Here is a 119,055-nt window from a genome sequence, read left to right as displayed (position 1 = left end):
TGTTTTTGCTCACTAAAATATCTTATTTTCAAGAAACGGCTGAATATGCATCTTTTTCGGCAACACATGATCCATTAATAGCCTAGGGCCTACTACTAACACTTTCTTTCTCTTCTCTTCTACCATATATATATATATATATATATATATATATATATATATATATATATATATATATATATATATATATATATATATATATATAACGTAGGCCTATACTGCGTTAAACTAAACTGGGAAGGATCATAGCACGAACATATTGTTGTCTTATTGTTAGTTTAACTGCTTCTATTGCTCTTCTCATTTGTAAATCGTTTGGATTAATAGTCTGCTTCGATTAAATGTAATTTAATCTAATGTGAGGCTTTGGCGTCATCTTGCGGAAGAGTTGAGTATTCCAGAGACTGCAGAAGCAGGTAAGTGGAGACCGTATTTTATATATAACCGTCCCGGTTGTAACACGACCAATTCCAGCAATCAGGTATAAGATAGGAGTCATGTGACAGTTTCAGTTTCGTCAGGCTTCCTTTACGATCGCACACGGAGGTTTTCAAGTCTGTTGCAATCTCTCATGCAGCTACAGTAGAAAATCAAATTCTGAGATTAGAAAGAAAAAAAACATAAGATAATATTTTGTTTAGTACTTCTACCGTTGTAGATAATGTTGTATGAGTTATATTAGGTCAAACTAGTTTCTAAAGTAAAGAATGGTGTAAGTTATCAACCTGCTAATTTCAAAGCACCATGCTAATTCAGCTATTTTTATTTAAACAATGGTGACAGTGGCGGGGTAGGTTGTAACACGTATTTTTAAAGTGTTGCAACCATCCCCATACATACAACTATGAAATTTTTTGTGATTTTAATAATTATACAGAATGCCTAGAACTCGGGTGAGAAAGACATATCGTGGAGTCGATGCCAGTCTTTTAAAAAGAGCAGCAGAGGAAGTTTGTTCTTGTCACCGTTTGTGACTTAAAATGCATTTCATTTGTTTGTTCTTGTCACCATTGTGACTGATAAAGAATGCATTTCATTTGTTCGTTCTGTGGAATGGGGGTAAGTGTTTATGTAATTTGCTTACACACACGCACACACACACACACACACACACACACACACACACACACACACACACACACACACACACACACACACACACACACACACACACGATTGTGCACATACAGACATGCACACACAAATGCACACATGTGCATGCACATACACACATACTATGCACATACACTCTCCATATTCACACATATTTTATTGTTGCAGCCATTCATTTAAAATAAAAATGTTGTTGTGGCATATGACTTGGAGTACCCTTATTTATTGTGCATTTTGTCTACCTGTTACAACTTACCCCAGTATGTGTTACAACCTACCCCAGTAGTGGGGTAGGTTGCAACAAATGACCATCTTGTATTCATGATCATCTCACAAAGTCTATGATATATTTGAAGAAATTTAAATTGTTGCCATTTGTAGTAGACAAATATGTGTACTTTGCCTAAAAGTTTCAGACGTGTAGCTAAAAAAAGAGGTAGTTTTAGGTGCTGAAGAAAAAAGTGTTACAACCGTCCCCGGTCTCCCCCTTGACTAAATTAACGGCTCCACTTGCACTAAAGAGGTGCTGAGCGATGTTAAAGGGGTCCTATTATGCCCTTTTACGAAGTCTAGATTTTGTTTTTGGGGTGTACTAGAATATGCTTTCAGCTTGATTGTTCAAAAAACACATTATTTCCACCATATTTTACATTATTACAGCACCTCTCTCCCTAGTTTGTAGGTCCCGACTCGAACGAACTTTGTTTCCTGGTTCGATGGAGGCCCTCCTTCCGAAATGTGCTGTGATGATTGGTTAGCTGGCTCAGTGTGATAACTTACCGCAATAATAACCAACTGCAAGCTCTACTCAGATGTAAATATTAATGATGATGTCAATTTCAATCCAATTCAAGCCTGATTCAGACTTAAGAATGTTAACAAACAAGAGGATCGTCCAGAACGGATTTTGCAAGCACGGATTTCACAGGACGTTTGTGGTAGCCTATGTTTTTTTTAAATACAATTCAGATACAAAGTTGTACACCATTTATCATGATACTTGTCGGAAGACTATGGTAATACAAACAGTAATACAAAAGTAAGAGCTTACAAAAGACACTTTCAACTCTAATGTTGGCTAGCAGGCAAATTGAGGCAAAGTTTTCGAGACAAAGTTTGTGTGGCAGGAAGAGCTGTCACTCGATCTGTCACCGCTAGGGGTCGCTGCCACTCGACCCGTCACCATTATATGCGCCTGCCACTCGACCAGTCACCGTTATATCCGCCTGCCACTCGACCAGTCACGTTATATGCGCCTGCCACTCGACCAGTCACCGTTATTTGCGCCTGCCACTCGACCTAAGTTGTGGCTGGCACAACGCTTAATAGGTGTCAAGACTCACGCTCCGGATTAAAATGGCGGAAAAAAATATAAAGTAAGGTGACAAATGGGTAAGCTAAATAAGACTATAAGTAAATGCATCCCGCATTTACTTATAGTCTTATTTAGCTTACCCATTTGTCACCTTACTTTATATTTTATGTCTAACTGACTATTTGATCGCATTAGTCGGAGTGTCTGCTAGTAGCTGTAGGGCAGGTGAAAAGCGTTTAGATAATGGTGAATATTGACCTATTGTGCATGCCGTTCTTGCCCACTAGCTACAGGGGATATGCGCTGCATTTTGTTTAAAAAAAACACCTTATATATTGTGTAAGGTCCTGAGGCAGGCACATATTCTGTGATGGATCCCGAGGCAGGCACATAGCCTATAACGGTGACTGGTCGAGTGGCAGGCGCATATAAAGGTGACTGGTCAAGTGGCAGCGGCCCCTAGCGGTGATGGGTCGAATGGGAGATTTCCCCCCTCTCCAAAGCTTTGCCCTTTGTTCAAATCGTAGCAACAACATAAAACTTATAATCGGACTGTTAAAAGAAAACGCAACTAGAAATAATAAGACTATGATCCCACAAACAACAGATTGTCCCGACAAAGTGGAAACCGCTCCATTTCAGCAGAAGCTTCTGTGCGTAGCCTGCATTGTACTGGTTCTGGAAGCTGTTCTCCATAAAATGTGCAGCACTAGGACAAACGTTGGAGTTATAATGTTCAGGAACAGTGTTTAAAATAAAATTTAACCACTCCTAAATTCGTCAAACAAATGAGTTTTGGAAACGGGGTGGACAAAAACAGCGTCTCTTTGGCAGAGCGACAACACTTTCTTCGCAGCTCAACCAGGCCTCGTCCCCTTTTTGGCATATTCCGTGGGCAGGAATTATTTAAATGAGTAACATCTTGTGACTTCACAAGATCCGGAAAAAAATGCGTTGTAGTCCAAACAAGTCGTTCGTTGTAGTATTTGTAAAGTGGATTCTGTTAAAAACAATTATCTACCGGTGGACTTTGAGCTTTATAACCTTGCAGATCTTTTTATACTCAAACCGCAATATTAAATACTAACTAAAGTTGAAAAAGTGAAAATCATATTAGGAGCCCTTCAACCGCTCTAGAACTCCCGCTAGCCACAGTATTACACAAGCCTCATCTTTCTATAACTCGAGGTGTTTTGGCGTAGCATGGTACTTTAACTTCTCAGGCAGAAGCAAAGCAAGCTCGCATCTGTTTTCAAACGCTTTGAGTTTTAAGCTCTAGCTCCATCCAGTGATGAAAGACGTTTGCGGTTTTCACTGTCGCCGTGCTTCTTTTTGCTCCTCTCGCTTTTTAGTCTCCTACTTATAGCCTACTTCTACATTGTTGACAGATGAGAAATGATGAACATTCCACGCCCTCTAAAATCACCTAGCTCATTTGGAGCTTCCGGTTTCCCGTATATGGACTGCCTACTGTGGAGTGTAAAATGATTGACAGCTACAATCATGACGGTTAAACAGCATAAAACGCTGTATCTCTTTTCAGAATGATTATTTTTTATGGTTTACAGATTCTAGTGCCATGATATATCGGCATGATATATCATGATGACAGCTATTTCAGGAAAATCTTTCAAAGAGCAGGATTTTCTACAATTCCATAAAAATTAGCTTAAAGCTAGGTTACTGAAAAATTAAGATCATCCCATAATTTACTCACCCTCAAGCCATCATAGGTGTATATAACTTTCTTCTTTAAACCAAACACAATCGGAATTATATATTTAAAAATATCCTGCCTCTTCCAAGCTTTATAATGAGTGATTTTGATCAGGCCATTAGATTTTGAAAGCCAAAAAATTGCATCCATCCATCATGAACGTAATCCATGCAGCTCCAGGGGCTTAATAATGCCTTCTGAAGTGAAGAGATGTGTTTTTTGTAAGACAAATATATATTTTCTTGCTTTTGTAATTGACCAAGCCATTTATCATTAAAAAGCACAAATACATTTTTTTTTTACGTATGCCTATGATTTGTATTCTTTATAGATGATTATGTTTAAGAGGAACATGAACATTTGCCTGTGTTCAGTGAGATGTGAAGTGTGAGAAGTATGAATGAATTCAGACAATTTGTTGCTTTGGCTCTGCCAAACAAATTGCTCCCCTGAGACAGGCTTTAAATTGATTTGGTTCTGAGAAAGGTTTGCTGACACAAATTACTAAACATCAACACAGTGAGAAATCAATGGGACATATGTTGCCTATTTAAGACTGGGAGTAAATTTTTAATGAACTCTTTAATATTTAATTATAACAGTCGGTTAAGGTGCTATACATTTAATCACATCATAAATTGTTCATTCCATACAAAAAAAAAAAACGGTATCTTATGCACATGGGACTATAATTCATTCCGATATATGACCCATGCTGCAGAAAGCAGTTATATTATATATGTCTTTATGTTTACAGAATATCATAAGAGGTAGTCATCCAGAAAGCAACAGCAGCTACAGTTTATGGCAGCATATATAAGGCAAAACATGCTCAAGCATCAGGCCACAAACTACTGAGAAATCAATGCAACATATATGGTCTGTATTATAAGATCAACGATCAGCAATGACTGTTTAATAAAAACATTACAGTTCCATTAAAACAGTCAATTAAAGGATAATATATAAAGCTACATATAAAAGCTACTCTATAAAGCTACATTTAAAGGGTATAAGCTTAAAGTATTCTATAAGAAAAACAGTCTCTTCTTGTGCATTCGATTGTACATTACTTCAAGGCTGTGCATGCTGCATCATGTAAACATTTTATATATGTATATATATATGTACACAGTGTAAGATGTGCCACAGTATCAAGTCAACCAGAAAGTATATGACAGTATAATGACATTGTGCATGTATTGAGCACTTGTGTTGGCATATGCAGATTTTGTCAAAATTTATTTTATTAAAAATGTGCTCGATTTAATAAAAACGATGGCTAATGAACATCTTGAGAAAAACACAATGATTATAAAATTTTGGCAATGTTCTTTTGTGACAGTTTTCCATGAGCACTGTTGTCACGGAATATTTTGGTTTAAAATAATAAAAGTCTGAATATTGGAGTAAATAATTTCCATAGTTCTGTTTATCTAAATAGGCATGCATTATATAAAGATTTAGTGAAAGTGTAATCTGGTTTTCCACTAAAAGTGCTGTACTGTATAATGTTAAAAAGAAAGCACACACAAAAATCATTTTCCTTCACAGAAGTCCTTCAGAGATTATAATTCAGTTCCATTGACAGCATTTGAAAACTTCAATTGTAAGTCATGGCACAGATGTTCTGAGGCACAAAGTCCTTGGCTTATTGGTCCCGCTTCAGAGAGGAATTCCCGCCGCTCAATCATGCTCTCTGCTCTCGTCTTTTGTCTTCAGAGAATGTAGTTTCTGCCTCCCGTGTTGGCTCTCCTGAAGGGTTGTGCTGCCAGATAGCAGGCTTATTGTGTAAGGTGAAAACCAGTCTCTTTCAAAAGCAGCAGTCATCTGCTCTACAATCGAGTCCTGCCCTTTATGCTGGTTCTCCGATTCCTGAATCACCAGACCGGCTCCTGCGTTTAAGGCAAACTCACTCCCAACCCAGTCCAGATTCCCTTTTTGAGAGAAAATTTGAATATATACACTGCCGTTCAAAAGTTTGGGGTCGGTAAGATTTTTAATGTTTTTAAAAGAAGTCTCTTCTGCTCACCAAGGCTGCATTTATTTGATTAAAAATACAAAACAAACCCAGTAATATTGTGAAATATTATTTCAATGTAAAACACTTGTTTTCTATGTGAATATATAGTAAAGTGTAATTTATTCATTTGATCAAAGCTGAATTTTCAGCATCATTACTCCAGTCTTCAGTGTCACATGATCCTTCAGAAATCATTCTAATATGATGGTTTGATGCTCAAGAAACATTTCTCATTATTATCAATGTTGAAAACAGTTCTGTTACGAGAGGTTCTCTCGTATTGCGTAAGTTAGATTACGCTACGGGAAAGATTCATCTTCTCGAGATATTGAAGCCAAAAAATTATCCTTAACTTTTGTATCCATTGTCAACGCAGTACAGCAGCTAGCAGACCTAGAGCAGGCTGTCTAGCGTGCTCATAGGCTGCCCTGCGGGAACTGCAGCAGCCTACCACTGAGCCCCACGTGACGTCACGTCCAATGAAGGGCGCTCGCGCCTTCACAGTGTCAAAGCCCGCCAGAATGGGCATGGCTTAGCGTATATAAGCAGGGCTCGTAGGCTGTATTCTCTAGAGGTGGGCGATACTGCAAAATTCTGTATCGATCCGATACCAAGTAAATAAACGGCCACTATCGCCGATATCAATACCGATACCAATACCGATACCAATACTTTTTAATTTTAAAAGTATGCACTTTAACTTACATGCACTTTCCTGTGCTAGAGCAGTGTGTCATGATTTATGAGGTGAATGCATCATTAATATGCTAAATCTGAATACGTTTTCATGACCACTAAATATTTTGTGATTTGTGCTCTCAACTCGCCTGTAATAAGTCAGTGACTTTTACCAAACTACCCTAATTATAGTAAATGCACTATTGTACACTTGCCATTTATTTGATCAAAAATACAGTAAAAACTGTAATATTATTACAATTTAACATGGGCTATTCTGTCATTTATTCCTGTGATTGTTGTGGCAGATTTAAGGGCTCTGGTTCAGGTCTGCAGATTTCAGAGTTCTCTAATTCAGGTTTCAGAGAAAATCTTTTAGAGTCGAAGTTCCAGGTCTCAGAAGAAGTAACTTTATTGAGCAATTCAACAAAGTGAGATGCCAGCTGGCCATCTGATTTTACAGTGGTTGACATTCAGGTCTTATACCTTTTTTTTATCGTTGGTACCCAATGAGCATCTGTATTATTATCCTTTTACACAATGGGCATCTGTATTAGTCTCCTATTACACAATGGGCATCTGTATTATTATTTGTTTTCTTCCTCGTAATCTCGCAACCATTAAAAACATCTCCCCCTAGACCTTCTCCTATTGGTGGAACATCTTACATTGTATATGTTTCTCTTTCAGTGCTTCCTAACACCTGCATCTCTACTACCGTACAAGTTTTTTGGATACTTTTCCATTCTCTTATACCTGTCCTCATATGCCCTGTCCTTACATGCCCTGTGACCTAGTTTTTCTGCTTGGCATTACAGCACTTAGACTTGTACATGAGACAGAAGAGATTCCCCAACATGATCAAAGCTGAATTTTCAGCATCATTACTCCATTCTTCATGATCCTTCATGATGAGAATTAATTTTAATATGCTGATTTGCTGCTCAAGAAACATTTCTTATTATTATCAATGTTGAAAACAGTTTAATGTTTTTGTGGAAACCAAATCATTTTGCATAAAATGTATCATGATGAACAAAGTTGAAAGAACAGCATTTATATGAAAAATATATTTTTTTTAACAGTGTAAAACCCTTGACTGTCACTTTGGATCAATTTAATGCATCGATCCTTGTTGAATAAAAATATTAATTTCATTAAACAAATCATACTGACGTCAACATTTTGAACCGTTATGTAAACTTTTAATTTGTTTATTGCGAAATAACTCCCGATTGTTTCTCTGTCATCTAAGCAAGGCTTCGTTTCCCAAACGCACTGAGACAGAAGCACCAGCAGCAAACGCTCTCTGTGATTGATTGGTTTCGCCTTGTATCCAGATGACTAGGAGAAATAGTTCTACCCTACACAATTATTCGCTTATTTTTAAACTTAGAAGCTTTTTTTACGCACTGAATTGCGTTCTAAATTAATAAAAATTACTGGTAAAAAAAAACACATTTGGATCGATATTTTTATGTGAGGATCGATCCTTTTCGATACCACGTCAGTATCGAAAGTATCGATACTTCAGGATCGATCCGCCCACCTCTATATTCTCTGATTTTTCATCTCTTCAGCAAAGCTCTCCACATCGCTGGATCTAGAGAGAAGATCTAGAGAAGATCATCGCTGGATCTAGATAGCCGCCGTCGAGGAAGCGACAAGCCAGCTTAGGACAGCGCCTGAAGAAGCCGGCCGTCTTCGCCACCTTCAGCCATCCGTGCGAGCTACGCTATCCGGCGACGTATCCTTTCTTGCTAAACTTACTGTCTAAAAGAGCAGCGAGTGTCTATTTCAAGATGCCTCGCACTTCCTGCGGCCCGTGCAGAACCCCGCTCAGTGACGGAGACCGCCATGTGATCTGCGCTCTCTGCCTGGGCCAGGAACACGCAGCTCTGCCCTCTCGGGGTTTGTGAGCTCAGCGACGCACTTCCGATGTCGACCCTGCGGGCTCGGCTCGAAGTGTTCAACCCTCAAGCGGTCACTCCGCCCTTTGCAGGACCGCGCAAAGATGCGCCGTTCTCAAAGGCCGCCGGTGGCCACAGCGACGCGCTCGCAGGACTCCCTCCCTCGAGCCTCGCTCTCGTCTTTCCCGCCTCCCCTCACAGACGCGCAGCTGCCGCTCACGAGCCGCACTGCTGTCGTTTCTGATGCAAACGCTCGCCGGAATGACTCCTTCGAGCATCTATCTCTCCTCCCACCTCCCGGACTCGCAGCCGCCGGTTCCCGCCCGCGCTGCCGCGCCTCAGGGGACGAGGCGCTTGATATGGATGAGGACGCGCCGCTGACAGCTGTTCTAACCGCGGCTAGCTTTCTTTACGTTACAAGAAAGCTATCCCATCCCGCATGCGTCAACGGCAAAATAAGGAAAGAGTGTGTTAGTCCCGCCGAGGCCGGACTATCCCCCATTTCTCAAACATTTCTCAGCTCCTCTTAATTCGAGCGGCTGGTGATGTCAATATTGCAGCATGAGCCTGTTATATAACACGCACGCCTGCAAACAACAACCGACACACAGGAACTGTGATGACTCTCTCTTTATCTGCTCGAACTAACAGAAACTGATGTGGTTTCCCCCTGTGGCTCAGTGGCTAAACCCACAGCTTTCAGGCCAGAGACCCGTGTTCGTTCCCGGCTCTCGCAGCAGATAAAAATTTTAGACAGTTCTGAGATCGCGGCCAGCTTTCTAACGTACAGAAAGCGAACGCGCCCTCCCGTGCGCCCCGTGCGCGTGCGCCACCGGCGAAATGAGGAAAGAGTGTGTTTTTAGTCCCGCCGAGGCCGGACTATCGCCCATTTCCCAAACATTTCTCAGCTCCTCTTAATTTGAGCGGCTGGTAATGTCAATATTGCAGCATGAGCCTGTTATATAACACGCACGCCTGCAAACAAACGCCGACACACAGAAACTGTGATGACGCTCTCTTTATCTGCTCGCGCTAACTGAAGCTGATGTCATTCCCCCCTGTGGCTCAGTGGCGAAATCCACAGCTTTCGCGCCAGAGACCCGTGTTTGCTTCCGCAGCAGATAAAAAATGATGCGGCTCTCCTCAGCGAGCTGCCGTATTCAGATCCGGCTCTCGCCGATGGTGTTTTTAGTGTAGAAAAGGTGCCCACACCTCAGTGTTCACCCCTACACACAAGCACAACACTTCCCGTGTCACTCAAAGAGCCCACTCCCATAAAGCGGTAAATAGGCGCTCGAGTGTTAAACGTAGGAAATGTGTCCACGAGTCCGTGCCCACGCCTACTTTCTGCACGCTCTTTCACACGGCCATTAAAACTCATATCAGTCAGAATATAAACCTAAGTCCTGTGCCCGCCCACGAGCGTTCACGCTTACTAACACACATCTCTCCCCAAGCGCTGCCCGCGCATTCCAGAGTTGTCACAAAACGCCGCCCATCACGGCGTCACATATAACTGTAAGTCTTTTGCCTGCTCACACTTACTTATGAACACTCTGCTCAAAGCGCAGCGTGCGTCACAGAGTTATCATAAAACGATCCCCATCCAAGCGATCAGGACGTCAAATATGTATGTAAGTTTCGTGCCCGCTCACAAGCGTTCACGCTTACTAATAAACACTTTGCCCAAAGCGCCTTGCGCGCGTCTCAGGGCTATCATAAAACGCTCCCCATCCAAAGCGATCGGGATGTCAAAGTTATGTGTAAGTCTTGTGCCCGCACAAAAGCGCTCACGCTAACTAATAAACACTCTGCCCAAGGCTCCGCTCGCTGACCACAAAGTGATAAAGGGCGCTTCCCATTCACGGAAATCGGGACGCCTCTTATGTATCAGCCTGTCATGGCTGTCAGCGAGCTGCCGCTTGCAAGCACCGAGGGCGCGCGTGCCGCGCCCACACATCCGGTTCAGTTCTCGACCCCGCAGAGCGTGGCGATCAGAACCTGGAGACCATTCGCCCCCTAGCTACATATATAAAAGCATGGGAAGCCATTCCAGGGGTGTCAGAATAGGTGCTGAGCACAATAAGGCACAGCTATTCGCTACAGTTCGCTCGCCGTCCTCCGCACTTTCAAGCACGGACCGCGAGAGCTGTGAATGCAGAAGTAACACATCTACTTCGCGCAGACATAGCGAAGCTGCTGTGCAAAGGGGCCATAGAATTGGTACCGCCTTCTCTGAGCGAGTTAGGCTTCTATAGCCTTTATTTTCTCGTACGCAAGAAGGACGGAGCCCTCAGACCCATCTTAGATCTGAGATGTTTGAACGAGGTGCTTATGAAAAGACTGTTCAAAGTGTTTACAACCAGAAAAATCCTCGCACACGTTCGCCCGAGGGACTGGTATATTTCTCTCAATCTGAAAGATGCCTATTTCCAGATTCAGATAATACCCCGTAACAGGCCATTCTTGAGATTCACCTTCGACGGTCAGGTTTATCAATACTCCGTCCTGCCGTTCGGCCTGTCCCTGGCACCCCGTACATTTGCGAAGTGCATGGACGCAGCTCTCGCCCCCTTGAGAAATCAGGGTTTGCGAATTATGAACTATCTGGACGACTGGCTGATTTGGCACAGTCAGAGACAAAACTGCTATCTCACAGAACTGTGATCCTCAGTCACATGGAGAGCTTGGGTCTCACGGTCAACTGGACCAAGAGCTCATTACTGCCCAGTCAGTCAATTTCCTTTCTAGGAATAGAACGGGACTCTGTGGCCATGACGGCTCGTTTATCGACACAGCGCGCGGGCCGTGTTCGACACCTAGCCGCGTCTTTCCAGAAGGGCAGCATCATTCCTCTGAAGTCATTCCAGAGGATGCTGGGCTGTATGGTCTCAGCTGCAGCAGTGCTTCAGCTGGGCTTACTGCGCATGCACCCGCTTCAACGCTGGCTCAATGCTCGTGCGTTTCGCCGAGCTTGGGCTGCAGGCTGCGAACGAATCAGAGTGACTCAGACCTGTATTACGGCTCTGCAGCCCTGGTTAACAGCCGGCTGGTATCAGTGATGATGGGAGCGGTCTCGTACTGAAAGCTCATCTCGACAGATGCGTCCAACTCAGGTTGGGGTGCGCTCTTCGAGGGCAGACCGGTCTTTGGCCTGTGGTCAGACCAGGAGAAGCTCCTTCACATAAACTGTCTGGAAATGTTAGCGGTCGAGAACGCGCTGAAGCGCTTCCTCCCGCTCATACAGGACCACCATGTTCTAGTCTGATCAGACAACATGTCAGTGGTTTCCTACATGAACCGTCAGGGCGGCGTCGGATCCAGGAACCTCTGCGATCTGACAGAGCACTTCCTCACGTGGTCTCAGCATCACCTGTGCTCGCTGAGAGCTGCACATGTCCCAGGCCACCTGAATGACGGCCCAGATAAACTATCCAGGGACAACGTTCCCCCAGGGGAATGGTGCCTGCACCCCCAAACGGTCCAGAAATGATGGCGCCAAAGCGGGAGTCGACCTATTTGCGTCAAAAGACAACGCTCACTGCCCAATGCTCTTTTCGAAGAATGAGGACGCGCTGGCCCAAGTCTGGCCCAGCCGCCCTCTGTATGCCTTCCCTCCAATCTCTGCTACCGCAGGTAAGCAAGAGGATAAGGGAAACGCGCCACTCGGTGCTCCTCATAGCCCCGCGTTGAGAGAATCAGATTTGGTTGCCGGAGCTGACGTGTCACTGACAGCCCCGTGGCCGATTCCGGTGAGAACGGATCTCCTCTCAGAAGCTCGCGGCTCGATCTGGCATCCCCATCCAGAGCGCTGGTCTCTGCACGCATGGGTAATCAATGGGTACCCGTTGCCCTGCCAGAAGGAGTGATGAACACGATCACGCAGTTTAGAGCTCCCTCTACTAGAAAGCTTCACACGTCTAAATGGTCAGTGTTCTCCAAATGGTGCACTGACAAAAACCTGGACCCACGGGCGTGTGGGATCTCGCGGCTGCTCAGTTTCCTACAAGAGCTGTTGGATAAGGGGAGGTCCCCATCCACACTCAAAGTCTATGTGGCGGCCGTTGCAGCGTTCGCTGAGTCGACGCGCGGCCGGTCGCTAAGGAAAAATGAGCTTGCAAAAGCTCATCAAAGCCTATCCAGATGGATTGTGGCTACTCTCACCTATACTAGCTCTTCTGGTTGAGCGGCACTATTGGGTATGTGCTATATGCTTATACAGACCGGCGACGCCGCTCTGTATTCCCTATGAGTGCTTATGTACAAGTGCTGGCCCGCGTTGCTGACCACCTTATTTCCCATTTATTTGGGTTCCCTGGAAAGCCCTGGGACTCATTGTGGATGCTTGGCGCGCACGGCGTTGACAAAGGGTTCCCGTAGCGTAAGCTAACTTACGCAATACGAGTGAACCTCTCGTAAGAGAACGTATCGGTTACCTAACGTAACCTCGGTTCTCTCTAGAAGAGGGAACGAGTATTGCGTAACCTGCCGTGCTTGCGCCACAAGCGTTTTTGTTCTGGCGGGCTTTGACACTGTGAAGGTGCGAGCGCCCTTCATTGGACGTGACGTCACGTCGGGCTCAGTGGTAGGCTGCTGCAGTTCCCGCAGGGCAGCCTATGAGCACGCTAGACAGCCTGCTCTAGGTCTGCTAGCTGCTGCACTGCGTTGACAATGGATACAAAAATTAAGAATAATTTTTTGGCTTCAATATCTCGAGAAGATGAATCTTTCCCGTAGCGTAAGCTAACTTACGCAATACTCGTTCCTTCTTCTAGAGAGAGCCGAGGTTACGTTAGGTAACCGATACGTTATTTACATTTTTATTTCAGGATTCTTTGATGAATGGAGAGTTCAAAAGAACAGCATTTATCTGAAATAGAATCTTTTGTAAAAATCTTATAAACACTACCGTGAAATAGAATCTTTTAAACACTACCGTTCAAAACTTTGGGGTCAGTAAGAATTTTTATTTTATTTTTTTGGGGAAATAAATAAAATAAATCAATACTTTTATTCATCAAGGAGGAATTAAACTGATCAAAAATGACAGTAGAGACATTTATAACATTACAAAAGATTCTATTTCAAATAAATGCTGTAGTTTTTAACTTTCTGTTCATCAAAGAATCCTAAAAAAAATGGTACACAACTGTTTTCAACATTGATAATAATGAAAAATGTTTCTTGAGCATCAAATCTGCAGTAATGATGCTGAAAATTCAGCTTTGATCACAGGAATAAATTACACTTTACTATATATTCACATAGAAAACAGCTGTTTTACAATGAAATAATATTTCACAATATTACTGGGTTGGTTTTGTATTTTTAATCAAATAAATGCAGCCTTGGTGAGCAGAATAGACTTCTTTTAAAAACAACGACCCCAAACTTTTGAACGCTAAACTAAACATACTAAAACAAACTTTTAAAATGCATAATAGATCCTCACACTACATCTGTTAACATGACTTAATGCACAGCATTAACAGAACTATGAACAATTGTGTTTTTATGCACTAACATTAACAAAGATTATAAAATGCAGTAAAATACATATTGTTCATTGTTACTTCATCTTAGCTAGTTGATTCATTAAGTCATGTTAACAAATGAGACTTAACTGTTTTTTGTGTGTGTTTTTTTGCCCATTTGCACTATTGTTATTTTACTCTACTTATTTTATTTTACTTATTTTGTACTGCTTTGGCAATGTAATTTTTTTGTCCGTTTATGTCATGCCAGTAAACCACAATCAATTTAGTGTGTGTGTGTGTGTGGTGTGTGTGTGTGTGTGTGTGTGTGTGTGTGTGTGTGTGTGTGTGTGTGTGTGTGTGTGTGTGTGTGTGTGTGTGTGTGTGTGAGAGAGAGAGCGAGAGCGAGAGCGAGAGCGAGAGAGAGCGAGAGAGAGAGAGAGAGAGCTTTACCAATGTATATTGCGTTGTCTGTCACCATAAATTTATTCTCATTTATCCTGTGTTGAAATCCTCCCATCTGCTCCTTGCCTCTGTAAAATCTCTGATTCCAAACAAACACAAACATATATATATAAAATACAACCTATTGTAAAAATAGGATTAAATATATGTTTGGGTGTGTGTGCGCGTATATCAACAAATCAATAAAGGATATTGTTTCCTCACCACCTCTATAGAGCAGACTGGCAGTCCTGTGCAAAGAGCCTGCATTGATGTCATAAAGTTAAAGGTCAGCGGATGTGTACGTGTCCACAGACCGATTAAGAGACGAACTTTGACCTCTCTCAGTACTGCAGCCTCCCGCAGCATCTCATCTATTGGCGACCAGTATCTGAACCAAAAAAAATAATAAAAGTGATAAATCTCCAAATTAAAAATTGTCCATTTATAAATAGATCTAAAGAGTTACACTTCAAAACATCTATTCTTAGTATCCTAGAAAGACAAGCTTTCAAGACAAATTCACTTGAGAAGGAAAAACAAGACCGATTTTCAAAGAACCTATCTTGAATATTTAGATACACAAATTTATTTTTTTAGACATTATTTAAATAATTAATATTTTTTTTTAAATAGAGCAAGACTTGATTCAGGAAACTTGTAAAAATGGGTAGATGTGAAAAAAAAAGCATAAATTGCATGCTTAAGGAATATCTTATCTTCACACAACACAAAAAGTTTTAGTGATTTTACAAATAATTTCAATGTCTTTTATTTTGAAATGTGTATTGCCTTAAAGTGGTCATTTGATGCGTTTTTATGTCTTCCTTTTTCTTTAGTGGTTTTTTATGCTTTATTTCCAAAGAATAGCATGTACACTTTCATATTACATCAAAATAACATATCATATGCTTAACAATACAATAGAAATGACAAAAAAAGAAAGAAAGGGAACAGAGAGGGTACATATATTGTTGAATAAGCATAAATAGATACTTTTTATAAGAAAATGTTAAATGAAGAGCATGTAGCAGTTATTTTCATTGCTTTGGTATTTTGGGTTTTTTCCTCTTTGTCGCAATCTCTGTTCGAAATCTGCAATTGCAGTTATTCGCGGAATTATCAACTTTACGTGGGTTGTGCCTCAGAACAGGACTGCGCGGATGAATCCAATGTTTTGAGGAGAATGTGTGTCTGTCAGTCGCCGTGCCGGTGTGGATACTGTCATTCGGAATCACAGATTCTACTTTTTGGAAGTATGACCAACATAATAATTTTCACTGGAAAATGTCATCTGAACAAGTAACATCTACTTTTGTTCTGACCAACTAGGGGAAAACAGCATTGCAGTAAATCGCACTGATTAAATATAATGTTCGCTTCACTTATCATATCACGTCAAACCGTGCAAAGTATACTGTCCTTGTTTTCGCATGGGCCTGGTTGGAGTCTCTTTTTTTGTGAGATACTCCGAAGTCTTTTGCATTTTTCAACGGGTGAATCTCCAGTTGTCACTGGTGATTGTCGTTTAAACCTTTCTGGATCCGCAATCAAATTGATACGTTTAATTATATCAAGTGCCATGAGAAAATACTATAAATCTCCACCTCCAACATCCTCACACGCAATATAGCCAACTAGCCGAGACTCCTTTATGTGTACAGATGTGACGTAATGACGCAAAGACATGCTCGAATTTCCAGCGGAAATCCACCGGTACCACTGGAATTAAAAACATTATTACAAGCTTACCGTTTTGAATCTAGCTAAGGCAAGAAGATAGTTAATAACACTGGATCCCTTTCGAGAGGTCTCTCCTATTGCGTAAGTAGCTTACGCTATGGGAAAACTCCTTTTCTCGAGAATATTGAAGTCTTTATGTAAAACGCATTGCAGCTGCACAGCAGACAGCAATGAGCGAAGGAGCTCAGTCATTGGCTGTGCTGCGGCAACTTGCTCGAACCAATGACGGGGCGACTCTGAATGCGCGACCAATGAGCGCGCCTCGCGCCCGCGCGCGTCAGAACCCGCCAAGATGGGCGTGGCCAAGAGCTATATATTGGGCGCCCCGTCATGAGAGTTCTTTAGATTTAATCTCCTTCAGCGAACACCTTCTTCGCTGGATCCTCCGGATTATTGAAAGCCTTCGCCGCCGTGGAAAAGCATACCAGCGGGATTGCTACGAGGACGTCGGCATCTTCAGCCGCCTTCGAACGCCATCCTACTGAGCCATCCGGCGCGCTACACGCAAGTATTTACATCTGTTCGCCCCGCGACATTTGTAAAAGAGCAAATTTTTCTGAGGCGTTGTTTCAAATGTCTTCCTGCGCGTCGTGCAGAGACCTTCTTCCGGACGGGGATCGTCACATCATCTGCGCTCGCTGCCTGGGCCGGGACCACGCAGAAGCTGCTTTGACCAAGGGCGGATGCCCGGAATGTGTCGACCTGGGTCTCTCCGCACTGCGGGCTCGCTTCGCCGCTTTCACAGCGAGCGAGCCCATTGCCGACACCCCTCTGTTTGAGCCGCGTGTTAAGAAAAAGCGCTGCTCACAGAGGCTTCCTGAACCTGAGCTCAGTGACGTCACGCCGAGCCAGTCTCCGCGTGCTTCACCGCCGCTCTTGTCTTCCCCACCGCCGGTTCAGTTCACTCAGCCGGACCCACACCCCTCTAGCAGAGCGGTGGGCCTTGTGACTTTCGGCGCATCCGAGGACGACGGGGGAGTAGATGACTCTTTGTCCATCGACGCTGCATCTGACGACTGGCCGGGCTCCACTTTCGACCCCGCCCCGTCGACGCTAACTAACACGAGTGGGGGCTCCTCTATGGATACAGAGATTGTCCGCATCCTCTCGAAGCCATGAAGGCCACCGCCCAGTCTATTAGCCGCGCCATGGCTAATTTGACTGTTCTCGAGCGCCATTTGTGGCTGACTCTGACGGAGATGAAGGACGCGGATAAGGCCCCGTTTCTCGACGCGCCTATCTCCACCAGCGGGCTGTTTGGACCGGCAGTTAAAGGTTTCGCCGAACGCTTCACTGAGGCCCAGAACGCTTCACAAGCTATGCGCCATTTCCTGCCTAAACGCTCCAGCTCATCACAGAGCAGACAGAGGCCGCCACAGCTGCAGCGGGCTAGAGCAGCCCCCACCGCCTCTCAGCCGGCGCCTCATACTGACGCTCGACGCCGCTCGCGCTCCCACAACCGCAAGCCGCCTCCTGAGCGACGGGGTCCTCGGCCCAAGATTGTGCTGAACCCTGAGTCTCGAAAGCCTTCCTAGCCACAGGAATGAGAAGAGAGAGTGCGTGTCTCGCAAAAGCCGGACCACTCTCTCTGCAAAATCTCTAAACATTACCCAGTCCCCGTACAGGCGGCTGGAAATGTCTATACAGCAGTCAATGGGCCAGTCACAGAGCTCGCTTGCCTGCAAACAAACGCCGTTTTTACGGCGACACACAGAAAACACAAAAAGAGTCTTTTTCTGCCGGTGTCACTAAGGGTTCACATGTCCACAAAGTGTGCATTCCCAGATACTGTCAAAACAGTGCCAAAATCATTCCCAGCTCAGGCTGCACGCCCCATGAATGTAGATCACGTGCCTACGGTCATGTACGCACCACTACACACAAGCACTGTTCACACAGTTATGAATTCATCCCCAGTAAAAGCGGGAAACATTATAAAAGTGACGCGTGTGCCTTCCACTGTCTATGCACCCCCACTTATAAACACTGTCCCTACAGTGTCAAACACAACCCCAGCTCAGGCTGCGAGTCTTACAGACATAGCGCGCGCTGTTGTAATCACACACGCGCCTATTCACTCAGCTGCTCAGCGCGCGCCCGCGCCTCTGAGAGCTACGAGCTCAGGCGATTCGCTGGCCGGGTCCCTACGTCACAGCGGCCTGCCCCTAGCCTGTATTCAGCCCATATCTGTACACGCAGCGGCGGGAAAAAATTCCAGATATGCCGAAACGGGTGTTGAATATAATAAAGCACGGATACTCGCTCCAGTTCGCTCGCAGACCACCACGTTTTACGACTGTGGTCGAGACGAAAGTGAGAAAGGAGTGTTCGCATGTTCTACGCACCGAGTTGCGCAAATTAATAGAAAAGGGCGCTGTGGAAACTGTTTCCCCCTCTATGAGCGGGGCAGGTTTTTACAGCCGCTATTTTCTCGTCCCGAAAAAGGATGGCGGTCTCCGCCCCATCCTAGATCTCAGAAACCTGAACAAACACTAATGATTCGCTCGTACAGAATGTTAACAACCAAACATATCCTCGCGCAAGTACGCCCAGGAGATTGGTTTCTCTCAGTGGATCTGAAAGATGCTTACTTTCACATTCCAATAGCGCCTCATCACAGGCCTTTTCTGAGATTCGCTTTCGAGGGACAGTCTTATCAGTACACAGTACTTCCGTTTGGCCTGTCCCTGGCTCCCCGTACATTCACGAAATGTATGGATGCAGCACTTTCCCCCTTGAGACGAAGGGGAGTGCGAATACTGAATTATCTCGACGATTGGCTGGTCCTAGCACAATCAGAGAGTCAGTTAATAACACACAGATCTTGGATTATCAGCCATCTAGAATGCCTGGGTCTAAGAATCAATTTTGCAAAAAGTATACTATCTCCCAGCCAGAAGATTTCTTTCCTGGGAATAGTTCTAGACTCGATGCAAATGACAGCTCGTCTCTCATCAGAGCGCGCGCTCACCATCCTCACCAACTGTCTGGAGATGAAAGCGGTCGCTTTGGCTCTCAGAGCCCTGCTTCCACATCTAAAAAACTAACACGTCCTGGTCCGAACGGACAACAAGACGGTAGTGTCGTACATAAATCGCCAGGGTGGACTCAGGTCGAGCTCCATGCATTCAATGGCCAGGAGACTCATCTTATGGTCCCAGCACAACTTGCGCTCGCTGAGAGCAGCGCATGTGCCAGGCGCGCTGGACCAAGGGGCAGACATACTATCCAGAGACAAGATTCTCCCAGGAGAATGGGCTCTCAACCCGCTGACAATTCAGTGGTTATGGAAAATCTTTGGCGAGGCGGAGGTCGACCTCTTCGCCTCCAAGGAGAATGCACACTGCTCTCTTTTCTACACGAAAAGCACGGACGCGCTCGCCCAGAGCTGGCCGAGCCGCCCCTTATATGCTTTTCCCCTGATCGCGATGCTGCCACAGGTCATCAGTCGGGTCAGAGAGGAGAAAAATGCAGTGCTCCTGATAGCCCCACTCTGGAAGTATCAAACATGGTTTCCAGAATTGATGCAAATGCAATCTGCACCACGGCCGATTCCACTGAGGCCAGACCTCCTCAGTCAGGCCAGCAGGATGATATTTCATCCCCGCCCCGATCTGTTGGCCCTTCATGTATGGCCCCTCAACGGGTTCCCAGGAACCTCACGAGTGGAGCGCTAAAAACTATCGCTGAGGCGCGGGCGCCCTCTACGAGACGCTTATATGCCCAGAAATGGAAAGTGTTCAGTGACTGGTGTAACGCCGAGGGCCTGAACCCTGAAAAATGCGAGATTACGAACGTACTCGCTTTTCTACAAGGGCTTCTGGAGGCTGGCAGCTCCCCCTCCACGCTCAAAGTATATGTGGCGGCCATCACAGCGTCACACGACCCTGTGATGGAACGTCCATTGGGAAGAAACAACCTAATTATTCGTTTCCTAAGGGGCGCTAGGAGGATGAACCCTTCACGCCCCCCCCTCAGTGCCGATCTGGGACCTAGCTACGGTCCTAGACGCTCTTAAAGGGCCCCCGTTCGAACCACTCCGAACCGTGCACCTTAAGCAGCTCTCGCTCAAAACTGCGCTCTTGCTGGCACTCGCCTCGGTCAAGAGAGTGGGCGATCTGCACGCGCTTTCGGCAAGCGCTGCCTGCTTGGAATTCGGACCTAACGACTGCAGGGTCGTCCTTAGGCCAAAACATGGGTATATTCCTAAAGTGCTCACCACTCCCTTCAGAGCACAGGTTATCTCCCTAACTGCGCTATCGTCTCTAGCAGACGAACAAGACGCTAACCTACTCTGCCCCGTTAGGGCTCTCCGAGTGTATTTGGAGCGTTCTGCCCTATTCAGACAGACAGAACACCTGTTTGTATGCTTTGGCGGCCGTACGAAGGGTTCCGCCGTTTCAAAGCAGAGAATCTCTCACTGGATAGTTGAGGCTATAGCTCTGGCTTATGAAGCCAAGGGACTTCAATGCCCCTGGGGAGTCAAAGCACACTCCACCAGGAGTGTGGCTTCTTCCTGGGTGTGGTCGAGCGGGATACCGATCGAGCATATTTGTGCGGCGGCAGGCTGGGCCTCACCGTCCACATTTATCAGGTTTTACAACCTACAGGTCCCGACATTGCATTCCAATGTACTATCAGCATGATAGCAACGTAGCAAAAGCATTTCAAAAAAATGAAAGCATGTTACAATAATGATGGTATTTGAGAATAGAATCACATGACCCATTTAAGAAATTTTATCAAGGGTTTTTCTGATGGCAGTACTTGCTTGTCAATAAACCTCACTAAACCCTCACTTATTGACATCAATTGTTAGTGCTGTAATTACCTTATGATTGCTGATCCTCTGAAGGTGCGGTTGACTAAGGGCAGGTAATCAGTTACAGAGATGTAGATAAATTTCTTTGCTTCTCGAATCACATGTCGTATAGCATCTATATCTCTGCTTCGACCCTTAGGGCAAAACAGATCTGGAGACGCCTATGAAGAAAAGTAGGGGGAAAAACATAAAACAGCAGTTTTCATTTAAACGTTTTTTTTCCCGCTTGAATCAGTTTGGCTGGCACACCAGAGCAAGGTAATGAGATGGCCGTCTGTGTACATACATCATTGTCAGGAGAAGGATTTTATCACTGAGCTAGAAATGTCTCCCTGCAGCCAATAACATTACAGCACTATTCATTTGAATGGGATGATGGATGTCTCAGATGTGTTGAGTAAACATCCTGTTGCTGGAAGAGAGTCAAGATTCATTATACTCAAATTAGAATCCGATGGCCAGTGTCCTCACATGTGACGCAGCTGGGTGTGGAAAAAAGTCACTGGGATAAATTACCTGCAGAGTGAGTGATCTTTCCTTAATCAGATAATATCCATTGAAACCAATGAAAGAGCAGTATACATAAAAATCTTTGTAATTAGATTGGGCATAGACGTAAACATATTACAAACAGCATGGAACTGGGGAATTCAAAATGACATGTTTGTGCAGTAAAATGTCAAATGTATTAGTAAGTACTGTCTTGAATCTCATATTTTTCTTACACACAACTACCACCCCCACACACACATATTTGAATATGTGGTTTACGGGGACTCTTCATAGGCGTAATGGGTTTTATATTGTACAAACTGCATATTCAAATCTACCCCCTTATAATCTACCCCTATACCCATCACAGAAAACTTTTGACATTTTTTGAATAATAATAATAAAAAAAAACAGTTTAGTTTGTTTGTTTAAGCCATTTGGTTTACAAGGACACAGGAAGTGAACCATGTTTATGTTGTAATTAAATTATTATTTTGTAATGTCATTATACACATTTGTGTCATAAATCATACATACAAGAACACACACAGTTTTTTTTTACGCGGCCAGCTATAAATACTATCAACTACCCCTACCAGAAAATGTTCAGCATTTTTACAATAATAATAATACAAGTCTGCATTTAGTTTATTTGAACGAAAACACACACACACACACACACACAAGTTGTGGACTATGGTTTTATTTGCAAATTTTTTTTTAATATATGCATTTCCACATATAGCTGAGTGGTTACTACAAAAAAAATCTAAATGTAACTGAAATTAGGCCAACATTAAAGCATGAAAAAATAAATATGCCTCAAACGTTGCAGAAGACCATTGAAAGGTATTAAACAATTCACAATTCAAGTATAACTCCTATGCGGCCAAAGGCATTCTTCAAACTGGCATCCCCTTAATACAAGTTATATATTTTTTATTATGAAGTTAAAACCGCCAATAGGTGGCGCCAAATTACCGTATTAATTTACGAGTCATAGAAGCATTCATTTAACTTATGTTCAAAACGGCAGATTCGTTCTGGAACTAAGCAACTAGGTCACTGAATCACAGATACGCATTACTCTTTCTGTGGCTTGTTTGGAACTATTGTCATTGGAGAAATCGAGCAAAAACAGAAAATATTTGGAATATTAGGCTATGTCTAAATGTCACATCACAATATTCACTCTTTGTTTACTGAACTGTTTTATAAAATCATTATCACATTTGCAATCGCGTCAATATTCTGGAAATATTTTTTTAATATCATATGTTATAATTATGAAAATAACTCATACTAGGGCATTTTTTCCCAACACATTTTGTATTTTGGGTGCAATATTAATTCTGCTGGCATTTTGATAACATCTAATAGATGTAAAACCTGATAACATCTAACCCTGCTTTAAGAGAAACATAAAACACGACAAAACATTAACAGTTTTCTATGTTGTTTTTTGTCATTGGAAAGAACGACATATTTGGCTTTAAAGCATGATTTAAAAAGAAATTTGGCAAATGTTATACAAAACATATGACATCATTAATTATCATTTGAATATTGACAACATTAAGCTACATTTGAAAACATAATTGTGTATAAAGAGGCATGCTGTTTTGACCAATATTCTCGATTTAAAGATAGTCAAATTAACTATAACAAACAGGTTAAACAAGCCATAGCTTACTTTTAGACGTGGTGAATGAAGTTCGACTGTTCGAGGTTGTCATGGTCGTCCGATATCCCTTGCCAGTTATTATGCGTACAGCAAATCTTCTTGTATGAATATAGTCAATTTCTAGTGTTTATATCCAAAAAGAAACGATGCTGGGAGATGTTTTTGTATTTAGCGCGCTCACAGCGATGTATGTTTTTCTGGGCTTGTGCAGTGTCACGCAATAGCGCAGAATCTGATGACTGGCGTCAATGGTTCCGTTGCTTTCATTTTGTTCATCAATTGATGTTGCGATGATAAATGTACATCAAGTCATTCTCGAGTCATACAGTTCAAGTCAAGTCAAGTCTCAAGTCATTGGATATCAAGTCAAAGTCAAGTCGAGTCATTTTCTTAATTTAGTCAAGCAAGTCTCAAGTCCTTAAATTTGCACTCGAGTCTGACTCGAGTCAAGTCATGTGACTCGAGTCCCCCATCTCTGGAATTTGGCCCTTTCTCTTGAATTTCTTTCCCTTTTTTCATATATTTATTTGTACTACATATCCCACAATTCCAAGCAAACTACACTACATTACCCATACACGCCTTGGTCGAGGTCTATAAGTAGACCTCATTTCCTTCCTTTGCTTCTTTTTGCATTGGTGAGCTGTGGGTGTTTGAATGGACACCCAACCATGTCCTTTGAGTCCCTTCCTTAGGATGCGTTAATGACTTAAGACCATCCTGTTCATCCTGTCCATCCATTAACACCTGTCCATTTACATTGTGTGAATCGGCTCTATGTGAATCTATGGAACTTTCTGTCATGTGAATTACCTAAGACTTAATCATCCTGAACAAAAATAAAAGAGTGCAAAGGACTGGTATTTGTCCCATGTTTTAATCAGACACGCCATCAAGTTTATGCAACTCCTAACGAACTTTGGATATATTTAACATCTGATATCCTGCATATGGTCCTTCGAGCCGGTGGTAGAAATTTGGTGGAATGGATTACCATGCAAGACCTGCAATCTGGCGCAGCCTAAGACGGAGAAGACCTCCTGCCCGTTTTGCTGATTGTATGGTGAGAGAACGTGTTCCTTCTCCCCCTCCCTCAACAACACTAGTTGTAAGTGATCATCACCAAACCCAGTATGAAAATCCATCTTTTTTAAGATCTGCCGGATGCTCATCTGCTCATTGTGAACAGTATCAACATGTTTCACTCGATATGGATGTTAAACAAGAAATACTTGGACTTAAGAGTATGCTTAGAGAGATGATGTCTAGAATGTCACAGTTAGTAGTTTCTTCTAAACATTCTGAATTTTCTGAGTCTTTTGATGATGCTTCTGATGATGGTGATGATAATGCCTTGGTTAATCCGTCTATTGTTCAAGAATTATGTGCATGTATTAAGATAGCTGAAAAGAAACCTACATGTGAGAAATGTAATTCTTCAACTGTTCCTTCACTGCTTCCATTTAGTAGGCCTAGTTCTCTGCCTCTTCCTCCTTCCTCATTGTTACGTAGTCCACCCCAACATATGCACACAGATGATATAACATCACAACTACAATCTAGTATGTCACAACCTTCTATTGTTCCATTGGTTCCTGGGCCTTCTAATTGTCAGTCCCCTCAAGTGCAAACATCACCGGTGTTGGTACAACCAACTGGTTCACCACAGCCAGGTTTACCATGTAGCCCTTTTTCCCCTTCCATGGTTCGTACTCAGTTATCCTCACAAGTAACATCAGCACAGTTACCTCCTCAGCCTCGGTATGCTGTTTCTCAGTATTCACAGCCATTAGGACCATTTTCTAGCTTGTCGATTCCACACGTATCCTCAACTAATGTAGGTCCTCATAGTCAACCACAGTCTGTAGGTCAGGTAGGGAATCTTGTTGTACAACATCCTGCTCCGTATATTCAACCAATTGTTCCCACTACCCAGACAACCCGAAGACCATTCCCTCATCCTTACCCATATTCCCAGCCATGTTATGCTCCATATCCTGTTCCTTTCATATCCTACTTCTCGTGTCCAGGGACCTTCCTTTCCTTTCTTGGTGAATGATGACCCCCAAGAATTTGCAATGTTGCAGTTAGCCTTGACAAATTTGTTGTCACCCCATGAGCCAGAACATTACAAATTCCATATCTTGTTGGATCATTTAAAATTTTCTCCAGCTCGTGATCTAGCTTTAGCTTATGCTAACGATCCTAGGCCTTACAGTATGGCTCTTTTTGCACTACAGCAGAAATATGGGCATCCTCACCAACTAGTTTGAGAAATCAAAGCCATTCTAGCTCTCCCTAGGGTGAGACCAGGTGACAACAGAGCATTTAGTAGCTTCACACTAAAGGTTCGAGCTTTGGTTGGCATGCTCCGATCTTTGGGCCAAGACCAAGTTAAATCTGAATTATCCTGCGCTTCTCATGTACAGCAACTACTCAGTAAACTGCCCACAGAGCATGTGACCAACTTTGCCCGTTATGCCCTTACGATGAAAGGGTCGAAGCTACAACCTGATTAACTTTTCCGCTTGGCTCCAAGAAGAGGCTGAGTGTCAAGCAATAGCTGACCAGGTTAGTGACCTTCCAAAACCACTCCTGAGTAAACTTCAACAAAAGACCTATGTTAACACTAGAACAGTCTTGTACGGAGTCAACGATAATTCTGTTGTGCCAGGATCCACAAATAAGCAACCCCAGAATTTGAGAGATGGAGAACGGAGTTCTAAGTATTCATGTGCATATTGTTCCAGCAGAGATCATTTAATTGGCCTGTGCCCCTCTTTTAGATCTCTAGAAGACAGCAGGAAGGATGCGTGGATTAGAGAGAACAATAGATGTTGGAGATGCGGGCTTAACCATCTAGCTGCCAACTGTGATTTGAAAAAACCCTGTCCACAGTGCAAAGGCAGACATCTTGGTATCCTTCATGGAGTCAATTGTCATGATCAAGGTGAACCGAGGTGAACCAAAAACAACTGATACCAGCTCTCAGTGATATGTGTCGGGTCCCCGCTATGATAACAATAACTTTCTCAAATGTTTACAGAACAAGCGGGAACCCAGTGTGCTTGTATCCTTTTCTATTGCTGTTCGATTACATGATAGAAAGTCTAAGGCCTTCAAAAGCCGTACAGCAAACCCATCTAATCTGGTGCCTATTACACGACATACCAAGATTGCTGTGGGGACAAAAAGTAAGACTGTTAAGTTAGCACTTTTAAACATCCGCTCACTTAAAAATAAATCACTTTTAGTCAACGACTTAATAACCACATACAACCTGGATTTTATGTTGCTAAATGAAACTTGGCTAGAAGAAAGTTGCAGTGCAACAGTCCTCAATGAAACAGCCCATCCTAACTTTACTTTTATGAGTGTCTGCAGAGCTGTCAGAAGAGGCGGAGGTTTAGCTGCTCTTTATAAAGATGTCTATCAATGTAAGCAAATATCATTTGGGAATTACCCGTCTTTCGAATATCTGGGTATTGTGTTAAAAGGTGCTCCACGCATTTTACTTATCATTGTTTACAGGCCTCCAAAATACTCTCCAGCTTTTGCTGAGAACTTAACAGAACTGTTATCAACAATTTCCTCAGAGTTTGACTGCTTTGCCATTGCTGGAGATTTTAACATTCACATAGATAATGCAGAAAACAATATGGCAAAAGAAAACAAAACTGTTTTAAAAACTTTTGATCTGACTCAGCATGTACATGGACCCACACATAATCGTGGGCACACTCTAGATTTACTTATCAGTAAGGGTCTAAACATTTCATCAATTGTTATTAAGGATGTAGCACTGTCTGATCATTTTTGTATTTTCTTTGATATATTGATCTCTCCTGCCATTGAAGCTAGATCTGTGTCTGTCAAGAAGAGATGCTTAAATGAGAACACTAGTGTATTATTTATGAAGGCTATATCTTTAACACCAAGGATATCTGCTGACTCTGTTGATTTTCTCCTTGATTCTTTTAACTCAAAAGTTAAGAGTGTAATTGATGATATTGCTCCTGTGAAAGTCAGGAAGAAGAGTGGCAGACAAAAAGCACCTTGGAGAAACTCAACAGCAGTGCAAAATATGAAAAGACAATGCAGAAAAGCAGAGCGCATGTGGCGGAAGACAAAACTTGTAGTCCATTATAACATCTACAAAGATAGCATCCATGCTTTCAATAAGGAACTAGTCAAAGCTAGACAGACTTTCTTCTCGAATATTATAAACAGCAATATAAACAACACGAGCACTCTTTTTGCTACTGTAGAGAGACTGACAAACCCCCCAAGCCAGATTCCCAGTGAAATGCTCTCAGTGAGAAAGTGCAGTGAGTTTGCTTCTTTCTTCTCTGAGAAAATCAATAATATCAGAAAGGTGATCAGCTCATCCCTGAGTTGCGCTGGGGTCAGGCAGATCAGACAACAGCACGAGAAAGTAGCCACTATATCTGATTTCGAAGAAATTGACGGCAAAATTTTGGAAGAAACCGTACAGCACCTAAAAACATCAACCTGAGCCCTTGACGCACTTCCCACATCTTTTTTCAAAAATGTGTTACACAGCTTAGAAGCAGATCTCCTAGAAGTGGTAAATGCCTCACTTCTCTCTGGGAGTTTTCCGACCTCCCTGAAAACTGCTGTTGTCAAGCCCCTCCTGAAAAAGAGCAATCTGGATAAGACCGTATTAAACAACTATAGACCGATCTCAAATCTTCCTTTCATAGGCAAGATCATTGAAAAAGTTGTCTTCAATCAGCTGAACAAATTCTTAAGCTCGAATGGATACTTTGACCATTTTCAATCTGGTTTCCGACCGCGCCACAGTACAGAGACCGCGCTCATAAAGATTATAAATGATATTCGCTTAAATACTGATACAGGCAAATTATCAGTGCTGGTACTACTCGACCTCAGTGCTGCATTTGACACTGTCGATCACAACATACTTCTTGACAGGCTGGAAAACTGGGTCGGGCTTTCTGGGATAGTCCTAAAATGGTTCAGGTCATACTTAGGAGAGAGAGGTTATTATGTGAGTATAGGAGACCATAAGTCTGAGTGGACATCCATGACATGCGGAGTCCCTCAAGGCTCAATTCTTGCGCCACTCCTATTCAACCTGTACATGCTCCCAATGAGCCAAATAATGAGAAAGAACCAAATCGCTTACCATAGCTATGCAGACGACACACAGCTCTACTTATCACTATCGCCTAACGATTACAGCCCCATTGACTCCCTTTGCCAATGCATTGATGAAGTTAACAATTGGATGTGCCAAAACTTTCTTCAGTTAAACAAAGACAAAACTGAAGTCATTGCGTTTGGAAACAAAGATGAAGTTCTCAAGGTGAACGCATACCTTCAGTCTAGGGGTCAAACAACTAAAAATCAAGTCAGGAATCTTGGTGTGTCTCTAGAGTCAGACCTTAGTTTCAGTAGTCATGTCAAAGCAATAACTAAATCAGCATACTATCACCTGAACAATATTGCAAGAATTAGATGCTTTGTTTCCAGTCAAGACTTAGAAAAACTTGTGCATGCTTTCATCACCAGTAGGGTGGATTATTGTAATGGACTTCTCACTGGCCTTCCCAAAAAGACCATAAGTCAGTTGCAGCTCATACAGAACGCTGCTGCTAGGATTCTGAGCAGAACCAGAAAATATGAACACATCACACCAGTCCTCAGGTCTTTACACTGGCTGCCAGTTACATTTAGGATTGATTTTAAAGTATTATTACTGGTATATAAATCATTCAATGGCCTAGGACCTCGATACATTGCAGATATGCTCACTGAATATAAACCCAACAGATCACTCAGATCATTAGGATCACATCGGCTAGAAATACCAAGGGTTCACTCTAAGCATGGCGAGTCCGCTTTTAGCTACTATGCCAGCCGCAGCTGGAACCAGCTTCCAGAAGAGATCAGATGTGCTCCTACAGTAGTCACATTCAAATCCAGACTCAAAACACATCTGTTTAGCTGTGCATTTACTGAATGAGCACTGTGCCACTGTTCGTCCGACTGTTTGCACTGTATTTTATTTTGTTTTAATTACTCTGATTTCATTTGATTATTTCTGTATTTTATCTTTTATTCTAAACTGTTTTAATTATTCTGATTTCATTTGATTGTTTCTGTATTTTATCTTTTATTCTAAACTGTTTTAATTATACTGATTTCTTTTGATTATTTTAATTTCTTCTATGTAAAGCACTTTGAATTACCATTGTGTATGAAATGTGCTATATAAATAAACTTGCCTTGCCTTGCCTTGATCAGGATAATGGTACATTCTACCTTAGTCGCCTTGGAGGTTCTGGCAAGGTACTGCTTAAAGTTGTTGAAGTACTTCTCCATCATAAAGGTAGATCCTTGCAAACCCATGCCATCCTGGATGATGGATCAGAACGTACCATGCTGCTACCTCAAGCATCTGATTCTTTGGGCCTCAATGGGGTAACTGAGTCCCTAATTGTTAGAACTGTACGTCAAGATACTCTTGCACTTGAAGGATTTTCTGTAACCTTTGAAATATCCTCCATGGCCAATCCAGGAAAGAAGTATTCCATTTCCAATGCCTTTCCTGCTGCCAGATTGGGACTGGCAGAACAGACGTATCCCGTTGAGATCTTGCAGAGACGTTTTAGACATCTTCGAGACTTGCCCCTTCCAGCCTTCGCTAAAGTCCAACCACTTATTCTTATTGGTGAAGACTACCCACACCTGATAAATCCAATTGATCAGGTGCATTTTGGGCCTCCTAAATCCCCAGTCGCAATCCAGACCAGACTAGGCTGGGTACTTCAAGGCCCAATACCGATTCCTAACACTGATGAGATACAGTGTCTTTTTACCATCGCTGATCCACTAGAACAACTTCGCCATGATGTGGAGAAATTATGGAAGGTAGACATCCTTCCTTTTAGAAATGAGAAAGTCATTACTAGGTCCAAGCAGGACCAAGAAGCTATGGACTTGTTGGCCTCCAAGTCTAAAAGAGTTGATGTGGATGGTGTGCAACGATATGCCACTCCGTTATTGCGTGCTGCTTCCGCCATAAGGTTACGAGCTTCACCAAATGCAGTTTTATCTTCTCTCAGATGTATCGAGCGACGCCTACAAAGAGATCCTAAAACTGCTGCTGTGTATGACCAAGAAATAGCCAAGTTGGAGGAGTCCGGTTATGTTTCCAAAGTGGAACTTCCTCATGACTCATCTAATGAATCATGGTATATTCCTCATCATATTGTGGAGCATAATTGGGGGAAAAAGAATAGTCTTCAATTGCTCCTATCAATATAACGGTGTCACTTAACAGTCAACTTCTTCCTGGTCCACAATTGGGCCCTTCCTTACTTGGTGTCTTACTCCGGTTTCGTCAGTGCCCAGTGGCAATTAGTGGGGATATTAAATCTATGTTCCATCAAGTTAGGCTACTACCAGAAGACCGTTCTGTTCTACGTTTCCTGTGGCGCAATATGAAAAGGTCAAATCCACCTGACATCTACGAATGGCAAGTTTTGCCCTTTGGCACAGTATGTAGTCCAAGTTGCGCAACATATACTCTACAAAGGCATGTCCATGATCACAAAGAAGGATATGAAGATATAGTGAGTTCTGTACTTCAGTCATTCTATGTGGACAACTGTTTAGAGAGTTTCCCAAATGTGGAGAATGCTAAGAACTTCTTAGACCGAATGCGTTCTTTACTGATGAGTGGAGGATTTGAAATCAGACAGTGGGCAAGTAACCAGCCTGATGTTGTCAGACATCTTCCCCCTGAAGCCAGGTCTGAAAGTGCTGAACTGTGGATCAATCAAGACCGTTTGGATTCTAAAGAAGGAGCTCTGGGTCTGAGTTGGCACTGTCCCTCTGATTCATTAGGGTATGGATCCCGAACAGTGGAGTATAAAACAACCACACTGCGCAATATATATAAAGTCCTCGCTAGTCAGTATGACCCCTTGGGTTACATAACCCCCTTTACAACGCGAGCTAAAGTCATCATACAACAATGCTGGATGAAGTCCCGTGGCTGGGATGATCCCCTTCTGCCAAATCCTATTCAACAGGCCTGGAAGGCTTGGGAAACCAAGCTTCCTGACCTGTCATTGAAACAGCTTCCTTGTTGTTATTTAGGTTTACCTTCCAACCAAATCATATCCAGAGAGTTGCATATTTTTTGCGACGCCTCAGAGAGCGCATATGGGTCAGTAGCCTATTTGCGAATGGAAACTGACAAGGGTGTGGTACATACTTCCCTTATTATGGCAAGATCTCGAGTGGCCCCCAAAAGGCAAATATCCATCCCTCGTCTTGAACTTTGCGCTGCCCTAACAGGTGCACAGCTTTGTAAACTCCTGCAGAATGAATTGACTCATCCTTTGACAAATATTGTCCTATGGTCCGTTTCGACTGTCTTGTCTTGGCTGCATTCCCTCTCCAGCCGTTACAAAGTTTTTGTAGCTAATAGAGTCACTGAAATCCTGGAACTCACTGATCCCTCTTCTTGGAGGTATATTCCTTTTGCACAGAATCCAGCAGATGACATTACGAGAGGCAAAACTCTTGTTGAGCTAGCCAAATCTGATCATAGATGGCGACAAGGTCCAACGTTTCTGAAATTTCTTCCACATGAATGGCCCAAAAATCTAGTATCTAGACCTGCTAGTCCTGATCCTGAGCTCCGCAAACCACTCTTTTGTGGGTTAACACAATTGGATGATATTGTACTCCCAGATCCTTCTTGTTTCAAGTCATGGTTAGAGTTACAGTTCGCAACAAATGAGTTACTGTGACAACATGGGGAGGATGCCTGTGACTCCTCTTTAGTCCAAAACCTCCTTTAGAGACAAGCCCAGCAACAAAGTTTTCCCTCTGAGTACCAGTGTTTAAAGGAAGGAAAGCCCATTGAACCTCAAAGTTGTCTCCTTACACTTTCTCCCGAGTTCAATGAAGAGACGGGACTTATTGTAGTGGGCGGTAAGCTCAGACGTGTAGAGGATATGGAACCTGGAATGGTTCATCCAATCGTCCTCGACCCAAAAATCCATTATCCCATTTAATTATCAAGGACTGTGACGAGAAACTTTTCCATCCTGGTCCAGAGAGAGTTTTCTCAGAACTACGGCGCAATTACTGGATAATTAGAGGGAGACAAGCCGTAAAAAAACATCAGTGGTCTTGTTTGCAATGTAGGAAGTGGAGAGCTAAGCCATCTATCCCTCAAATGTCAGATCTTCCACTCTCCAAGCTCCGACTGTTCAAACCTCCCTTTTGGTCCACTGGAATGGACTGTTTTGGTCCCTCCATGTCAATATTGGCCGTAGAACGGAGAAGAGATGGGGCATTCTGTTTAAGTGTCAGACCACTCGATGTCTGCATCTTGATTTGTTAAGCAGTTTAGATGTGGACAGCTTTCTAATGGCCCTACGCCGATTCATATCCAGGAGAGGAGGGCCGTACATGATTCTTTGTGATCAAGGAAGTAATTTCCGTGGAGCTGCAAGAGAGTTAAAGGAAGCTGTCCAGAATCTTACCACTGAGTTACAAGTCAAGTTGGAAAATCAGCAGATTAAATTCAAGTTTAATCCACCACAAGCTCCTCATTTTGGGGGGTCATGGGAAAGAAAGGTCCATTCAGTTAAAACAGCTTTGCGGGTGGTACTTGGCAGTCAAACAGTATCAGAGGAAGTCCTACGGACAGTTTTGACAGAAGTTGAAGGAGTGTTAAATTCAAAGCCACTTGGTTACGCCTCTTCAAACATTTCCGACCTCGACCCTATCACTCCAAATCTCCTCCTCATGGGGCGACGAGATTCTTCTTTATCTCAGGTGATTTATGCCAATAATAAGCTCCTTGACCACAGATCTTGGCGCCACAGCCAGGTCCTCGTTGACCAGTTTTGGGCATCCTTTATCCGGTATTATTTAACAGGTCAGCAGCTCCGTCAAAAATGGAATCGAGAACAACCTAATCTAATTGACTTCCAAGAGCATCATGGCCCATTGGCAGGGTAGTACGCCTCTTACCTAGTCAGGATGGGCGGGTCAGAGTAGCTGAGATTGTTATTAATGGAAAGATGTATGTAGGTCCTGTAAGGATAATGACAGGTTATCCGGCCAGATGTTCTGAATTAGCGAATCATGACTTTCAAACACAGCCCTTTTGTCAGAGGAGAAGACAAGAGCTTCTGTTTGACCGCCTTAGGGTTAACTCCCTAGTGCCACGTTGGCTGAAGTCTCCCGAAGCAACGCGTGACTTTAAAACAAGGCAACATTGTGTAACCTGTCCACCACTCGTAAAGCACTGATGAACTTTTCACCGCTGACACTCACACACACATACACATTGAACACACAAAGACCAGCCATGGCACTTTTCAGAGAAAAAGTGCCTGTAAATATTTTTAAATGTATTCCTTTTGTGCGTCGATGTCTTCACATGCCACACGGGAACTACTGACAATTTTATTGTGTGTTAATCAAACTTTAAAATGCTTGTAATCCTGCATATGAATGTCACTTTGGTTTTCTTCTACTTTCACATTTCATGTTTGGTAGCCTCATGATCGTCGTGCTTTGACTGAACTAGTCATACATGGAAAATTACAGTAAAATTTCTTTGGTAACTTCACGCCGTTGAACCTTTAAAGTTTTAACTTCCCGCGAGTCTGCTTGCCCGGAAAAGACACGAAAGAACACGTCCGCTCCGACAAAGGACCCACACACACGACTGTGTTCCTCAGCAACACAACGAGAACCATATGAAAGTATTGGTTATGACCTGACGTGATTTCTTGTTGTCTCTCTTAAGGTTACATTGTCTGTGATTTTTGCCATGCTGAGAGATCACCTCGGTGATCTCTCTCTCTCTCTTCCTGACCTTTAGTTCATTTCTCTCTCTCTCCATTTCTCTCTCTCTCGTTTTCTCTCCCTCTCGTTTTCTCTCCCTCTCGTTTTCTCTCCCTCTCTCATCCTATTGTAAATTCGTGTTTGTAATGTTTTCCGTTCTTTCTTCCGGTTGTATATACATATATATTATGTGTGAATTGTAGTTCGATGTATTATTAGTCCAATTATTAAAACCATTATATTCTTGATTGCTTCTGTCTAAAATGCTCATTTTTACAAAGTCAATGAGATGTTGATCCTAGCTACAAAAACTTTTATTGACTACGTTGAGTAGTCTAATTTTATAAACACAGGAAAATTAATGTTCATGGCCAGAAAATTGATATTTCTTGGAGTTTATAAGAAGGGATAACTTTGTTGAGAAGTTGATGAGTTAATTTTACGGCCGTTTGCTGGACAAACAGATTGTTTGATAACTAAATTAATTCCATTTAAGGTTATCTCATATAATCGATCTGTAATAAGACTATTGATATATTAATGACGAACCATAACCCATTATGGTGATCATTCATATATACAATCGATCTATTTTCAGCTTCGATAATTTAACTGTAATATGCAATATATTAGTCATTCATGATTAATTATTAAAATTCCCTATAGATAATTTGAGCTAATTTAATGTAAGACTCATTGTCGCTACAGTCCAGTTGCTAAGTTGATTCCATTACCTGAAATAGATGAGTAATAGCAAATACATGACTGTATTTGGGGCGACTGTATTACACGGCAGTCTAGCAGATCTATTCCGCCAAGACCAACCATATCAACATTGTCATATCCATTACCATGCCAAACACTCAAGAGTTGTCATGACAGAAATGAGTTTCAGGATACTGAAGATAAGAGAGTAAAATGTGTGGCAACTATCTCCTTCTTCACTTTGTATTTTAAAAATAGATGTACACTGGCAGATCACCAGAGTCAGACAAAGAAGAGAGATATTCATTGATCTCACCGACACATAGGCAGAAGCGTCTGTATTGTTGAGTCTGAGCTGGAGGGGCTTGTCTCTGCTGAACACGGCTGTGACTCTCTTGGACCAGATTGAAGGGATGTAGTCTCTGTACTGCAGCTGCCAGTAGAAAGAAAAGATCCTGTGCAGGTCCAAAGCCAGACAACTACAGTCGTACACTATCACCCCCAGCTCCTTCAGCTGAAACAAACAAAACAGGAACAAGAATCACAATATCTCGATATGAAATGTGAAATACTCAAAGTGTGCTTGTGCTGTTTCTTCAAACTAAATGCTCTTCGAGGCCATCGAAATACTTTACCTTGGACAGTGCCTTCCAGTTCATGCCAGCACTGCCAATGTAAATGTGCTTCCTGTCCACTACCCAAAAGGAGGAAAGCAGTCTACCTCTGGTGAGGGCCGTCATGTTGACGTAGCGCTCTTCTGCATCTGGGAGAGACAGACAGCCATGTGGGGAATGGTTGGGGAACAAGCGTTCAACCTTGACGAGAGATCTGTCTGTCTGTCATTCAACTCTGGCAGAAACAATATTGCACATTTGTGATGTTTTGACCTTGTGTGTAGCCTTGGGGTACTGGAGCTGAGAAAAGCCTAAGGAGTTATGCCAGGTTATGACAGATGGATGCCTGTGTGTGTGATCTTACAGCGTTTGCCTCGAGAGTACTGCTTGAGTACTTTATTCAGCACTTCGGCAGACAGAAATCAATGCATCACTAAACATAAGAGATTTGAATTCACTTACAGTGGTCAGACAAGCTCTTCAGCTCGATGGAATCGAGAATCGGCTGGTCTCTGACAATCTTTAATTTGACACCTCGAGACTTCAGGCTTAGTAATCTCTGAAACAAATACTGACCCTTGAAAATAGGAAAAGATTTTATAATGTTAGCCCCATATGAAATAGATTTATCGGTATGATCATATGTAGGAAGTATATGCACAATATATACGCACTACATTGGTTATTGGCTAATATTCATTGTGCATACTCATTTCCCCACTCATGTTGGTAAAAATTATGAGATGGTAGGATAAAAAATATTTAAATGCTTTTGCATTCGCTCTCAAGACTATTTCGTTCCCCTGAGAAACTTTGCATTCTCTTGCAAAATGACAAACGCAAAAGCACTGAAATATTTCTTCCTCCCATCCATGTCCTTTCATGGGCTCCATAAATGTGGACTTGAAAGTCTTTAAAACCACTAATAACTTTATAACATTGTAAAATGAAATCTTTAACAAAATCCCAAAATAAATATCCTCTGTACAGTAGCATTCAAAATGATTGATTTCAGTTGTAATTGCTTAATTCTAAAAAAAATTATATAAACAAAAGGATCAGAATTTTAATATCAGTTCATCCCTAATTATAAAGGTAAACCAAATCACATATTTTGGACATACAAGCTATATTAAATAAGGATAACTATACTGCTACAATGCAGCATATCAATAAAAAAAGAAAAGAATCACTTCAAGTGTTTATATGTATATTTTCCCATAAACTCTAATAGGGTAAATGCAGGCTAACTAACCTGATACACAGAATAAAGCCGTGACTCCTGATCGATGGAGGTCAGACCCCAGAATGGGGACACTATCTCAATTGACAATTTTGCTAGGTCCAAAAGGTGGTTGAGACCCACAGTGAGAGAAACATGGTTTGAACTATTGAATGACAGCTCCCCTGGGATGTTCTCCACAAGGACAATGCTAAAAGCACATTGATGTCAGAGATGTTAGTTTGCTGGATATATTCCATAGTTTTATGCACAACATCAGGGCTTGACATTAACTTTTTGGTTAGTGGTTTTCCAATGTTAATAGCCTGAGCATTTTCACTAGCCACAATTTTGACATAGATACCACGGGGAAAAACTTTTTAATATTATCTCAATTTGGTAGCAGGTATATTAGTCTGCTGTCACTTTAACACATGACGCACGGATCCATTACAATGTTACACATGCATTTTCTTCTTTATCTCTTTACGTTCAATTAAAACATAACTGATTGTGTTTATATGAGTACTTGCCAAGACTGGAATTGGGACATTATTTTGTGTGTATTTGACTGTTTAAGCACAATAAGCAGAGAAAAACTAAATTCAGTACTGAGAAGTGGCTTTATGTGAGCGCACTTTGGGTGTGAGCACAAAATCAGCGGGAATGAGTAAAATGACGCACAATACATGTAATCTCACGCCGGAATTCAAGCCCTGTAACACCAACAATATTCATCCAGAGAAAATTAATCTGAGTGAGGCCAAGCGGTTTGTGTGTCAACTCACTGTCAGAGAGATGGGAGAGCGATAAAGCGCAGCTGGTATCATGTATCTATTCTGTGGGAAATGAATATTGGAAACGTTTCAGTTATTTCAGTATTGATATCGAAAAATCTATTTTGATCACTACATTGCACTTATAATTTATTATTTCAGATGGCTTTTTAAAAGATTACAATTGAAAAATGTATAGGCCTATATTATACAGTACATAAAATTCAAAGCCAAAGTTGTGTCCGCTCAATTGTGCTCTTTCTTGCAAGAAAATGATATCTATGAAAAATTCCAGTCGGGATTCAGACCGCATCATAGCACAGAAACTGCGCTAGTTAAAATTACAAATGATTTACTTTTAGCTTCTGACCAAGGCTGTATCTCAATACTAGTTCTACTCGATCTTAGCGCTGCGTTCGACACTATAGATCATAAAATACTCTTGGATCGACTACAAAACTACACTGGTGTTCAGGGACAGGCATTAAGCTGGTTTAGATCGTACTTATCAGACCGTTACCATTTTGTCTGTTTAAATGGGGAAAAATCAAAGATAACGTCAGCAGACTATGGAGTGCCGCAAGGATCGGTGTTAGGCCCTCTGCTATTCTCAATATATATGCTCCCACATGGTAATATTATAAGAAAATATGGAATTAATTTCCACTGTTATGCTGATGACACTCAATTATATATCTCATCACGACCAGATGAAAACACTAACTTATCTAAATTGACAGAGTGTCTAAATGAGATAAAATGCTGGATGACGTGTAATTTCCTGCTATTAAATTCAGATAAAACGGAGGTACTACTTATTGGTCCAAAAAACTACCCACAAAATCCCTTACAATACAACTTTAATTTAGAAGGATGTCCTGTTACTTTATCCACTACAGTAAAAGACCTGGGTGTTATACTAGACCGCAACTTGACTTTCGAAAATCATATTTCATATATTACAAGAACAGTCTTTTTCCACCTTAGAAACATTGCTAAGCTACGTAACATGCTATCTGTTTCTGATGCAGAAAAGTTAGTTCATGCATTCATGACCTCGAGACTAGATTACTGTAATGCTTTATTAGCTGGTTGTCCTGCATCCTCAATAAACAAGCTACAGTTAGTCCAAAATGCAGCCGCTAGAGTTCTTACTAGATCAAGAAAATATGATCATATAACACCTATTTTATCATCTCTACACTGGTTACCTATTAATTACGTATCAATTACAAAGTATTCCTACTGACCTATAAAGCCCTAAATGGTTTAGCTCCTGTGTATTTAACAGACCTTCTATCGCCATACAATCCATCGCGCTCTTTAAGATCACTAAATTCGAGGCTTCTGGTCATTCCTAGGATATCTAAGTCCACTAAAGGAGGGAGGGCGTTCTCACATTTAGCTCCTAAACTCTGGAATAGCCTTCCTGATATTGTTCGAGACTCAGACTCGCTGTCCCAGTTTAAAACTAGATTAAAGACGCATCTCTTTAACCAAGCATTCACTTAATGCTTAACCTTTAATACTACTGCTGAATCAGTTCGAATGCATTAACATTATGAACATCAGCTATGCTAATTATTTCCCATCTGCCTTTCTGCTGTTATCTCGGGACGCTAGTCCCGAGGTAAATAGCGTTCGTCAGCTCCAGTTTGTATCCAGCCTCTCACGGAGACTTCAGATGCCCCAACGCCTGTGAAGAGACGACTCGACGCCTGAGAAGAGACGACTCAAAGCCGGCGATATGTTATGCCATAAATTACTACTTGATTAACTAACTGTATTTTTCTATGTACATTTCCGAAATGCACTTTCTGTAAAGCTGCTTTGAGACAATGTGTATTGTGAAAAGCGCTATACAAATAAATTTGAATTGAATTGAATTAAAAGTGGCTAGGAGTGACTGTGTTCCACACCACTACTGAAATTTGGCGGGTTGGCACGCGTTAATGTCAAGCCCTGCACAACATATATATTGATGCCAACATGAAATTGAAAATGACCCTATTTACTTTCTTAATGCATATATCTGATCTTATTGTGTTGAACATTATTTCTAAAAAAAAACAACAACAAAAAAACTGTTGGGCAAACAATTAAGTCTTAAAGGAATGAAAAATGATAATGATTTACTAATTTACATTGCATTCCAATTATTCATTTAGCAGTTCTAAACCCATTTGAATTCCTTTCTACCATGGAACACTAAAGGTAAATTCTGGCTCTTTTTAATATTCATTATAGAAAATGAATGGGAAATTTCATAAAAAAGCTTCATGAGAGAAGCAGTGATTGTCGATTCATTAATCAATTATAATTTTTAATCAAATATTGTCTTTCAAGCGGTCAGTTCATTTCACAATGGTCTAAAATGATTTGATCATGGTTAACAGCTCACTGGAGGGCAGGTTTATTATCGTTAACCAAAACTAAACTGAAATAAGTTTAGGTTAAAACACTAAAATCATTAACTGAAAATAAATAAAAATAAAAATTAAACTTAAAAGCTTAAAAAAATAAAAAAATAAAAAAGTAAACTAACATTTTAAAAAATATTCAGATTTTTTTTGTTCTACGGGTTTGGAATAACATGAGTAAATGATGACAGAATTCTTACTTTTGTGTGAACTATACTTTTAAGTCTATTTTTTAAAACTATTCCAAATGAAGATGATACACTGCAATTAACTAGCTCATGTTGGCTGAAGGTACAAAACAGAGCTGAATATGTGGTGCTCCATTGTGTACTTTTTGGGTCTTTTTCTATGCTGCATGTACTGTAGAAAATAACAATCAGGGTTTGATCTATAAGGACTGCTTCTTACCGACAATCATTGCTGCAGTTCTCCTCAGTGACACCATCCTCATCCTCTCCCCAGACGTCCACAGCAGAGAAAATTAAAGCTACCAGGACAGCAAAGCAGCAAACCAGTGCAAACACAGCAATACACCTCTGCTGGGACTGTAGAAGACATAAAGAGAGAAGGCCTGCCAGTCACATCTTTCAGATATAAATGCAAAAAGCTGTATTTTCTTTACGCTACAGGTAAAAAGTTGTTAGATGCTAGTTATACTCCGTGAAAATAGTGACAGACTATTTGCACCTCACTGTATTGTAATACATTTTAAAACAGTATGCAATAATGATGACGCATTTAGTGTATATGATTAAATTAAATCATAAACAAATGCTGCCTTATTGGGACATTACTTGTCCCTGTCCCTAAAACCCACACCTAACCCTACCCGTTAGGAACTTTATTTCCAGTTTTCATATATTTTCTTCCTTTTTATTTAAAATAAACACCTGATATGCGATGAGAGAAGTATAAGTTTGGAAAAAGGCGGATTTGAACTTGGGTTGGTCATGCCAAAAGCTAATGCCACCCACTTTATTCTTTACACCACTGCTACTGTTATCAGATGGGTTTCTTTTGTAATTTTGTCTGGCATTTCTTTCAACCAGTCAGTGGTGGGCAGAGTTTAGTGTAAATATCCTCTGCCAACAATGCAGACTATCTGCACTTGGTGTGAAAAGACACTCCGTTAGGATAACATTGTCTTGACTTATTTAAGTTATTATAATGGGTTTCTGACTCCAGAGAGTGAAAGTTCAAATTTGCAGGGTGAAGATTTATTTTAGGCCTATTCAAAATTCTACTTGTCTGGAATCTGTTTCCAGTTATAATTTAATTTTATGACTGAGAAAGAATGATAGAGAACATATGTCAAATTTCCTCCTGAATTGTATTATACAGAAGGATGGCTTTTTTTCTTCTTTTTTTTAAAGAGAGCTTTTCTTGTATGCTTGGTAGATTTTTCTAAGGTCTTAAGGTATTAATGTCTGTGAGTGTTCTCGCTACGCAGCATTCTCTCCAAACCATTTCTGTAAACAAGCATCAGCATGAAACCGAGGAAAGTGTCTATTAATATTGATGTGGTCAATGCATAAAACGTTGTGTGCTGTAAGGCGGTAGTTCTCATCTGGTGGGTTGCTGATGGTCGTGTACAGCAGGGAAAGAACAATACTATATGTATATCAGCAATATACATTATCATTCAAAAGTTTAGAAATTTTTCAAAAGATATTTTTATTTATTTAATTTTTTAAGAAAATAATACTTGACAAGGACGCATTAAATTGATCAAACGTGACACTAAAAACATTTATAATGTTACAAAAGATTTCAGTTTTAAATAAATATATTCATCAAAGAATCCTGGAAAAGAGTATCAGTGTTTTCACCAAAATATTGAAGGGGGCATGATGTGGATTTTTTAATTATTTTAAAATGTTCCTTGAGGTTCAATTATAATGTTAATAATTTTTTTTGCACAAAAACTAATATGAATGTTGAAAAACTATTAGTTTAAACCCTCATTCTGACCCTTGGTCTGAAATGATCTGTTTTTAAGGCGCGGCTCCTTTAAAGCTTGTCAGGAAATGGTCACTGACTGTTATGATTGGCTAACGTCATTGCATAGGAAACAGTTTGTTGCACGCAGGTAAGTGTTTTGATATTGAAAACATTATTCATATTCACACGTTGTCAGTTTATTTTGATTTCTGTTCTTGTCCGTGTTTGGTTTATCTTTACTAATTAACTAACTAATTAAAAGACAGTTCTGTCTTTCTCCGCCCCACTGTCTCCATGGTTTCTGATTGATCCACGGTTGATCTGTACATCAGCATCGGTGAATAACGTTATAATCTCGTTCAAGCTAGAGAAAGCTGCTTACATGTAGCATACACAGGTAAAGTAACCGTGAAGACATTGAATTAAACAAACACAGCTTTTGTGTCTTTATCAGCTTTTCTTTATATATACTGGCTCTGATAATCATCACAAATACTTCCCACTTGCACCATTTCTGTGAATGCGTTTTTTTATAAATGAAATGAATGACTCTCTAACGGTTGCTATAGTCTTCGTCAACAGCCGCTTGCACCATCTACTGGTGAGCCGCCTAACAGCAGATGGAGATTATGAATCGGTAATCTACCTCTATTCCTGCAGTTCCCGGATATGAAATGTTGAATTTTCTGTTGAATTTGAACCACTGAATTTGTGGAAGCGAATTTGTAAAGCCAAATAAAATGTATCGAAATTTGCCTCTCGAATATTATAGGTTGTATTTTTTAACAGAATGAATATTTTGGAAGTGAAATCTGAAAGGTGAATATGGATTATTAAATTTCAGCCGATAAAAATACAAGCCCTAAAAATACAATTCATTAAAATGCAAGCACGGTTAATGCAATGCATTTTTTTTTTTTCACATAGTGCAATTCAACACGTTTTTTTGTTTCAAACACATTTGGCATTATTTTACTTCCATAGAACCTATAAAAAGAGACTGTTTTGGGGCATATTCACTTATATAAATAATTCATATATAGAATTATTTCAGGACTTATTTAGTAAAATATGGATACTGAAGCAATCCAATTTGAGAACCACTGCTGTAATGAACAAAGAACTTTTAATGTTCCCTCCAAAAAAAGTGCATAGATGTTTGCTTAGCGCATCCCTTCACTGAACATTTCTCCCCTGAGAGATCGTCTCCCTTCCCATCTGCTGGCCTCCATCAGAGTATACCGGCTTTACAGCTGTCTGCTGAGTGACACATCATGTGATTTTCCTCCGAAGGAGACATGCAAAGTGAAGTTTAATTAAAAAGCAGGGGGTACGCCACCTCAAAGCGTGCAGATTACTGCACAGTATTAACCTTCTTGCCATCAAAGCGGATTTGGTCAATTAGTGTCGCTTTCTTTACCCTTACACACTCATGTACCATCATGATTGACTTTACTTTATGTTTGGATTCCCACAGATCCAAATGTTGGAACTTTGAGGTTACAAAACATTTTTGACACTTGAGATGTTATTGAAGCTGTATCCTTTTTATTTGATCTCAAAGGAGGTTTGGTGTAGGTTTGGTTTAAAATCAAATCAGAAACACTGGGAAAAACATGTAATGTGATTTTGCCAAGTAAGACATGTTCCTGTCCAAAAATGTTGTCCTAACCATATCCCTTCTATAGGTTATCCCTAAAATCAGAGGGAAATACTGTGTGAATAACACTGATGTCGAAGCACCTTACCCTGGCTGTAAATTTAAACTTGACATAAACTGTAAACTTGTCCCTCAAATATGATTGGTTGATTGAAATGTTGTTCCAGGATCAACAAAGATGATGATCCAGGACAACCCGATCTCACCGCATTTCGTACGAATTTTACGAGGTGGCTAATTCGTACGAATTCATACGACCTCACTCGTTTGAATTTGTGCGTTTTTTGCTAAATCGTACATATTTTACAAGTTGCCTAATTCGTACGAATGACCTACCCCTGACCCAGCCCCTGAACCTACCGGTTTAGACAAAAATAATTAGCCACATCGTACTCACTCGTACAAATTGGTCGTGAGATACCGCTGTCCAGGAATATGTTGTAATTGTTGATATCACGTTCACCTAACACTAAAGTGCCATTCAAAAGGTCTTGGTATCTCTCAAGGTGATGATACACAGGGCAACTTTTTGAGCAATGTTGCTGGGCAATGTTGCCATCAACGGGCAACCAGATGAGACACAGGGCCCACGACCAATCTAAATTATCCAGATAGAAATGTATTGCCCATTTTCAATGGGAAAGTGCCCAGCAACATTGCTCAAAAAGTTGCCCTGTGTATCATCAACTTCAGACCCTATAAGAGAATGTGAAATTTTGAAGTGAAATCAATCAGGAGTCAATTAGTGTTTCAGTTTTTTTTCTTTTTTTCTAGAAGCTAAGAGCAAATCCAGCAGTAATAAAAAGATATGTCAGATTTCTGCCACTGTAATCTTTGTCTTGCCGGTAGCGATGGAAGGATTAAAGTTGTCTGTAAACAGACTTTCTCTGCCTGAAGGGAAATCCTGTCAAATGAATGCTGTACTTGCACTGAGCTTTCTGTGCTGACGCTTTTGAGTGACACGACGATGTGCTGCTCCTTCCGACCTTATCTGTTACTTTTCAGAGTTCAGCCTTGCCGAGTGAAGCGTTCTGACATACAATCAAAAATGCCTGACATGCAGCTTAGTCAGACTACTGTAAACCATGCTGTATTTGCGAATCAACTTGTGAGGAAAAATATTTTTTCTATGGGTAATTCTTACTAATAAGTCAAGTCACCTTTATTTATAAAGCGCTTTTTATTATACAGATTGTTTCTATGCTGCTTTACAGTGATAACAGGAAAATAATGCAACAAAGTTTGTTTCTGCTGTACAGCTAGAAGAAACTAGCATCATAGTCCAGCTTAATAAATGTCCAGGTCATCATATCTCACATTATATTATATTATATTACATTATATTAACTATTATTGTGTAACTATTTTTAAGACATTTTTTGCATTCTGCTATTATTTTCATAAAAAAAAGCATATTATCCCCCCCAAAAAATGTAACACAAATATCTCAATGTGTGTGTATGTGAAAAATATTAAAAAAAAAAATATATATATATATATATATATATATATATATATATATATATATATATATATATATATATATATATATATATATATATATATATATATATATATATATATATATAGTAAGATTAGCAGATTATAATTAGAATATTTTTTTGGCATTATTCACATTGGCAATTGATTGTGTATGTGATTGTGTGTGTGTATATATATATATATATATATATATATATATATATATATATATATATATATATATATTTATATATATATTTATATATATATATATTCCCCTCTTCTTTTGGGGCGAGCTGAGGAAAATATTATCAAATTTCAATTTAAACGCAGACACTTTCTACAGGAAAATTCTGATGGGGTTTTAAGAGCCTGAAGAAAAAGTTAACCCTCACCTTCATGATGTTCTCCTGATTGGCAGAGCCTGGCATAACAGCATTTAAGTTCCTTCAGACTTCAGGAAACATGTAAAACGAGACGCTAGTGCATTTCATCATTGTAGTCTCCTTGGTAACATGTCCTGCTCAGCCTCTCTCTTACGCTCATCACTGTAATGGAAGTGCAGGTTCCCGGAATGATCTAGCGGGTGATAGATAGTGTGCCTTTTGTTTTAGCACCCTGAGCTCATGCATGCTTCCACTGGCTGTGTGGTTTCCTCGCCTCAACTCCATAGTGATGGAGACAGAGAAAGAAAGAGGAGGAGAGAGAAAGGCACGGTCCACTCCCTCTCTCGAAACATCCAATGCTGGGCTAACACAGAACAATCCCCCTCCCTTCTGCATCGTTCTCACCTGCCCTGTGAAGCAAAACTCTCCTGGCAGAGAGCAAATGGATTTGGCATCAGCAGAAGAAAGACCAGATAAAAAAAGGCATGTTATAAAACACAACCTTCTGACTCCAAGCATCTCTAAGGTATTGTCTCTTTTCCTTCCAGCACGGCAGAGGGAAAGTTCAGCGCAAGCATAAATGAGCTTGACACGTTCCCTATAAATAATTCAGCATCGCTACAACTGGCTGGTCGGCCCGTGAACTAATCTATCAAGTAAGTTGTTTATTAGAGTCACCGGTATGAGATTCAGGCAATCTGAGAATCTTAATAACCAAATTCCCTTACAGGAAAGAAAACCCCCAGAGGAGATCTCTTTAATATCTGTCTTCTCTTAGACAGCAAATTACATTAAATGGAAAGCAAATGGAGACTTTTGCTTCGCACTGATCTGAACTGACTCCAGTGCATGGTTTCACTCTCATGTTTGCTTTACTTTCAGGTGACATCTCAACTATGTCTCAAACTGTGCTCATATTTTTTAAGATCAAAAGTCAATGAATTCAACGGGAACGTATCTAAGATCATGTTATCTGAATTAATAAGATAATCTGATTATTATGTTTTTCACAATTTTTTTATAGCTCTATTATTAGAAAATTGTCTCATTTAAGCAGAAAGTGTTATTTTTACTATTATCTATATATTATTATAGCAATTATTTATTAGTATTTTGAGTTAGCTTTAATTTATTTATACACTCACCTAAAGCATTATTAGGAACACCATACTAATACTGTATTTGACCCCCTTTCGCCTTCAGAACTGCATTAATTGTACGTGGCATTGATTCAACAAGGTGCTGAAAGCATTCTTTAGAAATGTTGGCCCATATTGATAGAATAGCATCTTGCAGTTGATGGAGATTTGTGGGATGCACATCCAGGGCATGAAGCTCCTGTTCCACCACATCCCAACGATGCTCTATTGGGTTGAGATCTGGTGAATGTGGGGGCCATTTTAGTACAGTAAACTCATTGTCATGTTCAAGAAACCAATTTGAAATGATTCGAGCTTTGTGACATGGTGCATTATCCTGCTGGAAGTAGCCATCAGAGGATGGGTACATGGTTGGCATAAAGGGATGGACATGGTCAGAAACATTACTCAGGTAGGCCGTGGCATTTAAACGATGCCCAATTGGCACTAAGGGGCCTAAAGTGTGCCAAGAAAACATCCCCCACACCATTACACCACCACCAGCCTGCACAGTGGTAACAAGGCATGATGGATCCATGTTCTCATTCTGTTTATGCCAAATTCTGACTCTACCATCTGAATGTCTCAACAGAATGTCTCAACAGAAATCGAGACTCATCAGACCAGGCAACATTTTTCCAGTCTTCAACTGTCCAATTTTGGTGAGCTCTTGCAAAATGTAGCCTGTTTTTCCTATTTGTAGTGGAGATGAGTGGTACCCGGTGGGGTCTTCTGCTGTTGTAGCCCATCCGCCTCAAGGTTCTGCGTGTTGTGGCTTCACAAATGCTTTGCTGCATACCTCGGTTGTAACGAGTGGTTATTTCAGTCAAAGTTGCTCTTCTATCAGCTTGAATCAGTTGGTCCATTCTCCTCTTGACCTATAGCATCAACAAGGCACTTTCGCCCACAGGACTGCCGCATAGTGGATGGTTTTCCCTTTTCACACCATTCTTTGTAAACCCTAGAAATGGTTGTGCGTGAAAATCCCAGTAACAGAGCAGATTGTGAAATACTCAGACCGGCCTGTCTGGCACTAACAACCATGCCACGCTCAAAATTGCTTAAATCACCTTTCTTTCCCATTCTGACATTCAGTTTGGAGTTCAGGAGATTGTCTTGACCAGGACCACACCCCTAAATGCATTGAAGCAACTGCCATGTGATTGGTTGATTAGATAATTGCATTAATGAGAAATTAAACAGGTGTTCCTAATAATACTTTAGGTGAGTGTATATATATATAACACCTGCTCAAACCTCAACCCTCCTTCCTCTTGTACTATCGTTCAATAGCCTTACAACCTGTGGGTAAAAACTGTCCCTTAAACGTGATGTACACGTTGGGATGCTCTGCAAACGTCTCCCTGATGGAAGTTGGGAGAAGAGATTATGTGCCGGATGACTAACATCCTGTATAATACCGAGTGCCTTCTTAGTGCTGCGTTTCCAATAAATGTTTTGGAGCGATTCTAGTGGAACCCCAATAATTTTAGATTCACTTTTAACCACCTTTGTCAGTAGATTCAATTCACGTGAAGTAGCCCTGCCAAACCGCACTGTAATATTACTTGTCAATATACTCTCAATAGTACAGCGGTTAAAATTTTGTAAAATGTTAATTGACATACCATATTTCTAGAAATAAAGCCTCTGATGTGCCTTCTTAATGGTATAAGTGATATGAGAAGACCATAAAAGGGAGTCTGAAATGTGGATGCCTAAAAACTTAAAGATATTAATAATTTCAACTGCAGAGTTGTTAATGTAGACAGGTGCATGTGAGGGTTTATTTCTTCTAAAATCTACGATGACCTCCTTAGTTTTCCCCACATTAAGGGACAGATTATTTCTTTGGCACCACATGATCAAATTACTCACCTCATCCCTATAGGCAGTTTAATTATTGCTGTCAATGAGTCCTACCACAGTAGTATCGTCTGCAAATTTCACAATACTGTTTGTGGAATGTTTTGTAATACAGTCATAGGTATACAGACTATATAAGAGAGGACTAAGACAGCAACTTTGAGGTGCTCCGATATTTAACACTATAGAGGCTGAGTATGTAGTGCCGACTCTAACTGTCTGGGGACGGCCTGTTAGAAAGTCCTGTATCCATATCCGTCTTTTTATCATTTTAATTAGATTTTGTTGTATACTTTTTTTTGCATTTAGTCAAATAAAACCTTTAGCTGTAGTTTGCCTTTTTTGCCAAGTCATTTTGTCCAATAAATACCAAACTCAAGTTTAGTGTATTGTTCTTCCTTCATATATATATATATATTTTTTATTTTTATTTTATTTTTTCATATTTTGATAACTTGTAGTGTCATTAAAAACAGATATCCCCACTAAACACACTGGTCACATACATAATATCCAGGATAATTATTATATAATTATTATTCTAATTTTAATCATATTACAAAATATACATAATTATTGTATTTTGCATGCCGGTACACCATAGGAAGCAGGAGTGCTGGTCGACCAGCTAAAGCAGCTTAGTTTTCTTTGAGAAAAGCCTGACTATGCTGCTCCACCAGCACTATACCAATTCTAACCAGCATAAACCAACCTGGACCAACATGGAATTCATGCAGGGTTATGCTGGATTTTTCAATAGAGTAGTTAGTCTGCTCACGTGATGCATGATGCAAAAAGGGCAAGTGAGTTTTCTTAGAAATCACTCATCAGATGTTCCTGGCACACTATAGCAAAGGAATGGAGCATATGCTGCTTACAGCGGGAGACTCCTGCTGAATCTCACTTCACTTATGCTCTGTTAATTACTGCCTCTACTCATGAGACACAGGTGACCACCTTCACTGGGATTTGTATCATTGCTTAACAAGATAATGCACACGCTTCTCAGTCCTGTGATTACAGAGTGGAGTTTGTTGAGTAAGCGTATTTAAAAGCAACTAACTCCCCTTCTTGACCACTTTAGAGTCAGCAAAAGCCATCTGAATAAATGCAATGTTGATAGAGCACAAGACTTGATCGCACTTACAGCAGTGATACATTGAGGAGAACTGGCAGGACGTTGGACAGGAGATATATGCACCTGTGTTTTGGGACATTCGTTGCATAACTTTACAGTGAAGGATAAAGAGAGCAAAACGAAATGGGAATGAACCTGCCCGTCTGAATAGAGGTCAATGTCAGCATGACGTTCATTAGTTACAGCTGAGCCCCTCACCTCAAAACGCCAAGCACTCCATCACTGCACAGCAGCTGCACGCACATATAATAGAGCGCAGAAGTACAGTGTTCGTTATGATTCAAAAAGTGAATTTTAATAGGGAGAGTAAGGCATTTTGTGTTGAGTGCTGCTAGTTGGATGCCAAAGGTAAAAAGGAAAGGAGAGGGCAAAAGAAAAGGAGAGCGTGTTTGCATCTCTATTACCATATCTCATTCAATCCATGGCTTCATAAAGAACTTATTAACATCAATGGAACTTTTCCATTCCACGAAAGATACAATATAGAGGAAAACGTTTTTTTAGATTATTAAAATGTTCTTTCTAAGATTTTTTTTTCTTTTAAAGTCCCCATGAAATCAAAAATGTTTTTTTTTAACCTTTAGTATGAATACGTTTCGCATTTAGAAGATATAAGCATCAAAACTTAGTCTCTCACTTCCGCCAATATGGATCAATGGTTTTGATGACATCACTCTGCACTTCCTCTTCTCATCAGTTTTTCCGGTCCAATGAAAAGCTCTCTAGAATCTAAAGCCCCCCAGCAAATTAGATGCTTTATAAATAGACGCTGAAGCTGCAGCTGAAAACTGTCACTTGTTCACACAAATACTATTTTCTATATGGTGAATGGCACATAGTACACTAAATAGGGGATAGGGAGCGATTCAGACGGTGTGAGGCCGTGTGTCCACCAAAGCGTTTTTTTCACGGACCTGGCTCAAAATTCGAATTGTTTTCAATGGGAGCGCCCCGTATTTTAAACGCCATGAGAGTAACGCGCTGAGCGTGTATTTAACGCTCAAGCGCTGAGCGCCCGGCGTTTTTTAATGGTTGCCGAGAGTTGAAAACTGTTCAACTTTGGGTAAAACGCTGCGCTCATCACTGTCACTTTTTACACAGCCGTCCAATCACAGTGTAGGAGGGGCGGGACAAAAACCACACGACCAACTGTCACAACATTCTTTATGTACAACGACGTCAACCAGCAGAGCTAACCGAACAAAATGGATGAAAAATACATTTTTAGTATGAAACAAAATTATCTGCAAAATCAGTTACAAGTAAACTGTGCTGCGGTTATTCTGTATCATAGCAACGAATTGTCTCAACTGAAAAAAATGCAGCGCTGCCAAAACGCTCTAAAGCGCCCACAGCTAGGCGTTTTCAGCAGAGCGTCTAGCGTTTTCAGCCGGCTAAAAACGCTTTGGTGGACACACGGCCTAAGTATGCTTTCCACTGGGGCATATGAAGTCTGGTTTCACGTTAGTGTCACGTGAACACCACACACAGTCTCCTCCGGTCAAGAGACACGACAGCACAGAGCTTCATATCAAATCTAAAAGGAGAATTTACTACACTGTGGCTGTCATAAGCTGTCAAATGCGGCTTTGCCAAGCTCAACGGCTCCGGCCAAGCTACGATATAAGCAAAACGCTTAAAAGAGGGGAGGAGCTGCTCGATGTCCCATCTTGTGTTCCCGTTTTACGGGAAATTACATCAACACTGAATAAAGCTGCACGTTTCAAGGCACTTCAGTGAGCCTTTAAAGACTGCTTACTGAAAGGTTCCCAACGCTTTTAGAACCTTTATTTTCAAGAGTGTACTCAGTGTTAGGGATTTTAACAAACCCTCTACCCTAGGTATTAAAATTTAACATGGAACAAATCCTGCAACATTTATGAAAAGGACATGAATGATAAAAAACAAATCCCATATACTGATGGCCAAACCCTCTCTAGAAACCTGAAATTCATTTGACTTGGAACATTAAGCAACCACTTAGCAACTCCCTAGAAACCATCCAGAACACCTTAGCAACTGCATAGCACAAGCTTGGCAACCACCACCAAACACTTTAATATTGTGGTGAAGCGTTTTGCACAGGCTAAGAGCACTCAATGTCTTCAGAAAATGTAAAAATATATTTTATAACTGTTCCTACAAGTCCTGTGTTGATACTTGTGGGAAAATGTTAGAGTGGTAAAATGTACTGAATAAAAAACTGAGAGAGAGAGAAAGAAAGAAAAAAAGACAAAATAGGTGAGTCATTTCTCCAGGGAGGGGTGGCGCAGACATGATGTAATATATAAGAGAAACTTGACTGTCCTTCTCTGACAGAGGACCCTTATGGCCAGGAGGAAAACTTATTTTAGGCCTTGGCACTGCATTAAATACTACACAAGAAAACAATCTCGTTTCTCTAACAGTTTAGAACCTAGCAAAAAGATCCACACATTTCTAAAGATCTGTCAAAATTGTAGGCTAATCAAATTAATTTAAATTAAATGCAATTAATCAAATATATCAATATTTTCTGAGAAAAGCCCCCCAAATAGCCTATAGACAATTTGAAGGTATTCCAATTGTGGAAGACGAGAAAAAACCCCTAAATTTAACTCTTTGCACAGTAAGTGAGGTAAGTGTGGTTTGGAGATGTGTCGCCTGTAGTAGCAGCTCTGAATTCAAAACACGATGAATCTGATACTTACTTGCAAGAAGAAGAAGGTGGTGATTCGTACATTGAGAACGCTGTTAAAACACAAATACTTCACCAAAGTAATTGCAGAACCGTGTTGAGCAGATGATTCAGTTTCACTTGTTCAGGTCCTGAAGGAATCAGCACTTTCGAACGAATCATTTGAATGAAGGATTTAATCTCATCAAGATAGTCGCTTAGTGCAACTTGCAACTGATGAACTGTCTCTCTGTCCATCCATCTATCTATCATGTAATGTAAATATAACTAAAAGAAGAAGGTGGTAATTCGTGCTTTGAAAATGCTGTTAAAATAAATAGAACCATCGCGCATTTAGCAAATGATTCACTTGTTCATTTCTCAAATCTCTAAGGTTGATTAAGAACAAGAAAAGTGACAGATTCTTGAAATATTATGATGTTTTTTTTTTTGTAATACCACTAACGCATAATGTTTCCTCTGTATATGTTTATCACGTCATTTTTGTAGCTATTTATATATATATTTTTTTTTTTTTTACTTTTTTTTTTACATTATTTGATATAATTTCATTCCTGTAGAAGTTCTGTTCTGTCCTTTGTCTGCTTATTGTTTGATACATAATCAATAATAAAAAAAGTTCATAAAATAATCTGCACCCCCTACACATACAAATATACACTATTTATAATGCCTCAAACACACACGCACGCACACAAACACACACACACAGCATTTTCAGTAACAGCAAAATATGAATAGATGGTGAAAATAATAATAAATAATTTGCACAATGCAGGAACTTCCTTTAACCTATGACATATCATTAATCAAAATCCTAAAATGAGACCATTGTGCAGATAGCTTTTTTTTCTAATTCCCTTACAATACTTTCATCTTACATCCATATACCATACAGCAGAATTTCAATGATTTTCAACCCAAAAATCAGTGCAGAAAATTCTGAGATAATGTATGGAGTCTATGGGCCTTGTTACAGGGATAGTCCAACTGAGGTAACCTTGCGTTGAGCAGCAATCCAATTAACAGCCCTGAGCTTTAACCACAATCACACCATTATCTAGTTTCCTCAACAGAGACCATTTTTAAGATAACTCCATCTTTCCCAGTGAAAGCAGCTGTCAAAATCGAGGCATGTCACATCAGCATCCTTAGAATTTATCCAGGACAAAAGCTCGGAGCTTAAGTATTATACAGCAACACCTCTGGCAGGAGAGCATCATTAGGGAACAGAACGGATACAATCTTTCTCCGGTAAGACTCATTAGGACGTTCTCCCTGCTCCAGTGACTGACCTCACTCCCACTGCATGACACGAAGTGATCAGGAACCCGGTCGGACTACAATAACACACGCTTCCGTGCATTATTAATCAATATGTACATTAACTGTGATTTTCACAAGGGCCATTTCTGGATCATGTCAGAAACACTCCTGTTCATATTCCTGACTCATTCATCTCCGCTGTGCATCTGTGTGCTTTAAGGTCAGTGAGTGTGTGTGGGCGTCACTCATACTGAGGGTCACGTCAGTGTGCATGCTGTGCCTCTGTCTGCAGGATATCACACTTTAAACCCCGGCGAACAGCACACAGTCAGGCTGACTTTGATAAAAGGGCAGAATTCACCCTGTAAGTTGCACAGGAGGTTTTGATATAAAAATTGCAAAAATTGATATAAATGGGGGGGTTTCACATGAGAGACTCGTACAATTACTGTGCATGTATTGAAAAAACAGACCCCACTGAACAAGGTCTCATTATTTTTATATATAAAAAAACATCTGGAACCTTTGCTTGGGTTATTTGGTACTTTTATTGCATCTCAGGCTGGAAGATCTATTCTTTTCTTTTTCTGTCTTACTGGAAAAGCTTTTTGCTTTTAAGAACCGTACAAAAGAAGATATTTGGCACACATTAATCACGAAGGTTTCATTGGTTTTTGCTTTTATTATAACTCTTATTATAAAGGTTCAAATCTGATTTCATGATCTGAAATTGTAAAATGCTTTTAAAGGGGAAAACACATTTTTGCAACTTCCTGTTAAGTTAATGAACTGTAACAGCAGGCAAATGGTTTATTTTAATTATGTATATTCTTAATATTAGGAAAGTATTTATTTATTTGTATGGTTTATGCAATGTTAGCATTTAATGCTAATTTCACATGTCTGTCTGTCTGTCTAAATAGATATAAACGTTTTGTCATGTAATTTATCAACAGTAACTGACTACCATTTGTAAGTAATCTACCCAGTATTATTATAAATTGCATATATTATATAGCTATTTCATGTTGCCTCATTTTATGAACACCTTTAGTAAAATCACGGTAACATGATTTCTCGTAGATTACAGTTTTTTGTCATTATGTGAGCCACACTGGTCAAAATGTTTAATATTTTTTTTCACCATGGAAATATGTTATATACAAATTTCTTGTGTTTTCTACTTTTTAGTTGACACTAGCCTGGTTTCCATTTCAGATTTGAGCAAAACTTTTGTGATATTTTCTAAATATTGATAAAACAACAACAACTATTGACGACAGTATTGACTAATGACGGCGTTTCCTTTGGCAACTGGTGTTGGTAGGTTTACGTACATCTCAACCACCACACTAGCCATTATTTTTAATCGCAAGAGATGTAGGCATGTTAGCCAAGCATTAATGGCGAGGAAAGCCCCTTATACTTTTGGAGCACGTATGAGGTGTTTCTGGGCCCTTCTCCCCCTCCTATCTGCTTTGAGGACTTGATAAACTGTGGCATTTCTTTGTTGTTTAGAATCCAGTAATTCTTTTGTCTTTTATGAGTTTAATAAAGAACTCTGCCTCGTCTTCTGTCCAAAAATAACGCTCCTTCTTTAAAGAATGATCGACTTTGGCGTTGCCTACTCAAGGTGACCTGTAAATGCAAAAAAGCTGTTTTCAATGGGACAGGTTTCATGATTTTGCTACGTTTAAGGGTGGTTTAAAGGATACAGTGTAATTCTATATTTAATTACAGCAGTAAGTACATGCAGTTATTTTATAAATGTATGAACATGTACAAACATGTCAATAAGTGCATTACATCAAATGATTAATTTAAATGTTAGTATTTAAACACACCTAAAGTGAGAGTGATTTTTTTTTATTATACAGCACATTTCTTTTTACAGAAACGTGTTGCATGTAAACTGAAAATTCACTGATATACAAATATACAGTTTGCGCAGTAAAAAAATCATTATGTCGGAAAGACCCCATAAAACATGAAAACACAATGTGTGTGTGTGTGCGTGCGCGTGAGTGTGTGTGAGTGTGTGTGTGTGTGTGTGTGTGTGAGAGAGGAGGCTGTGTAAGGACAACTGTGCTAAGTTGTAGCTTCTGAGCAGAATACTTTAAAAAAAAGCTTTATCTCAAAGACTTCAGTCTGAACCTAAAGGCTAAACAGAGCTCATTTAAACAGAAAGATCTATAGAGTCAGGAATGAAAAATCTGCTTTGATCAAGCACTACACTTTTACAATATGCATGTGCTAAATTTCCAGGTATAAAGGCCTAGTTATATAATTGAGTTTTAAAGGTTGAAGGAGAAGTCAAAGATTTGGCATGCAGCGTGATTTATATGTATATGAGAGAAACACAGAACAGTGGCAGAGCAGAGAAGGCAATCAGTTCTTATCGGGGAAGGCAGAGCACAGCACACGTCCCTCCCCACAACTCCCTACCGGCTCGTTTCACCGGGAAAGAGAAAGACATGGAGTGATAGGGAGAGACCCAGCAAGCCAAACGGGACTATCTGCTACACTTAACAGAGAACATGAAGAAATGCTGGCTTTCTGCAGACTGGGAGCTTCATCCACATGTCAATCTCACGAAAACATGTTCAGGCCACACTTCACCACAAATTTAAGAGTAAAAAAAAAAAAAAAAAAAACCTTTTTGCATAAAGAAAATTAAGCCTTTAGGAGCATGCAGTTTTTTTTAATCCTCAGCAAATTCTAAGACTAATTAAAATTACATTTTTTGTCTTTTTTGATAGTAATTCTCGATGATTTTAGATCCTCATTGCAGTAATAAATATTAAGCGTAGCGTCAGTCCTGGCAGGTTACGTTAACTGACTCTCAGCTGATCCACGTCTACCTATACCTATACATATATAAGCTCCTTCTGTATTATCAGCTGCCATCGCGTTTCTCAGGAGCTCATTCCCATCCCCAGCTCCTTCCCCTTGAATCAGAATAAATTCTCGAAATATGTTGTACTTAAAATCTTGAATTAATGAAATTTGCAATACATTCATGTTGGTTCTGTTCTGTTTCCCCTCAGGTGGGACGGTGGGGAATGGGGGGAGATGGGGAATGGGGGAATGGGGAGGTGGGGAGGTGGGGAATGGGGGTGATGCACAGGGAGTTCTCGCCCAGAACAGTAGTGTCAATCGTGATGGTAGTGGTCCTGACAGAACTACGTTTCTCTTACGAGAGTATCTCTCGTACTGCGTAATATCTTACGCTATGGGGAAAACCTCTTTTCCACAAGGTATTGTAGCCAAAAATTATCCTTAATTTTGAATTATTGTAAAACGCTGTGCGGCAGCATGCAGACATAGGCAAGACGGCTCGCGCGCCTATTGGCTGCCCTGCGGCAACAGCAGCAGCCTATCGAGAGAGGCCCTGCATGACACCATATCCAATGGGGGCATTTCGCGCCCATTTCGTTACGTCCCGCCAGAAAGGGCGTGGCCTCATTCTATAAATATAGCTCGATGGGCTGATACAAACCGATTTTCATCTCTTCAGCGAAGCTCACGCGTCGCTGGATCCAGAGTGAGAAGCTGCGCCGTTGACATAAGCCTTCTGCGGGACGAGCCCTTGAACCTGAAGCTGCTGGCCTTCACCTCGCCGCCTTCAGTCGCCGTACCTGCTACGCTTTCCGGCGTCAATATCCTTTTACTCTGCTGAGAGTGTGTGTTCGCCGTCGCGACTCACACTCTCTCTCTCTTTATCTAAAAGAGCAGTGTCTTTTTTAAGATGCTTCGTTCCTGTGGCTCGTGTCGAGCCGCACTCAGCGACGGGGACCGCCATTTGCGTTTCCCGCATGGGTTAGGATCATGCAGCTCTCGCGCTCGCCGACGGCGGCTGCCATCATTGCGAGCTATTGCCATGGTGACTGAGGACTCGCCTGCCATTTTTTCTCTGAGTCTGCACTCCCGCCCGCTGTAGTGCCGCGCCGTAAAGCGCCGTACTCAGCGGGTCCCCGAGCCTTCTCCAGCCCGTGAAAGCTCACCGGTTCGCCCGCCAGCTTCACCGGCTTCAAGCGAGTCGCTCACTGACGGACAACGGCCGCCGCGCGCCGCCGCCTCCGCCATTATGACGACGAGATAGCTGCATCTGTAGAGAAGGCCAGCTGCTCTATCCTGGCGTCGGACAGAGAGGATTGGCCAAGCTCTGTAGACCTCCCCACTTCTGCCTGCGGGTCGTCAGGGAAACGGGCCAGCATCAAAACCGCGGCTAGCTTTCTTTACATTATAAGAAAGGTACCCCGCACCCGCCCCCCATGGGCATGCCTCACCGGCAAAATGAGGAAAGAGTGCGTTTTAGTTCCGCCGAGGCCCGACCAATCTCCATTTCTTAAACATTTCTCAGCTCCTCTTAGTTTGAGCGGCTGAAAATGTCAATATTGCACCAATGAGCCTGTTGTATAACACGCAGACCTGCAAACAAACGACAACACACACAAAACTGTGATGACGCTCTTTTATGTGCTCGAGCTAATTTAAGGGTTTGTTGTTTCCCCCTGTGGCTCAGTGGCGAAACCCAAAGCCTTCCCACGGGAGACCCGTGTTCAATCCCAGCTCTCGCAGCAGAAAATTGTCTTGCCACGGCCAGACTTACACCGAAACTTTTCGCTCGTTCAGTTCCAAGAAAATGCGACTGTTCCAGTGTATTTTGCAGTAAACAAGCCGGTACCATGGCCTGCTTGCCTGCACACAAACGCCAATTTTACGGCGACCCAGATAAATCCCAAAAATAGTGTATTTTCTGGGATTCCGGCCACGGTCGATGGTGTTATGAGTGTTGTAAGAATGCCCACATCTCAGTGCCCATTCCCACACACAGACACAGCCCGCCACAGTTCAGGGCTAGCACAAATAAAATCGACTGATGTTGATTGTGCAAAAAAATAAATAATAATTTTAGTGAATGTGCCCACGACACAGTGCCCACAAACACTACACGATGCGTGTCCACTGTTTCTGTAAAAACGAAACCAACACACATTCAGTCAGCACAAGCCGACGGTGTTCTCATTGCAGTGAGTGTGCCCGCTGTCCCGCGCCCACAGTTTTTATTCATGATAAATGGTGCAGGCAACATACATTGCGGAAAAATATTTGTAATCCTGACGTCGAATTAATGTGCTTGAGCCTAAGACCTCTGTATCTGCCCAGAGAGTTTGGCAACATCATCCTCTGCAGTGTGTATGTCCCCCCCAAGTGCGAACGCCGCAAACGCTGCGGCACACATTACTGACTGTGTACATCAACAGTTACTGCGCACTCCGGAGGCTGCGGTTGGGATTTTAATCACTGCCCCACTGTCCCCTCTATGCTTTTCCCCCCGTCTCGCTCCTGCCTCAAGTGTTGGAACGAATCAGGGAAAACGGATGCCCAGTGCTGCTTGTGGCTCCGCTCTGGACAAACCAGACTTGGTTCCCAGTCCTGATGCAGCTGACCAGCACTGCCCCGTGGCCAATACCGTTGAGGAAAGACCTCCTCTCTCAGGCCAAGGGCTCAATTTGGCATCCTCGCGCAGAACTATAGTCCCTACATGCATGGGCCTTCAACGTGTACCCGCTAACCTCCCAGAGGGAGTGTTAAACACGATCCTGCAGGCGAGGGCCCCGTCTACTAGACGGCTCTATTCCTCGAAATGGTCTGTGTTCTCTGCCTGGTGTCAAGCTCAGGACTTTTCACCCGTAGACTGCGTGGTCACGGAAGTACTCTCCTTCCTTCAAGAGCTGCTGGATAAGGGCAGAACCCCATCCACGCTCAAAGTGTACGTGGCTGCCATAGCAACGTTTCCAAAACCCTATGTCTGGCCAGTCACTGGGGAAAAACGACCTAGTCATGCGATTCCTCAGGGGAGCTCGGAGGCTGAACCCTCCCAGACCCCCTTCAGTCCCGGTGTGGGACCTTTCTACGGTTTTGGAAGGCATGAAAGGTGCCCCATTCGAGCCAATCCATTTGTCAGACATGAAGTATCTGTCTTTCAAAATGGTGGGCTCTCGCTTCAGTGAAGCACATAGGGGACTTACAAGCGCTTTCAGTAAGCGCGTCATGTATGGAGTTTGGGTCTAATGACTCAAAGTCATACTCAAACCAAGGCACGGGTACGTGACCAAATCCCTCAACACACCGTTCAGGGCCCAGGTTATTTCCCTGTGCGCCCTCCCGGTTCATGATGATGAGGAGGATGCGAGTCTCCTTTGCCCTGTCAGGGCACTGAAAGCTTATGTGCCCTTGGGACTTTGGTGTTGGATCCCAGTACGCATGGCGTGTTACACGGTGTTCCCCATAGCGTAAGGTATTACGCAGTACGAGAGATACTCTCATAAGAGAACCTACTCGGTTGCTAAAGTAACCTCGGTTCTCTCTAGAGAGGGAACGAGTACTGCGTATCTTGCCGTGCTTACAACAACGCTGGTTCGCTTCAGTGATTTTTTACAGGATGAGGCCACGCCCTTTCTGGCGGGACGTGACGAAATGGGCGCGAAATGCCCCCATTGGATATGGTGTCACGCAGGGCCTCTCTCGATAGGCTGCTGCTGTTGCCGCAGGGCAGCCAATAGGCGCGCGAGCCGTCTTTCCTATGTCTGCATGCTGCCGCACAGCGTTTTACATTAATTCAAAATTAAGGATAATTTTTGGCTTCAATATCTCGTGGAAAAGAGGTTTTCCCCATAGCGTAAGATATTACGCAGTACTCGTTTCCTCTCTAGAGAGAACCGAGGTTACATTAGTAACCTAGTACAATAATTTTTTTGGAAATGCATAATGTTTTAAACATTCAATAAATATAATTCAGTTTAATGACCAATAAAACGTTAAAAAGACTTATTTTGTTTACAATATCAGAGAAAAGTATAATATTTTGACATTGTAAATTTGAGATGTTGTAAAATAAGAATGCCAAAATGGTGTGTACTCAATGTACCCTAACCATTTTCATCTTGAGGTGGCACTAAATCGTAATTCATCACATTTATTAAATGGCTTTTTCATCTATACATCAACATGTATGACATTTGTTCTAACTGAATAGTATGTTAAATGATCAGAATTAATAAATAATTAATAACGAACACACACACACACACACACACACACACACACACACACACACACACACACACACACACACACACACACACACACACACACACACAGTCTGAGACAGTGTGTGTCTCTTCTCAGACTGTCCAAGCAGATGCCGCTTTACGTACTGCCCCAAAGCAAAGTCCAAACAGAGTCCTGGGATAAATTAGAAGCAATTGCAAGGCGAAAAAATTGGGAATAGCCGATGTTAGGACGTCTGGTCCCCGCCAGTAAACTAATTATGGTTCAGGACATTGAGTTTGGACCCAGAGTCCCAGCAAATTGGCAACAATATTGCATTGCTTATGGTGAATACTAAAGAAAAGTACAGGAAATTCTGTGTCAGGGATCCTTTCCCAGAACAATTGTGGCTCAAGCTAACCTGGTGAAAACCTCTTTAATATAGCAAAAACAGTAATATTGTGAAATATTTTTACATTACAATGTTAGATTTTATTTTACCTGTTTTCTATTTGAATATATTTTAAAATGTAATTTATTCCTGTGATCAAAGCTGAATTTTCAGCATCATTACTTGTTCATTATGATTATTAGTCTTCAGTGTCACATGATCCTTCAGAAATCATTATAATATGCCGATTTGCTTCTCAAGAAACATGTATTATAATTAGTGTTGAAAAGAGTTGTGTTTTTTTTCAGGATTCTTTGATGAATATAAAGATCAAAAGAATAGCACTTATCTGAAATAGAACGTATATGTGACATTCTGTCACGAACACACATGGGGGACAGAAGATCCAAAAGCAGCAGTCTTTTATTTAAAGGGCAATCTAAACTCGTAGTCATCCAGTCCATGCAAGGTTCAATATCCACAAAGGCAGTCCAAAACATAAAAACGCAAACAAGACTTAGGCAAAGGAAGGCCACAGAAGTGTGAGGACATAAAGTAACGACTCCGTACACATACTAACACAGACAGGGAATATATACACATATCCAACAAGACTAACACAGAACAGCTGGGAACAATGATTACGAGGAACAGCTGAGTGCAATGAACTGATGAGTGACAGTGACATGCTGGGAATTGAAGTCAAAAGTGAAGGACACCGTGAGAACGAGGACCTCTAGTGATAAACAAGGGAACACAACCAAACACTGTGATTACAAATGTATTTACTGTCACTCTTGATCAATTGAATGCATTCTTGCTGAATAAAAGTATTAATTTATTTAAGTTCTTTGTAAACAAAAAAACTTTACTGGCTCAAAAATGTTGAATGGTAGTGCATAATGTTACAAAAGCTTTCTATTCATTCAATTGTAGCAGAAAAAAAAGTGTACTTAAAAGAATATCATCAATGGCATATTGTTTTGCATGTTTGTGGGTATAAATATTAATTAATTTTAGAATTAATACAATTCATATTTTTTGAATATATATTTATAATTCCATGAGTTAGGTTATACTTCAGACATTTTCAATATTCATATATATAACTGGAATCATTCAATCTTAATTGGCATTATGATCATCTTTTAGATCTTTCACTATTATCTTTCAGATCTTTTGACCAGTATATTCTTGATTTGTCTAGAACTAAACTATTAAAATGCAAAACAGAAAAACAACAACAACTACAATAATTTACAATAAATTTACATTTACTACACATTTAAATAATTATATATTTGGATCAATATGCATGTTAGTCATATCTAAATATGTTATTTTCACCTGTAAAAAAAGTTGCTGCCTTAAATGTTTAAGTAACATCAACTTAGATGTAAAAGTAATTTAAACTTAAATTACATTCAACTGGCTTTAAAAATGAGTTGAATCTTGTATACATTATAAAAAATATATAATTTCACTTAACTTATAAAAAGTAATATTTTGCCTAATGTATTTTGATGAGCTAAAGTAATACAAAAACATGTTGTCATGACTTAGCCAACTGATCATTTCATTTTTTACATTTGTTTGCTAAGCTGTATATATACAGTATATATATATATATATATATATATATACACACACATACAAACACACACACACACACACACACACACACACACACACACACACACACACACACACACACACACACACACACACACACACACACACACACACACACACACACACACACCTATATATGTATACACAGTCTGAACATGAACATGTTTTCTCAGCTCATCTTCGATAAGAATCTTAAAACAAATGCTTGAGATAACATTAAAACAGTCTGAAAATATGAATGACCGGATTGCAATTGTACATTGTTAGTCACAAAACATGATACAACCTGTAAACAGACAACCAGACCTGCCCTCTCCACCCTGTTCAGCACAGTGTGTGCTGTGCCTTCATGCTTACAGGTTTGATGGTTTCAGTGCTGTGGAGAAAAGGTCAGCGGTCGGTCACTAAAGGTCAGCCTTACCCGTTCCATCCTATCCCTTCTTCTGAGCCAGATCATGGCGGAGTAGTCCTGCTGCTGGACGGCGCTGAAGATGCTGGCACCCGGCCGGGCGAGAGGTGCAGAGAAGAACCCTGTTTCGGCCGGAGACTTCAGCCCTGGACCCTCAGAAACTATCCTCCTATCTTGCATGTTTCTAACTCATCAAGTATCCAATACTTAATCTCCAAGAGACGTTCATCCACAGTTCAGTCCCCGAGGGAAAGCCTCTAAGCCAGTCCCAGCAGCAAGCACTGTTGGAGCCTGTGCTAGACTGAGCAGTGTCTTGCAGAGTGCCTGATTTCTTTGGATTTCATCCAAACACTAGCAAAAAAAAGGGGTCTCCCTGCCCTGCTGGGAGGGGCTGGCAAAGTCTGAGTGGGCACAGTGACTAAGAAAGTGTGTGGGAGTGGATGCAAAGACCCCACATTCTGCACCTGGAACCCTCCCCTCAGCTGAGTGTGTTGGTGGTGCTCTGATGCATGACTGCCAGAGTCCAACACACTCACACAAGTACACATCAGTGCATATTAACTCAGAAGTGCTGTGGGCAAACTCAATAAAGTATTCATTTGACATTGCCCAGAAGTTCACAGCCGTCTGCCTGCACGCTGCACACTCTTTCAAAAAACAAATACCCAGCTGTATTATTTGGTGATGAGAGGAAATGATTTTGTAATAAAACTCTACAGCAGAGGAAGCAGTCGTGATTGCTTTTGATTGCCTCATATTTCCTCGTTTGCATCTCGCCGCATTTGTCTGAAGTACTTCAATCTATTGTGATCCTGGAGATAAGCAATACGTCAATGCAATACTGATGAAACTCATAATATAAGCAGGAGCCATGTTGAGGTTAACCATAAGTCTGTCAATATAAACGGATGAACTAGACCACCAATCTATTGGAAGACTAAGCAACGACCGTCCTGTGAATGTAAGGATATGTAAAATATGACATTTGATAGCACTTCTCATTTCACACTTTAAAGTCAACATTATGCTGCATTCGCAACCTATTGTAATGTGGTGTATTTCTATGTAAAACAGGAAATTCAACAAGGAAATGAGTATGCTGGAAGAATAAGATGTTTATTAGACAATGAATCGTAACACTTTACAATAACTTCCCATTAGGTTGATGCATTAACAACAATGAGTAATACATTTTTTACAGTATTTGTATCTTTTTTAATGAACAAAAATATTTTGCTATTCATTGTTATTTCATGTTAGCTCACGTCCAACTTTTGATTTTAATAATGTAATTAACATTAAGTTTCATAAATGCTTTAAAAGTAGGCAATTTTTCATTGTTAGTTCATTTTTCATTGTTAGTTCAGTTTATTTATCACTGTAAAGCTGCTTTGAAACAGTCCATATTGTTAAAAGCACTATATAAATGAAGGTGGCCTGACTTTACCTAAAGTGTTACCAAATAAATTGCAGCCCAGTTTTCATTTAACTTTGACTTACAAGATCAGATCAGAGATTATTCATGTATGTTCTGCGATTTCGGCTTCACACTTTAACTTAATGTCTCCAGACTGTGGTCTTTCCCACATGCTCTCCCACGAATACCAATTCCCCCTCCCTTGATCCGTTAGCATAATTAAATCAGTGACTCAGCAGTTTTTTTTTCACTCTCTGTTCTCCTGAAACACAATCAGACCCAATAACTGGCCATCGACCACATGTACAGAATATGTAAATGTGTAGTTGTCCTCCGGGAAGATGTGTGTCTTTCTGGGGAGCTGTTTGACTGATAGGTCGTGATTATCAAACACTGCGGAAAAGCTGTTATGTAACAAACATACAACACATAGCTAGTCTTCGCAGTCCGTTTCCACACATATTACTCTCTCTTTTATGTAGAGTAAGGCTCTAAGATCTACAATATAAAGGGTTATGCTTTGCTGAGATTAGTCGAAAAAGTTAGCCCTTTTTTGCTCCAGCACCTTCCCTTTTAATGCATGGCTAGTATAGAACAAAAGAGAGGATTAAGGAGTGCTATAAATCAAGACGGCATTACCTGAACTAAAACCTCATGGGATTTTAAACCTAATTTATTTTAATAGCCCTCAGAGCATTTGTGTGTGTGTGTGTGTGTGTGTGTGTGTGTGTGTGTGTGTGTGTGTGTGTGTGTGTGTGTGTGTGTGTGTGTGTGTGTGTGTGTGTGTGTGTGTGTGTGTGTGTGTGTTTGTGTGTAAAGGCTAGTGATAAAAAGGGCAAGCAGCTTTATTTGTGGCCACTTTTCTTATTCAAATGTATGTAGTTTTAACTGCAAAGACAAGATTGTTGGCTAATTCTTATATAAAAAATAAAAAAAAAGTTTATTAAAGTTACGTGAATGGCTTTGCAAGCCTATTTTATATCCTTAAAGGGATAGTTCAACCACAAATGAAAATTCTGTCAGTATTTACTCCCCCTCATGTTGTTCCAACCCCGTAAGACCTTCGTTCATCTTCGGAACACGAATTAAGATATTTTTGATGAAATCTGAGAGCTGGACCACACTCTTCATAGGCTGCAAGGTAATTGATATCTACCAGCCCAGAAAAGTTAGTAAAGACATCGTTAAAATAGTCCAAGTGACTACAGTGGCTCAACCTTAAGTTTATCAAGCGACGAGAATACTTTTTGTGCGGCAAAAAATAACGACTTTATTCAAACATCTCTTCTCTTCCATGTAATTCTCCTAAGCTGTTGACATAGTGTAACAGCGCAGCGCTTCTGGGTTGTACGTCAGAACATAGGCTCACTATTGAGGCTGGTCATGTGTGTGATGCGTGTGATGCTGGCCAATAGTGAGCCTACGTTCTGACATACAACCCAGAAGCGCTGCGCTGTTACACTACGTGAACTCACTCAGAGGCCCACACAGAAGAAAATTAATAGTTGAATAAAGTCGTTATTTTTGTTTTGTTTTTCGCACAAAAAGTATTCTCGTTGCTTGATAGACTTAAGGTTGAGCCACTGTAGTCACTTGGACTATTTTAACGATGTTTTTACTAACTTTTCTGGGCTGATATCAATTACCTAGCAGCCTATGGAGGAGTGATCCAGCTCTCAGATTTCATCAAACATTTCTTCATTTGTGCTCCGAAGATGAACGAAAGTCTTATGGGGTTGGAACAACATGAGGGTGAATAATTACTGACAGAATTTTCATTTTTGGGTGAACTAATTCTTTAATGTGACAGTTTTAAGAAAAACAGAATAATCATTATGAGAAAAAATAGGGCCCATCAGGAACTAGTTTAACCCTCATAATGCATTAAAAAACTGTATACATCCTTTTGTATTCCAGGGTCTCTTTGGACCCGGTGGAACGTGAGCATATATAAAAACCTACATATTCTTTTTCTATCAAAACAACATCAAAACAACATCATTATCATTATTATCATATATCATTATTATAACTTTTGCTTTTTTTTATATATATATATATAATAAACAGCTTGAATCTCCTTATCATGGTTATCAATGGTCCACCATAGGTGGCAGCAAAGTGAAATTTGTGTTAATTTGTTTGTCATTTTATTTTAATTTCAGTATTTATTGTGTTCATAAGCGAGAATGTTTATAAACAAAATGTATTTTTACAGAAGAAATTTGAGACAGATCTAACTAACAGATATGAAAATATGCTTTCTTAATTTTTTTTTTTTTTTAAATGTAAATCCAGTAAGCCACAGTTCAGTTATGGGTCAAAATGGACCTGGACACAAAAGGTGTAACAATTTAGTTAAAATGGTTATATCTGTAAAAAAAAATATTTAAAATTATTTTTTATACTATAGACACATGGATCTAAATTTGTCAGCCCCCATGAGGCGACCTGTGCCATGCAAAATAAGCAAATATCTTATTATGACATGAAGCATCCAGGGATATGAAAGTTCTTTATTAAATCAGTATTAGTTTTACATTCATGTGTAAACACAACTGGTATGAGGCAGACGGAAGATAAGAGGAGATAAAATTGACCATGCTACCTACCTAACCAGATGGCCTGTGAAGACAATTTACAAATAAAACAAGCCATTCTTCAATCTGTCAACAGTACCCAGTTCACAACACTCATTTGAACAGGTTGAAACATTGGCATGTGCAAAAAACATGATGCTTAATGTCTACATCATCAGATAATGACCTTGATAATGGGCACTTTGTGACATAACAAGCTTGATAATCATTTGGGTAAATTCAGGCCCTCCTAATGGCTATCACATGGCAGAGACAACTTGAATATTCCTAACTGATAATTACATATTCACATATATGAAAAGGGTATTGTTGGAACATGGCAACCTTTATAGAACCACACAGCAACATTAATGCAAGGATGCAAGGTACTTGCAGAGGAATGTTTTACAATAAATTTACAAAAGATGATAAAAGTGCTACAGATCAAATTGAAGGATCAAAAAACAATGCTTCACATATTAGACTGGGTTATTTCCAAGTGTAAAACACAGTTTAGCTTTGTTTTGACAAATCGGACTTCGCATAAATCACAAATTCACTCCAGCAAAACTACTGAGATATTGTATATTTAGATAATTATTTTCAGATTTCAACCCCACTGTCTGAAGATTTGGTTACACAGTAGGCACATTCAATATTTGTCAGAGACTGGCTTTAAATATTTTGACAAAAATATGTCGAATATTGATTTTTGGCTCCCTGCTGTGTAAACAGGGTCCAAAATAAAATTGATCACACCTAACTCTGACAAAATAAAAAATAAAAAAATAATAATATTACGAGCCATGAAACTGTTTGCATTATTTTTATTCAAATATACACTACACTTCTCAAAAGTTTCGAGTCAGTTACAGCAAAAAAAAAAAAAAAAAAAAAATGAATACTTTTATTCAGCAATAATTACATTTTAAAATATAATAACACTTCACAATATTACTGTATTTTGATCAATTTAATAAAAAAGAGAGCATAAGAGACTTCTTTCAAAAACATTAAAATGTCACTGACCCCAAACTTTTGAACGGTATAGTGTATATATATATATATATATATATATATATATATATATATATATATATATATATATATATATATAGTGCATAGCATAAGTGAACACACCCATGCTAAAGTTGACTAAAATGAGGAATAAAAAATCATCTTTTGGAAATTGATCTTAATGCCTTAATTAAAAAATGAGGACAAATATATAGTTATAATATTATAGTCAAAACCTTTAAGGACACCAATTTTCTTTGTGAATGAATAATGTATCGTAAATAAATAAATGTTCTTCCTTAAAATACAGGTTGCCTAAGTCAGGACACCCCTATGTTAAATTCCTATAGAGGCAGGCAGATTTTTATTTTTAAAGGCCAGTTATTTCATCAATCCAGGATACTGTGCATCCTGATAAAGTTCCCTTGGCCTTTGGAATTAAAATATCCCCACATCATCACATACCTTTCACCATACCTAGAGATTGGCATGGTGTTATTTCATTTAGTCTAATAGTTGGTTTGATTTGCACTGAGAGATGATCTTATGGAAAGTACCCCATCCCAATCTCTAGGTATGGTGAAGGGTATGTGATGATGTGGGGATATTTTAATTCCAAAGGCCAAGGGAACTTTATCAGGATGCATAGTATCCTGGATTGATGAAATAACTGGCCTTTAAAAATAAAAATCTGACTTATGCACCCTGTATTTTAAGGAAGAACATTTATTTATTTACGATACATTATTCATTCACAAAGAAAATTGGTGTCCTTAAAGGTCGGATTTTTCCTCATTTTTTAAATTAAGACATTAAGATCAATTTCCAAAAGATGATTTTTTATTCCTCTTTTTAGTCAACTTTAGCATGGGTGTGTTCACTTATGCTAGGCACTGTATGTATATACTGTATATATATATATTTTTTTTTTCTCCTTATGACAATGGGATTATTTAGCTATTTTCTCACTGCATATTTGTTACAAACATCACAGGTCATTGTGTCATTTTGCTCATCATATTAGTTTTGGTGCCTTAATGTGAGAAATATTCCACGAATGAGTCTCCACATGAAGTTATGGGGGAAAAAAAAGCTCTATGCATCCTAGACAAACTTATAATGGAAAATTCTCTACTGAGGTAAAAGTTGTCAAACATGTTTTCTTCAGTACATTACATTGCTGTTCCTAATCAAAATACGAGCCAACTGGTCAATTTGGGCTTAAATTTGAACCCCGTGTGTAAGGAGTTTGTCTATACACTTGACAATACAAAGAATGAAGACAGTTTTGGGAAAATCGCATCTTATGTCTATCACATTTCACTTCCTGTTCAACAGTCATTTGCTCAATGCCTTCCTAGGCACATCTACAGTACCCTCCGATCATTTAGACAAACATTGACAATATAATTAGAGTGCCCCTATTATGCCTTTTCGGATATTACCTTTCACTCAGTGTGTATTATAGCTTTTTGTGAATGTAAAAGGTCTGCAAAGTTTCAAAAATCACAGTGCACGATAAATTGAGCTATTATACCGTATCACTGTATACAAGTGCTGAAGAAACCCTGGAGCTGAAATTCAGATATGGTAATAGGCGTTTGGTTTCTGACCAATCACAACAGACTGAGCCGTCTGACCAATTGGAGCTGAGTAGGCTAGCGGAAAGGAGGGGTTTAGAGAGACCAGATCCTTTTTTCTTTTCTTTTTACCATGGATGCATGTAAATCTATTTTAGGAGACCTCCATAACAAAATTAAGAACTTTCAAATAACATAAAAGGGGCACTTTAATTCTTGTGTACAGTCATTCTGACCACAGGGTGTGACAGTTGATTGATTTTTCAAAATATTTTCTTTAATTATTGAAAATACGTCCATGGATATATAGAATTTATGAAGCAAACTTTGAAATGCAGTGTCATGTAGGAAGTTTTACAGCATACCTCACATTATTCACATAAAAGTCCTTATGACCTGTCCCTTTGAAAACCAGTGCGGGATCTCTGTGTAAACTGCTGGGAGTAATTCAGTTTTGATGGCCAGTGTTTTGCTCTTTGCTCTTCTCCTGCAGGCCGAGATCTCGTTCTGCGACCTCTGAATATGCTGATACTTCCGCAGCCTGGTTGCCAGCTGGACCTTGTGGGCCAGGACTAACACTGTTCTCAGCCATAAGTGGACTGGTCAAACTCAGACTGCTCAAAGCATCCAACGTGCCATCAGGGTCCACCATGATATCAATCACTAATGATTTCAAATTCAAGAAAATTACATTTATTGAGTTATTCTGATATATAGTCATTCACTAATGCAACTAAAGACAATAAATCAATCAGTCAATTAACAAACAGACAATTAACCCTTGGATTTTATACTCCTGGGACTTTGCAGAATAGAGACTCTATAGAGGACATAGGTTTTTATTGAATTTCTCTGAAACTGTAAATATCAAACATTTTAAGAGCCATTGTATTTTAAAGAATATCTGTAGTTACTACATCTATATCAATAAATGACTATATATGTTTAAAATGGTCTAAAACTTTGATAATGATGCTTAATAAAGCTACTCGAAAGGCTAGAATAAACTGCATGACTTTCAAAAAATCTTAACAGATTTTAAAACACTAGGCATCACTTGCAGATTTTGTAAATGGTTACAGAGAAAAACTGGCCATTGTAGGCTACACTAAAAAAAAAAACGAGGATCACACAGTACCAAACTTCTAAGTAAACACTCTAAAAATTAGGGAATGATTTATTATAATTTAACTTTAAAAAATCCACACCATAGTAATATAAAGTTACATATTTAAAATAACAATAAATAGCAAAAGAAAATTCTGTTGGGTCTCAATAGGATATTGCAAGGCAGACATTAAAAGCATGGATTAAAAGCAAGAACACCTCAGTACTGCTTACCTAGCAACTGTCGTTCCACTCTTTTCAGATTCTGGAGTATGGAGGAAATCTCCTGAGGATGATCGAATTAAAAAGTCTGAATATAAAACCATCATAAGCTGCCAGATTTTATAGTCAAACATTTACAGCAAACTGAACAGAGAATTCTGATGCTGTATGTGAACTGTTATGACTTTTTTATTTATTTAATGTAGCTGTTTCAGATACATAACAGTGATATGGTTGAGGGTAAACACATTAGGTAAATATTATAGCAGTGCAAACTGAGAGAGTTCAATTTTCTGTCAGCGCTCGGTCTTTGTACTTCTCCACTGCCTCGCAGCTTCTTCATTTCAGAAGTTCCAAGAGTTCATTTCAGGCCAGTCTGCATTATAGAGTTAGATTTACTGCCCTGTCACTGAGCAGAGGTGGTATATGCTACTGAGCGGTGACAAACCATGAGTCAAAAGCTCAGTCTAATTAAACTGAGAGATCTTCTGCTGAGGCACCTGTGATGTATGAACTCTGAAATCCACCAAAACATCAGGACAACTTCATTATCATTGGATGTAAAGTCATCCCCGTTAAAAGAATATATATAATGTGCTGTAGTATACTTTACCAAATACTTGTATTGTGCTTGACAATACAAGATCTTGACCAAAAATGTATGCACCTCTTGATGGAAATTATGTACTAATTCATGTGTGAAAATGATTCTTCATGCTCCCTCCCAACTATTCCTTCACAATTTGAGCCTGATGAATCTTGACATTGTCATCCTGGAATATGGTCTTCCTACATGGTTGTTTAAGAAATCAATTAGGCTACACATCAATTAGAGTTAGAAGAACCGTTCCCAAACATATTAAACATTTTAAACTTTTATTTTGGCCAGGCAGTGGCTTTATTTATATAATGCATTAATAGTAGGGCCTAGTGGTGGGCCGTTATCGGCGTTAACGTGCTGCGTTAACGTGAGACTCTTATCGGGCGATAAAAAAATATCGCCGTTAATCTATTCTCAAAGTTGGGTTGGGATCATAAAATAGATTTTTCGGATATCGTTATATTTTCGCGCAAATCGCGCAGCAGGGTATTTTCCTGTCAGGGACACAATTGGGTGTATACTTTTACATGTTACGTTGGTCGACGTTCCTCTCTTTACTTTACATGTTGTTAAATGAGTTTATTCCAAGCGCGCTGTATCTTTTTTATGGGCATGAGCGATGCTCAATTTACAAATGAATCACTCTTTTGGGTCGATTCTGTTCAAAGACTTCATCAAACAAGTTGGCAGTTCTGTCGAAATCGGTTCGCGAATCAGTTCAGTTCAGTTCCTCATGCACTGAATCACTGAAGCGCGTTCAATCACACTCGACTCGGAGTCGTAACAGGAAGATTTAAGAACATCAAGGGCTACAGTTTAGTCTAGTGAAAGCAAATCTGCAAATGCATCATATTTTTGCCAGCGATGAAGATCTTTATTAGTTGAACATCTTCGTAAGCTGTCTGTGATTGATTCCGAAGGACGATACATTCGATTTAATTTCATTCAGGTAATACATTTTACAACCAAACAGATTATTACGCCACGATAGCACTACTAAAAAGTATGACATTATCCGTTGGACATATACATTAATTTATAGGCTACAAAAAAAAAAAAAAACGCTTCAGAGCGTCGGCGCACTGTCAAAGGTTAACAGGTTTAAGCTACAGTTTATGAAATGAACAGCCGCCATCCCGCGGTAATGTGTGTGCATTGCGCAGGGGGCATAGTCACCAGAGGCGGAGCAGGGGGGTGGCTAATTGGGCTTAAGCCCCGAATGTTTTGTCAAAAGCCCCGAATCTTTTAGGTTTTTTAAAATAACTTCAACTTGTTTTCATTTTATCTCAGTCTTTCTGACTGGAGCGGCAAAAAATGAAACAAAATCTCTATTACCGTGCGTGGATGCGGACGGTAATGCATCGATTTGCGCATCACTCAGCTTGTTTGCCAACTGCCAATAAAAACTAACGAAGAAGAAATTCGTCGTTGTTGTCATCAGGGGCTGGCTGCTGGCGGGGTTTTTGTATGTTTCACTGGCGTCGTAGCGAGCTTACATAAATTATTATGGACATAACAAAGTTTTTTATACAGAAAACTAAACCTCACCAGCCGGAGAGAGATTCAGAAGCAGCGTCAGACGAACCGCGGACAAGTGTTACAGGTTTGTGAATCCGCTGTTGTAACTTAACACTTGAGTTAACGTAAGTTATTGTATTGCTGCTGGCTAGCTAGCGAGTTATCGTTAGGTGTTAAGAGAAATTAGTTGTTAATAGAGATGGGCGGATGATTTGTCTGATGATTTGGGGGGTACATCTAATCTTGGCACATTAGTGGGATAAGAAGAGAGACTAATTGAGAAATATAGTGCTAAAAAAGATTAGAAAGTATAACTTATTTCCTCCTGATGACAACAATTACAAGTAACGTTACAGATGCATCAATATCGTTAATACGTTATTTTTTCCCCTCATACTTTAATTAAAAAAGTGAATCTTTAATATATTCTAAATTCATTACATAAAAAGTAAAATATTTCAAGCCTTTTATTGTTTTAATCTTGATGATAAGGGCTTACAGCTCATGGAAATCAAAACTCCAGAAGTAGTAATCTCAAAATGTAATAGAATTTTAGAACAAAGAATTTTTTATACGACCTGACAAGATCTCTAATCAGCTAATCAACTCAAAACACCTGCAAAGGTTTCCTGAGAATTTAATCTGTCAGTCTTGTTCTGGTGGTGCAGCACACTATTTATAATACATTTTTGAGATGCGCCTGTAACAATGTAATAAACGTATTAGTATTTCTATAATTAATGGAATTGTTATGGTGTAGAAAATAGTCCGTTCCGTCTCCGAGCGTTGAAATGGACGCGTTCAGAGACGGAACGGACTTTTTTCTTTAGCGGAAGCAATACAACCGTTTTTTAAATCAATAAACTCCTTTTTAAATCAATATTTTGTGTCAAATTATTGATTTATTTGGTAGGGAGGCATGTAATAAGCGGGATAATGTATAGCGAGGCGGTTGTTATAGCAAATATAAACCCTTCAGGCTGCTTCGCGTCGGACACATAATCAGCCTGTCGGGGTTGTATTTTAGGGATTCTATTATCTCAAACAGCCCAAAAATAGTGCATTTAGCTGACGTAAATGGGAAAAAAATCTCCCCGGGGGAGTATTCCCCTGGACCCCCCAGATTTGGGCTAAGCCCCGAATATTTACATCGTCTGGCTCCGCCCCTGATAGTCACACGAATAGTTTACATTGATTGAAACTAATTTGTTTAAAAAGGAGGAGGCTATTGCCGGTAAAGGCAGGTTCGCATAAAATCATTATGACATATGCCATTAATTTTTGATCTAACGAGCATCTGGTTTGGCGATGCAAAAACGGGCTAGGCCTACGTCGTGCTTATTTTTTTTCTTCTTCCAATTAGCCTACTATGTTAAAAAAAACGACGAAAACATGTTACTTGTTCAATTAATAAACAGTTTGTTTGATGACAAATCGCTAAAGATGAAATTGGCCTCCCTTTCTGTCATTGTAATTGTGCGTTTTATTTATTTATTTTATTTTATTATTTTTTTGAACGATATTCGACATTTGCTCCTCTATTTTCGAATTGCATTTTTGGCAGAAATTCACATCCCTACGCGAGGAGAACTATTCTCAAAGACTTACTTTTAGTCATTATTTGGGTAGCACACATATTCTGAATGCCTTCGGCAGAATTCAAATGAGCCATTTTAATCTAGATTAATCTAGGTTAATTCCAAGATTCCAGTGAGATTAATCTAGATTAAAAAAATTTATCTATGCCCACCTCTAATTAATAGCTAAATAGAACCAATAGAAAAATACTGAAATGACTGAATTAATTTATATATATATATATATATATATATATATATATATATATATATATATATATATATATATATATATATATATATATATTGACCTTGTGAGTTTGATGATCAATGTTTTCTGACCCTTGTTTAAAAACACTCCCTTCTCACCTGATTAGAGGTCTTGAGGAGAGGCACCTCATTCTCTGCACGCAGTTTGCTTTCAATCTCTTCCCACTTTCGGTCCTTGTCTTTGAATAAAATCCTGCATGAACAGTAATAATTCAAAATGTGGCCTTCCAAAAGATCTTTCAGAACTAAAACTATGAATGTTTTACATAATTAAAGCAGAGATACACAATGATCATTCTCATAAATATAAATAACAAAATGTAAATAATTTTTTTAAAAAATGGTTTAAATTTTTAATTATATTTATTACACAATAACTGATTTCAATGATTAATGTTACTAAATTAACATGTTCAATTCAAATGATTTATAATGACTAAAGCTTTGCACTTTTTTTTAGGAGCATTGTACCTGATTTTGTTGGCTGTCTTTTCCATGGCCTGTTTGATTTTTGCAGAGAGCTGGGAGACTGATGCCAACAGCAAACTGTCCAGCACACCCTGTGAATGCAGAATAAGCATATGCTGTCACTGCAAGAAATAAGATGGATTCGAAATAAGATATTTTGACCAACAAAAAAAAACCTTGTGGACCCTCTTGTGAAATATAAGTAACAATATAAATTGGAACATCTAGTTATATATATATATATATATATATATATATATATATATATATATATATATATATATATATACCTCATCTCTGCTCCAGGTCCTACGGCGGATAGCGCGGGGATCTTGACTGCTGATAGCACCGCGAGGTCTTAGTTCCACACCTCTGCTACTGATCTCTGGAGCACTGCCTAGAACATCCTCAAACACACGATCCTCAACCTGAGAGACGTACAAAGATTATAGTTTGCATCACTGATTATACAATGCAGTAATATTGTTATTTTCTATATTGAAAATCTTTCAAAATGCATCTAAAAAAGTAGTATTTAAAATTTGTTTTAAAGCACTACTGGGAAAGCATGTCCACATACATTCATTATTATACATTCTCACAATAACAATTTTGAATCATAATTTCTTAAACGATCAATTTTCCCGCACATTTAATTAACTACTGAATTAATTCTGGGAACAATGCACAGTGTGCAAAACCAAAGTTCTTAACAGACTTGTCGAGATGTATTGATGTAAATCTCTACAGAAATCAAAGAAGTAAATGGTTCATATAAATATAGAAAGTGCCCATGGCTCTGGTAATGATGTAGTCGTCTTCTCACTGAAGCCGCTGGAGCGGAGGAAGGACTAACAGAGTCAATCTCGCCAGCAACGTCGTGGATCTCACGCGCTAACATGGCCAGATCCTTAGCCAGGTCTTGACTGATTCTGGAACAATCAAAAGAAGACAAAGTATGATTCATGATCTAAATCAACAGTTTACTAGATCAACAATTATTTGTATTATTAGTAAAAGTACATTTTACATATTATACATAGGTAGCTAAGACTTTTGAAGGTGTAAGCAGTGGTGGGCAGTAGCATCACTAAAGATGAATAAATTATTTGTGGCAATTGAGAGGAGAACAGGATCGAGAAAGGACCTGCAGTGCTGCTGCAACACATGTCGGAGCGCTGGCAACAAGGAATTGGTTGGTGTTATTTCAACACACTATTGTTCAAAGGTAGGAAGTCAGTAAGGTTTTTTTTTTTAAGAAGAAATTAATAGCAAGGAGGCATCACATTGATCAAGAGTTACAGTAAAGACATTTAAATAGTTAAAAACAATATCTATTTCAAATAAATGCGAACTTTATATTCATTAAAACTTAATCGCTCATAGTTATCACAAAACTAGTAAGCTGTATAACCGTTTTCATCATTGTTAATAGTAAGAAATTATATTTTAACACCAAATCAGCATATTAGAATGATTTCTGATGGATCACGTATTGATAAGAATGTAAATGTGTACCTTGAAATGCAATGTAAGTCGCTTTGGATAAAAGCGTCTGCCAAATGCATAAATGTAAATGTAACACTGGAGACAGAAAATTCAACTTTGCAATGGAAAGATTCAATGGATGTTAAAGTTTCTTTATGTAACCATCAGTGACAATAAAGAACCTATATTTTTAAGAGTGTAGAGTATATGTCTTATTGTACATTGTGTGAATTCACAGGTACATCCTATAAATATTCTTTTAAATAGATTTTTATGCTGCGTTCCTATTAGGTGTTCTGGCCTGACAGTATGAAGTAAGGTACTGTCACATTGTTATTAATTATTACCTCAACAAATATCCATAAACAACAGATACCAATTTAATATTTTATACCTATGTATGAAGTTGCTTCAATATAGCAAACTACTTTTTCCATGCTTGTATAGTAACTAGTTTTAAAAGCTAGTTTCATCTTAGCTTAGCAAATTTGTGTAGTTTGTAGCTTAGTTCGGTGAACTTTTTGAGTAGCTTGCCCAACACTAGCCGCTATTTATTACCTGGCAATCTCCTCACTGTGGGCAGTCCAGTCTCTCATGTAATCATCTTGCTCTCTGCTCGACTGGTGTCGTAGCATGGAGATGCCTCCAGGGCTGGGAGTTGCAGGGGCTGAACCCCCTAGCTGGGTAACCCGCGGAGCCATTGGACGGGGGCGAGAATGCTGAGTGGGGTGACGGTTGGAGCCATACTCATCCTCTGAGGTTGAAGCGTATTCGATAGGTACCCGGCGCCACCTTCCACCAGCTATAAGGAAGAAGAGTTTTAGTTGGAACATTTTCAGCCAATTATTATTTCAAGCATATTTTCCTCAAAGGTCTGACCTGCAGGTGTACTTTGAACATAGGGAGCACCAGGACAGTTATCAGGAAGTTTGGAAGCGCTGTTAGCTCTCGCTCTGGGGACGCCCACAGAGGATGAGGCTGTTGTAGAGCGGAGCCCAAGCCGCAGAGCACTCTCCGGGGTAGGGCGTGGGACGAAGCCCCTGATCTTGCCTGATGTAGCCTCCGAGTCACTTCGAGCTGAAGGTGAGCCCACTCTCGGCCTTCGTGGTTGAGCAAGTGCTTCAATTCTGGAGAGGGTCCTTCGTCCAGCCGAAGGTCTCGATGCAGAACTGGCGGTAGAGGCCTCTGAAGCAACGGACATACGATCAACATCAACGAGATCAGTGTCAGGAGCTTCACCCAGTCGTGCACGGCGAAGAAGGGAAGACCGTGTGGGTCTGGGCCGGGGAAGGGTGGTTGGTTTAGAAGTGGCTGGTGTAGGAGCTACAGTTGTCTTAGCTCCTTTGGCCTTGCCACTTGTTGGATCTGCCTTAGAGCTGATATTTTGACCCCGGCCCTGAGGTCGTTTTCCCAAAGTAGCGTCCTGGGCAAGCGAAGAGCTCAAGTCATCATCTGTCAGGTCAAGAGATGTCCAAGCCCTGGAACCAGCTGAGCCAGAGGGAAGGGCTTTGCCTTTCCTTTCTGTGGCGCTGGTGTTTTTATTGGCTGTTTCACGGCCTGGACCTCCAGCTGAACGTTTCCTCTGGGCTGTTTTACGCATTCCTTCTCCCCCAGCCTGGCTGACTGTGCTTGTCGTATCAATGTCAGATTCAGGTGAGACAGACCCCTCCAGGGAGTAGCTTGGTGGATCTGCAAGGTCTGATAAAGTGGTTTCCAGAAAAGCAGCCACAGCCTCCGAGTCTTTTAGCATGGTGGCAGCATCAATGCTCTCATTGATGACAGCCATTTCCCTGTACTGGATTGAGGCACCAGGCCCATCGATGCAAGGTATGAGCTCTAAGGGAACATTGGCACTCGGCCGTTCCACTGTAAAGCTCTCTTGCCTCAGTAGCGGCTTCCCTGTCTTCTCTTGGTCCTCATCACCTTTCTTTCGTCTCCCATCTTCTTGTTTCTTCTCAATCTGTCTAGTGTGAGCTCCCTGTTGCTTAACTTTATTCTGGTTTCTGGGTGAAGTTGGCTTGTTCACTTTGGAACGATCTACATCCATGATAGCTGAGGACATTCCTGAAACTCTTTGTCTAGTTTTAGAGATTTTATGGAGCTGATCTACTTTCTCCTGAATTTCGAGATCCTGTTTCTCTGTTGAAGGGACTGTTCGCCTGAATTCATTCCGTGTGCCCCCGGGAGCCAGTGGATCCTTAGCAGAGTCTTCAGAAGGGAGGTGCGGGAGGGTCCTTCTCTTACGATCAGAAGCATTGATATCAACTGTTGAAACAAAAGAAAATCTGTAAAAACTGAATCGTAATACAAAACCAAATAATTTTTCGAGATGTTTGATGTCCTTGAACCTTTTTCATCTGTGGAAAGCACGGTGGGTTCAGCTCCAGATCCCTCAGGATCGGTCCGTATATGACTTGCCGCTAGACTAGCCCACTGTGAGACCCACCTTGGACCACCAACTACAACTAAGTCATCTGGCAGCACCTTTTAATGAAGAAAATGGACAGTCCAATGTATTCATTTATTTAAAGAAATAAATGAAAAATAATAATAATTAGGAAACTTTATTATTTGTGGTTGCAAGAAATCTATATTGTGTCTTTTGAAACTGATATCAATTTTCTTTACTGAATATCTTTGAGGATACCAAAATGTCTTCAGAAAAGTGTGGCAAATATAACTGATATACCTCTGCACCAACATAACCAGTTTGTCTGTTTTCCATGGATCCAGATCTTGGACAGATAGTTCCTCTATCTTTCTGGTGTGCTGGAAAACGCAGTTTAGTCAGGGCTTGGTTGTCCTCCACGCCAAAAACCTAAAGCGTAACACATTTGCACCATCATTGAGTATCAGTAACTGACAACTGTTATGATTTTAAAAAGGCCCAAGTCTATTGGTTTTGACATCTTCAACCATACAAGAAAACATAATTTCTATGCTTCTGCAGGTCTACCTTATCAATCATACGCCTGGCCTCTTCCTCCTCAGCATTGCCATTTTCCAGTTCAATGGTGTATGTCCCTCTGTCGCTTTGGTCATCTATATGTCCCCTACTTGGAGTCTCTTGAGACCCAGTGCTTTGATCTCTGGGCACGTTGGCTTTCTGTGGGCAAGAACTGTTAGTTGTTTTGCCAACTTCACCTCCTACGGGTGCCATCTTTTTAGCTACAGATGATGGTTTGTGCTGGAAGAGATCTTCCCTCCCACAGAAAAGGCCTTCTGTCTTCTGCACGCCCTGCCTTCCTCTGTAACGCTCCTGCAGGAATGCCCTCCGGCTACTGAGCTGCTCTCCCAGTGCATTCTCTGAGTCACTTTGTGTGCCATCCTCATGTTTACTGCCTGAAAAAGAGGGGGTGAAACATAAAGATGGATGGTGCAAAACACATGACCAGTTACTTGAGACTGCAGCCAATGGCATCCAGTCAGCATTTCGTCATTTAAGGGTCAAAGACATGCCACTCAATTTTTGTCTACATCTATTTATTTATCTTTCCATCCAACCAAAAAACACTGAAACGTTCCTAATATTGTAATGAATAATGCCTAATTTTTAAATGCCTCATAAAAGAAATCACAAAAAGAAAACTTTAAGAAGTTTTTATTATTTGTACATATATATAAAAGAAGAGGACACCTGTAGACCCTCATTACTGTGTTAAGGTCAGTAAGTCTCTTAAAATATCAGTTCAAGAGTTCACACTAACATCAATTAAACAGAGTGAAGAGTATGCGTATTTGGCGTGCTGTCCGGGGGGAGGGCTCCAAGTTCGGAATTTTTTGCCTGAACCCAGAGTGCCCCCCCGTTGTTGTAAGAGTATTTAGGACAAGAAGTGAGGAGATGGGGTGCTGGAGGGATGCTGTTAAACTGTCAACGAACTGAGGTAAGTTTGCTGTATATATACCTCTTAACTCGTTGATTGGGTTGATTAACAGAGTGTGCTCCACTCGTGTCTAATTAGGTTTGGTTACCTGAATGTGCTACACATGTGTTTAATTAGGTTTAATTATCTGAACGTGCTCCTCCCAAACTTTGTTAATAAAACATCAGATAAGTTGAGTTTATGACAAGACAAGGTTAGTTCAGGTTGTAAAATGTCATATGGTGCCATTTTGATACTCTGATTTTTATTAATTATTTATTCGTCATATTTATAAAAAATATAATTTGCATACTACATTTACCTTGAAAATTTTATTTTAAAAATCAAGGTATAAGTATTATTTATATAATACAATAACATAATATATATATATATATATATATGTATTCAAGGTGTAACAAAATGCATTACAGTGCAGCATTAAACAATAGAGCCATCAATAACTCCTTCACCTTACCTCTAAGGCTCCTCAGCTGAACTGGCACATCACTCTTCACGCTGTCTCCATCATCCTCAGCAACAGATTCAGAGCGGGCCAGGGGTAGCTCATTCTGTGCCAGCCAGTCCGCCACCTTTACCTCTGCTGCCACCATGGCAGCCTGCAAGGCACTCAGCTCCTCCCCTGCCCCTCTTTTCGGCCACTGTCGGTGGTCTGGGGCACCCTTTGAGGCTCGCTCTTTGCCCTTCCCTGAAGCCACTGTGTCAAACTCAATAGTGAAGGAGGCATGTCCATGTGCTCCGCCCTCCGACGCAGGGATTGTGGAAGCTGATGCAACTGCCTCTAAGCTGGTAGGGAGGCTTTCTCTTGTGTCACCCACAACTGGAGGAGTCTCTTTACAGGGGATCTCGAAGTAGCTTGGTTCCTGGGTCCCCAAATTCTGTGTTGTGACTCCTGGCCCCACCTGCTGCTTTGCTACTGTGTCCTTACTGCCTGCATGAACACATAACATGAACGGGTGGCATTCATGAAGTCAGTTATTTACACGGTGAACGTGATTTCACCAAGTACCACATGTTCCTGAATGAACATCTTTGTTGATCCTGGAACAACTTTCAGATCAACCAATCAGATTTGAAGGACAAGTTTACAGTTTATGTGAAGTTTAGGCTTAGAACCAGGGTAAGGTGCTTCAACATCAGTGTTATTCACCTATCATTTCCCTCTGATTTTAGGGAAAAGTTATGGGTAGGGTTAGGTTTAGGGGTAGGGATAAGGACTACATTTTGGGACAGGAATGTTATTCAAGGATCAACAAAATATGTTGATCCAGGAACATGTCTTACTTGGCAAAATCACTGTGACCTTATTTACACGACAACAATATATCTTACCTGCTTCACATCTAGCTTGTTTTTGCTCAGAGGCCTTTGCATCATGCTTCACAGAATTTTCATCATCTGCGTCCCCATCACCCCACCAAGATGGCTGTCCATAAAGAGGGGTTCCTCTGTGGAGCATAGCTAAGTCTCCTGCTGAAAGTTTGAGATACTTCAAGTTTGGTAAGTAATATATACTCTAGTAAATTCACAAACCACTAAACTTCTATTCACCTGACACCTTCTCTTCTGCTTTCGGTGCTGGTTCTGAAGGTCTAACCTCAGCATATTTTCCTACCTCTGCCCCTTTGACCTCTGGACTTTTGGTGGTTTCCCCTGATGGTGAAGGCTTCTTTGTTAGCTGAAGCTGACTGGTGAACTTTTCATGCTGTCCGTGAAGGTGAATGTGAGAATGTCATGACAGAATACTAGATATGTAATCCTATAAGTCTGACTGATATTGATCACATTCTGATTACCTATCGTTCAAAAGTTTGGGGTTTGTTTTTGAAAGAAGTCTCGGTTGCACTTTATTTTACATTGTGCGTCCTTACAGTACTTACCTAAGAAAATACTGTGTAATATAAGGTAACTACAGGGGTTAAGGTTTGGTTTAGGGATAGGTTCAGGGTTAGTACCAAGTTATTACCCAGTTATTGTAATTACTGTAATAAGTATATCAAATGTACATGGGGAACAGGACTGTTTAATAAAGTGCTACCAAAGTCTTATCGGTTATTCTAACAAAGACTGCATTTATTTAATCAAAAGTACAGTAAAAAGTGTGATATTGTGAAATATAAATGCAATTTAAAATAAATGTAATGGCAAAGCTGAATTTTCAACAGCCACTTCAGTATCAATCTTCAGTGTCACATGATCATTCAGAAATAATTATAATATGCTGATTAATTAGTCAACAAAACTCTTATTATAATTATCAATGTTTTATCAACTGTTCTCAACAGTTGTGCTGCTAAATATTTTTTTGTGGAAACTGCTAACATAGAAATCTTTGTAATATTATAAATGTCTTTACTGTCACAATTGATCAATATAATGCATTCTTGCGTAAATAAAGTATTGCTTTCTTTCAAAAAACAAATCACAACGACTTTTGAACGATTGTGTATTACTGCATTTGTATTACCTTCAGCGCTTCCTCTGGAACATGTAACTCTGCACTCACTACGGTAAATAGGTTGGTATGTAAGATGGGTTAAGGAGGAAACAATATATATAGAAATGCAATGTATACTTGGTCCAATTGTAATTACATATCAGGTCTTTCAAATTTTAAATGTAGACAAATTGTTATATTTTTATTGTACAAACTAACTAAAGTGGAACAAATAAAACCAAACCATCAAATTGTGATTTATTTTGTACTTAAAGGATATCATAGCCAAACCGTAGCTTGTCATCCATTTTCAAAGTAATATATTGCTGTTCCAGTATTCGTACATCATTAACGAATGTCTAAAGGAGAGGAAAGGAGATCAACTGTCACCATATCCTTTTCATCATATTAGTGAGGACAAAATAATTATTATAAACATTTCTCACCCCATTCAGGCTGCCCAGGTCTTTAACTTTATGTTCATCTGTAGCTTCTTCATAATTGATGACGGCATGCTGTTTGTCTACACTTCGAGACTGCAATAAAGAGAAGTGAATGGATTATGGGAATAAAGAATATGCTGTAGATTAGTGGATGTTGAGTTCTAAGTGAAGGTTAGCGGGAGGAAATTAACTTTGAAATCTTTGAAGTATTCTGCATGGCACTCCACACAAATACAAAATATGTCCAGAAACTCTTGGATGCAATCTTTTTTTTTTTCAGTATATGGAGAGTAAATGAGTTAATAATATTTTGAAATATACTTTAAAATTATTGTACTTTTGTTACATTCTAGCAATATTGAACATAAAATGTCTAAAATGCAGGGTACAATACAATACATTCCTTAAAAAAAATTGGGTAACAAGGTTGATAGTGTGTGCATGACAGACATTATTTTATTTTGCCTACTTTTCATGGTATGTTAACTTTTATGTAAGATAATCTAAAATATCTAAAAGCTCTTAACACAACACACTAATGGATCCAGGGAGAGCTGGCTGTACACTTGAAGGGACAATGACGTTTTCCTGCTTGTGTATCAGAGTAACAGTGATCGAGTTACCTGTAGCATAAGCTCACAGTCATCGCGTCCCACGAAGATCATTTCCCGGGGAAGGCGGTGCCTTGTTCCCCCACTACTCACTAAGAACCAGGATGTCAAACTCATCTTGACTTAAGCAGGCCTCCTCTTTTCTTCCTGATCTCTCTCTAGGTCATTCTGTTGTAAGGTAAGTGAAGAGCTGTGGCAAACAATGACTGATAAATAAATTAGACAAGCTCAACTCAACTTGTATTAGGTGAATATAGAGGAAATAAAGTAATGTATCAACTGTATAGTAAAAGACACACTATCAACAAACAAATGCATACTGTATCTTGATAGGAGCCTAGTCTCGACAATGCGAAAATGGAGCTGTACAGCTTGACATGAGCAATACTTTCCATAATATAAGTTTGCATTATTTCAAGTGTAGTTCATGTGGCTAAATATACCCGGTGGAAGCGAATTCCTCGATTCCTAATGAAATTGGATAATTTATTGCTCAGCACCAGACAAGCAGCTGACTCTTCTAACTTAAACAATGGACCTTTTTTCCCTCTAAAGAGAATGAAATCAGGGTCTCTTCTTTAAGACTTAACTAGTGATGCTGAACTAGACCTATTCCAACAACAAAGTGCCTAGCAACAACACACAGACAGTAACAGGAAATTATGTCACTGGCTTCTCTTGGGGGGTGTCGATTTACCAAGCCAAATGGAAAATTGATGATGTTTGTTTGTTTTTTGTACAGAATACAATTGATTTTAAAAGTAAAAAAAAAAAAACATTTTACTTGTAAAAAATATCACATTTGTGTGAAGAAATGGGCTAAAGCTAAGCCAAATTGTGAACATTTTACAAAAGAAATAAAACAATATGGCACTACTTATTAAATATAGACAATCTTAAAAGTAAAAATGACTCACAAAGCATTTTATCACTTTACTTTCTTCTAACCTTTTACTCCTGGAATATTTTTTTCCCTTATACACTCATTTGTTTATGTTTGTTGTGAGTTGTAGCCTATATATTGACATATATATAACAGCAATATGTTTCTGTAATAAAAAACAACAAAAAACTTTACCAAGTTTATTTCACTGTGACACAAGCATCAGGAAATCTTTGGAAAATCCTTTTTCTATCAAGGGATATTACCGTAAACCACCCTGAGAATAATTTTCACAAACAATATTTAAGTAGGCAGTTTCAGAAAGGATAGCAATAGCAAGTTAGCTTTGAAAGCATGAGATCCCACCCTCCCTTGAGAGAGTCTCCAAAGACATGCCTTCTCTGAAACACATGAACACACACAGCCATTGTTTTGGTTCAGGAGGAACTATAAAAGGCAGATGCTGTTTTTTTGAGGAGTTCGGTGACTGTCTGTCTACAACTCTGCAAAGCTATATGGAACACGCTGAAGAGCAGGTGAACGGAAATACATATGTTGACAGGCAGGTAGGACAGCGTATCATTCTAGCCTATTTGGGCCAAATGCAATGATTGGACAAAAATGTTTTGGTCCTGAGACTTCCACAGAAGATGTACATTTTTTTAATATGTAGACCACACTTATAATTGATTGCTATCAAGATGTGAAGAGAGTTTCAACCAGTATAATAAAAAGTGTTAATTTAACCTAATTTAACAATTAACCTACAATTAAGCAGTCTCGTTTTGTTTGTTTAGAATCAAAAGGCTCGATTGATGTCCTGAGTTCTTTTGATCCAGCTCTTTTCAGTGAATCGTTTGAACCACTTTATCAAACTGGACTGATTCTTTTGACATTTCTCATCTCGAGTCAGCAATGATTCACAAGCCACTTAATCAGTAGCCTATACTCAAATGTGTCCGACACTCCAACTCAAAATTAAATAAAATGATCCTAAAACCCACAATCTCTGTTTTTACACAACAACCAAGATGTCAGAATTACGTGATGACGTACAAATAACTGATAAACCTTGTTTTTGGGGAGGGATCTGTCCCCACTTGCAACAGAATTTGAATTCAACTTCCTGTCGGATGAGGCCAATTCAGTTCACATTCCAATTCATGATGTGAAAGGGAGCCAGTTCAATTCTGAATTATGGCCAAGGCTGGGGCAGTGGAAAGTGATATGACCCAAGACAGTATGGCAATCTACAAGAGGCAAGATCAATATAAGGGATCCTGTCAAGAACATGATGCATCAGAAAAATTAGACCAATTAAATATATCATGCCAGTTAAATCCATCTAACTAGTTCCATTTTCATTTCCGTAAAGCAAAAAAAAAAAAAAAAAGAATTTGTGATAAAAAGAAGCTTAATTATCATTAAGAATCAAACGCTTCATATTTAAGGGAATTGTAGCGTGTGTTTTATTTTATATTGAGCTGAAATATTAAGGTTAAATCACCGTATGCATAGTACATGCATCCTCATCCACAGAAGCAGCGCATCATTTGCGTATGTGTGTGTGTGTGTGTGTGTGTATGTGTTTGCGGAGCATCAGTCTCCGCCTCTGCCTTCAAGCATTGGCATTGTTCTGTACCGGTAACGACAGATCTGATGTTTATTCTAAGAGAGAGTAGCGCACTATATACACCCAGCGCGTATTTTAATAGGCTACATGGTCCTTGAATAGGCTACGTAACGTTGCGCATTTATTTCTACTAGATATAACACTCACGAGGAGAAGTAGCCAACACATCGACGCATACACAGGCCTAAATATTTTTAAATAAGACTGCTACTGTTTTCATCACGTATCGGACGCCGTTAGAGACCTCCAGTCCGTAATAGGCCGGATCGGTCTCCTCTAGAGCTCATGACAGCCAATTACTCCTTTCCACCAAGCGAAATATTTGCTTTTAAAATTAAAAAAGGATATGTTCATGGAAAATGCGATTAGTATATAAAACACAGCGCAACGCTTACCTTGTAAATCCCAATATATTTATTCCATAAATGACATCCGTCTGCTCTGGTGCGCGAAGAAGCGCTGCTCTGCCCATCCCAGTCTTAGGTGCAGTTCCGCGTCTTGACGCACGATGGCGCTGCGGTGTCAAGAAACAACAAGATGACAAGCGCTCCCCGTGGTCAGCGTATATGATTTTTAACTTATGTTTGTGCTTACTTGTGCATATGCGCTTGCCAATATTCAGACATGAGAAATCAATTATGAACTGAAATATAAGCAACTTTTTATTAAAAAACAAAACAAAAATCTTCCCAATATATAACAAACAAGCTATGGAGACGAATAAAAATGACATCAAAAGAAAATATTTATTATTAAATAAATAATAATATTATAAATCATAATAATAATTAAAAAAAATAATCTAAAACTGTCCAATAAAGTCGTATGGTATTCTTACACTCATTAAATGTCAAAGGTCTGTAAAACCACGCAACTTAATCTATAAAACATATAAGATTATTGGTATGTTTCTTTGGTTTTAAGATTTATATGTATTAGTTTATTCTGATTCCTGTCAACTATTCACCACTGATAAAATAGACAAGAAATTAATTGCCTACTGTTTGTTTAGCCGCTGAACACTAGATGGCGAAATTGTACATGACAGTCGGGATGATTCTCCCACAACATGATCTGTCAATAACGTAGGCTTGTGTGTGTGTGTGTGTGTGTGTGTGTGTGTGTGTGTGTGTGTGTGTGTGTGTGTGTGTGTGTGTGTGTGTGTGTGTGTGTGTGTGTGTGTGTGTGTGTGTGTGTGTGTATTAATGAATACAGATACAAATACAGATTGTTTATTTGTAGAAACTACCCAGCGATTTTCAAAATGACCCAATATTTTTGGAAATATATATATATATATTACTTGATTTGGCCTCTTACAAGATGTGCCTATATATGTGAAGAGTAAATGAAAAGCAGCCAAGTATGTGGGAACTTCTTCAAGACAGATTTAATTTGTCTAGGAATAGGAATATTAATCTAAACAAAAATATGAACAGAAAAATGCACACTTTTTTGAGATGTGCTTAAATTACTCACATAAACACCTGTGATGCAGCAGGCTATTATTAATTAAAACGTGTAGGCCTACTGATTATTTAATATTTCATTATGCTATAAATAAAATATTTTTTTATTATTTTATTTTATTATTTTAAAATTAATACATTTTATAATATATATTTAGGCTATATAATTATTTACATATACTTATTTTATATTTTATTTGAAGAAAACCTTTGAGTAAAGAAATGGTAATCTCTCTCTCTCTCTCTCTCTCTCTCTCTGCCTATTGGCTGTTAGGGTCTATGGTTGACATGCAGCCCATCATTGGTTTTTACGAGTCCCAAAGCCCCCCCCCCCTCTCTCTCTCCCCTGTGTTTAGCAGATCCATGTCCATCATCTACCTCTGGACGGTCAAGTTCGCTGGCACGTCACGTCCGCACTTGAACTTGCAGCAGCTCAGGGGGCTTCGCTTACTTTTCCATTCCTGTCTTGTGTTCTCCTCCGAGAAGCCATGAAGCCCAACGCAAGCGTCTTGCCACTACACGCGTCTCTTCTGTACTATTCTCTATAGTTCATGTGGGATAACCGATGCATCGCTGAAGAAGATTTTTGCCCTGGACTCTCTAAAGACTCTGGCTCTTCCCAATGTGATCCCAGCTGAGACCGTGTCCAACATGTCTCGCCGCAAGCAGGGCAAACCCCAGCACTTAAGCAAACGGGAGTTTTCGCGTAAGTTGTTCTGTCTTTCTAGCTCAAATACTTAAATCAGTTTTAAACTGAGTTCACAAAGACGCGTCTCTTAAGACGGAACGAAGCGCGTTTTGATGTTGTGTTGCGCTTCGCTATGATTCTTAACGCGTGAAGGTTATGCATTTATGTGCATATAGCCTATGTATGTGTCTATATATGAATGCATGAAAGTAAATAAGACGTGATTTGTTATATTTTTTATAATAATAAAAAAGATCAGTTAGGGAAATAAACCTCTGAGATCTTTTAAAAGCCTAAACTAGTTTTTACTTATTTTAGACTTTAAATGAATACATTTGTGATGTGTAGCCAATTATAAACGTATTATAGATGCCATCTAATGTTTGTTTACAAAAATGAAACCAAGATATCTACATTTCAGAAAGTGTTTTTTCACCCTCAACTTCCTCCTTCGGTCCTTGAAAGGCAGATTTCAAGAACTGAAACGGAAATCTAGAGATTGAAGGTTTTTTTATTCAGAGAAAAAAAAGGTAGGGCTATTCAAATATGGTTTTATGCATCTATCATGTCAAACCTGTTAAAACCCCCGCCGAGGCGACCAAAGCACCTCAAGTGTTGAAACCTTAAAAACATAAAGGCCATTATACATGATAAAATCTGCATGACCTCTGTATGAAAGTGAAAGTTTACCCTTGTTCTAGTTGGTTTTGGTTTTTTACCTGTATTTAATTTTAGTTTGAACGTGTTCTCTGATACGGCATCTTGTGAAACGAGTTGCCGCTAGGGGGCAGAAAATGAACAAATGAGGGTCCATTCAATTCAAGATGAGACAGTATATACTAGGTGAACTTGAACTTGGTCTTAGCGTTCTCTTGGTTAAGTGTACCCACACATCTCCTGTTCTATACACACATACAGTGTTTTTTATATAAACATTACTTTGGAGTACATGTGGGCCAATGACAAAATATGTCCAAAATTATAAAAAGGAAATATGTGCCATGGATATATATTTTAGTTCATTATGATTTGGTAAATAAAATAAAAAAGTAAAATAAAAATAAAAACTATTTCTTAATAAATTAATTTTCAATGCTATAAAAAGCTAGTATGCGAGTATGCACCTTGAATACTCAAGGGTATATATATTTTGAGTAATTTAATATATCCAGACAAAAAAAACCCCGCCTCATTATTTACCCATATGTATTTTAGTCATTGCGTTTATCATGTATACAATGCATAAAATAATAAATAAGATGAAATGTTACCAAAGGATGGAGAATGGTTTAAAAGTGTTTATTGTGTTGTTTGGAAACTCTGATGCTTCACAAAGTCGCCCCCACCTTTTGTCCCACGTGACCTGAGAATTAGGGTTAACCTACCACCGATGGCAACAATCTCTCTCAGCCCAGTTCAGACGCATGATGTGGTTTTGATTGCTCTTTCACATGTTCTGGCTGTCCTTCTGGGAACTACCCCACATACTCCCCTCAATAGCTAACCTCAGTTCAGAGGATTCCAGCACTTTTAACTAAATGGGTTCCAATCATCTTGCAGTCAAATTAGAATCTATTTTTTGATTCTCTGAGGTGTTGGGTTCATTAAGACGTGAGATTGGCAGGATAATGAACAGGGTCATGCAACTAAAGTGAACAACCCCCTCCTCTTTACCATTACTGGGCAACCACTGTTTTTCTCATTGTCTTTGGTTTCTCATCTTCTCTGCATCTGCCTTTCATTGACTGTCAGTATTCCTCTGATAGAAGTGTCAGCATTTCAATAGTGGATAGATACTAATGTCTCCTGGCGCAAATGCAATGCCGTTGCATTGTAGCATTGGAAAACTTCACGAATTTGAATATCATTGTGCCTTAATCAGCATTTATTTATTCTACATCCCTGTGACACCTGCATGCATGTGACATATAACACCTCTAACACTACTGCAGATTCCAACACCTCTTCCATTTATATGGAAATTAATATAATTATCACTTACGGGACATATATAATTAGTCATTATCAGGTTTCGCTATGGATATCACAGGAAGTTATTCCGCCATATCTCACACCTCCCTTTCTGCGTTTCTCCTACCGTAGCCGAGCCCGTGACGGCAGATATCCCAGAGGAAGGGGAAAGCCATCCCAGGTCGGAACCATCCGCCACTAAAGGGGTTCAGGACCTCCTCACCTGTGGTCAGTGCCGCTCCAGGTTTCCTTTGGCTGACATCCTGGAGTTCATCGAGCACAAACGCAGGCAGTGTCAAGGACGCCTATGCATGGACAAATGTTCAGACCTGCCACCGTCGCCTCCACCCACAGGCCTGAGGCGAGCCTGCGTCCCTGTGGAGGTGGCAGTTCAAGTTTCGCCCCACGGAGAGGAGTATTTAGCCTCCACACCACACGGATTACGGCCCAAGCAGGAGAATTTAACAGGTAGAGTAACAGATGTTTGCATTGAAGCAAATCTATGAGAGCGTTTGCGAAGTCGACACCTCTAATTCGGAGGGCCTTGATGAATACCATGTCTCTAATAGCCCACTTTCTGTTTATGATTGGTCCTTTTATTTTTAAGAAAAAAGGAACTTGACTGTGTAGTGGATGAATATAGTGTCCTTGCTGTCAGTATGAATGGACATTCTCTCAGTTCTCTCATGTGGCTTTTGCAGATGTTGCTGTGTTTAGTGTGGTTTTTATAAGGTCATATCCTACCCCAGTAAATGTATAGCTCCAGATTCATACTGATGAAAAAAGAAAAGACAATAATTTTCAGCTGTCCGAAACAAGATCCGCCACAGGCTGTTTCTGATTCTGTTACTGATTTGTAATTTTCATGATTATGAGAGAGCGTTTCTCTTTGTGTTATCCGGTATCCAGAAAGAGGAAAAACAGGCAGCATATATCTTGATATTATGTTGCAATTATACATTTAAAGGGTTAGTTCACCTAAAAATGAAAATTCTGTCATCATTTACTCACCTCATGCCGTTCCAAACCCATTAGACTTTCGTTCATCTCCGGAACACAAATGAAGATCTTTTGATGAAATCTGAGAGCTTTTGTCCCTCCATTGACAGCTACACATCTACCACTTCGATGCTTCAAAAAGTTCATAAAGAGATCGTAAAATGAATCCAAATGAATTATGTGGTTTAGCCCAAATTTTCTGAAGAGACTGGATTGCTTTATATGATGAATAAAACAGATTCAATTTAGGCTTTTATTCACACATAAACATTCATCAACTCACACATCAGTTGTGGTAAACAGAAGCTCAAGCATGTTAGCTCATAGCAAGAACCAATGAGGTCATTCTCGTGTTACGCAGCACGTTTGAGCTTCAGCGAGAACCAATGAGGTCATTCTCGTGTTACGAAGAATGTTTGAGCTTCAGCGAGAACCAATGAGGTTCATTCTCATGTTACGTGGAATGTTTGAGCTTCAGCGAAACCAATGAGGTTCATTCTCATGTTACGAAGAATGTTTGAGCTTCAGCGAGAACCAATGAGGTTCATTCTCGTGTTACGCAGCACGTTTGAGCTTCAGCGAGAACCAATGAGGTCATTCTCGTGTTACGAAGAATGTTTGAGCTTCAGCGAGAACCAATGAGGTTCATTCTCATGTTACGAAGAATGTTTGAGCTTCAGCGAGAACCAATGAGGTTCATTCTCATGTTACGAAGAATGTTTGAGCTTCAGCGAGAATTTTGGGTTAACAATCCCTATAAAGTACACACATTTCGAATGCAAACATTTTTTAGGGCTGCCACTTTCAAGTGGAAATTGAGGCGGACAAACTTTTCTGTTTGAGTTATGAGTATATTATAAGTGACGTCACATCGGGTGAGGTTTATTATTTACCCATCTTTCTACATTTGATAGTATCAGAAATTATTTTACAATGTCCTTGTTACATGTTACATACTTGTACTAGTAATAACATTAAATTATATAATTAATTACATGCAACTAACCCTATAGTAAGAGCATGTTCAATAATATTACTGTTACATACTTAATTAACACTAACAAGGACAACCTAAAAAAGTATTTTTCAATGTACGCCTTGTAGGATCTCTCAGAACGTCCAGTGTTTACCCATCCCGGTCCAGACAGGTCACGCGCGTTCACCGTTACATGTAAAGCACATGCGTGATCCGTCGCGTCGTGCAAGCAGATGTCCGTCACAACAGATGGAATTCTGTATCGGCTGTAAATAGTGAATCCGTTAAAGGTTCACGCTTGGAGAAATTTGCATGATAAATAATTTAAGATATGCATGTAGACACAGCAGCTTTTAATACCCCCCCTTAACAACACCCCATCACACCCCCATTTTATTCAAGTCTGAATGCCCCCGAGCGGCCAGACGATGAGTTCAGGCAATAACCCCTTTCTGTAGACCTCCCTCCCCCAGCCCCTTATCTGCTATCTCTCTGGGGTTATTTTCTTAAGTACATCCATGTGAAGCCATTTTCTCTGAGGCTGATATAGGGGATCCCATCTCATATCGTTGTTTAATAAGCGCTGTAGCGTCTCCTGGTCCCCACAGGCATTAGAAGTGGCTGTTCATTATGTAAACACAAGGAGAAGAACTTTGATGTTGAGTTAACTACAATATGGTATTGTTCGGATCATATTTACATTGCACATTAACTGTGCGTAACTAATAATTTGTGATGAAATGGACTCATTCTGTTATGTTATCCGGTGTCTGCTGGTGTTCTTGGCCTTGGTTTCTTGATGTTTTTGGCACTGATCCACTATTCTCTTACCAGGGAGAGTTATGGATCATTAGCTGGAACAGAGCAAGTGGAACGGGAGAGAGGAAGTTTGGGGATCCCCCAATTGTGCACCATCACTGAGGACCTTTACAGGCTTCTCACAAAAACAAAAACAAAAAAAAACAAAAAAAAATTCCCATCCTAGTCTGCAAAGAGAATAAATGGAGAGGGTATAAAAACTATTACTGAAGTCTCCTTCTTTTCTCCTGCATGAGAAAAAGACCCTAGTAATCTCACATTTGCCTTCATTACTGTTTCAGACAAGATCTCGACAATGTCTCAAATTGTACTCAAATTTATCAGTGATTTCAAATATAAACTCAAACATTTCTTATCAAATTTTCCATGATCAAATTATTTGAGTGGCTATCCACATTAATGTTTCATACCTGTGTACTCTTGAGCAATACATTTTCCTGAGTAGTTTGATGCTACACAGAGGAAAGGATATGTTTCTTATATTTATGTCAAAGAAAAAGTGTCTGATCTGAGCAAAAGTGTGTTTGTTTGTGGTTTGCTAAATCTGTCTCGACGCAACATGACAGCGTGTTTGACTTGGCAAACGCTGCCAAGGGTTCCCTTTCAGTGGGCATATGGCAGGACATTGGCACAGAGCAGACGGGAACGTGTATTGTGGTGAAGTTTATATATTTGTAGCTGACATGGCATTTCAAGCACTAACAGCAGTGTCCTGCAGTGTGACATGCATACTATTTTGTGTTATTATTATTTTGAATGCAGGTTTACGACCTCATTAGAGGGACTGCATGGAATATTAGCACTTTTAAAAACCCCATGTCACAACAACACGACTATTTAACCCCCGCGGTCAAAAATGGCCAAATTTCTGTTTTTTATTTAAATGAAATGAATGTACTATATTTTAGTTCGATAATATTTTCATTTTTTTTTATTTAATATTTTGCATTTTTAGGGGATTATATGGTATTAAAATATATGTATGTAGTAGTTATATTCCATTTGTTCACTTGTTGTGCTTGCAACTGAAATTTCCAGCTTAAACTGGCATAAATCTCAAATGCTTTGGAGCACAGACTTAAGTTTGGTCTTTTTAAAGGAGACACATGGCAGATTATTGCTGAGGTGAAAAAAAGTTTAAAAGTGTACAAAAAAAAGTTATAAAAAATGTATTGTTATGAAAAATGCAAAAAAAATCCACAGAAATACTATTTTCAATTTTTACATATAGTTTCCAAACATGTTTTACTCTAAAACTGTGAGAAAATCAAATTTCAAACCATCGATTGAAACAAGTTTTGCGAAACAAATTTTTATATCTTGATAACTGATATCTCAAAAAATGAGCTTTTGTTTGGGTGCAGTACCAAACCTTTCCAAAAGAAAAAAATTATTTCCCATTAATTTCTAATGAGGTAAATATCTGACTGCCGACTTGATTTTGTTTTGTGTTTGTGTGTGTGTGTGTGTGTGTGTGTGTGTGTGTGTGTGTGTGTGTGTGTGTGTGTGTGTGTGTGTGTGTGTTCACATAGCAAGTGCCAAAACCTTTCCCAAATTTCGTACCATTCCAATGAAGCTAAAAATTCTAAAAAGTTTCAGTCCAAAATATCAAAGACCACCAGAGGGTAAAGTGAACTGCAAAAAAAGCTAAAAGATGCTTAAAATAATGGAAATCGTTGGAATGGAGACGGTTAAAGCATGCAAAATACAAAAATGTGCAGTGTATTGATACAAATGTTGTTTGCGTAGCAGAGCTTGCAGTGTGCATGCAAACACATTTATTGTGGACACACACACACATATCTCCATGATGTGTACTGACTGTGTTTTGACACACCCCTTTCAGCATGAAGCTATTCAATCATCAGATCTGTCAGGATCTTATGATATTTTGACTCACCTATGTGTGTGTGTGTGTGTGTGTGTGTGTGTGTGTGTGTGTGTGTGTGTGTGTGTGTGTGTGTGTGTGTGTGTGTGTGTGTGTGTGCTTGTGTACGGATGTGTTTGTGTGTGAGTGTGGCCAGCCAGCTGAGCTGTAGACACTTCTATTTAGTGTTTGCCTGGGGAATACAAAGCTGCCTGAAGCTCTGTGTTGAAATATTATTGGTAATATAAAATATACAGTACCGGTTTTGTACTGTACAAGCTTTATTTTTCACCAAAAGGATCAAGCATAAGTATAAAGCAGTAAAATTTAGAAGTGTAACATGTTCAGGGTTATGAGAAATGGGTAAATGTGCTCTTTTAATCATCGATTTATATCCCCTGAAGGAAAAGATTTTTTACTCATACAGACAGTAGATTTCTTTTGTGATGCTGTGAAGCTAATTTGGAAAAGAACATTTGCTTGTTGTTATAATATGGTGGACTCAATATATATATATATATATATATATATATATATATATATATATATATGTGTGTGTGTGTGTGTGTGTGTGTGTGTGTGTATGTGTGTGTGGTCTGCAGCTGGTGTGTCTTATCTGTGTTCTATAGAATGAGATAAAGACCCAAGAGGCCCCTCACTGTCTGTGTCTAGGGTCATGGTTCTCTGAAAGTCTCTCTCTATCTCGGTGTCTTTCTCCATCTACTTTTTATTTTTACTTTTTTATTAACGCTTTTGCATGCAAACTCAATTTTTTGGGGGGTCATCTGGTTGCACTGGAGTTGAACGACATCTGTAGTTTTGCTACACTGTGAAATGAAACACATTTGGATGTGTGAGGGAAATCAACATTAATACACATCTGTAAAGATACTTAAGACTCTGCTCTTCTGTCTTTGAACATTTGACTTTGGAAATGGCTATAGACAATTAATAGGAGGGCAAATAATCATTTAATAATATGTAAAGACATCAGCTGTGTAAAGCACAATACAAGTAGTTCTGTAAAGAGGCTGATTAATTCGTTCAATTCTTGAGTATTTAATTTAGCTCTTTTACTGCAATAGAAGCACTGAAGTGGAATGTAACAAAATGTTTAGTCTTTTATCTTGGGAAACATTCTCTCTCTCTCTCTCTCATCCCTCTTTCTCGCTCTCTTTCTGAATCTCACTGATAATATTCTGTGGCTCATTTGAATTTGAAGCACTTCTTTAATCTTCAAAGCATTGATTGCTTTATGAATATGCATGGTACATGCAGACTTTAGTTCATTACCTTGTTGTAAATTCTAATGACCATCAGTCCCTCTAGGTAATTGCCAATTATTTTGCATATTTGATTAGTCCATTATGAGTTCATTCAGTTGATATGCGTCAGGCAAAGACAGGCTGAGTCGCTAGAGAAATAAAAACAGATCAGAACTGAGCTGTGCACCATTAAAAAAAATGCTTAGAGTCTTTTATTCCAAGACTCACTGTTTAAAAATGTATTTTTACATAACAATGAACATTACGTAAAATTTAAACAAACATCTACTGGATTCCCATGTAACAGTCATGAGCCAAAGTCATAAATGATTGATCAGTCCAAACAGAATGTAGTTGGATTAGTGCTACATGATGCCTTATAATGGATTATTTAGTGTTTCTAAAACGTTAGCAGCCTAAAGGAGATTGAGGTAGGTTGTTGATTCAATGTGTGCAATGATGAATCTTTCATGTATACATTTGGTAATTTGGTCATGATTCCAAGTTCTAATGCCCAGTACACATTGTACGATTTTAGGCTGTCCCAGATGAAAGATGACCAATCGTGGCGATTTCTGTGGTCATGGCTCCTAAATTGTGGTCCTGGTCACGGTCTTGCGACCAAAGATAGTCTGCGATCATTTTCTGACAGTGTCATAAATTTAGCATGATCATCTCACAGTGTGTTTGCTGCTGCGACCTACGTCTACTGACTAGCCACTAGTAATGCAACATGAAATGGCGTATTGATTAACATATTAACATGGCGCTAAAACTTAAAACTACTTTGCTCAAGCTCATTTTGGATTCCAAGTTGGCCTCTTTTCCCTAGCCATGACCACGATTATATTCTCCTCTTTCAATTCCTCCTCTTTTTTCAGTGCATATAAACACCACAATTGCCAAAGTGTGATTCATCTTGCTATATTTGTTCACCACTAGTGCATGATGATGACGTTTTATTCTTTATTCTACATTATTGCGTCGTAGCCTATATTCAATAGGTGTGATCATCCTACATTCTACATACATGTTGTACCCAAGTTTAGTAGATACAAGTCGTACCTTAGTGATTTGTAAAGATTTTATAGGATTGCCGAAATCACAGTCTGTAGAAGGCATAAAACATTAGCAGCCTAAAGGAGATTGAGGTAGCTTGTTGATGTGTGCTATGATGAATCTACCATGTATACATTTTGTCATGATTCCAAGTTCACAACACAAAGTTCAACCATGATAAATTAATTTGAGTTGAATGCACAACTACAGTATTTGAATTTGAACGTAAACAATCGTATCTATTTCATGTTGTGGATGTGTGCATACTATATGTCTTTTCTGCCTACTGTACAAAATACTTAAGGTTAAGGTTAACATGTTTGTAGCTATGCAGCTACCTGAAGAAAAACATGTCTGATTTAATGCCACATCGATTGAAGATAACTCTATCGCCCCCTTGAGTACCGGAGGTCACAGTAAAGCAAGGACACATTAAGTTCATGCACACATTAATTATGCTGGAATATTTCAGGAATATATTATTTTTTTACTTTATTAAGTTCATTCCATCACTGTTACCCCAGTTTAAGGATTATTTAAGCACTCATGATACATTTTTAAAAAATCAGCACCTGTGTTTCATTTGAATGTATGATGCACTGCAGCTGGCACTACCTTTATCTGCCCCTTCACAGGTGCTGGCTCTCCTCCGGAGCCTGACTTAACCTTGTGTCTATGTCATGGGGTGTGAGAAGAGGCCGGCAGGGAGGCCGACGGGTACACAATGGGGGGATTGTGCTCAGGGCGGGGGCTCGGAGGCTGAGGCAGCCCTGGCTGTGGCCAAACAGGTCGGGCCAGACAGCATGATAGATGGCTTTGTTTAAGGGTCCCGGGGTGGGGCCTGAACTTGAGGCACTTTGTTTATCCTGAATAGAGCAGGGGGGAAGATGCCGGAATGATCTATGTCTCAAGCTGAAGAGCTTTAGAGGGAAGGAGACAAAAAAGAAGAGAAACATCCACAAAAAAGTGACCAAAACAACCCAGGAAACCAGACAGACAAAAAGAGAGAAAAAAACACGTAATTTACTCACCTGCATGTCCTTGCAAACACGTCTGACTGATTTTCTTCCATGAAAAAAAATACAGAAGTTTTTATGAATGTTAATGCTACTCTCATTCATTCATTGAACGTGGATGATGACCTAAAAATTCACATAAGTACCAAAAAAATAGTTCATATGAATTATCCATTTGATAACGTGTTACTCAGCTGCATGTCCTACCAAACTTTTTTTGAATTTCTTCCATTAAAAAAAAGTTTTGATGAATATTCACGCAGTTGTATTCCATAAATTGAAAGTGAATGGTAATCAAAACTCCAAAAGGCAAAAAAAGCACAATAAAAGTATACAAAAAATAGGCAATATGAATTCTCAATATGATAACTTTGTTCAAGGAACAGACCAGAATTGAAGTTATTTACTAAAAATGTTGTCCTCACAACCATAGTCACTATTCACTTTCATTGCATGTTTGTTGTACAGTCTGCAATAAATATCTCCTTGTATGTTCCATGAATGAAATAAAGGCATGCAGGTTTTGTTTGTATCTTTAGATGAACTGTTCCTCTTAAAGATTGACAAATATAGAGAAAGAATGAGATAAAGGAAAAGAAAGTGACTGAAGGAGAGCAGTGCTAGCTGAGCATGTGTTCTTTAGGTTAACGGAGGGTCAAGTCGAGAACTGCCGGAGGGGGAAGGGCCGTCCTCTCACCCTGATGGTGGCTGTCCATTTCTAGATCAACTTGGCTGAGCTCCAGGTCTTTTAAATCTGACAAGACCTCATGCGCACACACATAGGCCCTCATACCTGCCGTCTGTATCTCAAATGCCACTAGGATTGTTTTTTTGTTTTTTTCTGGGCCGAAGGCAAAACGAGGTGCTGACTTTTGGACTGGTTCAAACCGGTTGGCTGGCTTCGTCTTCACTTGCGTGCCTGTGTTGTAGACAATTCACAAAACACATGCATACACACAGGAAAGAATACCTGAATGAACCTCTTTTGAGAGTGCAAGACAAAGAAAAGCAGGATAGTCGAGAGATATACACTGTGAATGGAATATGATGGGTGTCATGAAACCGTTCAGTTGTGTATGGAGGCGAAACATGATAAATGCAACACGGACAAGCTCATTTGTAGTGTGAAAACCACGCATTTATAAAAGAATCGAGATAGATAAATATGTTCTTTTGCACGCTCTTCACTTGTCTATCAGTTGACCCGCACATTTGCATATGTATTTATGCAGATTTTTGAGGGGGCTCTCACACACAGCAGGGGTCTCTGAGTGTCACGCTTTCTCAGTGTGAATTTGTGTCTTTGTGTTTGGTTCTGTTGGGTGTGTGTGTGTGTGTGTGTGTGTGTGTGTGTGTGTGTGTGTGTGTGTGTGTGTGTGTGTGTGTGTGTGTGTGTGTGTGTGTGTGTGTGTGTGTGTGTGTGTGTGTGTGTGTGTGTGTGTGTGTGTGTATAGTGTGTGTGTGTGTCGGTCTGTTTTCTCAATCTATCTGTTTTCTCGATCTTTCTGTTGATGTCTCCTTTTACACTTTCTCTATTTCATTATGTGTGTGTATATGTGCCATACTGCATTTCTGACTTCTCAAAGTGGGCCACAACTTCCAGATGGTGTTCTGTATCTTTGTTTGGTAAGTGAATACATGAGCTGTAGAACGGCCTATCAATATCCCCACTGAATGTGAAGAGACGCTGGCTATACATTCACAATGTTCTCTTTTTACAGCCGTCCATGAATAGTTCTTCCACATCTCTGTTTCTATCTGATGTGATATTTTTGTAAAAGTTTGGGTTAAACTAGCCAAGGTCATCCATATCAAGATGTAGGTCACTCAGATGTGTTCTCCTTGTCCATTGATTTCTTCCTCAATTCTAAAGAGCTCAGGAAACAGCAATTATGATTGGGAAATAGTTTGACCTTTCAGAGTGTGCTCCCTGACAGAAATGCAACTATGGAATTACTTTTCCGAAATCATTGAGACAAAAATGTCCTTGAGTTTTCCTGTTGAAAGCACATACATACAATCTTGGCATTCAGCTGAGATGTCATGGCTTCAGACCTTGTGTTAATAGATCACGTAAAGGTAAAAAATAAAAATCTTGTCACCATTTCCTCACACAGAGTTCACACTTTTTCTCTACAACAAAAGCATACAGTGCAGTGACTAAATACAAAAAGCAAACATAAATACAGAATAATGACTTCTGCATATGTATATGCATGTCAAATGAGATTTCAGAGTTGTGGCAGAAGGAAAGGTTATCAGTGAACATACTTAAGTTTTGGTCTATCGCACTAATAGTGTATTTACTATAATTAAATACACTATTGGTGCGATATAATTCTATACTTTACTTCAGAAGACTTGGAACATTGCGCATGCATTGCATGGACTGTAACTATTGGTCGACCGAAATATATATAATTATATATAAATATATGGCAAGATTTTTTTATCATAATTATTCTTTTTTTTTATTAAATTTTCTTTCTTTTTAAATTATCAGCAGATAAGTTTTTTATATAAGTTTTATTTTGACAGTGCAGAGAGCTATTTTTAAAAATACCATAATAGGATTATTGAACCAAGAATTTGCTACCTAAAGTATGTTTTACAGCTACAGCACCCCCCCAAATCAATTCGTTTTCAAAAGATGAATGATTTGAATTATTTTATTAAATGAGTTGTGTCAAATAAATCTAATTTTAATTGCAACAATTGTTATGCTTGTTTTATTTTCTATTTAAAAAAATTTAAATATATATATACGATATCATTGGCCTTCGGCCACCTTGTGCTCTAAGATATCATCATCGGCCATCAAAAAATATATATCAGCTGCCCACTAATTGTAACTTTCACCATATAGAAAATAGCGGCATGAACATTAATTAAACCATCTCATTTTGTGTTTTATAAGTCTTTAATTGTTTAATCCCCGGTTTAATGCCTTTCTTTCTTATTTGTCTTTGACATCCCTTCCTTTCATTCGTTAGCTCTGACAATCATGAAATACAGTGTCCAGAAGAGCTATCTGTCTAGCCAGGGAGCAGATGTCCCCTCATGGGCCTGAAGCGTCTCACCCCGTCAGCTGTCAGCGGCCCGAAACAATCTTTGAGCTGAGAGAGAGCGCCGGTCCAATTAAAGAGGTTAATTTGCTTTAGCACTTATCTGTCCATCGATGTATTTCTCTCTGTATCAGCCTCTCCAACTCTTCTCACACCAGTCTCTCATTCTTTTGACTATTTGCTCTTCTCTCCCTTTCTTTCATTATACCTCTCATACGATCCCATCTCAGACCCTTTGTCTTAAAGTCCCTTTCTTTCCACTGTCTTCTCGTCCCTCTTTCTGTAGTTTGTTTGCCTCTCTTGCATTTGACCAACACACCGTGGTGACATTGTGGCTGTAACAAATTGAGCACTTGTAGAATGCAGGCATGAAACAGTCACAAAGCTTCCATTCACCGTCTTACCGACTGAACATAAAGGCCCATGACAGTTTAAGTGGCGTGTTCAGTTTGCATGTGAAAGCGTGTATACTGAAGTTTACGGCTAGAAAGAGGGTTTGATGAGAAGGTTGAAACAATGCATGTGTGTGAAAAACAGACTGACAGTGTTACACGCTTTCATCATTGGTAAAATCTGTCAAATCATTTAACGGTATGGTATAAACGTGTTGACATGCATAGATCGGTGCACTTTGTTTGGCATGTGATGTTTGTGTGCCTACATGTTGTCTCTAGTAGCTAAACATGTGACTATCGTCTGGCAAAGAACCATTCAGTGCAGTAACCAAACAATGTTTTAAGATCCATTTAGAAGGGCTGAAGCATTTACAAAACCAAAATCTGTCCAAACTCTGATCCCCCATGCGCCCATTGCTCCTGTCATGTGATTATCGTCTGGATGAGAATGGATCATCTTCTCTGTCCCCTGCCCTGCTCTGTGAACCTCTGCCCTCCAAGCCTGTCAGAGTGAACTATCGCAGACAGACACACACAGAGACACTGTCACATGCACAAAGACACATATAAACCAAGAGGCCCATCACACTGAGAGGACAGATGCCCTCGTTGTGGTGTTGAGCCTCATCAGGATTTTCCTGTCATGCATTGAGAGGCAGAAGACTTCATGTGAGTACATATTTGGAAAAGATGGTTTGCAAAGAAAATCAAATGAAAAATTCTTGCTGTATAATTTAAAATTTCGAGGACCTCGTTTCGGCAATTAATCTTGCTTTCGCTGAGTCTATTTATTTTTTAAGTCCTGGTACAATCTCCCTCACAAAACTATGTTAGTATCATAGTATTCTGATTCTGATATCAAATGGTTAGGCCATAGTGGTTTGATATTTAGCTTGGTACTAAATGAGAACCATATTCAAGGCAAGGCTGGGCAAGTTTATTTATATAGCACATTTCATACACTATGGCAATTCAAAGTGCTTTACAGAAAATAATTTAAAGAATCATGAAGTAAAAGGATGGAAAATTAAAACAGTAATAAAATGAATTAAAAGAGTAAAGAGATGATACATAAATAAACTTCTCATCTGGCAAAACACTGGTGTATCATATTTTTCACAACTCCCCGTTTTACTCTGAGATTTTCCCATGGTGATTACGCTGTGTCTTTGGTGTTCTAGTAGTTCTCAACGACAGGCCTAGGCCATCTTCCAAAGGAACCTCAAGATGCCTAAATGATCAACCATTTGATCATGAATATATTAAAAGACTCAAAATCTAAATTAAATACTATAATCTACCATATCTAAGGTAAATTATGCCATAAATGCCATATTAGAAGTCGAATATATGGCTTAACATAGCTCAGAACAACAGAATAACATCTATAAGTGTATAAGTGCATTAGTGTATAAGACATTTTCTATTGAAACAGGAAGTTGGGAAACAGTCCAACTTTCAAAACAATAAATAAAAAATAGTCAGATGGCTTTTGGTTTTCTTTACATCTGTGAATTGTGATTTGCTCCTAGTTATTAGTAGTCAGATAGCTCAAATCATAGAGCATGGTGTTAGGAACGCCAAGGTCAGAGGTTCGACTCCTAGGGTGCACGTCCTGATTTCGCAGAGTTAGACGTGTTCCTGGGTCAACATATTTTGTTGATCCTGGAACAACATTCCTGTCTGAAAATTTGATCCTAACCATATCCCTACCCTTAAACCTAACACTACCCATATGTTATCCCTAAAATCAAAGGGAATATAGGTGAATAACACTGATGTAGAAGCCCCTAACTCTGATTGTAAGCCTAAACTTGACATAAACTGTAAACTTGTCCCTCAAATTTGATTGGTTGATTGGAATGTTGTTCCAGGATCAACAAAGATGTTGATCCTGAAATCAGGTTCTGCGAATGCATGAACCAAAAAAAACTTGAATGCAATGTAAGTCTCTTTGAATAAAAGCATCTACCAAATGTTTAAATCTAAAATGTTGTATGAAAAAATGTTGTCTGGTGTTTGTCATTCTAGAGTGCCTTTTATTGGATACATATTTTGCATTTTGATGTCTGTGTATGCAAGATGAGTCTTCAATATGTGGTCCATTTGTCTGGACCAAAAAAGCAAGAAAGATTTTAAATGCTTATATATCTGCTCAGCTTGTCAACTTTTTGGGAGTGCATTAGCATAAAAATGACCTCAAAATTAACATACATGTTCTAAATGAAACAAAACTTCAATTTTGATTACATGGTTTCAAGTGCTATATCTGTATGTGACTTTCCCTTAAAATACTTGCTAGCCATCAAGCTGATGAACGTCTGTTGTGCCGCTCTGTCAAATACTCTTCCGCTTGGCTCCACCACTCACTGAGTTGTGACCCTTGACCTCAGCGGGGCCGTGTATGTGCACGGTCTTGCCAGTGCCTCCCTGGAATGTCTGGATTTAAGGACTTCTAGTGCGTAGCTAGAAATGGTGTGCTGTCCTACAGCTGCCTGAGTATAAATCCTGCTGTCACCAGAAGGCCAAAACTCTCCTTCACTACCCTTTCTTTCGCTTGCTGTTTCTATCACTCTCTAACACTTTTCACTCAGTCACACTACTTTAGTTAACCACACAAGTGTCTCAAAACAGAAATCTGTACCTCCTGCTCTGTGGTGAATAAGGAAGCTTTTGTGCCTTTGATTTAACGTCTTCAGAGCTCATTCACGGCTGTCGAAAGAGTTGTACGTGACCACACACACAGATGAAACTCTCTCACTCTTCAACGGGAAAAAGCAGACAAATGGTTCACCCTGTACTTCATGAGGTTAAAAAAATGTTGTTGACATCCGTTTACATCAGCTAGAAGACCTGGTGAAAACAGCCCCTTCTCTGTGACCTCTGACCTGCTACAGTCTCTCGAAAGTATGTACTGTATAAGAGCCGTGATCTACAGGGCTCAAGACAGGTTTCTGGCAAGAGCACACAGGTAGCATTCCAACTCCGTTTGAAATTCCTGAGCTGTAGGTTGTTAAAAAGGTGATTTATTTGTTGCTAGGTTAATTAATATGCTGTCGTTGCGATTGAAATGTGATAGCCGTGACAGATACGATTCTTCTGCCATCTGCCTCAATCTTTCATGATAAAAACAACCTACAATGTTGTAGATCTTTCTAATAACCAGTTTTGCTCAAAGAACATTCATCCACAAAGCATTTTAATTAATTTTCAAGACTTGTTTTTTGGATATTTCAGAAATTTCAGTATTCAGTTTGGACAGACCTAGTCTTAATCAGGCGACAGACATAAAAAGTTGTCTCTCCATGTAAAGTGTCATAACAACACACTCTCATTTCATTTTTTAACTATTTAATGGTTGCGCAATTCGTATGAATTCGTACAGTCTGCTTACACCCTACAGTAAGGTTGGACGTTCATGCTTGCTTTTTTTTTTTTTTTTTTAACGTAAGTTTCTGTACGAATCTCATTGTACTCATTTTTACAGAATCGCCACCTCATAAAATAGGTATGTTTTCTCATGAGATCAGGTTGGTCATAACCAGCTGAGAACACATTAAGCTGTGATTGTTTTTCGTATTGCTCTAAAGTTCTCCTTTAAAAAAAAAAAAAAAAGTGAGGACAGTTAAATTACTTGTCGTAGGAAGCCTGCATGTTGAACCTGGTTGGGACAAGGCATTTGTTTCAGAGTTTACTGGCTATTTTTGCCAGTCTCCTCATTGATGCTCAAAAAGCAGTGGCGTTTTGCAGAATTCTCCCATCTGCTACCATACAGCGATGCACATCATAACATATGTATCCAATTAAGTAGCAAAGCAGAGAGCTGGAATCCAGCTTGATGTCAGACAAATGAAGAATTGGGGTGAGTGTGGCCTGCCTTAGCCAAGTGATCAGTGCATCCATCTTACAGAAGCTTATTGATGGTAAATGTTATGTTTCGGGTTGTTCAGCGTGTGTTAGCGGCATTACATTTGAGTTAATGTTGGAAGGGTAGTAATACAATGTCTGCTTAAATGTAACAGCTGCATTTGGCTTTCATAGCCCCCCTTTCTCAAAGTCACCTCCTGTAGCTAATGTTGAAATTGGTTACACTAACATGGCTTTTCAGCTTAACCTGTTAACTTCAGTTTCAGCTTAACCTTTAGCTTATGAATAAGTTGTGCCGCTAGCATAAGCAAACATTACTGCAAGAATAAAACTTCATCCATCACCCATTGGTTGGACAAAATAGTTAGACTAACCGTCTCAAACTCCCACTAGTGGTTGAGATAGCAATGCAATAGCAAATTTGGCGAATCAAACTATAAATGACTTTCATAGTTGTCTTTGTATATTTAAGTCGGGATAACAGAAATCGAACTATTTAATTCTAGCTTGATTTACAACATCACTTGTATCCAAGATGCTCCAGATGGGAAGCCTTAAATATTGACCCTGTGGCTGTAATGTGTATTGGGAACACTGGTCTTTTTGTACTGGTCCCAGTACCAGCGCTCTGCCTGAGGGGGGCTTCCTGAATGAGCCCTCTGACTAGGCCTGACTATCACATGCCCATTTAAGCTTGTCGTCCTCTCATAGATCAGGAGAATGCTAAGAAAGGAGCAGGATGACTTGAAATAATCTTTGTTGAGCAGTGTGGAAATGTTGGTATGGTGGTGAAGTTTAGAGCTATATTGGACCCTTCATTGTACACTATTCATCAGTGCAGAAGGCCATCTGTGTTAATGGAATTTCAGGAACGCTTTACAGTAACAGTTCTAAATAAAGCAATAAGCCACTCAACTCCAGAGTTATTGCCAACGACAACAGCAGATATTTAATTATTAATGTACAGTTGTGTGGAGCATGACTTTGGACCAATGACATTTCATGATGCAGGGATATTCAAAAAAATTTACAAAAAGTCCTATGGTTGTCCTGATTGTGTCTGGTTTAGACAAAAACTCAGATTGAAAATTAAGCCTACGGACCATTACAGTTTTTTTTTGCTTACTTAAATTATATATAAGCATATTTTCCCCTACATTATGTGTACATAATGTGTCTGGACATTTTACTTAACGTTTATATATATATATATATATATATATATATATATATATATATATATATATTCACACACACACACATATATATATATATGTGTGTGTGTGTGTGAGTGTGTGTATATATATATTTATATATATATATATATATATGTGTGTGTGTGTGTGTGTGTGTGTGTGTGTATATATATATATATATATATATATATATATATATATATATATATTTAAATTAAAGATTTCTCTAAACAAAATATTATTTATTTATTTTATGTAACGATACAAAGCTAGTGGAAAATCTTTCATTGTTTGTTGCAGCTGGCGCATTAATGTGGTAAAATAGTTTAATTTACTGTTTTACAACAGTTTTGAACGTGGCTAAATCTGTCAGATTTTAGTCACAACTAACCATTTTATTAACCATACTAACCGTAGTATTTCATAAGAATTAGAGGTAACACTTTATTTTGAAGGTGCCTTTTGAACATTCTGTTAACTATAAGTAGCTTTGCAACTACATGTCAGCTAACTCTCATTAGAGTATCTGCTTCATATCTGCAAAATCTTTATTGTGATGGTCCTCCAACAGTAACTTTGCAACTATATGTCAACTTATTCTAACCCTAACCCTACCAGTCTACTAATACTCTACTAATACTCTAATGAGAGTGAGTAGACATGAAGGTCCAATGTTACTTATAGACAACAGAATGTTTTAAAGGGACCATCAAAATAAAGTGTAACCGAATTAGATTATTCCTTGTAGATGCTTGCTGGAGTCAGAGTCAAACTGCCTCAACCTCACTTTCCTTTCTTCTCTGGTTTTCTATCGTCAGTGTTTGCTCTGTCTGTGGGACAGTGTTGTGTGCTAACAAAACTTCCACCTCTGCCCTGTGCAGAGTAGTCTAGTTCATCTTTTCCAAACCTCTTTCTTTTTCTCAGACTGTCACCTCCCCCAGTCGAACGCTCCGCCCGTCTGTGGGCTTTAAACGGCATCCCCTTCACGTCTCCGTCTGGTCAACTTCTTTTTGTCTCTCCGCCTCTTTAATGTGCGTTGCTAAGGTGACTGCTGACCCATTGCTTGGCACTCTATGAGAGGCTCCATTCCAAGATGGCTACCCTCCTCAACCCCCTCAGACACTTTCAATTTGCAGTGGGGGGTAGGGTGTGTGTCCAGCGCTGGTATTGAGAAACTGGAAATTAAACACTAGGGCCAACACATGTTTATGGGCACTGACAAGAATATACCAGCTGCCTGATGAGCGCATTCTTTCTTGTGACCAAGCATGGTTTTCTCACCTTGTCCCTGGAGTATCCATATGGTATTTGGACCATTTCATTACATTGGTTTGAATATGAGAATAATCATGTCTAGATTAAACTCGGGTCAGGTGTGAGGGCACAGATGCTTGAGTGAAGTGTAATTATTTTCTGGTAAATTATGCGTAGTTGTAGCCTCATCGCCTCATGAACCTCAAATATTAAATCTGTAATGTTTTTACTGTGTCAGATGTTCTGATCTGGGCCCTTTAAGAACAAAGTTCAAGTCTTTGGTTTCACATTAATGCTTATCGGTGTGTGTATTTAGGACAAGGACTGTACTGTATATTAAAGGGTCTTAGTGCATGTGCTGTTACTTGCATGTGGTGCTCTGCTCAGATACCTGATGTAACCTAAAGGGCAACTCTAAACAAATGTCAGATCTTCAAATATATATTGTATAATATATTGATTATTGGTCATTTGCTCTGATCAGTTCAAACACGGCTCATATGTATCAAATAGATAATAAACCTTGTGCAAAAAATGTGTAAACAACTAAAAAGTGTCAACAAGCCAAAAAAATATTACCGATGGGAGTTTGTGAAAGTCTTATACCTCAAAAGAAGACAATAAGTTAGAAGTGTGATTGCACTCCAAATAGATTGTAGAGCAATAAAAATGTCCTGGACACCACTCTGTCCTTGAAGTCAAATAGGTTTTTGTCTGTGGTCAGGCGCTCAGTGCAACACAATGAGTCTGACCAGGACAAAGAGAGAATAACCGAGAGAAAAAGAGAGCGAGAAAGGGAGAAAAAAAAACAGACTGCCCGAAGCTTCTGGTTTGATATGAATGGAATTATATAATACTAAAAATAATAACATAAAAACACCTAGAAATCTTTGATTTATTCTAGAAGAGGGTATTTTGCTGATGTTCCAAGCAGACACAAAACAGTTTTTTTCTATCCTTTTCTTAAAATCTCAAATGCTGGCAAATTGTTCAGCCATACCTCCTCTCCCCTCACCTTTTAGCATATCACCAAAGAAAATGTGATTGTCGGCTATGTGCTGAGAGGAACAAGGTGAAAAGTAATCAATAAGTCGCCCTCTCAGACAAGGCCACCAAGTAATAGCTGCTGTTGGTGAGGTGGGTGTTTTAAATGTCAGTGACTCAGGATGATTATATGTCTAAAGAGAACACTTACCTTATTTTAGGCTTTTTTCATTGCCTCGGTTTGATTGCCTGGTCCGAACTTGGGTTTGATTTCTACCACCTTCCCCCTGCCCTGCACTTCTTTCACATTTTATTTTGGGTCACCACTGTATTTGTCTTGTTGGATTTAGCGCTAACTTTACACAGAATGAAACAGCTTTTTATCTGCTGCAAATGCATTGCAAGACATACAAAGTCGCAAGTTAGGATGGATTGCTTTCATATCGGTTAACATGAACTGTACCCCTGATCATTTGTGTGTTGTTTGCTGCTGGTACTCACCTGAGCTCAAAACCTCTTTTTACATAAAAAAAAACAAAAAAACTTAGATCAAATGAGCTTGGATCCCTACCAAAAGTTAAATTTAATAAGCTGCTAAAAGACAGGAAATGGGTTATACCTTTATCCATTTTATTTTTTGTCATGTACATTGGAAATCCTCAACAAAGTATGCTAGTTATGTTTTTGGAAATCATAAGCAAGAGTTACCAAATTATGTAAGATTGTGAGAAATCAACAGTTCTGAATTTGCTATGCTAGTCATTTTAAAATATTAAAATATAAACATTGGCCTTCTCGTGTGATTCATGTGATAATGGTATATGATTTAATTGGAGTAAGCATGAGAAAAAGCAGGCAAAGAGAGTTGCCTTTTTATGACGGAAAAATCTCCAGAGGAGGTCAAACCCCACACAGGTGGCAGCAATTAACTGTAATTTTTGCAGATTGTAATGATCCATAATTTACCAGCCTCCTCTTGCATCTCGTATGCAGTAAAAGTGTGGATTGGGTACAGGTTTTTTGTTCTCTTTGGCCTTTGCGTCAGATATCTCAGAGACAGGCGAGGCTGTTGATATTTGAAATGATGTTCATGCAGAAACTGAACTCCCTTCCATTCTAAGCAGGTTGAGTTTAGAATTTACAGTTGGGATTTATTATGTCAAAATATTAAGGCAAGAGCATAATTTTATAAATAATAACAATGTAAAACATTTTTTAATACATTAATCATATTATGAACTGTTACACAGCATGAATTTGGATGATGGATGTAGTGGCTAAAGCTCTAGGTTAGGAAAGTGAAAGGTTACTGGTTTGAGCTCTACCAGAAACAAGACATGAGCTGTCACCATTATGCCCCTGAGAAAGGTACCTTGACACTGGATACTCCAAAGGGATTTTCCTTGTAATAAATGTGCTGGTAAATGTGTCTGATCAATTTGTACTTTCTTGCTGCCTTTCTATGTTGAATTCTTACTGAGCCTTTGTTGTGGAAGAGGAGCATTTCATAAATGACTTCTGAATTTTTCCATCTGCTTATGTCTTGCAGAAAAAGATGAGCCCAGCAGCTACACTTGCACAACTTGTAAGCAGTCCTTCAGCACTGCTTGGTTCCTACTACAGCATGCCCAGAACACTCATGGTTTCCGAATATATCTGGAGAGTGAACCTGGAAGCCCATTAACTCCTCGAGTGGCCTCCGCTCCAGGCATGGGTGGTGACTGTGCCTCACAGCCACCGCTGCATACAGCCCACCTTGCAGACACTAGTCCCTATAGCCTGATGAGGATAGCCAACAGAGATGGGTCCTCAATTCCTAGGGAAAGCCGATATCCCAGGACACCTCCACTCTTTAGTCCCCCATCACGGCATCACATGAGTCCAGATGATCTGGCTTTGGCCCCCCATCACCCAAGCGCCTTTGACAGGGTACTGCGTCTTAATTCGGTACCCTTGGACTCCCCATCTATGGACTTCTCGAGACGACTACGGGAACTTGCAGGCAACTCTGCTGGCTCCTCTCCACCCATGTCGCCCAACAGGCCTAGCCCCATGCAACAGCTGCTGCAGCCATTTCAGCCAGGGGCATCTCATTCTCCTTCTGGACCTCATTCAACACCCACTGAGCAAACGCCAACCAAGCCAACTGTGAAGGCAAAGTCTTGTGAGTTTTGTGGAAAGTCTTTTAAGTTCCAGAGCAACTTAATCGTCCACAGGCGCAGTCATACCGGAGAGAAACCTTACAAGTGCCACCTCTGCAACCATGCCTGCACTCAGGCCAGCAAGTTGAAACGCCACATGAAGACTCATCGGCACAAATCCTCCTCCACTACCTCCAAATCAGATGATGGCCTTTCAACTGCCAGTTCACCTGAGCCAGGCACAAGTGATTTGATAGGCAGTGCGACCAATGCTCTCAAATCTGTGGTGGCTAAGTTTAAAAGTGAGAACAACGGCCTGATCCCAGAAAATGGTCAGGAGGAAGATGACGAAGAGGAAGAGGAAGAGGAGGAAGATGAAGAAGAGGAAGGAGAGGAAGAGGAGGAGGAGGAGGAAGAAGAGGAGGAGGAGAATGAGGTCGGCGAGAGGAATGATATAAACTTTAGCTTGAGCCTAGAAGGTGCACGTCACCATGAGAACAATAGACAGCGACACAACAAAAGTGTGGAGGGAATTCAGGACTTTCGAGATGCCCTTAAACTTTATAAACGAGGGGACCACAGATTAGCTAATGAGGCAGGTGGTGATGATTCCCCAAAAGAGTCTGATCAAGTCAACGAGAGATACGGACAAATTGTAAATGGAACAGCCTCCTACCCAAACGAAAACCTCTCGAGGAAACTTCTTGCCAGAAGTCCAGGATCTGACAGCCCTCTTTCCAAACGCATCAAAGTGGAAAAAGACCTTGATCCTCCAACTCCTACAATCCCCAACTCAGAAAACGTGTACTCTCAGTGGCTGGCCGGATATGCCGCTTCACGCCAGCTCAAGGATCCTCTCCTCAACTTTGGGGACTCAAGACAATCACCTTTCGCCACCTCTTCAGAGCACTCCTCGGAGAATGGAAGTCTCAGGTTCTCCACTCCCCCTGGGGAGTTGGATGGAGGGACGGCCTCTGGGCGGAGTGGCACTGGAAGTAGGGCCAGCACACCCCAAACTGGTCGACCCAGCTCCAAGGATGGTCGGCGTAGTGACACATGTGAGTTTTGTGGCAAGGTCTTCAAAAACTGCAGCAACTTGACGGTCCACCGCCGCAGCCACACTGGCGAAAGGCCGTACAAGTGTGAGCTTTGTAGCTACGCCTGTGCTCAGAGCAGCAAGCTAACACGGCACATGAAGACGCATGGACAGACAGGCAAGGACGTTTACAAATGTGAGATATGCCACATGCCTTTTAGCGTCTACAGCACTCTGGAGAAGCACATGAAAAAATGGCACAACGATCAGCCCTTAAGCATTGAAATTAAAACAGAGTAAATTTTATGATGTCTTTCGCAGTCCTAGAAAAATATTTTAAGCACAGTGTCAGTTAATTATGCTGGCCGAAAATTTGGCCGAAAAAGACTCTGAGCCTCTCTAATGTGCAATAACTTAATGTTTTGTACTTCTTTTCTTACTGGTTGGCATGTTTTCGTGTATTAGCTTGATTGATAAGGATTAGCTGTGTTGCTGTTGTTACTGTCTTTTATCAAACAGGACATTTCATGCTGCAAACAATTATTTTTTACATATCATACCTAGCTGTATTTTGTCATTTAAGCCTGTAATCTTTTGACTACCTACATTCACACTGGGGTTTACACTGTTCATTAGGGGCATAGACAAACTGTAGGGTTACCAAGGAAAGATTGAGCGGTAACATTTTACTAAGATACTAAAAAAGTTTGATTTTTTATTGTCGCTTGTGAAAAAAGAGTGCCTTGGGTGTGCCATTTGCCATAAGCCTGGGGATATTGTTCAATGCAAAATTAGGTCTTGCATCAAGTACCTATTGTGAATTTGCTAAATGCAGGAATCCAGCATATGTTCTTATGTAATTTACTAGTATAACATGTTGTGTTCCTTTAAGTATGATTATTTTGTTGGCATCTTCTTGCCTTTTGACTTGGTGAGATTTTGGTATCAAACGGACAGGTACATTAGTAAGTTTTTTTTTAACTTAGGGTCTCATTTCTTTTTTTTTTTAGAAAGTATCCCTGAAAATGTGTTTTACTCAGTAGATAGCCAGTTTATTGGACTATACTGATACATTTCTATTTGGTGCATGTAACATGGAACATTATGTAAATATGTACATTTTTATAGAATTAATTTCTTGACAGGGTCATCCACGGAAACTTTAACATATAGTCCCTGAGTAAGCTGTTAAAGAATTGGCAGGATTGAAAATCCTTTGAATTTTGAATTAAGCTCAGATTGGCTAGAGATAGAAGTAGTTTAGCAAGACCAGCTATGATGGACCAAGGCAGGGATGTATTTCAGGACATTTACACATTATTGGATAAAAGTCTGAATTAACTTGCTTGCTAGTACTTCCACAATGTTTTCGCTTATCCAACACTCTTCAGTTTCTAAAGCTATGTACTGTAAATACCCCTGTTTATTAGCAAAGCACTTAGCCACGTTCACATATTTTGTGCCCGTCGAGTTGACATTCAGACTTTTTATTCTCTACATTATCCCATAGTGAATTTTATGAATAGCACTTGCCACTCAGCCTAAAACTCTGTATCTGTCCTGCTAATCTACGGGCAGGTGGTTGAGTATAAAACAAAACTGCTCTTCAATGGCACAAAAAACCTGCACTGTTCAAATTTTTTTTCCAGTTTACAAGAGACACTCAAGAGATTTTTCCTCTCATATGAACAACTTAATGAGATGTCAACATTTTATGTGAAATAGAGTTAGATTGGAAATATTGGTCAACGAAAAAAGGACTTAAAAGAAGCTTAAAAAGGAAAAATTAGAAAGATTGTTCATTTAGAAGCAAGACTTCAAACTGGAACAGTGTAATGATGTTTATCTCAGTGAATATAGTCCTAACCCGCTGCTTCATCAGCCATTTTATTTTGTATCATATGTTTTAAAATGAATTAATGATTAAATGTTTTGGGGTTTCTTTTTGTAATACTTTGGTGTTTTTAACAGAAAAGTAATTTAAAGTGTTCCATTTTTTTGCCGCTCATCTTCATTTCTTGGGGGATTACAATGTACTATGTAAATACTAAATGTTATGTGAATTTCCTTTTCTTCTGATTCTTTTTTCTTTCTCTCTTTGGCATACACAGTTCTTCAGGATGCATTATAATGAGATTGTAGGAGTATGTTTGACATTTTATAGGGCTGACTTATGGTCTGTCAAAAGCTATTGTGACACTTCAGTTTGCCATGTCAATGTGTAGAGAGGATCTGGATTTAATTGTTCATCAACAGTAGTCAAGATAGTATTTATATAGAGACTAGAAATCCAGACCGTTCCTTGTTCACTTTAAAGGTACAAAAATGCTTGTAGTTGAGCTCAGCATGCTGCCACCATTTTTCTTTTCTCCTTAACTTGGCAGGATAATATAGTGTGAATCGTTTTAATGTATGGATCTTGAAAATGAGTTTCTAAGAAAAAAAGCTACGTGGGGGTTACACAGATAAAAGGCTATACAATGGTCTGTTGACGCAATCCTCTTTGAAATAACATACTGATGAGGAACAGGTGCTTTTATGATCTCTGGCCTTTGGATATGCAGTAAAGTTTCATAGTTAGTGGGTTTCCCTCTTTATTTTGAACTGTCCCTGTCTCTCCCACAACCTGAAACATTCCAGTCATCTTTGAAAGAATGGATGTCTTATGCAATGAATCAAGAGTCAATAAATACATTTAAAATGCATTTTGAAATACAACTGTACAGTTTGTCTTGGTGTGTTTTATTAATGTCCAGACCCACACGGAATCTACGGCCACAGAACTTCCACAGAGTTGGATTGTCTGTCATTTGTAATGTTCTACACCTTCCCTTTGCATGTTTCTTTATTAAATATTCCCCTTAAATTGGTTATGCTTTTTACTACCAATATAAGTGTGTAGTTCCTTCTCTCTGTTCAACACATTTGACCAAATTTAAAAGCCAAATATTCCCCAAAAATCAGTGCAGAAAATGCAAGAAAGTCTGCAGTTACCATTTATGACTCATTGCACAAACAAAGCAGTAACTGGTACTGTACTTTGTTTGTGTTAGTTATTCTTTTACTTTTAACTGTGGTTTCATTACATTCAGCTACATAAATGTCTAATTTGATCTGTTGATATCATTTTTTATATTTAAGTGGTTGTACTATTGTAGTATTTATTCATATTAATATATATTATTAATATATATATATATATATATATATATATATATATATATATATATATATATATATATTCTGATGATAAGCTATTATTTTTATATTTTTAGTTTTAGCTTTTAGACATTTTGCTATGTGCTTTTGTCATTTTTTTTCTTTTTAAACATATTTTCTATATGATGCATTTTAGAACTTCAACTCTAAAACTTCAGCCTTATTTAGAAGTTAATTATTCTTCTAATATTTATTTCAATTACCAAACACTGTTTTAATAATTTTAACAACAGAGTTGTCAAATAACGAAGTACAAATACTTTGTTACCTTACTTAAGTAGACATTTTGGGTATCTATACTTTACTGAAGTAATTATTTTTCAACTGACTTTTTACTTCTACAATCCGTACATTTTCACGCAATTATCTGTACTTTCTACTCCTTACATTTTAAAAATAGCCTCGTTACTCAAATTTTATTTTAAAAATAGTCTTGTTCTTGTAATTGTGGTTGGATGAAAAATATAAAAATATACCATTCCGACACCTTATTGGTTTGTACGCGATCCATCGCACCTGCACATGACACAAATCACGTCACACAGATTCATGCAGCTAAGCTTGGATCTACATTTACATTCCAAAAAAGGTTATTGATAACATGCCTCTGAAGTTTGACTTTTTGCACCATTACAATACTTATAGGCAACTAGTCATCATATCTTCCCATCCATGTAACACATGTTAATGCTCAGTAGTACACATATATGGTTCTTTAATGTATTTGCATTGTACTAAAATGCGTTCATTTTGGGCATATATGCGGCTGAAACAGGTAGCCCAGTGCATCCCAAATTTTTCAACATTAACATTTTAATATAACATTATAGTCATTATGGCCTTTAGAAAAATGTTTTTTTGAGGAGGTGGGGTAGTGCACTATAGGCCCCTGTGGCTCAGCCTAAGCTTTTGTCCTTAATGGCATTTTTTTCCTTTCATTACTTTTACTTGTATACTTTAAGTAGTTTTGAAACCAGTACTTTACTTGAATAAAAAACTTGAGTTGATACTTCAACTTCTACAGAAGTCTTGAGTAATGAATGTGAATACTTTTGACAACTCTGGTTAACAATAACAATACTGTCAACAATTAAGACTTTCATAGATCTTTTTTCACATAACACTGATCTAGTCTAACTTTTAAAAGTGGAAATAAACACAGGAAATAAAAAAGGAAAAGGGACAAGTTCTTCAAGTTCATATACAGGCTGCTTTTTGTATCTAATTGAGAAACCCTGGTGCCTTTATTCTACGCTGCTGCCCACATGTGTGGATGTGTACACATACGAGTATTAACACCAGGTGTGTTTGCTTTGGAGAACCTAGACGAAATGACGGAAGTTAGCTGCCTTATCTTTTGTCTCAGGCTTTGTGTGGTCATTTGGGTGTCTGTTTTATAACTTTAACAGCCTCTTTTTTCTTTCATTTTTGCACTCTTTGCTTTTCCTTTGTGTACTGACACCAACGTGACAAAGTAATCTCTCTCTCTCTCTCTCTCTCTCTCTCTCTCTCTCTCTCTCTCTCTCTCTCTCTCTCTCTCTCTCTCTCTCTCTCTCTCTCTCTCTCTCTTCTCTCTCTCTCTCTCTCTCTCTCTCTGTCTCTGTGTCTCTTGCTTCAGCTCTTTATGTTTACTGACCTAGAGGTGATTAAAGTCCAGCCTTAGAAAAGGATCCAGCTTTTTAAACTGTTGACAGTTGAGATAAAAGCCCTTAAGACTTGGGGATGGGCACTATGGGTTGTGGCATGTTTGTGTGTATGTGTTTTACGGGGCTTAAGAGCCGAGCCTGCTTTCTGCTCCCCTCTTCCAAGTTCAATGTCAAAGGGTGAACAATGGCAGGTCACAGGGATCCTGGGCCCAAACAGAGCATGCATAGCCTGCATACTTTTCCCATAGCAGGTCCTGACCTCTGCTCTCTACCTCTCTCCCTCGCTAAAGAATATATTTTCAGGCTCTCAGGGAAGATCTGTCAATTTCCCTCACAAAAAAATTGCTTTTGTCATTTGAGACACCTTTTGAGTGTGGATTGATCTTTATATATTTTTTATTTTTTATTTGAAAAAATAACTGATACATATTTTACCACAGACTCATTGGAAAATGTATACAATTCACTGCAGTTTCTAGCTGAAACAAACACTAGAGTGGTAGTAAAACAACTTGCATTCCTTTTCACACAAATTATAACTACAGGGGCAGATTATTGATTAATAAAAACAAATTTGCCCACGATGCCTTGAACAATTCTATGTTCTGGTACAGCATTGCACTTCCGATGCAGAGCATTCGGGTACACACAGAAACAAAAAGTAAAAAAAGTACCTTTTTACTCATAAAAGGTGCATATTAGTACCTTAGACCACAAATTCATACCTTAAGGTACTATTTTTGTGGTTAAAAAGGTACAAATATGTCCTATTAAGTGAAGTGACAAGCTGTTGTACTTTACACCTTTTTTCTCTGTGTATGAGTGCTGTGAAACACGTCACAACACTCAATAAAAGGGCTGAAAGACTTGTACACTGTAAAAAAACACACAAAAAAACAATAGAAAAACATAACAAAGAAAGTGTTCATGCTGCCTTAAATTTTTAATTTTAGTCAACTCAATATCCAAGTTGCCATTTAGTACTTTACTAAAAGTATTTTAATACTTTACATCTCTGTTTGACTAAACTTAAAATTTTAAGGCAGCCTGAACACTTACTTTTTTAAGTTGAAACAACACATGTTTATGGCATGGTTGCTTCAGCAAATGCGTATTTATCTCAGTTTTTCTTTTGTTAACACTGTCAATTAGTTTTTTTTTTTTAAACAAGAAAGAGCATTAACTTTTTTGCGCCATTCATCAAACAATTAATTTCAGAACTGCCGTGATATATATATATATATAACAACATGATTTTAAGCGCCACTCACTGAACATTTTATGTTGTGACGTGAAACATGCAAAAAGCAATGTAATATTATTATGC

General features: G+C 39.5%; 3 protein-coding genes across 8 annotated transcripts; 1 reads left to right on the top strand and 2 right to left on the bottom strand.

The window, feature by feature from the left end:
- Positions 1-4,687: 4,687 nt before the first annotated feature.
- Positions 4,688-63,383, bottom strand: pld5 (phospholipase D family member 5). 2 transcript variants are annotated; one of them, XM_077199714.1, is made up of 10 exons: positions 63,074-63,383; positions 40,427-40,563; positions 36,856-37,033; positions 36,063-36,177; positions 35,622-35,749; positions 35,303-35,500; positions 21,249-21,400; positions 14,900-15,065; positions 14,684-14,774; positions 4,688-6,082 (listed from the first exon to the last, which is right to left on the bottom strand). In XM_077199714.1, exons 1-10 carry the CDS (start codon positions 63,239-63,241, stop codon positions 5,832-5,834), a joined length of 1,584 nt encoding a protein of 527 aa, XP_077055829.1. In that variant the 5' UTR covers positions 63,242-63,383; the 3' UTR covers positions 4,688-5,831. The 2 variants fall into 2 exon arrangements, with proteins under 2 accessions (XP_077055829.1, XP_077055830.1); XM_077199715.1 differs by lacking the exon at positions 63,074-63,383 and adding an exon at positions 45,497-45,778.
- A 3,591-nt stretch (positions 63,384-66,974) lies between these two features.
- On the bottom strand, positions 66,975-87,291 carry cep170ab (centrosomal protein 170Ab). Of its 4 annotated transcripts, none has more exons than XM_077199704.1 (20): positions 87,192-87,291; positions 84,293-84,448; positions 83,673-83,762; positions 83,507-83,585; positions 83,257-83,315; positions 82,341-82,494; positions 82,122-82,262; positions 81,247-81,720; positions 79,862-80,247; positions 79,595-79,723; positions 79,254-79,389; positions 77,785-79,170; positions 77,464-77,707; positions 76,244-76,349; positions 75,708-75,845; positions 75,421-75,509; positions 75,049-75,142; positions 70,996-71,047; positions 68,632-70,317; positions 66,975-67,726 (listed from the first exon to the last, which is right to left on the bottom strand). In XM_077199704.1, exons 2-19 carry the CDS (start codon positions 84,395-84,397, stop codon positions 70,103-70,105), a joined length of 4,077 nt encoding a protein of 1,358 aa, XP_077055819.1. In that variant the 5' UTR covers positions 84,398-84,448; positions 87,192-87,291; the 3' UTR covers positions 66,975-67,726; positions 68,632-70,102. The 4 variants fall into 4 exon arrangements, with proteins under 4 accessions (XP_077055819.1, XP_077055821.1, XP_077055820.1 ...); XM_077199706.1 differs by having other exon boundaries at positions 82,122-82,259; positions 84,293-84,470; positions 87,192-87,283; XM_077199705.1 differs by having other exon boundaries at positions 84,293-84,470; positions 87,192-87,276.
- Positions 87,292-88,627: 1,336 nt separating this feature from the next.
- bcl11ab (BCL11 transcription factor A b) lies at positions 88,628-115,581 on the top strand. 2 transcript variants are annotated; one of them, XM_077199702.1, is made up of 3 exons: positions 88,628-88,971; positions 91,057-91,392; positions 111,236-115,581. In XM_077199702.1, the coding sequence occupies exons 1-3, from the start codon at positions 88,917-88,919 to the stop codon at positions 113,161-113,163; spliced, it is 2,319 nt and encodes a 772-aa protein (XP_077055817.1). In that variant the 5' UTR covers positions 88,628-88,916; the 3' UTR covers positions 113,164-115,581. The 2 variants fall into 2 exon arrangements, with proteins under 2 accessions (XP_077055817.1, XP_077055818.1); XM_077199703.1 differs by lacking the exon at positions 91,057-91,392.
- Positions 115,582-119,055: the final 3,474 nt, after the last annotated feature.

This window comes from Siphateles boraxobius, unplaced genomic scaffold (genome assembly GCF_051911475.1).
Source record: "Siphateles boraxobius isolate OS27281-9 unplaced genomic scaffold, OSU_SipBor_1 41, whole genome shotgun sequence".
In the NCBI taxonomy this organism is placed as follows: Eukaryota; Metazoa; Chordata; class Actinopteri; order Cypriniformes; family Leuciscidae; genus Siphateles; species Siphateles boraxobius.
Note: the sequence above shows the minus strand (reverse complement) of the source record. Positions and strands in the feature narration are given on the sequence as shown.

Excerpts from the sequence above, each read along its gene's own strand:
- bcl11ab (XM_077199702.1), top strand. The coding sequence starts at position 88,917 with ATGTCTCGCCGCAAGCAGGGCAAACCCCAGCACTTAAGCAAACGGGAG. Across the intron at positions 88,972-91,056 it reads AAGCAAACGGGAGTTTTCGC|CCGAGCCCGTGACGGCAGAT; the intron begins GTAAGTTGTTCT and ends CTCCTACCGTAG. Across the intron at positions 91,393-111,235 it reads CAAGCAGGAGAATTTAACAG|AAAAAGATGAGCCCAGCAGC; the intron begins GTAGAGTAACAG and ends TATGTCTTGCAG.
- pld5 (XM_077199714.1), bottom strand. The coding sequence starts at position 63,241 with ATGCAAGATAGGAGGATAGTTTCTGAGGGTCCAGGGCTGAAGTCTCCG. Across the intron at positions 21,401-35,302 it reads ACGCTTCTGCCTATGTGTCG|GCGTCTCCAGATCTGTTTTG; the intron begins GTGAGATCAATG and ends TTTTCTTCATAG. Across the intron at positions 15,066-21,248 it reads AGAGGATCAGCAATCATAAG|ATACTGGTCGCCAATAGATG; the intron begins GTAATTACAGCA and ends TTTTTGGTTCAG.
- cep170ab (XM_077199704.1), bottom strand. The coding sequence starts at position 84,397 with ATGAGTTTGACATCCTGGTTCTTAGTGAGTAGTGGGGGAACAAGGCAC. Across the intron at positions 77,708-77,784 it reads TGTTCAAAGTACACCTGCAG|CTGGTGGAAGGTGGCGCCGG; the intron begins GTCAGACCTTTG and ends TCTTCCTTATAG. Across the intron at positions 75,510-75,707 it reads GGACCTGGAGCAGAGATGAG|GGTGTGCTGGACAGTTTGCT; the intron begins GTATATATATAT and ends CTGCATTCACAG.